Raw genomic sequence first — 127,370 nt, 5'->3', positions numbered from 1 at the left:
TCATTGCAAAGGCTCATCACTCTCCTATGCTTGGGGAAAGGTAAGAGAGCATGATGCATTTATCTTGTGCTCTACTCACAACTTCATATCAATGGAGTTGGCCACCAAGTTGGGCATTCAAGCTTTCAAGATGGGAGAGCATGATGCATTTATCTTGTGCTCTACTCACAACTTCATATCAACGGAGTTGGCCACCAAGTTGGGCATTCAAGCTTTCAAGATGGGAGATATGGTAACGGCTGATGCAACTTTCAAGGGACAACAAGCCTCTGCTACTCCCTTGATTGGGAAGTTGAGGCTTCATGTCCAAAGCTATGTCGACAAAGAAGACTTTTTCATCTCTCCTCTCCAACATGAGGATGTTATCTTAGGGGCACCATGGTTTGATCGCATGGCTGCCAATATGAAGTTCCTTGAAAGGAGAATTTACTTCACTTAAGGGGAAAGAATATGTATATAGATGCTAGTGAGTGTGGTCGCACTATTCCACTTGTAAATTCTCCTGCTTTTGATAAATCAATGAAAAGCTCAGTTTCTGCATATATGATTTTTGTTTAAGAGTCTCCAAAAGATCCTAATGTTTCATCAAAAGTAAATAGTAGGAATCAAGAAGAATTAGACTTGTCTAATTTTCTGAAAGGATTCCAAGATGTGTTCATCGATGGTATCCCTATGGACTTACCTCCAAAACGAGGGGATGATGACCATTGCATTGAGCTCCTTCCTGGAAGCTCACAACCTAACAAGCCTCCTTATCGAGTCTCACAAGCTCAACAAGAGGAGACCATGAGGCAAGTACAGAAGTTGGTAGACAAAGGGATGGTGAGGCCTAGTTCCTCTCCCTTTTGTTCTCCAGTCCTTTTAGTGCAAAAGAAGATGGTACATACCGCATGTGTGTGGACTATCGAGCATTAAAACATATCACTATTAAAAACAGATTTCTCTGCCTCGGGAAGATCTATTTGATAAGCTACAAGGCTCTACCTACTTCAGTAGGATTGATCTTAAGAGTGGCTATCATAAAATAAGGATAGTGGATAAAGATATCTTAAAGACCACATTTTGCACAACTTTTGGTCTTTATGAATATCTAGTCATGCCTTTTGGTTTGACTAATGCACCAGCTACATTCAATCTTCTAATGGAGAAAATTTTAAAACCATACTGCAAATTTACTGGAGTGTTCTTTAATGATATCATCATCTACTCCAAGTCTTTGAAGGAACATAAGCAGCATCTCCAAGTGGTTTTTCAAGCATTGAGGGAGAATAAGTTTTTCCTCAACCAAAAGAAAAGCGAATTTTTCCTTCAAGAGATTCAATACCTAGGTTATATCTCTCAAGATGGTATCCGTATGGATCCATCAAAGTTAGAGGTAATAAAAGCATGGCCTAACCCAAAGGATCTACATGAGCTACGAAGCTTTATTGGTATGTGCGCATACTATAGATGTTTCATAGCAAAATTCTCTCAAATAGCAGGACCACTACATGACTTAACTAAGAAGAACGTTAAGTATGTATGGACTGCTAAAGAGAAAAATGCTTTTGATAAGCTCAAGGAGAAGCTTACCTCCCAACCAGTCTTCCGGATCTCTCAAAGCCATTTGAGGTCCAATGTGATGCTTGTGGTGATTGCCTTGGAGCAGTTTTTCTTCAAGAAGGGCATGCCATAGCATATGAGATCCGACGACTCAATACTGATGAACGAGTCTTGGGCATTTATGAGAAAGAACTTTTAGTTGTTCTACATGCCCTAGACACATGGAAGCACTACCTGTTGGGAACTCCATTTATTCTGCGAATCGACCACAAAAGTCTCAAGTATTTTATGACGCAAACCAAACTCTCCGACAAATAAATGAGGTGGGCAAATTTTCTTTCACAATTTAATTTTAATATTTCTCACATTGCTGGTAAGCATAATCAAGTGGCTGATGCACTTTCACGACGACCAAAAGTTAATGCATTGTCTATTGCTACTCACAATGACCTATCTTCAATGATAGATGAGTATGCTACTGACCCTAATTTTAGAGACATAATATTAGCCCTTGCTTTGGGGAAGAAAGAGGAACCATTCACCTTGCAGGATGGTTATCTTCTCCACGGCAATAGGCTATGTGTTACACATTCCCTTCGTGACAAATTTATGTATGAATCACATGCTCCTCCATATGCGGGGCATAGAGGTATTCAACCTACTCTCCGAGGAGTAGATACATACTTCTATTGGCCTACCATGAAAGTGGGCATACAAGAGTATTTTTCAAAATATGTAGTATGCCAAAAGACCAAATATGATAGAGGAAAGCAACCTGGATTACTCCATCCATTGCCTATCCCAAATTCACCATGGCAGAGTATATCCATGGATTTCATCTTTGGATTACCCAAGTCTATCCATGGGAATACGGGAATATGGACAATAGTTGACAGGTTTAGCAAACAAGCACACTTTATTCCTGTCAAAAAGACTATTAAGGCACATCAAATGGCAACTCTCTTCATATCTCAGATTTTCAAACACCATGGATTACCCACATCCATCATGTCAGATAGAGATCCTAGAATGACCATTAATTTTTGGAAAGGTCTCTTTGAAAATCTAGGAACAAGATTGAACTTCTCTTCCGTCTATCACCCCCAAACGGATGGCCAAAGTGAGATAGACAATCTTACAATACTTGATCTACTAAAGACTTATCTAGGAACAAGATTGAACTTCTCTTCGGTCTATCACCCACAAACGGATGGCCAAAGTGAGATAGACAATCTTACAATACTAGATCTACTAAAGACTTATGTTACAGAAGTAGATCAACGCTCACAATGGGAAAAGTACTTACCACTTGTAGAGTATGCTTACAATAATACTGTACATACTTCTACGGGAAAGCAACCTTTTGAGATCATTGAGGGAAGAGCAAAAAGTCCCTTACATGGGAAGATCTTCGCCGCTGATGAGAATAACCGTGACCTACAAGAATCTTTTCAAAAGATTAAGGAGGCTATATCCATCTCTCAACAAAGGCAAAAAGTTGCAGCTGACAAGCACAGAAGGGCCTTTACATTCCAAGAAAATGATTGGATCTTACTTAAGTTTTCTAAGGCTCGATTAAGGCAAACGGCGGGCAAAAATCCTACAGGCCATCAAAAGTATTATGCTAAGCTAGCAAAAAGATACTATGGTCCTTTCCAAATATTGAAGCCTATCAATGAGACGGCTTACTAACTCAAATTGCCCAACCATTGGCTCATACACAATGCTTTTCATGTGAGCCTACTTAAGCCCTACAAAGGAGAGCCACCAAGTGAGCCAATTATTGAAGATCCACCCGAAGTTGAAGACCAAGAAGAGGTGCTACAACCCGAAGCTATCCTTCGGCATGAGACAAGCTACTAAGACATGGTAAGATTATCCGACGGTATCTTATTAAATTCAAAATTTTTCCTTTTGAAGATGCTACATGGATGCAAGGAATACATCTTAAGGATAGTACGAACCTTGTCAATGCTTACAATGCTACACTAGAGTAAGCAAACGTACAAATTTCCTTTAAATGACTCATGTTTTTGTCTTATAAGACTAATTCTCTTTTTATTGTGCGCATATTTAAATAGTATGCATGCTTAGAATCATGTTTGTGAGGACGACGTCTCTCAAACACCAAGTAGAATTTGTCACTCTACTTTGGGAGAATGAAATGGACTAAAGAGCAGACATGCTTGCGGCAGCTATGTCTCCCAAGCACCAAATGGATTAGTCATCCATCTTGGAAAGATATCGTAGGGTAAAAAGGGATCCTCTACCCGCTAAGTAAAATTAACTAATGACTACGACTTTATCTCTTCTACCTCATAGTCGAGGACTCCTATGATCTCAAGAGAGAGGTAATGTCATAAAATCTTATATCTGACCAACCCAAAAGATTTTTTTGATCACTTAATGTGGGAGAATAAATGGGAACAAGGGTTAAGATATAGATGTGCTTAGAGACCTATTTCAGCACGAGGCCAATGGTAAAGGGGCCCAAATGAGAAAAGGTCTATCAAAGAGCAAGGTTAACCAATGGAGCAAGAGACCTTAGGGTTGTCTTCATTAAAGCCTCCAAAGGTAAGTGTCAGAAGCCTTAAGACATAGTCTTTAAATTTTTACTCTTTAGTCACTAAGGTCCAAGCAGGCAAGGGGGCAGCTTGCTTAAGCTAGGGCTGTGCTTAAGCAGGGGGCATGCCTGCTTACCAAGTTCAAAGTACTTGCTACTAATGAGGGGGCGAGACCTACAAAGGAGGGAGGTGGATAGTATGTGAGCACCTCACGAATGACCCATAATCTCATGGGAGGAAAGAGGCCACATGTCAAGTGTAGAGACACACTGCTCAAGCAAGTATGGACTGTCCTTAAGCAGGGGATGTGCCTCACAAGGAAAAAGAAGGACACTTGTCAAGAGGCTACACACCTTGCCCCAAAGGGAGCCAAGCTCTCATTGTCTAGAGGCTACATGTCCCAATGAGCTTCAGAGGAAGCCTAGGAAAAGGGGTCGACATAGCTAGCTATCTCTCTCTTTCTCTCTCTCTCTCTCTCTCTCTCTCTCTCTCTCTCATTTGAGCATCCCACGAGCTCTCTCTCCCTCATTCTTTCCTTCACACACTCTTGTGAAGCAAGGATTCCATCTTCTTCTCCAAGATTGAGAAGTTGAGTGCCTACTACCACAAGCTCTTGGCTATGGATGCAAATCCACACAAGAGAATGCTTATGCTTGATTATCAATCTCTCTAATCTCCATTAACACTATGCTAAGCTATGCTACAAGAGCTATGAGTGATTATGTGCAAGGGGTTATTGCTTTCTCATAGAGCTACTTCTACTTCTCTCTTCTTCCTAACTCCCTACCAGCTCTCCTCACCTTTCATGGTGTTTGAGGTCTTGGGATTGAGGATTTTCCAAGTTCATGCTAATCATGTTTATTGTTGTCATACTTGGTGAGTGAAGCTTACCATCTTCACCTCATCAAGAAGGTCTCAAGGAACACAAACAGTTGTATTGTAAACAAGTCTTCTATCATGGAAGAATCTATAATACAAATGCCTATTGGAGAGGGGACCGGCTCCAACTAATCCAGTACTCTATTGGTGTCAATTTCTCTAAACTCTCACTCTCTTTTACAAGTATTGATCATGCCATGTTAATGAAGTAATGTGTTAGTGTTGCTCTCTCCATCCAAGCACTTTTTTTCTCACTATAAATCTATACTCAAAAGAATGCTCAAGGAAATGCTCAATATGTTATTCACTTTCCGCTCCAACTCAAGTTAAAAGGCTAATTCCATTACACAAATCTAAGCAAGTAAGCCCTACTTGGGATCAATGTAGTTCCATTGGTGCATTTTCCCACCTTATGCTTAATTATAGTTTACCTTCACCAGATTTCAAGGATTGACTGCAATAGCTTTGCTCTTGGAGTGGCACATACTTATGTAGTATGCCACGGTACCTCACTGTGGCATTTCTTCACATCTTGGGTAGAGATTTCCCCCGCAGAGAAAACGCTCTCTCTAGCGCGAGTGCACAGGCGCACCTTGAGGATGAAGACCTCTTGTTCTTCCTTGTGATTTTAATTGTATTGAAAGTGACGAGCACCGAAATGATTCCACCTTAACTCTATAAAATCAAGGCACAAAAACGTGTGCGATTAAACCAAGTTCAGCTCGTCTAATATTCTCTCTCTCTCTCTCTCTCTCTCTCTCTCTCTCTCTCTCTCTCTCTCTCTCTCTCTCTCTCTCTCTCTCTCTCTCTCTCTCTCTCTCTCTCTCTCTCTCATATTGTCTTGTGCCATCTTCTCTCTTCTTCTCCCTCATCATGTGCCATCGCAAGCTAGCTATGGACATTATATAATTACCTTAATACTCTCGTTGCGAGTGTGTCTTCCAAATCATACATAACATATAAACTCAATTGTCTCACGAACACCAATTATCGCTCTTGGTCAATACGCATGCAAATGTTTCTTGTTCATGAATAACCTTGGGATGTGGTAAATGACACCACTCTATGTTCGGCTCCTGTGATTCATGCGGGTACTACATCAAATACTCCTGCTACAAATGCAGTTGACATTGCCGTGTGGAAGAAGTTAGATAACAAAGACATGTCTAACATCATGTTATGTTTTGGTGATATCAGTGCATCAGTTGCCCACTGATAATGCAATTTGGGAGCATTTAAAAATGTTATACGCTCACACGGACATTGCTTCACAAGTTACCACCCATCGCAAATTAGTCAATTGCTTGCTTATTGAAGGAGGTAGTGTTCCCACCTTTTTAGATGAGTGGCAAAGTCTACTTGATAAGGCTACTACTACATGCCAGTCACGGATGCAAGCTCTTAGAAAAGTTCTAGAAAGTTCTACTATTGCATGCTTGTCACGGATGCAAGCTCTTAGAAAAGTTGTAGAAAGTTCTAGAAGGAACCAATAGCATGCCATCTTGGAGTAAACAAGACGATTGAGCTTATCACACATGATTTTTGGTGGTTTCAAATGTGAAAGCTTGTCAAAATATTATATATATACACCTGTGACAACTGTGACGGAGCCAAGGCACCACGGCATCGCCCACATGGATTACTTCATCCCTTACCCATCTCTAGCAAACCGTGGTCTTATATTTCCATGGATTTCATTCCATACCTACCCCCCTCTAAGGGCTATGTTTCAATTGTGGTGCTTGTCAATAGGCTCACAAAGATGACACATTTTCATTCCAGCAACCAAATCAATCATTGGAGAAGAAACGGCAAAGCTCTTACTCAAGAATATATATCACTATCATGGACTTCCAGATGACATTGTCTTAGATGAGGGGCCACAATTTAATCAAGATTTTGGAGAGGATTGTTCAAGCTTCTAGGAGTAAAGATTAACTTCTCTTCAACCAATCATCCACAGAGTGATGGACAAACAGAGAGGGTGAACCAAGTTCTAGAGCAATATCTCTGATGCACAATCCACTACCATCAAGACAATTGGGTAGAATTGCTAGCCCTTGCTGAGTTTGCTACAACGACACTATTCACGCTTCCACTCGAAATACCCCATTCTTTGCCAATTATGGTTACATGAATCATCGAGTGAAGAATATGGCTACCACAGATCTAGCAACACATCTACAAAGAATTAAAAATGAATATAGAAGAGCTCAACAGAGATATAAAGCCAACACAGACAAACACTGAATGCAACATCTAGCGTACAAGATTGGGGATCGAGTGTGGCTTCCTCGTCATGATCTACGTTCATCTTGACCTTTGTTGGACTATCAAAGACCTTGGGCCATTCAAGATAATTGGCCAAGTGAATCAAATCACATATTGTCTCCAGTTACCAAGTTTCGTGAAGATTCATGCAGTCTTCCATGTTTCATTTTTGGAGCCTTGTCATCAATGCCAGATTACCATGGTAGATGCTCACGGCCACCACTGTCCTTAGAGATTGATGGTCATGAAGAATATGAAGTCAAGAAAATCCTTGACTTCAGAATCGCTCGTGGAAGAATTCAGTACCTTGTACATTGAAAAGGCTATGATGCAAGCAAACAAATATGGGAGCATGCATCAAACCTCCATTGTGCACATGCCAAATTTTGTGAGTTTCATCAACAATATCCATCGAAGCCTGTCTCTACATCAAGAAGGACAACCGTTCCTTGTGGAACTTGTCACTAGAGGAGGGGATACTATCACGGATGCAAGCTCTTAGAAAAGTTCTAGAAAGTTCTATATGAATCTAGAAGGTCGTAGAAAGTGATCAATATGTAGTCAATACGTTCTACTCCAATGTTCAAGCTCGGAGAGAAACTGGAGTATGTACAAGTATGCTCATAGCACTATTCGCAACAGGTTATTGGCAGACATAGCAAAAAAATTAGTATATATGTTTTGCAATGAAAAGATATTGCATCACATTGAAAGCGCTGGCTATGAGGAGGAAATGCCAGTCTAGGTGTATGATTGTCAAACGAAGAAGAAGAAGATCAATGCACTATAGACGAAATAGAAGAGAATTTGACAATTGATATGGAAGTTAAATTACAAGAAGACGCAAAATACTCAGACTCATAACAAGATAACAAATTCAATGTCGATGTATCTCAATGCACTATAGAAAAAATAGAAGAGAATCTGACAATAGATGTGGAAATTGAATTACAAGAAGACCCACAACACTCAGACTCAAAACAAGATAACAACTTCACAGATTCAATATAGCTTGAGAGTAGAATGAAGATTGTGTCAAAAAAAATTATTCAAGAGCTTGTATTCAACATGTTTTGATTGTATACAATGCTCATAGTAGCGATTATACATAATATGTTAATCTCAATTGTTGTGCTCAGCACCTGCATCTTTGTTACCAACAAATAGATTTCTAATTCTGCTAGGGGTGTCTTGGCGGGCTTGCTTGAATTTATACTCATTTTCCATGCCAAACATATAATATATTCCATGTGGAATACCTTGTGGATAGGTTAATTATATCAATATCAAATTGATAATCATTTTCACTTTGAAATGCTATGTCTAATTGTGTAAAATGCTTTAGAAATAAGTAACTCTTAAGAAAACCATCCAGATCGAACAATACATGTTAAAAACCGAAAACATTGCATCATATTGTGATAAACCATTAAAAAAATGGGTTCATTTTTACACGTTGCACTCTCACACTAGTTCAAAACAATCATAACCGTGACTTGAAGACTTCCAAAAAATATGCACGATTATGCTAATACATACTAATAATCATTTTCACTTTGAAATGTTATGTTTTATCGTGTAAAATGCATTAGAAACAAGTAACTCTTAAGAAAACTATCCAGATCGAGCAATACAGGTTAAAAAGCCAAAACATTGTAGCATATTGTGATAAACCATAAGACATGGGTTCATATTTTACATGTTGCACTCTCACACTAGTTCAAACAAACCATAACCGTGACTTGAAGACTTCCAAAAAAATTGCACAATTATATTAATACAAATCGATAACCATTTTCACTTTAAAATGCTATGTTTAATCGTGTAAAATGTATAAAAAACAAGTAACTATTAAGTAAACTATCCAGATCAAACAATACATGTTTAAAACCCAAAACATTCATCATATTGTGATAAAACAACATGAGTTCATTTTTTACACGTTGCATGCTCACACACTAGCTCAAACAAACCATGATCGTGATTTAAATTCTTCAAAAAATTGTAGAAGATTATGTTCATTCAGGTTGATAACCATTTTCACTTTAAAATGCTATGTTGAGTCGTGAAAAATGCTATAAAAACATCTAACTCCTAGGATAGAACGTCTTGCTCTTTAAAAAGATTGAAATGAACGTCTTACATGTCAAATATGTGCATATACCTTTTTAAATTGAAAGTATATTAGCTATTTGTAGACATACAAAAATAGCATAGTGTGAAGTTTAAAGAAAATGTAGCATTTGGTTTTGCAAGAATGTTGTTCATTAGTGTAGATATTGTTAAGGTTGTATAAAAGCGATATCATATATGTTATAATTTTTATGACTTCTACAAATGTAGCATTTAAAATAGCAACGATGATTGATGAATAAAACTTTCTTTTGAATATGATTAGATAGTATATATTTCACAAAAACACTTAAAAACGATAATTTCAGACAATTCAAATATTTGTATATGAAATACTCTTCAAGATCATGTTCCATATACTTAAAAATATTCAATTGCACATGTACATACAAATTTTATGGCGTTCATACAGCCGGGTTAACGGCCTGAACGCCACATTTATGCAAAAACAAATACTTCTAACAAACGACACTCAATTAGCCGCATTACCGATTGAGTGAAGTTTGAATCTAAATAGCAATAATGGTTTGCATACGAGCATCATATGCCCGCGTTACCGATCGATGTCCATATGTTTTTTGGCAAGGGAAGAAGGGAAGTTGAGGAATATAATATAGACACTTTCCTTGCTGGTGTCAAGGATATCAATGAGCAACTTATTTCTGCAGTTGAAGTCATTTCAAGCAGTTCCCTTGTGCAGAGACTGTTCTTGATGCCTTACCAGATTCTTATCAGACTTTTGCTAGTACTTGGAGACTTATGACCCAAGGAAATCCTAAAGTTGTCAAGCTTGATGCATTATGCACATTGCTGTTGTTGCAAGAGTCACTTTCCAGAAAAAACAAGACTAGAGGCTTTTATTGCTTCTCAAAGAAAGGGTGGTAACAGCAATGCAAGCACTTCTTATGGTTCTTTTGCGAGTGGAAAATCACATGTTCCTAATGCTTCTGCTGGCAGCAATTTGTCTGGAAATTCTGGTGATAAGAGCAAAAAGAAGATGCGTTGCCATTATTGCAAAGCTAATTATCACTTGATCAAGCAGTGTCCTAAGTTGAAGACCAAAGAGGCAAAGAAGAAAGAGGGTGGTTCCACTGCAAATGCTGGTTACACTACAAATGCAGCTATTGTTGAGTCCTTTGTGCAAGGAGACTGTGATGCTGATATTGATGTAGAATGGGCTTTTAGTGAAAAGTGTACCTATAATCCTATTGTCCATGATGCATGCATGTCAATTGCTGCACATTCACATGTGTAGTATTTTGACAGTGGTGCTACAAAGCACATTACCTCACATCATGATTTGTTCACCTCTCTTGAGTCTGTCCCTTATGGGAATTCAGTTACTTGTGCCAACAATGCCGCTTATCTTGTTCAGGGAGTTGGAAAGATTGTGCTTACTACTGCAACTGGCAGTTCTTTCACGCTTGTTGATGCACTTTATGTACCTGGGATCAAGAAGAATCTTTTGTCTGTATCTGCACTTTCTAGACTTGCACTTGTAGTCAAGTTTGTGGATGACAAATGTATAGTACATGATCTCAGTTTTGGTGATGAAATTGTTGCATCTTGCATTTTATGATGTGGGTTGTATAAGGTCACTTTGTATGACAAGTGTGGGCAAAATTTTGCAAATGCAGTTTTGGATTCAAAGGCTATTTTAGATGCAAAACTTTGGCATGCACGTTTTGGTCATCTGAATTTTGGTAGTTTGTTGCGTTTGCAGAAGATATGGTTGCTTCTTTACTACCTCTTGAAGCACCTATCAAGCATGTTTGTGAATGCTGTATTTTGGGTAAGATGCAGTGTTCTAAGTTTCCAAAGGATGGTTCAGTTAGAGCCACATGCAGGTTGCAACTTGTGCATAGTGATGTTTGTGGGTCCATGCAAACTCCGTGCTTGGGAAATCACCTTTACTTTGTGACTTTCATTGATGATTACTCTAGGCATGCATGGGTATTACCGCTTAAAGCGAAGTCCGAAGTTTTTATGTGCTTCAAACAATTTCTGGCTATGGCTAAAAATGTCTCGAAATGTACTATGGGCACCCTCCGTTCCGATCGAGGGGGGAGTATATGTCTCATAAATTTAATACATTTTTGGCTACTCATGGGATTAAACACCAATATACAGTGCCTTATACGCCTCAGCAAAATGGTGTTGCTAAGGGGGAAAATAGGTCACTTACGGAAATGGCACAATGTATGGTCAAAATTCAAGCTTTGTCGCATTCGTTTTGGCTTGAGGCCATCATGTGTGCCACTTATGTACTTAACCGGTGTCCTACGAAAGCCTTGCAATCTATTACTCCATATGAAGCATGGCATGATAGGAAGCCTTCTTGTGAGCACATGCGTGCTTTTGGCTGTTTGGCATATGCTTTGGTGCCACAAACACAACACAGAAAATTGGATGATAAAAGCTGTCAAATGTATTTTTGTTGATTATAGTGCTCTCAAATCAAAGGTTACAGGTTGTATCATCCGTAAACAAAGTGTATTTTGGTTTCATGGGATGTGTTTGTGGAAGATTCTGTTCAGCCCTTGCTGTCATGTACTAGAGATAGTAATGCAAGCTCACAGGACATTTATGACACTTTGTTGCCTCTTTTCAATGGTGGAAGTATGAATGTAAATTCCAACAAGAAAAGGTACATCCTATAGGGGTTTCAGAAAATGTTACAGATCAGCCTATTACTGATGTAGATGTACATGATGTACTTGATGAGGAAAGGGCTGAAAATGAGCAGGCTAGAGGTATTCCAAAATGGCTGGTGCATACATTGCGTGACAGTAAATTGGATGCACCTTTGTCTAGTCATACTCGTTCCACTTCTCGCCATGCATCTTATGCATCAGATTGTTATGCTTTGGCTGTCTCTAGCTTATATGGCGTTGAGGAACCTCTATCTTTTGATGAAGCACAGAATTAAAAGAATTGGATGGCGGTCATGATATCAGAATCTGATGCACTTATAGAATGTGACACATGGACTTTATGTGATTTGCCTCTTGGCAAAAAGGCCATTGGTATGAAGTGGGTTTACAAATTGAAACACAAGCCAGATGGTGAGATTGATCACCATAAGGCTCAACTTGTTGCAAAAGGTTATGCACAACAAAAAGGCATAGATTATGAAGGAACTTTTGCTCTCACTTGTCGTATGACTACTGTGCGTTTTTTATGTACATTGTCAGCTCATTTCGGTTGGGGTGTACATCAGTCAGACATTGTTAATGCTTTCTTGAATGGTGGCATATTTGAGGAAGTTTATGTAATGCAACCTCGCAGTTTTGTCAAAAAAGGACAAGAAGATAAGGTGTGAAAATGTAACAAAGCTTTGCATGGGTTGAAGCAATCTCCTCGTGCTTGGTATGAGAAGGCTGACACTTATTTGGCCAAATGAGGATTTTGTAACAATCCAACAGAAAGCACGTTGTATGTAAAGCATGAGGGTGATGTACTTCTCATTGTGGTTTTTTATGTAGATGATTTGTTGATCACTGTGGACCAAATGAGAGACATGTTGCTGAATTTAAGGCTGATTTGAATGCTACTTTCTAGATGAAGGATTTGGTGTTGTTGCATCATTACTTGGGTATACAATTTAAGCAATGTGATGGTGGTATTGCCTTGTGTCAGAAAAGTTACATAGACACATTGCTATGTAAATTTGGACTTGAGGATTGCAAACCTATTGCCACTCCCATGGAAATAGGTTTGCAATTGAGTCTTCAGTGATGCTGGTGATCCTGCAGTTGTCACTCTTTACCAAACTGCTATTGGATGCCTCACTTATGTATGCAACATGAGGCCGGATATTCAGTTTGCAGTCTCACAGGTTAGCAAATTTATGCATAGCCGAGGGTCTAAGCATTGGTAGGCTGTTAAAGAGGATTTTTTGCTACTTTAGTGGCACTTTACATCTTGTTTTATTCCAAGGGGGAATCATTGCCGCTAAACTTACATGCTTTTTTGGACTCAAATTGGGCTGTTGTTTTGACACGCGAGTGTCCATGAGTGATTTTGTTTCATGCTTGGCAGTTCATGTATATCATGGTTGAGCAAGAAGAAACCTATTGTGGCCACTTCGAGTTGTGAGGCTGAGTACAGGACAGTCTTCACAACTACGGTTGAGTGTGTATGGCTCAGACACCTTATGGCTGATTTGGGTGTTGGACATGACACTGCCAATACTATCTACACTCACAATAAGAGCGTATGAGCAGTTGCAAGGAGCCCAATTTTTCATGCTCGCACAAAGCACATTGAGGTGCATTACCACTATGTCAGAGAGAAGCTCCCCAGAGGAGAGATCAGCTTGGCTTATGTGCCAACACAGGACAACCTTGCAGATCTTTTCACAAAGGCATTGTCCTGTGAGAAGTTTGAAGCTTTTTGCAAAGCTTTGGGATTACTCCCCTTTGTGGATTGATTGTGTACTCAGGGCATGACACTTCCCTTTACTCATGTGCCAGCTCTCATTCACCGCACCACTCCAGGGGTTTTTTTTACCTTATACATGTGGTAATGATGTGTGTGAACACACTAGGACCGCCTAGGAGGTTTTTTTCCCCGTGCATTGTATATACGCCCATCACTCTAGGGCTATCAATCTTTTCATTGCACACTAGGTAATATACTCTCTATTGTGTGCCTTGAGCTTCCTTCGTCTTCTCCAAGCTGTGTGCATTTCCTTGCAACCCTAATTCCAATAGAATATGTGCAATTCCCCTTGTTAATTTTTGTATGGTGTTCATGAAGCCTATATTAATGAAGCTCTAATGATCTCTTCCTATCTCTCTCTCTCTCCTTCTCTCATATCTTCCTTGTGTATGGTGTTCATGATGTTTATATTAATGAAACTATAATAATCTCTTCCTCTCCCTCTCTCTCCTTCTCTCACATATTCCTTGTGCTATGTGCCAACCCCCTACCATGTGTCCTAGCCGCATTCCAAGCTAGGTGGTGCCCCTATTGTGTACCTCCCATGATGAGGCTATTGTGCATAGTCTTGGTGTAAAGGCCATCTGGTCTGTTTTACATTTTTGCCTCTCATTGTTTAGGGTATTCTAACTTTTATAAATACTCTTGTAGGTGGAAATCCTTGTATATTTTATATTTATATATATATATATATATATATTATTGTCATGTAGAGGTGGTATTTGATAGGGTGGATAGCTTTGAGGATTCGCAGGTGATCATACACTGATATCATTTCTATATTAGTGATGATTGCTTCGACAGTGCATAGTTTGTGAAACATTTTCTCTAGCATCATGATGTTTTTCTTTGTGGACGTCACATCTCACTCTCTTATCGCTGTATGTGTTCGGATGATTGTGGTGCACAATTGAAAAGCGCACGTCAGTTCTTTTGGTTGTACAGATGGCACCATAGCAGTGGCATACCTTACATTTGGAGATTCTTTGAGTCGGGGCATGGGAAGGGAGAGAATGATGGTACAGGTGCTTGTGTGAAGCATGCTCTTCATTGATATTAGCTTTGAAAAGATATTGACTTACTTAGAGATGCTAGACAGGTTGTGGAGTGGTGCTCGTGCACATGGCATGTGACTTATATGTAGCCAGTGAACGATTAATGAGGAGGCTCTTTTAGTGTGTGGATATTCAATTAATCTCACTAGTTGGATTGTGGCATTGTAGCATGTACGCATCAATTGCACAACATCCAAAGCAGTGCAACTAGGGATTCTACCATCTTTACTAGATGCCACTCATGTTTTTGTAATGTCTACATACATGGCGAGTGGAAAAATTGCAACATGACAGAGTAGGATGACAAGTGGACACTCCAACTTCTTTCACCTCCATAGGGAAATCACACACTTCTCAAATGATGTCAATACTCTCACACATTGCTTGGCAGAGACATATGATTCTGTAGTTATTGTTGATGATGAGGGGAATGAGAAGAGAGTTGACTTCTAAAATCTTTAATGCACCAAGGCAAAGTTTGTGCTTCAGGAATCCACTATGGATGATTATGGTGAGACATATGATGCTCATTGTATGGTTGTTCTAAAGCACTATTTTCAATAGGTGCTTAGACGTGAGTGTTAAATTTATTCATTTTGTGCAATATGAACGACTGAAGATGGCCATACACTGCTCCCATCTAGTCCTTGCTACTTGTGAAGCTATAGCTAGAGATGATTGCCAAAAAAAAGAAAGGGAGTGCCCCTCACTCGCGTTTGCATTTGGATGATCATGAGAGTATCATGAAGGTAGCTTATAGTAGAGCAAGGACTACAGATCTTGCTGATGACATTGACGCTCATTTTGGAGATGACAATTGTGATTATGAGTCCCAGTGATGACGACCTTATTGGTGCTATCTTAAAAAATATTGCAGCTTGAGTTGGTCTCAAACACTTCTCTCGCAGAAATTTAACGCAATCAATTTTATTTTTCAACAAGTTTTGGATAAAGAAAATCTACCTTTTTTGGAGCCTTGCTCTAAATGCATATGTGCAAGCAAAAAATGCAAGCACATACAGAATATATAGGCACGTTATTTTTGCTAGAGAGAGCCAAATCAATAACCCATATCAAGAAGAAGGAGATCAATAGCATCCTTGCAATTTGAGTTGATCTCAAATACTTCTACTGCAAAAATATAGGTGATCAGTTTTTTACGTGAATAGGTTTTGGATAAAGCAAACCTACCTTTTTATGAGCCTTGCTCTGAGTGCACATGCACAAGAAAAAAAGGTAAGCACTTGTAAGCAAATATAGGTATGTTAATTTTTCTAGAGAGAGCCAAACTAATAACCCATATCAATGAGAAGGAGATCCGTCTTGAATGCTTTCATATCTTTGGTGCTCTGTAAATGTATATAGAGTTTTATCATTCATTTGTAGTTTGGTGAGTGATACCAAAAGTGGTGAGGGAATAAGGAAGATCAAATGACTCATGATCTTGCCAACATTTCGAAGAGTGTCAAATTTGAGTGGATGTAATCTTACTAACCTAAAGCTTCCTAGACCACCTATTAGGTTTGATAGAGAAAACAATATGGCTTTTCTCAATAGCAAAGGCTGCTTTTAGACATGTGAGATTCAAAGCATGAAGTATAGAGATGGGAGGTGTACATCATACGCCATCTTTACAACATATGCATCTCTAGGGATGCCATGAGTGCCAGGCAAATGAGAATCCATGTGGGCATGCATTCAAGACCTGAGAGGTATATGTATCATCAAGACTTGAGGGTTATATGAATCAACATTAATAGAGACCATTCTAAAGGATGTGTCGAGGTAGGTTGCATGCATGAGCCCAAACACGAGAAGGAAACCTGCCTAAAGCCACATCTTTGTGAGACAAGGGTATGAAGTTGCGAGGGAGAGTGAAGCAAGCTGGTATGTTTGAGAGAATGGGACACTAATTATAACTATTTTTTCACATGTAGATGCTTCTACATCCTTTTTTTAATCTCCCTTCCTCTTTCAAGTTCTATGTTTGGCCATTACACCTTACAAGCACCCTCCTAGTTGGACACACAATCCAAAGCAACATTTTTGATATATTATATCTTATTTTTTTGAGACCATGTAAATGAGCCTATGTAATTTGATCCTAGAGCTATAGATCTTTGAACAGTAAATGTCTAATAATGTATTCAAGGCCAAGAGTAGCCGGTCGATGGCCAATTTTTGAAAGCCCTAGGTATAAAAGTGAATAGCACTCTAGTTTCAAAGGGACAATTAGACAGTCTTTTGAATAAAGAAAGGACCTGTGGTAGATACTATCAAGCGACTACTCTAGTCACATTTCTAATCAACATATCTCATGATTAGGTAATCTAATTCAAATTTTGATGATTCCATTCTCTTCTCTTTCTCTTTCATTCAAGTGTACATTTCAAGTTTTTTCGTGGTTTGTGACAAGGACAAGGACTATGTGTTGACCATTTCCTCATGGAAGGAGTTGGCGATCATCTAGACCGCCATCTTCGCGGAGCCACATCTTCAGAGGAACTTAGGGATTCATTACTTTCTTGTTCTTTGGATTCCTCCTCCCGTATGGGAGAGAGTCTTCTTTTGGGGGTCTCATCAAGAGGCCTCCTAAGCTCTCTCTCCTCTTGGAGAGGAAGGAAAATCCCATAAGCGCGAAGTTGTTGAGTAACTTCGGCTTGCAAAGTAGGGTTGCCCATAGCTTGATGCAACCTAGTAACAAGATAATTGATAAACATGGGGGCATCATCATTAGCACCTTCATGTGCAAAATCAAAGTTGTCAATGCTCATTCTACTCTCTTGGTTATTATCAGCCATGCTAATTATACTTATGTGTTTACTTAGTGTATTCTTTGGCAACTCAAAACCTTAGTTGCTACTCCTCTTAGCCTTTGAAAATAAGCACTTAAGTGTCTACACCCACGGCTCGAATTGGTTAATTATAGAGAGTAATGGCATGGGTCTAGCATAGCAGAATTGCCAAGGGATAGCTCCTTTTGGACTTCTTATGGCTCAATAATGGTAAAACCGTAGGCAAGTCCAAAAAGACCCCATTATTAAGACCAAAGCTCCCTAGGTGCGCACCATATCCCACATAGTGGGCTCAACAAAACCGGTGATAGATCCCAGTCCCACTTACCCTAATATATAATAACAAAATCAACCATTAATAGGCTACTTAAGGACCTCTCTTCTTAAGCAAGAAAAGAGAAATCAAATGCTTTGATACCAATGTAATGTAAATGGCCTATGAACTTTGAGAATAGCAGAATTAAGAGAATTAGAGTGAGCATTTTGTGAGATTACTTTGATAACTTGGAGGGTGAACTTAATTGATGGTAGCAACATAAACATAGTACTTAATTAAATTGGCATGAACAATACTTTTGCAAGAGAGAGTATTAGAGAACATGACAATAGATGAGGACCGGATTTACTTGGAGCCAGTCCCCCCTCCAAAAGACGTTTGTATTATAAATTCTCCCATCAAGAGAGACTTTGTTACAATACAATCTTTGTGTTCCTTGTGACCTTGGTGATGCTATGAAATTGGAAAGCTTCATGCATCACGAGCTTAACATAAACTTTGAAAAAAGCATTAAATATCCTAAGCCTCAGTCAAGGCCTCAAACACCTTCGAAGGTGGAGAGAGCTAGCGGGAAATGAGGGTAGGGAAGAGGAAGAAGAAACATTCCATAGGAGAAAGAAATAGTTCCTCACGTATCATCACTCTTCTTGCTTAGCATAGCATAATAGCATAGTAATGAAGATGAAGAAGATGGCAACTTAAGCATTGAAGCATGGCTCTTGGTTGGATTTGCATTCCATAGCCAAGAGTGTTGGTGTAGGCTCTCCACTTCTCAATAAACTTGGAGAAGGAGATGGAGCTCTTGCATTTTGCACTCCACACAAATAAGAGAATGTGTGTGTGTGTGTGTGTGGGTGTGTGGGAGAGTATACCCCCCCTCTCATGCTTGGTCCACCTCTCTCTCTCTCTCTCTCTCTCTCTCTCTCTCTCTCTCTCTCTCTCTCTCTCTTTGTTTTATTATTTCATTTGGACATGTGTCCTCTTTTTCCTCTTTGAGAGAAAGAACTTAATTGTTTATTTTTATGTATCTAAATTCTCATTGGACCCCTTTAGAACCTATCCAATAGCATTCAAACACATCATGAGGGCCACATGTGGAGGATCACTTAAACGTGTGTCTTTTATTCTTATTAAACCATTTGGTTGAATTGAATACTTCAAAGACTTAGTCAATCAAGCATGGCACGTTCATATCTCTTAAGAGTTATCTTTGAATTGAATACCTTAAGAACTTTAGTCTTTTAAGCATGTGAGAAACACCTCAAGCTTTTGGGTGAAGTTCCCACTAACACTTAGCAAGCCAACAAGCACCTCATGCTTGGGTAGGATTCCCACCTCAAGGTCAGCCCTAGCTTGCCTAAGGTCAAAGGACTTTTGAACACTAACTTTTGGAGGTCTTTAATGAAGCTAACCCTATGGCCTTGAAGCTTCATTAGGTATAATTACTCTTTAGCATACCATCTCTCATTTGGACCCCTTTTACCCTTGGCCCCATGTTGAGACAGATCCATAAACACATGTCTATATTCTAACCCTTGTTCCTGTTTATTCTCCCACATTAAATGATCAGTTTAATATGAGAAAATCATTTGGGTTGGTTAGATATTAGATTTTATGACAGAGACATATAGAAACATACTTCCCAAAGAAAGGTTGCAAAAAGAATCTCAAATGTGCATGAAAAGACCAATAGAAGTCTATAGTGACAAACTGTAAAGTTAGACTTAGGGTTTCACTTTTAGCTGACCTAAACCAGTCCAAATCAAATAAAAAGTATATAGCTCGTATCAAGGTACCAAGAGCAAGTTGTGAGCAAAGTTTCATAACATTTTTTCACAAAGGTACATGGATTGCGATCCATGTCTCCCTATCACAAATTGAAACCAGAGTGATACCATAGCTAGATATAGTCATAGGGACCATAGAGGTCTTTTTAGATTTGAATTTGGGCATCGTAAGAGGATTCTACAAACAAAGATAGGTTGTGTCCTAAAAGAAATATTGCTTGATCAATTTAAAATTTTAGAGTAACACATTGGCTGTAAGCTCATATCCATCAAGTGTTTATTGTACAAATTGCAATGGTTAGAGAACTGCAGTTTGAGGTGATCCCGAGTTGGAGATTTGAAAGCAATCAAAGAGAAAACAGGTTAGGGTTTTGCAAGAGCGATTGTTTCTTGATTTATTTGAAATCATGTAGGTTTTACCAGAGTATAAACCCTGCCGTAGGAGACCAAGTGAGAAATATTTCAACTGATGAGAGTGTGAATCATGATCTCTTAGAGCCAATTATAGAGGAAATTTTGTTCCATACATCATGGGAGAGATCTTACACCTACATGGCTGAGGGATGTTGAGGTCAGGCCAACTTGGGCACCTAGGTGTGAACCTATTGTTGTAATTGCATGTATAAGGTTTATGAAATAATAATGATAACTCTCTTTCATTTTTCTCCATTCGATTCTTATCTCTCTATCTCTCTCGTCTACTCTCTTCTTTGTACTATGTCTATGAGAGAAGCTATAGGCTTCTGCTTTGAGCTCAACAGTTGGTTTCAGAGCTTGGGTTTGTGCTTAGGGCAAGCAAGAGAGCAAGAAAATATCATCGCCATCAGCTATAGTACCTGCTTTATTCTCTGTTGAGCTTCTAAGTAAAGCAACCCTTCAAGTGCGTTTTCCAACCAATCATTGTTCAACTAAGTAGAGGTGCCTGCTTTCTCTAATAAGCCAAGGAACGACCGCACTGCCTACATCTGCTAGGGCTACAGCTATGTCCATGACCTAGAAAATCCCTTCAAGGCTCAACCCAATGAGACCTACAACTGTCCATTTTGTAAAGCTCCCAAGATGCGCTTTGCCATGCAAAATTCACAATCGAGGCTAGAGAGCTCGTGGAGAGTATCCCACAGGTAGCTGAGCAAGCCCACGACGATCTTAAGTAGTTGTGAATGCCCATTCTTAACAACCCCTAAGGCCGGCAGCAAAGCCCTCCACATCAACACTATCAACTGGGGGCTCCTACAATTGACGGCTCTACCTAAGGGTAGCTGGATAGCGTACATGAAGATTCCAAAAGGGGCAACGGGATGGAGGCACAACCGACGGCAATTGCCAACCAAGCAAACAGGTAGGAGATGCTAACAAAGTCAAAACACACGTTTCCACGTCAATAATACATAAATTATTTTTTTTCTTTATGAAGTTATATAGAAAAAAACTATATATATATATATATATATACACACATGTATATCAAGAAGCCTTTATTTACCTTTAGAGGTTATTCACACATACTTTTTTTTTTGAAACCTCAAAGGTATTTAAATCTGACTACCATAATTAAGATGACATTTTTTTTGTCTAGAAGTCTCTCAATGAGATTACGTTGTAAAGGGAATAGACGCTGCCTTGGTCAGTACAATGATGCGACGGTAAGACATTCCCTTACGGATTATGAAAAGCCCTAGCTTATTTTGTAACCCACTTTCATGAGGCTGGCAGGTAAACCTAAACCCGAGGTTTGGGCGTAAACCAAAAACCCCGCATGATGGTAGCTCATCTAGTAGCATCAGGTTGTGAGAAAACCTAAAACTCACGGTTGGCGAGTATACCAGTGAAGACTTAGGTCAAGGGGATGTATGATAATGATGATGATTATGCCAAGTTTGGCTAAAGGGAGTGATTGTTGGGGTCAGCCCAACTTGGGCACCTAAGTGTGATTCTATTTTTGTAATTTCCTTTATAAGGCTTATGAAATGATAATGATAACTCTTTTTCATTTTTCTCCATCCGCTTCTTATGTCTCTATCTCCCTCATCTGCTCTCTTCTCTGCACCATGTCTATTAGAAAAGGTATAGGCTTCCGCTGCGCTTGGGCACCCAGGTGTGAACCTATTCTTGTAATTGCCTTGATAAGGCTTATGAAACGATAATGATAACTCTCTTCCATTTTTCTCCATGCGCTTATTATCTCTCTATCTCTCTTGTATGCTCTCTTCTCTGCACCATGTCTGTGGGAGAATCTATAGGCTTCCGCTTCAAACTCAACAAGGGATTCAATAGAGTGAGTTTTAAGGAGAGACCAAACATGGGATCGAGACCATCCCATCCAGAACTCAAAGTGAAATTATTACACTTGAAGTACCAATTCAAAAATGACCAAGGTGCAAAGATCTACAAAGATGGTATGGATCGCTATTGTGTGAAATTAGAGGAAAGGCCTAGTGAGTTCAAGGACCTAGTGCGTGTGACTATAGTGGTGATCGATACTTTGATGATGAAGGAATAATGTATTTAATTGTGCAAAATCCCTATATTGTGGACAAATGGGGAATGACAGGAACAAAACAAAAGGTTGACATGGAGCCAGAAGATGAGTTGCCTAAGTTGGACAAGCCAAATTCCAAGCTACAACATGTGAACAAAGCAAAACAAGTCAACATGGACAATACTCATATAGGGTCGTACAAGTATGATAATGGTAAGCAGATGCACTATTAAAAATGCAATGAACCCTACGTAAGCGAGTTGATGGAGCACAAACGGTTGTATGTTCTTATATATACTAAAGAGAGAGACACCCATATAATCATGCTTGATAAGTATGGGCGTAAGTACTCGATAGTTAACTAAAAAGAACTTGAGAGATATACACATTTTGGAGGCCCACTCCATTAGTATTATGTCACTCCTAGTACATTCTGACCTACTGTATTGGATACCAGACTAGAGACAAGAAGATTGAGTGCAGAGAGATTAAGAATTGCTGATTCAATGAGCCAACAACAATTTTTAGTGCTTAGACCAATGGGATCCTTGAGTTCGAGGGTTCCAATGACTATCGTAGGAACAATGAAGCTCCTAGCACTATATATACAAGAAGAGATCCGATTTCTGACAGAAGCAAGAGATGTGTCTCTTGAGGGAAGAGCCATAGAAAGAACTCCAACTAGAGTTCCTAGTGAGGGTTATGAGGCTAGAGAGACCCTAGTAGGAGAGCCAAGATTTGTGGGAATGGTTGCAAAAACACAACGACTACTTGGGGGGTGCACAATGTAATCATGTATGTATAACGGGAGTTGAAAGGAGGGGTTTTAAAATGCAAAAAAATTAGGCAATTTAACAAAGATACATTAAAAAAGGGGTTTTTAATTCAATTTTGAAAAAAAAATCCTAAAATAAGGGGTCATTTTATTCATTCAGACATGTTAAAAGAGGGGTTTTTAAATACCTCACGAATGCACGTTATATAGGGGTACTTAATGGTGAACCCCTCGAGGACAAATGCGACCATCACAAGTAGTGAAGCATGTTTTCAAAAAGAATGATGGATCTTGAGATCTTTATGCTCATGTTTCACTTTTTAAACAAGTTCTAAGATCTGAATAGATTGTAGATTTCCACACCTAGTACATTGGAAGAAATGGCCGAGGAACGGCCTTGATGTGGTTCCAACCACTATACAAAGATGATTTTCCAAGCAACTCTTGCATGAATTCATTGAGGAATTCTCTAAGAGGGGCATCGAGGACAATATTGTGTCCAAAATATACGCTTTCAAGCAAAAAGAGAATGCGAAAGTGAAGGAAGGTTTGCTTCGCTTCAAACAATACATAGATAGGTGTCCTATGAGACGTAAGATGAGAGGCTATCAGTTCTCTTTGTAGAGAGCATGATAAATGAAACTCTCAACAAGCATCTATGCTTGTAAACATGCACAATGTTTGAGAAGGTCACTAGAGAAGCTTTATATCTAGTTGACAATTGTAAGACTTATAGAGAGGTGATAAAAGATGCAAAAAATGAGACTAGTATTGCCTCTTCTATGATGAGCGAATCCACAATGAAGCGGAGTGTTCAAACTCCTACCATGCTAAATATTGATCAATTGGTTGAAGAAGTGACCAGGAGAATGAACCCGAGGTATAGACAAAATATGAATGCATGACAAAAACCAACAAGAAGATGTGACATATGTAGAGGGAATCATCCCATCCCATGGTGTAACACTCAGCCAAAAAGGCCCGATAGACCTCTAGGGGTGCAACATTTTCCATCTGCACTGAGATACTAGATAGGCCCCAATAATGTAGCCCAAGGGAGAGACAAGCCTCAACCACTCTTGGGTCAGCAACTTCCATTGCCTCAAGAGAATCGAGCAACCGTAAGATATATGTAGCCTATAGAAACACTTACAAGTTAAAGAATGCTACCACCGACTTTATATTATGAAGAGCTGACCGAATCTAATGAGAGAGAATCCAAAAATAATGCTTATGTTGACAAAGTTCATCCTTAGTTGGACTAGTAAAAATGATGCTACAGAGCTATCATATGTTGCACAGCCAATGAAAAATCATTATACGATGGACAAGAACAATTCATAACTAACTAAATCTATAAATCTAAAGGTTATCGTATAATGAAAATCATTATATGATGGACGAGAATAGTTCATACCTAACTAAAGCTAGAAACCTAGACGTGATCCTCCTAGGTCATGACACCCAATGGGAGCTCCACAAGCATCCCAATAGGTAGATCGGTGCTATGAATATGGAGGTGATCATTGGGCAAGGAGTTGTCTACACAAGGGTGAAAACAAAAATACTTTTGGATGTTGTGATGAATGTACAATCACTCATGTTTTTCAGAGAATGTCCCAAAAATCCTGATAACAAGGAAAAGCAACGATGAACATTATTGGAATATTGGTGTGCTTAAGTGGATAAAAAATGAGACTACAATTCCAATAAATGTGGTGCCAAGAGCTCAAGCTCAAGAAGTTGGCAAAAGTAATCCTACCCAGGACGAACATAAACCGTTGGTTCAAACAGAATTTGAGAGCATATCAGTGAGGAATCAAAGAAAATACTGGAAGGCTAAACAATGCAAAATGAAAGAAAAAAGGCTAGAAGAGAAAAGTGCCTTAGAAATTGACCTGCAACAAACTAGAGAGCAGATCAAACATGAAAAAGACAACAAGAATCACATAGAAGGAGCTGTGTCATCCAAAACATCATTCGGAGGTTCAATCCTGGTAGATAAAGGTATAAAATATTTAGAGGCTCTATTACAAGCTTACGAGGCTAGACTTAAAACCAATCAAAAATTGGATTAGAGATGGTTGACACATCCGCATCCAAAAATTGAGAAACAAAGAGTTAAAATGTGCAAAAGGCTCATAGAGACATCTCAAGCTCTAATAAAACAAAAAATCCCTAGATAAAAATTATTAAGGGACAGAGAGATTGAACACAAAGGAAATAAAACAAATCATCACATGAGACTAGAGACAGAAACATCTTTGCGAGATAGGGTGGTGGCTAACACCACATATCAAATTCATAAACGATTGTACCAATTCTTGAAGTAGAAGAGACATGACCACAAGCCTTATGGGAAAAAATAAGGAATAAAAAGGATGGTAGTGTGACTTTCAAGTCTGTACTTATCACTAAGGTCAATACAGATAACGAGTTTTACCTAGGAGACATACAATCTCTATACATTAGGGAAAATATGAACCCTCTAGGGGCCATTTGGGATTAAGGTTAATTAGAGGACAGCCAATGCCCTCAAAAAAGTAGGGGGACGAAGTAGTCTTACACTCCTTAATGGCCTCCTAGTGAGAAGGTTTGGGGGGGGGGGGGGGGGGGGGGGGGGGGAGGGGGGACCTCCAAGTTTCCCTCCTTTTTGACCCGGTTTTGAAAAAACCCCAAAAATTGAAAAAAGTTCAAAAATTTCAAAATTCTAATCTTATCTTCTTAAAACCTCCCTAAACCTATGTTATGGTTTTGACCTCCAAAAGTCAAAACATACACCAAAAAACCCTAAAATTCCAATTTTTTTCAAAAAATTTAAAAAACATCATTTTCTTCTATCCACAGAGAACTTACACAGCAGAGAAGTCGTTTGAAGGGTTATCTCCCAAAACCTTATTATCCACAAAAGTATAAGTGAGTATATACAAAGAGTTAGAGGTAAGTGAGTTAGGCGGGCGGGCGGCCATATTTGTATAAGAGGCCACTTGGGCTTTAATCCCAACAACCTCCCACTTAAAGTCCAATGTGGCACTTTAAGTAACTGTAAATCTATGCACATAAATGTACAAAGATTTACATGACTGCCATCTATCCAATGCCCAATAACTCACGACAATGCACAAAGCCCTCTCCTGGAAGTCCCTTTGTGAGTAGATCAGCAGGATTGTCCTTGGTGTGGATCTTCAACAGTTGTATCTGCTTGTCTTCAAGTACTTTCCTAATGAAGTGATATTTCACATCAATATGCTTAGTCTTCGAATGGAACATTGGATTCTTTGCCAATTGTATAGCACTTTGACTATCACAATATAACTCTGGCATATCTACTTTGATTCCCAAGTCTGCTACCAATCTACCAAGCCAAATAGATTCTTTGCATACCTCATTTGCTGCAACATACACAGCTTCTGTACTAGACTGCGTAACACAATCTTGTAATCGAGATCGCCATGATATGGCACCTCCAGCCAATGTAAAGACATAGCCTGATGTAGATCTCCTCTTATCCAAGTCTCCTGCATAATCTGAGTCAGTGTATCCTCTGACACTCAAATCCTGACTACCATAGCATATGCGCATACTCTTTGTATGTTTTAAGTATCTCATGATACCTTTCACTGCCTCCCAATGTTTCTTGCCGGGATTTGACATATATCTGCTAACCACTCCCACTGCAAATGAAATATCTGGACGTGTAGCAATCATTGCATACATCAAACTACCCACTGCAGACGCATATGGAATCTTATCCATTTCAGCCTTTTCTTCCTCAGACACAGGACAATCTTGTTTGCTAAGTTTCACATATGGTGGCAATGGAACACTCAATGCCTTTCCCTTCTCCATATTGAAACGTTGCAAAACCTTGTCAATATACTCTGTTTGAGATAACCAAATCAACTTCTTTGATATGTCTCTCTCAATGCACATACCAAGTATATGACTTGCCTCACCCATGTCTTTCATGTCAAACGATTTTGCCACCTTTGACTTCAAAGCTGAAATTTCTTCCAAGTGTTTGCCAGCAATCAACATGTCATCCACATACAAAATAAGGATCAGCCAACTGCCATCCTTAGCCTTCTTTGTATATAGACAGTGATCGAACTCACTACGTTTGTAGCCTTGAGAAAGCATAAACTAGTGGAACTTATGGTACCATGCCCTCGGTGATTGTTTTAAGCCATAAAGACTTTTTAACAACTGGCATACTAGATCTTCCTTGCCTTTCTCAACAAACCCTTCTGGCTGCTGCATGTAAATTTCCACATCTAAATCACCATGCAAGAACGTTGTCTTAACATCCATTTGGTGCAACACCAAATCCAATATAGCAACCAATGCAAGAAAGCATCTCAATGTAGTCATCTTGACCACTGGAGAGAAGACTTCATCAAAGTCATTGCCTTGTTCGTGCTTAAAGCCCTTGGCAACAAGCCTTGCTTTGTACTTTGGCTGACTATCATGAGCGGTGATCTTATACCTGTAAACCCATTTACAAGGTAGAGCCTTTTTGCCCTGTGGTAATTTAACTAGCTTCCATGTCTGGTTTTTATGCAAAGTCGTCATCTCTGACTGCATGGCCAAATGCCATTTTTTCGAGTCAACCACTTGTAATGCTTCGTTGTAACAAGATGGTTCTCCGCAATCTGTGAGCATGACATAATTTAGAGATGGCACATAACGATCAGGTGGTTTGGAGACACGCTCAGAACGTCTCACCACAACTGATTCTGCCTCTCTAGCCACTATAGGCTGTTCCTGAGCTTGACCATGGTGTCTTGATGTGCTAGCACTAGGTCCATCTTCCCTAAAGACAACTCTTATGATCTCCTCTGTCTTCTCGGGCTTAGCGTGAAACTTGGCTTCATTGAAATGCACATCATTGCTATGAATAAGCTTTTTGGACTCAAGATCTTAAAGCCGGTAACCCATCTCGCCCGATTCTCCGTAGCCAAGAAATATACACTTCTTGCTCTTTGGTTCTAGCTTATTCCTGAACTCCTTAGGAATATGGCTATAAGCTTCACAACCAAAGACTCTGAGATGCTTATACGAAGGTGCCTTGCCTGTCCATAGCATCTCAGCCACTGCACTCTTATCAAGAACCCTACTGGGAGACCTGTTGATCAAATGGACTGCTGTAGCCACTGCTTCCGCCCAAAATCTATCAGGCAACTCAGCATTTGACAACATGCTTCTGACCTTCTCTTGTATGGTCCTATTCATACGTTCTGCAACCCCATTCTGTGAAGGATTATATGGTGCAGTAAGTTCCCGCTTAATCCCTTTTGCTTCACAAAAGTCTTGAAAAGCTTTGGAAACGTACTCTCCACCATTGTCAGTTCTCAAGCACTTTAGCTTCTGACCACTTTGATTCTCCACAAGCTGCAACAATGTCTTAAAGACCTTGAGCACCTCATCCTTGTGCTTCAAGAAGTAAACCCATACTTTGCGAGAATAGTCATCTATGAATGTACAAAAGTACGCTGCTCCTCCTAGTGACAAACTAGGCATTGGTCCGCATAGATGTGGTGCACAAGAGCTAATCGTTCATCCCTATGATTCCTCTTTGATCTGTGTGGTTCCTGTGTTTGCTTACCATAAACACAATGCTCACAAAACTCGAAATCTTGAAATGAAAATCCAGGCAAATAACCATAATGAGAAAGTATTTCCATTCCTCTTTTTGGCATATGTCCCAGCCTACGATGCCACAGTGACACACTTGGCTGCTCAATCACATTAATTACATGGTTTTTAACCTCTGAAACATGTAAAGTGTACAGAGTTCCTGACTTGCTACCATGTGCTACAGTCATCGAACCTTTGGAGATCCTCCAAGCGTTGTTCCCAAAAACTGTCACATAACCCACATCATCCAACTTCCCTGTACTGATCAAGCTCTTTCGGATTGCTGGAACATGTTTGACATTCTTGAGCCATAAAGAAGAGCCATTCTGAAACTTCAACTGCACATCTCCCACTCCAAGTATGTCACAAACCTGCTCATTGCCAAGTCTGACATAATCTTTAGTAGTCACATATGATGTAAACCACTCTTTGTGCAGAGAAACATGTAAAGATGTCCCTGAGTCGATAATCCAATCACTCATAGCATGTCCGTCCTCTACAGTCAAGAAAACAGAATCAAGATTGCTTGTGAGGAAGATGTCACCAGCTGCTATATCAGAATCACTGTCTGAACCAAATCATGTGACATTCACCTCTTCAATCTTCACTGAACTCTTCTTTTCATCTTGCTCAGAACTCTTTGTTTTGCCTTTTTCTTGTTTCCACTTCATACAAGGCGCGACAGAATTACTTAACGCTGTACGAAAAGTATCCCAACTTTCTAGCAAAGTGATTAAGAGAAACATAGCCTTCACTGAATCTGGAAAGACTATCTCCTGTGCTGTTAACTGGCTGAAAATTGTGTGAAGTTCATTGAGATGATTTGGCATAGCTGTCCCTTCCTTCATCTTCAAATCCACCAATTTCTTGAGCCAGTAAATCTGAGAAGCAGCACTTTGTTTCTCGTACACACCACATAGCTTTTGCCATACGCCATACGCTGTAGTCTCTTCTGCTACGTTGAAGTAAACATTTTCTGCCAGTGTCAGCATGATTGCGGGACAAGCTAACTCGTCAAGCTCTTCCCACTCATCTTCAGCCATACCTTCTGGTCTCTCCCCTTTGAGCTTCAGTGGCTTCACTTGTTTTTTCTGCACCAAAACCTGCCAAATCTGCTTCTTCCAGAATGGAAAGTTTGTGCCATCCAACTTCTTTATGTTGTAAAGAGTCTCACTTTGAGAAGATGCCATATCTGCCAAACTGTTTACTTCTAGAAAAAATCCGGCAGAGTTTCCCTTGTAAGCTGGCCTCTGTACAGAGTAAACAAACTGTAAACAACAAGTTGAACACCTCTCCTCAGGAACTGTCAGTATTTTGAAAAATTTTGACAGAGTCTCCCCTGTAAATTGAGCTCTGGAAACCAAAAGATAGCTCAAAAAACAACCATAAATAGCTGACCAGTGACAAATCTGAAAATCTCTGTAATATGCTATCCTGTAAGCATGCACTGTCTCCTGTCTGGGCGATGACAGAACCTGTATCTGTCTCAAGACTGAACCCTGAACAATGCCTCAACGGCCTGACGCATAAGATGCAATCCAGTGTCTACACAAAGTCATACATCCTATGGGATAAAAGTCGCCGAAGAGGATGCGTGTAGAGGGGAACTCCAGCAACCTAATCCACCTCACACTTTGGAACCCAGCCCCCAGTGCTTGGCTTCAAAAAACCTCACACATGACCCTCACAGATGGCTCAGCAAACTGCCCAGAACTAGCATACATCCTACAATAGACATTGCAATCACTGTCCTATGACCGCTGCGGCGATCTGTCTGTTAGCGTGACTCATAACTAGTAGACCCACAATCACAGAACATCAATCTGCAATACATGCCAGTGGTGTCAAGCCGTCGTATGGCCACACCTCCCCTGGAACCTGGCAAGCACAAGAAGTAGCAATGCATACTGCAATATATATATCTCATGATATATATGTATACCTGGTCTATAGATGATGCTTTGAAGACGAATGAGTGATGTATGTCGATGCCGATATTGATGCCGACCACCTCCTGCTTGCCAATCTACACAAGACGGATTTCTTTGCGGCTAAAACCTATCTTTTGATGTAGTGCTCAGAATGAAATTCTGAGAGCATAAACAGCTTTGAAAGGGGGACATACTCCCGGAACGCCGAGTGTGAATTTCCAAGCTCCGGATCGAGAATCTGCCTGAAAAGTGCGCGCGCGCGCGATTACGCAAATCCGCACTGAACTTGGCGGAGCGTGGATCGACTCTCACACACACACAGAGATACACAGAGAACTTACACAGCACGCAGAGAAGTCGTTTGAAGGGTTATCTCCCAAAACCTTATTATCCACAAAAGTATAAGTGAGTATATACAAAGAGTTAGAGGTAAGTGAGTTAGGCGGACGGGTGGCCATATCCGTATAAGAGGCCACTTGGGCTTTAATCCCAACAACAACACTTCTATACCACAACACAAGATGTATAGATGGTGAGGGGTGCCACAAGAGTTTACCAAAGGTGCTTGGGTATACATGCAACCATCTGTTGTTGGCTCTCACAATGTTCAAAACCGTGCAATATGTTTTCTCAATGTCAAGCATGCAATTGCAACAACTAGCTCAATTTCCTGCACATTGTAAGTATATGTTTTGAGAAGACAAAGTTGGGTGTGAAATCACAGTGGAATGTTTTTATGGCTTCATAATTATGATTTGCCATGATTTTGTAGTTATATTTTCATCCCACATTGGTGGAGGAGTAGCCACTTCATAACCTCTCCGGCACATTCAAAGCTATACATGCAAAAATTGTAGCAACAAATCTCGCACACCTTTGCCGAGTCAGACTGGTTCAAAGAACAATTTTCTTCTATTCTCACTCTTATATTGTACATTCTTCTACACAAGGGTATGGGAAGCTTGAACCCATCAAAGTATCTTCCGTACTAAGTATGGAGTGGCCACATCCAGATTTATGGTCGGTAGCATCTTCCAAGCAAAAGATGGTAATATATATCCAAAACTCCTTCTAAAGCTTCTACGTCTATGGGCTTGAGTTGGCGTTTGCCTATTCACTATTTTGTGCATATCTTCAAAGAGTTTGTGGAGACTACCACAATGCTTGTATATAAAGATTTGCATTATGAGGATTTAGGGAGGCTTTTAGAAGAGGAGAGGGGTTTCGTGGAGTGCATGCACAATGCTAAGTGACCCCCTTGAGCAAGATGTTCACCATCCTGATGGATGACTTTGGTTTTTGTTCTTCACGAATCAGAACACAAAAGAACTTCCTAATTTCTTTACTTCCTCGCCATAAATATTTTCCAATAAATTTAAACAACATCTCTTTTGTAGAGAGGACTATTTGACCAATTGAAAACATGATGCTGGCAGCCTCTAACTCATGGAAATCTGTCCAATAATTAAAATAAATAAAATGGAATAATGTGACTATTGAATCATACTCATTCTTACTGTTTTTCTTCTAAATCATTTGAAATTAAAAGTTTTTATACATCTCAATAAAAGTAACCATTTCAAATCAGTTTTTCTTTAATAGTTATAACTTGACCTTAAGATTTGGTAGATAGATTATCCAGTTGGTGGGAGAGAGTGTATTGTTAGCTCATTCAATTGTTCTTACTTGAATCTTTATGAATGTTGAAAATTTATATTTTGGGTAGGAAAGAGACTTCATAAGTTGGGATTCCTTTTGTGCTTCTCCTTCTTCTACTAAGGTTTAGGCCCCTCGAGCGAAATCTATTCCATTGGTCAAAACTTGGTGGTGCCACATCACTAGCTTGTCCAATAACCCCTTTCTTAAAGAAAAGTAATTGTCCTCAATTACAACTGCAAAACAACTAAAGGACAAAAACTTTCTTCAATAGACACTGACTCTATGTACCCATGTACTAGAGTCCATAAGACAATACATTTACAAAACATATAATTCACAAATTACACACTTGTCTCACACTCAACACTATGTTTCGATTATTCAATCCAGCGGCATCATCCGTCCAAAGTCTCGATGCACCTAGATCCTTGTGTAGCCATCACAATAGAATGTAGTAGATCAAATGCAGCAGAATGTAACATGCATCCCCACACCATACCATATTAACATGATTGCTAACTAATTGGGTTCATTTTGTCATGAGGACAATTGTAGTAAGTTTTTCCTATTCATTGCACTTTTTGTCAAAGTTAAGTGTTTGCCTATCATAACCTATTTTGTACATTCATGGTTGACATGCTCATCGTCATCGATCGAGTATCTTCCCTCGATTTTGAGAATGCTATATTAGAAGGAATCTGGTGCGGATCCATTCCTGGCAAGCATTGCGTGATCTAGACTGAGCATGGTATGCTAATGAGATGGCTTGGGAGATGATGAGATGGCTTGGGAGATGAAGAGGGGTGGCGAGAGCAGAGCTAGGTTGTGTGCGATGCAGTCACAAGGCCGGATGAGGTGGCCAAGAGAGCATACTAGTTGCATTGGAAAAACAAACAATATTTTTTTTTCTATATTCAAGGGGCGAGACATTTGACAACGAGGCCTTTGTGGTGGGATGGTTAGCCCCAATTGCAGAGAAAAGAAACTGGCCGCGTTTTGAGTTAGACCTCTCACAAATGTATTTGGGTTTTACCTTGTCAGTGCAAGAGAAAATCAAAGGGAAGAATCTGTCAAGATTTCGCGCAATAGATATAGAACTTGTCAAGATTGATTCTGTCTCTCTCTCTCTCTCCAGTTTGGGCACTGTGAGTAGGGCACATTTGCGTGCCGCTTTGTGTGTGCCAACAGATTTACTACCAATATGGTAGGATCTATCCCTCACGAAGGAAGATAGCGCATTGTTTGCAAGTTGAGAGATGCCTCAACCTGCACATAGCTCTTTGACACTGTTTCTCTCTCGCGAGTAGTGTGTAGGCTCTCGCACGGGGGTTTGGGGTGGGGGGGGGGGGGGGGGGTTTGAGTAGGCATTAGAGGCGTGGTGAATGAGGAGGAAAGTAGGGCTGTTGCATGGCGAAATCGAGGGAGAGGAAACGACAGGGCTGCCACGCAGTCAGAGGTGAGAGGGGAAAAAATTGTGGATGAAAAGTAGGGGGTGGGAATATTCTGCATTATAGAATTTTAATAAAGTAGATTGAATAATACATGTGTAGCTAAACCATTTGGGCTATGGTCACAAGAGGCTTAGTTTTCTGTAGGATCAATCAACCGGCTTTGACATGCGGCAACTTTTGACTTGCTTGGTAGTGTAACTATGCCTAAAAAGGCATAGTTACAGAACTATGCATTTTCTGTGCCGGTGAGCTTAAGATTTCTCTCTCTTTTTAGCGCCTTGGTCTTCCTCTCGCAACCCGCTGCAACCGGTGCATGCTCTCTAGGCTTAGTGACAACTAAGCCTCGCGTGACAACACCCTTAGCAATCATGATCATGTTCGTTTTGCTAAACCATTTAATCGAACCCTTTGGCAATTATGGCACACTAGTTTAATTTATGAACAAAGAAATGGCGCGAGATGCTGGATCCTGCATTTCGTCTGCGGTGTTGAGTACCGCCGGTGCCAACTTCTAGAGCCGTATAAAGATGAAAGCGAAAGAGACGCAGGTTTGGCGCATGGGGATGGAGGGCTGAATCTGCCTCCGGCTCTCAACAATAATTCAGCATCCAATTGCAAGGTAGTCTCTGTATCGTGTTATGTTCTTGTGAACTGTTTGTTTGCATGTTCGTTTGTCTAAATGCTGTGGCTGCAAAGGCTCTTCTGCCTCTTTGTGTGCTTTTATCGTTTGCTTGATAGAGTTCTCCATCTGCATTTTTCGTTTGTAGAGGAGCTTGTCTTAACTAGCACGGGAAAATATTTGCACTTCAGAAGGGTTTGATCTAGGCGCCATTCCTCTACATGAGACGGTCACGCTTGCAGGGCATCAATTTTGAAAGAGCTCTCTTAATGGATTACCCTATCCCTAACCTGGATAGCTTATCGGGAGATTGTCAGTGGAAGCAACTTCTTTTGTCAGGGAAGCCTTTTTTGTGACAATTTAGGTTCAAGAAAAGCATAACCTCTTTGTCTTTGATATCGAAGAATCGGCTCACTTGCACAACCCCCAGCCAGAACTCATTTGAATTGGATAGAGACAGAGATGGGTATGATGGAATCAGCATTGACCAAGTAACATCCCTTGCTTTTGTGTCTTCACTTGGCTGCCCTTCCATCCTGTTTCGCCTATCGGATTGCCAATGGAGCAGATAGCAAATACGGACATGGAGCTTGTTTTGGACCAGTTGCCTTTATCACTCGGCTGCCTGCCCACTCCTGTTCCACCTCCAATATCACGTGCACATCTAACCCTAAGTGCATGTCGATAAGCTAACTCCTACTTCTAGGGTTTAGGACAACCTAGGAAGTGTTCTGGCACCCTTGTGAGCTTGCACATAGGATGTGCATGTCGAGGCACTTAGATTAGTTGCATACCCTCTGATTGCACATGAGCACGACTAGTATCTGCTAGGTGTAGGCACTGGGGAGTGTTCCAGTATAGTTGCATTAGTACCCAACGTAGATATTTACCTGCATGTGAAGCACTTTGAAGTGAGCCTTGTATATAACTAAAACTCATGTACAAACTAAAAAAATTTCAGCCAAAATCCAGAAATTTGCAGGTTTTAGCTCGTTCTGTCTCCTTGTTTCTCTTGGATGCAGTTTTTTGCCCCGACTAGCCTTCTCTACGTGTAGTCGTGTTGGGACATCTCTCTGTTCGCGTCAATTTTGCTCATGGGGGCGTATGGAATCAATTTTAGTCATCTTCAGATTTCTCACCATTCATTTTTCAAGCTTTCTCTCAAGCTGTAAAGTGCCCCAATTAGAGTTGTGCTCATCAAGTTACGACTAGTTCTCTGCAGGGTTATGGCTATGGTAGCCTAGTGGCAAATTGTGTGTAGACAGATTCGGAGGGCATGTATCTATGAATTGTGGAATTGATGTTAAAGTTGTGGGTTTGTGATGTTTGATTGTGAAAGGAGAGGCTCTTGTCTTCATATGCATTGGTCGGCGTGTGCTGTAAATCCATGCTTTGGCAAGGTTTTGCTCCTATGTGACATAGTCTCTTGAGTGGGCGACGGCTAGTAAATTCCCAAGGGTCTACTCCTATTGGACTTGTGGTGTTTCAGAAGGATTTGGCAAAGCTTTTTGCGTCTTGTAGTTCTCTTTCAACGCTCTTGGGTGACATCAGTATAGAGGTGTTTCAGTTTGCTTGTTTCCCAACAACGTCAACTTCCAATTCTTCACACTTTCTCCATGGAGCAACTTGAATGACATAGAGTCAACGCGGTTTAGACAGATCTTTTATATTATTTTCTCTCCATAGTGGATTTATTGTAAACACAACTTGTTCACAATGCTGTGCAAGTACGAACGTATCCTATGCATTTGTCCACACCCGCTGAGAGACGGATTTGCAAGGTAGACCCGGAGGCCTCAACACAAGGGCTAACGCATGACGGCCTCATCATGAAAGTCACACAATAGGGGCACCACCTAGCTTGAAATGCAGCTAGGACGCAATGACTATACTATACAACACACCACACACCATGTCACGCAATTGAATATGTTATGAATGGTGGTATGAGTTGCAGAGAAACAAGTGGATATAGATAGTGAGAGTTGTGAATGTAGGTGTGTGGACTACTCACACAAGAGGTGGTGAGCCCGCACATGCAAGTCAGAAGAACAAAACAACCGTAAGGTGGCAAACCCGCACACCTCTACATACAAAGAGAAATAAATAAACCATACTCACAAATCCGGCACAATAGAAAGATGACATAATGAAAAGAGTAGATTATTTGTGGGGGGGAGATATAATGAATAGAGAGGGGAAAGAGAGGAAGGAGGAGACCATGAATGCCTCGTTGATGCATGAAGATGATGTCAAGGAGTAGCATGAGGCTAGCCTTCACTCCTGTTGAATGCTAAATCCTCCACTTTGAATTGCACCAAGGTGTGGCGGCGGTTGATGATGATGAGTAGGTTGTGTGTGCATAACCTCCTTAGCATTGTGGTGTGATGGTGTTTCCCAATGCCCTTTACATGGACTAACACTTCTATCTATATAAGAAGTGTGGAGGCATGGTGGCTACGCCTCAAAATGCTCATAACCTCTAATAACTTAGAGATTGTGCTTTGGTGAGAGTGATGTTGTGTTTTGGTGATAGAGACCCCTCCTTATATAGGAAAATAGGGTGAAATTTTCCTTTATTTTATTGAGACGTGACCCACACCATGTGACCGTGGGCCGCCATGTCTGATGCAATGATGCTTGTGATAGAGGTCCACATAGAGAAAATAGTAGGGGAAGAGAGAGATGGAGGGGAAAAGAGGGTAGAGGAATGGGGTTTTTACAAGGTATGCTACTTGTAGCTAGCTTTTTTGAGAGAGGAGAGAGGGTTTTTACAAGAGGTTACCAAAGGTGGTTTGTCATTGGAGAAGATAAATCCGCCACTTATAGTGATAATGGCTCTATCTTTGGCCAAGACTTCATTTATTGTGTCTTTGTTTTTCTCACTCATGCCTTAGATTTCAAATCTAGAGTAAAAAATATACATTGATGTTGTGTTAACACACAAAAGAGAGATTATAAGGGCGTAGGTGGATTAAAAGATAATTACAAGGTTGATGTTGTCATTTGAAATTGATGAACATAGGCATGCCCCACCTAACTGGCGCTTCCGTAACATGATGCTTCGCTCAGAGAAGCCTCCCTTGCATTGTGTCATTTGTAGTGGTTGTAGTCGAGTGCCTTTGCGGTTTTCACAGTGGTCGTCACTTCATTGAAGCCATTGGCATGAAGCGTATATACACAAGAGCATGTGCATGTGTGTAGATGATGGTGCCTATTATTTAACTATTTTGGGCTTATGGCCTGATTTGTGCGAGTGTTTGGTGGTGATTATGAGAGTGCAGTGCACATTAATGGTAGGTTGTGTGTGTGTATGTGAGTGAGTGGGTGTGTGTGTGTGACTGAATAACAACAATTTTCAGTTGTAGAGAGCTTGGGAAAGAGATGAGAGTGAGAGAGAAGAGAGTGTGTGTTTGTATATACTCAATGTGTGCTGAAAATTGGCTGTTTTCAGCTTTGTGTGTGTGTGTGTGTGTGTGTGTGGAGGGAGATAAAGTTTTTTTTGTTGGTCAAAGAGAGAGAGAGTGTTACCATATACATGTGGTAGTGATGTGTGTGAACACACTAGGACCGTCGGGGCATTTTTTCCCTCTTTAGGAAGTTTTTTCCCTCGTGCATTGTATATACGCCCATCACTCTAGGGCTATCTATCTTTTCCATTGCACACTAAGTAACACACTCTCTATTGTGTGCCTTGAGATTCCTTCATCTTCTCCAAGCTGTGTGTGTTTCTCTGCAACCCTAATTCCAACAATTGAGTGCATCGAAACACCCATTAGAGATTAGCGCGGTCTTGGGGTGATGGCTAATTTTGCTACACGAATATATCAAGAGCTATGATTTGGAATGAGAATATACTCCTTATTGGATTAGATTTTTATGGGAAGCCAATGACCTAAGATATCAAGAGCTCCAATCTAGAATGAGAAAGCTGATTGACCCTCGAAATGTCCCTCGAAAATTCTTGAGCTAACTTGAGTTGTTTCGCAGATATGCTTTAATCACGGACGATTACTCTTCTTTCAAGAAGGGGAATGTCACAAACTGCTGACGTGTCAAAGCCCTGAAGAATGGAGCCAACTTGCAGATCCTGTCCGAGGAGCCTAAACCTTAAGAAGAACAAGTAACAGAAGAAGAAGTCTTATCAACTTATGGGGACTTTGTCCGATGGGGCCCCAATGGACAAAGGAATTAAAATAAAGCAGGACCCACCCACACACACATGCGCAACTGATGACGTGGTTGCAGTACGAACGCTTCGGAAATCACACTGACAGTGTTGACATGGCAGGTTGTACGGATTTTCGTGATTTACGTTGGCAGCTTTTTGGCATTGCTTTTGGACCAGAAGCTTTTGAGTTTGAAGGCTTTTCATGTAAACTGCTTTTGGTGCCTAGGGCCTTTAAATTTGAGGCCATGGGCTCATTCTCGGGCATGCTTCCTGGAGAAGGTGCAGAGTCTGGAGTACTGGCCTGTACTGTGTTGATGCAATAAAGCATACCGGTCCTACAAAACAGCAGATAGAGCAAACCAGAGACTACTGGAATTTTATTTGAAGTATCTTCGGGTCCCGACCCTGGACTTATTAGCCGCTCCCACCCTTACTTCATCGCGCATTGGGCGCTCTCCCGTCTGCACCGCTCATGTCTTACAGGGCATAAGCCATAAAGAACCCAAGACATGGATTCAACAGAATATTTGCAGTTTCTTCTCAACGAGCTTCACAACATTCTTTCGCGGCATCCTCAACAGAATCTTCCGATGCTGCAAAGTTTTCGACAATTTTAATTACATGTTACCCCCTGTGATGCCTCAGGTGGTACCTCCTCCTTCGGCACCAGAAAGTACGAGGGCTTCCAACTGGCAACCTTTCCAGCCGTCTGTTCCAATCGGGGGAGTCTTCAGGAATATGGTGCAGCCATCTCACCCAGATCCAATGCAACCGCCTTTGCCATTGTTGTTGCCTCCACCTCCCCCACCACCATCGCCACCAGGCTATAATGGTTGGAGCCCCATATGGATACCCTTATTATCCGTACCCGGGATACGTGCCTAACCAACCCAAAGATTTCAAAGATGGCGGTACGACAGTCAAATTTTTCACCTTTTTTGGGGTGAAAGATAGGAAGAAAGCATTGCAGTTCCTACAGCAATTCGACAACATCTATGCTTTGGGGAGAAGGTGCAGAGTCTGGAGTACCGGCTTGTACTTTGTTGATGCAGTATAAAGAAATACCGAAAGGGACGCCCAAGGTGTCGTCTCTCTTTCTCTCTCTCTCTCTCTCTCTCTCTCTCTCTCTCAGTTTAGTTGTTATTGAAGTGCTAAAAGTCTGTTTAGTCTGCTCTTTTCTATTGGCACGTGGTGCCCGTCCTGTGACAGAGCCTACTGTTGCTAAATTGGCTTTATTTGACAGAAAAATAATTCTGAATGAATTATTGGATTTATTAGTGAGAGGGTTTTCTCGCTTGGAACACCAAGAAAATAATTCTAAATGAATTATTGGAATTTTAAGTGAGAGGGTTTTTCTCACTGGAGACATCCGAGTACAGAGTATCCCGAGTGCGTCATTCAAAGTAATGACAGGAGCACTGTGAAAGGGAATATCTGTAAGGCCACCAGGAACGGGTACTTCTGATGCGTCACAACGGATGGGTGACAGGGAGCATCAGTAAAGAAGTATCCGACCATCTGGGAACGGACATCTCTGATGCGTCATAGGATGGGTGACATAGAGCATCGTGAAGGAGATTGTACCGTAAGTTCGGTAGGAAAGGACTAGGTGACGGGTATTCGTGATGCGTCACAAGGTGGGTGACGGGTGCATCAGAAAGGTGATCCATAGTCGAGAGGAAATTCGAACTGGAAAGAGGAATACGCGTAAAGACGCAAGCACAAGAATAAAGATGGGTTCTGAGAAGCTTTTCTTAAAAAAAGCGGAAAATTTGAACGAGTTTTCCGGGAAGAGCAAACGCTTTTCTGCGAGGAATCTATGTCTGCATTGCATTTGTGCATGTGGTTGCATCCAGGGACGCTTGGGAAGTGCTGTGAAAGCATTGTTTTTAACTTATAAGGTTTTATTGAGTTTTTGGGCAGATTCAGACTATTTTTAAAATTACACCGGCCGCCCATTTAATAAGTGGACAGCCATCCGATAAATAAGGCAACAGATCAGCCAGCGTTTTCTCTTTCTTTTTTTCTGGCAGAACAACGAAAAAAAAAAAAAAAAAAAAAACGGCCGCGATCTCTACGCGAGCAGCTATTCGTGCCGTGGCGAAGAAGCTATAGAAACACCACAGGCCCTCACTGAAAAGAGGTTACCAACGCCAGCAAGAGAAGACTCTGCCGCCAGAAGACGTGAGAGATCGCGAGACTAAGAAGCACGGAAGTCGCTTTCCCGCGCAAGAGCGACAGGTATCTATTGTGGATTCGCCATACGAATTGTTGTCGCGTGTTTGCGTGTGTGTTTGCAGATACTTCATCGCGAAGGAGAAGCGAGAAGGCTTCGGCCTACGCTTGGGAATTCCGTTCCCGGAATTCGGAAATTATCTGCGGAGTCTCGACTCCAAGTACAGACGGAAAAATGATTGAGAGCTCGTCTCTCGGATTTCCCTTACGGGAAGGAACGACCATCGAGTCAGAGATTTAGAACGGAGGGGTTTTCTCCGGTTCTTGTGCTTGTAAAAAGATTCTCCCTAATAAAGAATTCTCTTTAAGGGGGGGACCAGCCCATCTTCTGGTCCCCAGTACCGTGTCGATCTTCTCACTCTCTCTCTCTCTCTCTATCGATTTCTCTCTATATCCTTTGGCTTCAATATTAAGAGATAAATTCTATTTATCTGAGTATATTTTATATTGTTATGCGCTCCCGTTTGTGACAGTGGTATCAGAGCATGGTCTCCTCTCTTTCTCTATAAAGGAGGACGACTTTGGGAAGATACGTGAAGAAGCCATGACAAGCCAACAGAGAAGTAAGTAGGCGGAAACCTAAGTCCTGCAGGAAAAAGCTCGCAGAGTTTGAATTTTTTTCTCTCTGCAAGAAGTCGACACAAGACTTGGGATTCTCTGAGAAGGCAGCAAGAGCATGATGCTCAAGAACCTAGAGAATCCAAGGAGCGGAATGCTCGAGATCCTTCAGAATCCAGAAAATATCCATGAACATCAATCCATAACCATAGCCAAGAAATCCCATCATTCTGTGAAGGATATGAAGAAGGTCTTTAGACCTCAGAACACTCCGGTCAAGTTTGATACTTTTGACTGATGGGAAGATGTCCCAAAAGCTAACGCTTTCATTCGACAGTTTGAAGTTGCCTTTGCAAGCGGCAATTTCTGAAAAGCGTCGAAGGTGAGGCATGTGACCAAACACCTAAGGGCTACTGCAAGTACTTGGTGGTATATTGCAAGGAACTTTCAACAAGACTTGGATTCAATTCAAAGCTGAATTTTCGGACAAATTTTTTTCCTCTACGCTTTGAGGAAGGCATTCAAGAAGATTGTAGGAACACGAGCGAGTCAAAGCAAGTAGTGGTTCACTCTTGCCAAGGTAGCTCCATTCTTGATCCTCTCCGAGGAAGGAAAGATTAACAAATTCAACAAAGGACTTTTGCCCGAATTTTGTAAATGCATATTCAAGATACTTTGCAGCAGATGGTGGAGTCAGCAGTACAAAGTTGAAAGTGTACACCTTAGTGTACATAGAAACCAATCCCTGTGGTGGGACGAAAAACATTGAACACAGAAAGTTTGGAGTAAGGGAATCAAATCTAACTCCTGAGTTCTTGAATAGAAGACCCTTGAACTTTAAGTGAGAGGGCAGGTTTTTAATCAAAGTTACATCTTTGAGGAAATCATAAAGTGTATTATGCTTGTTTGCTCTTTTGTACGAGGTATGGTTGTGTCTAACCAGAACAATCACTCTCGAGTGTTTATGAGAGTAAGGTTGAGTCAGAACATTGTTTATATGATGAACTGCTTTGCTTAACCATCCAGAAGGTCCATGATTGATTTGGTATCCAGTAGTTCTCCACCAAATTACCTGCTATTGTGGGTAGGAAATTATGAAGGAACCATTCTGAGTTTTCAAGCAAAGAAAAGCTTTCATGAAGCTTGAGTACTCTTTAAGCCCACACCCCCTACCCGGTAAGGGAAGATATGGTAGTGCTTTTTGCACAAGTCAATGAACACTCTTTTTACGAGGGAAGGAACAAGTGACGACTACGGCCTGTGCTTGAGGAATCCAAGGATTAAAATCCTAGATTATTTGATGAGCGGGTTTTGCCCTAAGATCGAGCCAAGTGATCATCAAGTTGAGCGTCTTCGCTCTAAGGATCTTACGGAGGGAAGGTAATTTCCCAAGTTCACCGAAACTTTAACACAGCTTAAGAATTATGTACACTTTTGAGTACATGGATAACACACGAAGATGCAGACCTATGCTAAGGAACTGGACAGGAGTTTGTTATACTCTCATGAGCGCCTTTTTGCGCCAAGGATATTCCGACACGAGAATCTCTCTTTGAGATGTGTTTGGTAGAAGAAATTTGAGTTTCTCTACGGAGAAGAGGTTTTCTGATGGTCGTTGATCATTGAGTACGCCATGTGCTTTTATCATTACAGTATCAACTTTTGGTTGCGGTATATGTTTCTCCATAAGCAGGTCAAGTAGCATTTACACGCTGCTGGAATAAATTCGAACTATTATGTTCGTAAGAGTATAATTCGCCAACCGTTTCAAAATGGTAAGAATTACATATGGGAGAACATCCCTAAGAATCAAAGAGGGTTTGCTCTATTGTGAACCGGGTTTGAATGTACGTTCAGAAAATGCTATGGCTAGAATCCTATCTGCTTGAGATTTTGCAAGTGTAACAGACTTGGACACTCCAAGTCAAGAATCAACCGCGACAGCACCAAATAACCACTTCAAAACAATTCACAGATCACAATAGATTTGCACTGGCCCGGCGGAGTTCCGTGCCTAGAGATATTGGCCCCAAAGACTGGCGTCCCTTTCGGTATTTCTTTTTATATTAATCAATCATCAAAGTACAAGAGAGCGGTTAGGGTTTCATTCTCAGACTCTGCGTCCAGATGCTTTGAGAAGTGAGGCCCTCACCACTAATTTAGAGGTTACAAGGGATGCCCAAGAGCAGAGCCCCAAAAGATTCAAAGCAAAAGCAGATTCTCTCTCTCTCTCAATGAGAGTCTGTAAAAAAGCAAGTTCTCTTTTTCTCTTTCTTTCTCCCAAATCAAAGCGAAAAGCTGAGATTTGCGTCGCTCAAAATTTCCCCCCCCCCTTTTTTTTTTATAATAATATTCCGCCTCCGCGATTTCCGGAAATTAGGGTTTTTGGCAGAAATTAGGGTTTGCAGGAATTTTAGGGTTTCTGGCAGAAATTAGGGTTTCTACTATCCGCCACGTCATCACTTTGTGACATACCCCCCTCTTGAAAGCATTGTAATCGACCGCGATTACGCCTGCAAAACCGACAAAAGCCATAAACCGTCTTAGCAGATACTGACTGTTAGTACCTACGTACTAGGAACACACATCTAGCACATGTACAAAATCGACAGTCACATCACACGACATCACAGGACATCACACGACATCACAGGACATCACCAGAGATCACAGGACATCACATGACATTCAACATTCATTCGGATCTTAGACCATGATTTATCGGCAATGTAGCTAGCAATCACATCTAGGTCCAATCGGGACCTCATCGATGTCCGATTGACTAACCCTTATTGCAACCATGTCTATTCGAGATCAAGTAGACCAAAATGGTGCAGTCATTTCGTCTATCAGTTCCTGCACTCACAAGAAGTCAAGAACAAATCAGTATCATAATCAGGAATTCCATTTTATAAAGTCATCCAGCAGAATACTGTCAGCTCTCAGTATCCCTGAAGCTCAAAGAGACATCAGTGACTTTAGTATCAAAATCAAGGCATCTGTTGACAAAGGAGCGGAGTGACTCCCCTCTTGTGCATCCCACTGCACCAGATCTCCGGCCAAGCTGAATTCTGGGTTCCGTTTGGAGTAGACTATGCTAAACCAAAACATCGAGGTAAAGTTTCACAATCCGAGGAGTATCTGCTAGGTCCTCCTCCTCCATCCACTTCGCATCAAATGCAGGAAAGTTCTTGAACTAAACCAAGAACCGCCTTTGGACTTTACCTTTCTTCATATCATTATGTGCCAAAATCTTTTCAGGAACAAGGATCTCCTCGTTTTCTTCCACTGCGGGTTGCTCATCACGCTCCCTATCATCAGGCACATCACCCTTAACAGGGTTCAAGAGACTCACATGCAATGCATTATGAATCCTCCAAGTATCTGGCAGTTCCAATCGGAAGGAGACATCATTTATCTTGTCAGTGATCTGGAAAGGTCCGCAGTATCACATACTAAGCTTTGGAAAAAGCCTCTCCTTTCCCTTTTTCTTTCGTAGGCGTGCCTTCTCAAAACGTAAGAGCACTCAATCATCCTCCTTCAATTTCATGTCGCGACGATGGCGATCCGCTGCCTTTTTCTGTCGTTCTTGAGACTTATGCAAAGTCTCGCGAACCTTGGCAAAAGTCGTATCCAAATCTCGCGAATATTCATCCGCTTCAAATATCTAATCTTTCGTGCTCAGGAAGGATGGAACCTTCGCAGCACTTTCAACAATCTCACATGGCATCTTCCCCGTCGAAGAGTGTATCGTGTTATTGCAGGCAAATTCCACCAAAGGTAAGTTCTTTTCCCATCGAGTCTTCTGATCCGAGATACAAGACTTCAATAAATCTAAAATCATTGAATTGGCAATCTCAAATTGCCCGTCAGTCTGCAAGTGGAACAATGACGAGAATTGCAACTGCGTGCCAATGTTCTCCCAAATTGCCTTCCAAAACAAACTCATAAATCTGGGGTGTCTGTCGGAGACAATCGTCTCAGACGTGCCATGTAATCGGAAAATCATCGTGATCATTCTGTGTTCTTGGGAGATCAAAAATGAAATCCATTGCAATACTTTCCGAGGGGTGGGTGGGTACGGGTAAAGGTTGTAACAATCCCTGTGCCTTATGCCTGTCAAACTTGACCTTCTGACATACCAAGCAACTGCGCACAAACTCTTCCACATCCTTTTTGAGTCTCGGCCCAAAGAAGTATTTCTCTACCCCCTTCATGGTGGTAGCAATGCCGCGGTGACCCGTAAAAGGTGGACAGTGGCATTCAGTCATAACCTTTTCCCTCAACGGCTGTGTAACGCACAACATAGTCTTTTTCATCAAGTAGCCTTCCCGAAGGGAGTATCCAGCTGTTGTCTGCCCATCCCGTATCCGTGCGAAAATATCTGCAAAATCTGTATCTGTGGCATACTGATCGACCATATCCTCGAAGCTCTTATGATGTATCGCGGAAATAGCCAGAACCAACGGTTTTCGAGACAAAGCATCTGCCACCACATTCTTCTGTCCCTGCACATGGACAATCTGGAAGTGGAACTATGACAAGATGTTCGTCCACCGCATCTGATTTCCGAAAGCTGTTTCTGTGACAAGAAGTAGCGCAAACTCTGATGGTCTGTAAAGACAGTAAAATCCGCTCCGAGTAGGTAATGCCGCCACTGAGTAAGAGCATGGATAACCGCCAAAAGCTCTTTCTCATAAATCTGTGCTGTCATCTCCGGCCTAGAGAACAAACGGCTCTCGTAAGCTATGACATGGCCTTCTTGCATCAAGACCGCACCCAGACTACAACCACAAGCATCACAATATACTTCAAATGACTTGTGCATGTCCAACAAAGTCAAAATAGGTCCCGTAGTCAATTTCTCTTTCAGTGTCTGAAAGGTAGTCACCTCTGTGGGTCCCCACGAAAAAGGTACTCCTTTCTGTGTCAAGGTATGCAAAGGAGAAGCAACCTCTGCAAACTTTCGTATGAACCGCCTGTAGTACGAACACAGTCCCAAGAAGCTTCAAACTTCATGGACATTCCTCAAATCGGGCCAATCACGGATAGTCTCTATCTTGGCCGGGTCCATTTGCACTCCTACTGCTGACACAATGTGTCCCAAAAAGTGTATCTCTGGTAGGAAAAATTCACTTTTCTTTGCATTAATCACTAACGTGTGATCTCGTAATGCCTGAAAGACTTGAAGCAGATGATCTCTGTGTTCTGCCTCATTCTTGGAGAAAACAATGATGTCGTCAAAGAAAGTGCCAACAAATAGTCTGTACTCTCGAAAAATCCTGTCCATCATCCGGTTAAATGTCGCAGGAGCATTGGTTAAGCTAAAAGGCATCACCATAAACTGAAATAACCCAAAAGTCGTCCGAAAAGCTGTCTTGTAGACATCTCCTGGCGCTATCCTGATCTGATGATTTCCACTCTTCAAGTCAATCCTGCTAAAGCACGAGGATCCGTGTAACCTGTGGAGTATATCATTGATCCTAGGAATCGGAAATCTGTTCTTGATGGTGATTTGTTGAGAGCTCTATAATCGATACACATTCTCCAAGATCCGTCTTTCTTCAAAACCAACAACACTGGAGAGCAATACGGTGAAGTACTAGGCTGGACAAGACCCTTTTCCAAGAGGTCTTTCACTCGGCTCATAATCTTTTCATTCTGTACTCGGCTCACACGATAAGGTGGCCGATTCGGTGGCATGCTTCCAGGTATCAGATCAAATGGCTTGATCTTCAGGCCCTCTGAAAAGCAATCGGCATGAGTGTGGAGAAAAATCTTGGCGTTCTTTTGATCAGGTCAAAACATATTCAACCTTTATCCAGCGTTCAGTTCTCTCCCAAAAGAATGAGTAAGAGACTGAAGTTCATCAAGTACAATCTCTAAGCCCTTCATTTATCAAAGTCGCTTTCTCGGCCCGGTAGTCAACCACGGCGTAGTTCTTGTGGTACCAAGGGATCCCGAGTAGAATGTCACTCGCGTGCCCTGAACACCCGTGTCATTGCAAACGAAGTTTGCTAATGCTCAGTGTAATGGCAACATCCCATCTGGGTGCCAGTCGAACTACCTCCGCCTGTGGCGTCAGTCTGTCGGGCGTAGTTCCAAATCGAGCCGCCAATTCCAAGTGAAAAGAAGTTGGCCTTGGCTCCTTCAAAAGGGCTTCCTGATCCTTCACTTTGCCCCAAAAGTGGCAAAGTTTGTACTTTCATTCATTAGATTCGGTGCAGGTCTCACGCCATGTGGTACCAGTTCTGCTTTTCTATCTGTCTTTTCTGCCACATTTCTCAGCTGCTCTCGAACTCTCAGACCTGTCTTCGTCTTTATCATTCTGTTCTTTCTGTGCCTTTTTAGGGCACTTCGCGGAGATATGTCCATGTTCCCCGCATCCAAAGCACTTCCCCTCTCTGATGAAGCGAGCTCTCTCCTCCGGAGTAAGCTTGGGTTGTGCATCCTTTTTCTCTGGGTTGCTCTTCTTCTTTCTACTTTCATTCCCAGAAGTCTGTTCGGCTCGTTGTGTCATGGCCTTATCTCTGGGGTAGGTCAAACTGCCAGAGTGAATGGCAAAGCCCCGCTTCGCATGACTCATCAACTCCTGAATAGAAGCTGACTTCTGTTCCAAGCAGTGATCTTGGATCTCTGTAGGTAGACCCAAGGTAAACCGCTCAATCTTTTCTCTGAATGAGATCTTCTTGAATGAAGAGGCGGGTAGAAAAGAGCTCCAGAATCTTTCACAATAAGCATTGATTGTATCTTTCTTGGTCATCCGAAGATGGTTCCAAGCAGCTCGTATATCTCGCTCAAACTCTTGAGTCAACCAAGAAGAAATAAAAAAACCTCTTGAATTTCAGCCATGTAACTGGCATAGTCTTGCTTAATAGAAGCGTGGACCACCAAGTACGAGCATTCCCCTTAGAGTAAGAGACAACTCTCCAAATCTTGGAGTGCTCTGAATAGCGTACTCTCGCGAAAGCGATGTCAAACTGCTGTATAAAAGACAAAGCCTTCGAAGCATCTGAGTATCCTGAAAAGTATCAAACTTGATCGAGTGGCCACCTTCCTTAAACTCTCGGACTTTCTTGCTTTTATCTTCGAGAAAGTCATACTGGTTGGCTTTGTTTCTTGCTTCGCTTTTTACCTTTTCTGTCTTCTTCGCTCGAATCTGAAGAGTTAGAAGAACTGTTAGAAGAAGAAGAACTGGGTACTCCTTGAAATCGAACACGCTTCTTCTGTTTCTTTGCCTTGTCAAATGTCGACTGACGACCCAAATATCCCGGGAAGTTAGTGCCTTTCTTCTGCTTTTTGCCGTGCTTTTTATCCTTCTTTTGCACGTCGAAAAGCTGAGCAATCCGTGCATCAACCACGTTCTCCAGTTTCTTCTCCGTATATTTTCTTGGAGGCAGAAGGTTTCTTGAGAGCGGGTTTCGGGAGTGGTGTTGTGGTTCTCTGCCACTCCATCTGTACGTCTTCCAAAGAGGTATGGTTCATATATTTTTCCATCTTTGGGTCCTTGGCAAAATTGAGCATCATCTTTGTTGCATCGCCAATCAATCGACGACGCTCCATCTCTCTTTGCTTTGCCTAAGTAGGCGGAGGCGGGCCATACTCTCTGTCTGAATCTTCGTTGTGATCCCAGCCCGCATCTCCAGATGCAGAGGGAGTCGACTGATCATTGCCTGAAGCCATAGGTGCCGCGGAAAAAAAATTCGGGGATCGGATTTCCCGTAGAAGAGAAATCGGCTGTGCTCTGATACCACTGTAACAGACTTGGACACTCCAAGTCAAGAATCAACCGCGACAGCACCAAATAACCACTTCAAAACAATTCACATATCACAATAGATTTGCACTGGCCCGGCGGAGTTCCGTGCCTAGAGATATTGGCCCCAAAGACTGGCGCCCCTTTCGGTATTTCTTTTTATATTAGTCAATCATCAAAGTACAAGAGAGCGGTTAGGGTTTCACTCTCAGACTCTGTGTCCAGATGCTCTGAGAAGTGAGGCCCTCACCACTAATTTAAAGGTTACAAGGGATGCCCAAAAGCAGGGCCCCAAAAGCTTCAAAGCAAAAGCAGATTCTCTCTCTCTCTCTCAATGAGAGTCAGTAAAAAAGCAAGTTCTCTTTTTCTCTTTCTTTTTTTAATATTCCGCCTCTGCGATTTCCAGAAATTAGGGTTTTTGGTAGAAATTAGGGTTTGCAAGAATTTTAGGGTTTTTGGCAGAAATTAGGGTTTCTGCTATCCGCCACGTCATCACTTTGTGACAGCAAGTCGTCATTGATGCTTGCAAGGTGAATCATTTTTGATGATTTTGTAAGGAAGAGACGCTAATGGGCGTCGAGAAAACACTGTTGGTTGTAATAACTTGCAGGAGAAAAGATTAGAGAAAGTGCCGCCGTGCACAAGAAATCTTCGGATTGGAACCGTCCGCCTACGTTGAGCGACGGCCCGGAACAAGAACCTTCTTTAAGGTGATTGCAAATCGTAAAAGAAAGACATCGAGCTTAATGCTCTATGATTTGGGCATTCCCTATGTGGGAGGACATAAGAGGTTCAATATCCTCAGGACTAATAGCGCAAGGTTATGCGCAAGGACATAGACCTAAATTGATTTCTAAGAGGATTATTCTTCTCGGAATTGAGAAGGTGGAATTGAGTTAACAGATTCTCGCATGAGGAAACTTCCGATCTGTTGGAAAGATGCGAATGACGAATTCTTACATGGCTCGTAGCTTTAATGAAAGGTGAAGGATATCCTCGAGGTACTAGAGGAAAGACATAAACCGGTAAGGTAAGTATTGAATCATTGAATTATTGTTTAATTTAATTTTTAAGTTCTCTTTTGAGAAAGGACTAGCTCAACTCACCATTGAGCAAGATTTGGTATCTTTCCGATTTCTCCCCGGCAGTTCAGTTGGACCTCTACAGATGAGGACAACTGTTTATAAGTGAGAGGGATATTGCTAAATTGGCTTTATTTGACAGAAAAATAATTCTGAATGAATTATTGGATTTATAAGTGAGAGGGTTTTCTCTCTTGGAACACCAAGAAAATAATTCTAAATGAATTATTGGAATTTTAAGTGAGAGGGTTTTTCTCACTGGAGACATCCGAGTACAGAGTATCCCGAGTGCGTCATTCAAAGTAATGACAGGAGCACTGTGAAAGGGAATATCTGTAAGGCCACCAGGAACGGGTACTTCTGATGCGTCACAACGGATGGGTGACAGGGAGCATCAGTAAAGAAGTATCCGACCATCCGGGAACGGACATCTCTGATGCGTCATAGGATGGGTGACATAGAGAGAGCATCGTGAAGGAGATTGTACCGTAAGTTCGGTAGGAAAGGACTAGGTGAGGGGTATTCTTGATGCGTCACAAGGTGGGTGACGGGTGCATCAGAAAGGGGATATCCATAGTCGAGAGGAAATGTGGCACTTCTTCAACTACCTTTCTCACCACCTCTTCCTTAACAAGAAGGGGATTCTCCTTGTAAGTTAGCAAATCAGCTAGGGTAGCCCTTGTACTGTCTTCCACTAGAAAAGAGAACTCAAACTCTTGCAGCTCAATTACCCATTTCTTCACCACATTTGACATGTTAGTGCCATTAATTAACTGTGGCAAAAAGGCGTAACTCCTCAAGAAAACAAAAGGTCGTGGTAGCAAGTAATGACGAAATCGTCGACAAGCAAATATTACACTGGCCATCACTAGCTCTACTTCGGAGAATTTTCTCTCTGCTACCAACTTCACTCGGCTTGCACAATACATGGGCCTCATATAATGGTTGCCCTTCCCCTTTTGCAATAGCATGGCTCCAATGGCATCATCCCCTACTGATGGATTTACGTAAAACACTTGCTCCCAATCAGGAGCCTGCATGGCTGACAACCCCCCTAACACCTCTTTTACCTCTTGAAACACTTCTTCACACTTGTCATCCCATTGCAATGGATCATGCTTTGCCACTTGTTGTAATGGATAAAGAAGCTGAGAAGACAATGGAATAAACCGTGCCATGTACTTCACTTTGTGTATAAAGGTTGCCAATTGCTTAGTACTCGTAGGTGATGGAAGAAGGATAATAGACTTAACCTTGTCTAGATCGGCCTCAATGCCATTTTCTGACACCATATGGCCCAATAATTTCACCCTTGGCTGTGCTAAATGACATTTCTTGGGATTTAGTTGTCCTCCATATTCATCATATCGAGCCAATACCATCTGCAACTTCTCATGATGTTAAGCCCTACTGCTATAGACACAGAAGTCGTCCATAAAAGCTTTAACACAACTACCAATGAATGGTTCCAACACCCAATTTGCTCTCTTGATAAAAGGATGGTCCATTTGTCAACCCAAATGGCAATACTGTGTAGCAATAGCAGCCCCATAGCGTAATGAAAGTTGTTTTTGTTCGGTCTTTAAGAGCAATCTTCAATTGAAAATAGCCTGAAAAACCATCACACGCACTGTACCTCTCATAACCTGCCACTGAATCCAGGATCTGATCAATGGATGGAAGAGGATATGGGTTCTTCTTAGTGGCTGCGTTTAAGGGCTTAAAATCTACACAAATCCTCCACTTCCCATCCTTCTTTGGACTGACTACTACTGGACAGACCCATTCTGTGGTCTCCACTGGGACTATGAACCCTGCCTTCAATAGCTTGTCCACCTCTTCCTGCAAGGCTTCCATTTGCTCTTGGCCCATCCTTCTTAGCCTTTGCCGCACTGGCCCTTTGCCGCACTGGCTTAGCATCTTCTTTCAGCTCTATATGCATCTCTTCTCCTTTGAACCCTCTGATCTCTTCATATGAAGTAATGAACAAATCAGGAAAACTAGCCAGCATGTGCAAATACATCTCCTTCTCCATAGTTGAGAGGTCTCCACTGATCATTTGTGTCATCAATTCCTGCTTCTTGGACAATTCAACCTTGGTTTGCATCAGCCCTTCAATCACTTTATAAGGCCCTTCACTTTCATCTTCAACCTCATTTGCAAATGCGACTACACGAGACTCTTGGATTCCTTTGTCCATCAAAAGAAATGCAACATCAGCATCCTCATCACTGCTGGTAGTACTATCACTATTCTCGTCAGACACCGTGGAATAGTCTTCATCACTAGACTCATCCTCATCTTCATAGAGATACTCCAATCGTTTCCTTGTGTCCATATTATATAGCTTCTTGGCACCTGTCTTTCCATAGAGGCTAATCGTACCACGTCGCCAATCTTGAACAGCTCCTACTGTACGTAACCATGGTCTGCCCAGTATAATAGGATATGCTCCCAACCCTGCTGGCATCACATGAAAATCAACCACTGCCTTCGCATCATACGCCTCCACTTCTAAGCTCTTTACAACACCCAAACATTTTACTTTTTGATGGTTTGCCAATCTGATCCGGAAGCCTGACACCCCAGTCACTGTAAGACCCATCTTTTCAACGCATGAGTGTGTTATGACACATATTTGGGCTCCGCCATCCACATAACCTTGTCCCAGATTTTTTCTTTTATGCCACACATCTACTATTGGACAAATGTTTGGTAGCTCATCCATCGCCAACACCTTTATTGAACCTCTCTCTGGCTCTTTCTCCATTGGGTTAACCATCCTCTTCCATTGTCGCTTTAGCTTACGCACCATCTCTATAAGCTGCCCAAAAGTAACATCTGTCTTCCTGCTTGTCAGATCCTCCTTCAAGTCATAGCTTAATTGCCCATCCCCTAGTGGAAAATCTAAAACATGAAACTTACGACGAGCCCTTCTTTTCCTCTTGGCCTTGACATCCTTGCCTTCATGGCTCTTTCCCTTCTTCTTACTAGGACCTGGGGCACTTCTTCCTTCCTTTTCCTCTGTGGTCCTCTTCCCAATAGGCATCACTAATGTATCCTCTAGCTTTGATGCCTTCTCCAAGGTGACTACACTTATAACTTTTGTCTTTCCCTTTTCCTCCTTGGTTAACCCACTGGTTCCTTCTTCTCCCTTAATTTCAATGCCATAATCATTGGACGTAGTTAGCACCTGTCTTGGCAATGGATACATGTCTCCCCCCATCCTTGGTGGCTTATCACATTGCGGGTTGATATGGCCCAACTCTCCGCAATTATAACATGTGGGCGTCTGCCTCCAAAACCTACCATTGCGTTGTCCAACACTATTCCTAGATCTTTCTTCACCTCCTGGCTGATTTGCAAACCTCCCTCGACCTCGATTATTTCCCACTTGACTTAGCATGTTTAGGCTGAGATTCTTTATTAAATCTACCACTTGCCTCATGTCTTGCCTTAGCCCATCATCTTGCACAGCTGTAGTAACCACTGCTGGTATAACCTGAGGAGTAACAGGAACCATTGGTTCATGATGAACCGCTGGCTTGTGACCTTGCAAAGAATCCATAGGCTGAAATTCAGACCTCATGGGCAAAGACTCCACCCCTAACTGACTCATTTTTCTCAGCTTCCACTCTTTGTTCCTTGCTACCTCTAGTGCATTTTCATATGTCCTAGGCTTCTTTAGCTCCACTCTCCAACGTATATTCTCCCAAAGACCAGCCAGGAACCTGTCCTTCTTCATCATGTCAGGCGGGGGTACTTGTGGTGCTAAGGCCTTACACATCCTCTCCCATGCCAATGAGAACTTACGTATATACACATCTACTGGCTTACCTTCCTTTTGCACCAAACCCTGTACTTCTTACCACACTTTGTCAGGATCTTCTATCTTCACAAACTCCACTTCCAATCCATGCCTTAGATTGTCCCAACTCAATCTTACAGGTGGATCCGCCGCACGCAACTCCTCTTCAAATGCTTTGGACCAAACTCGTGCATCACTCTTCAAACAAATTTGGAGAAGACGTAACATCTCTGCAGGGTCATGAATTTGGTTGCTAATGCAGACAACCTCCATCTTTTCCAAAAAGTCTTCCACATCTTCATCACTTCTTCCATGAAACTCCGGATAAGAGAAAGCCATGGATACCCAAGTTCAATGCTTTGAGAACCCCTTCGAACACATGTACCAGAACCCAAACTTTTTACTGACCCCAATCCCCAGAAACTTCAATGGAGCTCAACTTTAGATAAGGACAAACACATGCACATCAAATGAGTTTTCATAGTTAATCATCGGAATTACAACAGGCAAAGGATATTCCAATATCTCTCTTAATCTTCTTGGCCCGAACATAAAGACTATGCGCTGCTGGAAAAAAATCTTCCTGGACACATAAACATTTATCTGGATTCTTTGAGTTAAATGAAAAGGAGTGAATTGAGGACCATTTTGATCATCCATTAAAGCCAACCATGCAGCTCCCAAGAAAGCACACCTGTATTTCAGTAGCATAACAACATAAATGGCTTAAAAGACCAAAAGACCAGTAATCATAAAATTTTGGCAGAGTCCCAGAAGTAGAGCAGTAGGAACCCAAAATATAGACTGTATATGTATGCATAAACTGCCAACAATAGAACCCGAGCATCAAGTAGGAATCACTAATACATAGCCTATGGCGAGGTCGCAAAAAGGGTGCTCCAGCTACCTGTATCACCGAAAGGATCTCCACATTTGAGAATCCCCCAGCTCAATAAAACCTCACGCTATCGACCCTCACACGAAGGCTTATGCAAATCTCGTATAGTCAAATCTCAGAAATGACTATCTTCCAGACCAAGTCTCAGAAATGGCTGGGACTGCCAAATAAAACCAAAATATGGCTCCACAAAGGCGTACAATTGGCAGTTTCCACAAGTAACGTACAATACCAGCAGACAATGCGCTCAAACAAGCGCCAAATGATGCATACCCACAACAATTGCAAGTGACACCTCTGCTAGTATATCACTGTACTCCAGCTACTTGTACCTGTGTGAATCACTTGTACCTGTACTTGTCCTTGTAACCTGTAACCTGTAACCTATAAACTGTAAACTGCAACCTGTAATCTGTAATCTCGAAGCTGAAGCTCGAAGCAGAAGGTACTCGAAGAAGATCCTCCGTGGGGACGCCAAAAGAATGTGGGCGGGATGGAAACACACAGAACGTCTCTATAACGACCCGACACACACTCTTGGGAAGATATACACACACACTATGGGGCACCACTCGGCTTACACAACACACCTGGCCGAGACAGGGAACACACCGATGGAGTGAGAGGAGAGAGACTATCCACTTGCCCACTCCACACAGAGACACACACACACACACACACCCAAAAAACTCAGCTCAAAAGAGGAGAATTTCTGATGTTTAGATACAATTGAGCTTGGGCCAACACCAATGGGGCAAATAGCTCACACAATATGGGTAAAAGATGTCAGATACAATCACAAATTGGAGCAGAAGCTTCGTTCATAGGAGAAACTTACACAACAAAAACAACAGAAAAAGAGTGAGGAATTTGGCAAAATGGAGAGCGCCATCGCGTCTGGAACGGCCCAAAACCCCACTCTACAATGTCAAAGTGCTCAAATCCGACCTCGGATGAGCAGTTTACGGCCAAAATAGGCTCCAAAAACACCAAAAACACCAAAAACACAGTTGCGGCTGTTCCTCCTCTCTTCTCCACGTTTTTTCTGGTCTTCTCTCTGTTTTTTCAGTTCCCACACTTAGCTTTATTACTTGGGCACCCTTGGCCTTTTAGTTGACCTCAAACGGACCCCGAACAGGCCAAAAACTGACTTTGCAGTGCATAGTTGTCACCCTGCTGCATCCATCCGCACACCTGACACTCAGCTTTTTCCAATAATGCATCCCGCCACCACGTGAAGTGGTCTTAAAAAATGGTCCTTATGATGACCTTTCACAAGAAAACATCGACGTTGTGCCCGTACTTCTCCACGTGCAAGTATTGACCCCATTCGACCTCCTGACGCCACTAGATGCCATCTGACGCACCTGCTTACCTCATGTCGTCGGCCCGCGGATAGCTTCCTCGAGAAGTTTTACGTGCTACCAACTCCTCATTATTATAGAAAAACACACTGGTACTGGTAATGGTGAAAATCGATGCACTATGTACATGCTGTCCTACTTGTACACATGTGGGCCCCACGTAACCACCTAGCTCTGGAAAATGGGCAATCCTTTATTCGATGCACCATGCATGGGTATATACATATGTGCAATCTCTTGCTCCAAAAAACTCCTGACAAGGTATAGTCTCTATCTTGGCCGAATCCACTTGCACTCCTGCTGCTGAGACAAAGTCTCCCAAAAAGTGTATCTCTGAAGCAGATGATCTCTGTGTTCTACCTCATTCTTGGAGAAAACAATGATATCATCAAAGAAAGTGCCAACAAATAGCGTGTACTCTCGAAAAATCCTGTCCGTCATCCGATTAAATGTCGCAGGAGCATTGGTTAAGCAAAAGGCATTACCAAAAACCCATATTCAACCTTTATCCATCGTTCAGTTCTCTCCCAAAAGAATGAGTAAGAAAACCGAAGTTCATCAAGTACAATCTCTAAGCCCTTCATTTATCAAAGTCGCTTTCTCGGCCCGGTAGTCAACCACGACATAGTTCTTGTGGTACCAAGGGATCCTGAGCAGAACGTCACTCGCGTTCCCTGAACACCTCTCTCATTGCAAACGAAGTTTGCCAATGCTCGGTGTAATGGCAACATCCCATCTGGGTGCCAGTCGAACTACCTCCGCCTGTGGCGTCAGTCTGTCCGGCGTAATTTCCAAATCGAGCCGCCAATTCCAAGTGAAAAGAAGTTGGCCTTGGCTTCTTCAAAAGAGCTTCCCGATCCTTCACTTTGCCCCAAAAGCGGCAAAGTTTGTACTTTCATTCATTAGATTCGGTGTAGGTACCATGCCATGTGGTACCAGTTCAGTTCTGTTTTTCTATCTGGCTTTTCTTCCACGTCCCTCAGCTGCTCTCGAACTCTTAGGCCTGTCGTCATGTTTATCATTCTGTACTTTCTGTGCCTTTTTAGGCACTTCGCGGAGATATGTCCCCGTTCCCCGCATCCAAAGCACTTCCCCTCTCTGATAAAGCGAGCTCTCTCCTTAGGAGTAAGCTTGGGTCGTGCATCCTTTTTCTTTGGGTTGCTCTTTTTCTTTCTACTTTCATTCCTAGAAGTCTGTTTTCGGCTCGTTGTGTTATGGCCTCATCTGTGGGGTAGGTTAGACTGCCAGAGTGAATGGCAAAGCCCCGCTTCGCATGACTCATCAACTCCTGAATAGAAGCTGACTTCTGTTCCAAGCAATGATCTCGGATCTCTGTAGGTAGACCCAAGGTAAACCGCTCAATCTGTTCTCTGAACGAGATCTTCTTGAATGAAGAGGTGGGTAGAAAAGATCTCCAGAATCTTTCACAGTAAGCATTGATTGTATCTTTTTTGGTCATCCGAAGATGGTTCCAAGCAGCTCGTATATCTCGTTCATATTCTTGCGTCAACCAAGAAGAAATAAAAAGCTTCTTAAATTTCAGCCATTTAACTGGCGCAGTCTTGTTTAAAAGGAGCGTGGACCACCAAGTACGAGCATTCCCCTTAAAGTAAGAGGCAGCTCTCCGAATCTTGGAGTGCTCTGAATAGTGTCCTCTCGCGAAAGCGATGTCAAACTGTTGTATAAGAGACAAAGCCTCCGAAGCATTTGAGTATCCTGAAAAAGTATCAAACTTGATCGAGTGGCCACCTTCCTTAAACTCTTGGACTTTCTTGCTTTTATCTTCGAGAAAGTCATACTGGTTAGCTTTGTAAAAATTCTTCTTGTTCGCATAAAAGTTTCCGTCATCGGAATCTGAGCTGTCTGTAGACGAGTCCTCAATAGAACTGTCAGTCTCTGGGCGAGATGTAGCCTTCTTTGCCTTTTTCTTGCCTTTTCCGAAGCTTTGTTTCTTGCTTCGCTTTTTACCTTTTCTGTCTTCTTCGCTTGAATCTGAAGAGCTAGAAGAATTGTCAGATGAAGAAGAAGAAGAAGAAGAAGAAGAACTGGGTACTCCTTCAAATCGAACACGCTTCTTCCGTTTCTTTGCCTTGTCAAAAGTCGACCGACGACCCAAATATCCCGGGAAGTCAATGCTTTTCTTCTGCTTTTTGCCGTGCTTTTTGGCTTTCTTTTGCGCGTCAAAAAGCTGAGCAATCCGTGCATCAACCACCTCTTCTAATTCCTTCTCTGAATATTTCTTGTGGGCAGAAGGTTTCTTGAGAGTGGGTGTAGTGGTTTTCTGCCACTGCTCATGCACTTCCTGAAAAGAAGTCTCGCTCATATATTTTGCCAATTTCGGTTCCTTCGCAAAATTGAGCATCATCTTTGTTGCATCGCCGATCAATTGACGACGCTTCATCTCTCTTTGCTCCGCCTGAGCACGCCGAGGCGGGCCATACTCTGTCTGAATCTTCGTTGTGATCCCAACCCGCATCTCCAAATGCAGAGGGAGTCGATTGATCCTTGTGTGAAGCCATAGGTGCCACGGGAAAAAAAAATTGGGGATCGGGTTTCCCGTAGAAGAGAAATCGGCCGTGCTCTGATACCACTGTAACAAACTTGGACACTCCAAGTCAAGAATCAATCACGACAGCACCAAATAACCACTTCAAACAATTCACAGATCACAATAGATTTGCACTGGCTCGGCGGAGTTCCGTGCCTAGAGATATTGGCCCCAAAGACTGGCGCCCCTTTCGGTATTTCTTTTTGTATTAATCAATCATCAAAGTACAAGAGAGCGGTTAGGGTTTCACTCTCAGACTCTTCGTTCAGATGCTCTGAGAAGTGAGGCCCTCACCACTAATTTAAAGATTACAAGGGATGCCCAAAAGTAGAGCCCCAAAAGCTTGAAAGCAAAAGTAGATTCTCTCTCTCTCTCTCTCTCTCTCTCTCAATGAGAGTCAGTAAAAAGCAAGTTCTCTTTTTCTCTCTCTTTCTCCCAAATCATGGCAAAAAGCTGAGATTTGCGTCGCTCAAAATTTCCATTTTTTTTTCCACCTCCGCGATTTCCGGAAATTAGGGTTTTTGGCAGAAATTAGGGTTTGCAGGAATTTTAGGGTTTCTGCCAGAAATTAGGGTTTCTGCTGTCCGTAGCCACGTCATCACTTTGTGAGAAAAAATGTCAAAAATAGGGAAAATAGGCTAAATGCACTGGAAAATTCCCTTGACTGAATTTGATGGATTCTGAAGGGAATACTGATGATCATGCTGTGTGCAATCGGAGGATATGCATCTATGCTAAGTGACTGGGCATGCACGGTCTACGAATAGACTCACAAAAGTGCCAGATCACTGCTAATTTAGACTGACTGGACTGACTGAACCCTGATCATGCTGTAGATTGTCCACGGACACATAGGGTTGGATGTGTCACATAACATCCCCTCCTTTTCAAAGTGAGGTACTGGTACCGAACTGTATGGCGTCGAGGGAGATCGCCAATAGCATTCGGAATCCTGGAAGGGACTCTTCATCGGCCCACCGTGATGTGTGGGTCGTGCGGTACTTGAACTTCATAAAGGTCTGCAACGCTTGCTTCTTTGGGCCGCGCCGAAAGCGACTGAAAGTCTTCTGTGGCTCCTTCTTTGCTTCAACTTCGTTTAGTGTCATGCTTCTTTCTTCTTCAAGAATCTCCATGGCTGAAAATTCATGAAACCATTTCCAACACAAAACCATGAACATACCCATTCCATGTAAAGTGAAGGGAAAAAATCTTGTCTTCCTCAAAGACTGTGCATGCAATGTGGATGAACAAATAGACGGAGTGTCAAACCGTTCACCACATACACGCAAACAATGAGATCGAATCTTTCTCTTATGATCGAAATCAATCAATTTTGGCAATTCACAATGGAAATGCCCATGCTTGGTGCTCATACTTTCATGTGCTCTGTCTACAATTTGTCATGCCAAAGAAGAGACATGGAATGTGACTTCCTTGAATGCATACTTTTTAGCTTTTCATGAAAAATCCGCATACATTCGTGCTCATCTATGAGGGAAACGTGCTCAACATACAATATGTCATGCCTAGGAAAAGGGATCACATAAAGATGCTGACCAAAATACAAGAAACTATCACGAATGAAACACTCGAACAATGCGTGCGTATCAATCATACGAACACATAATACTTCCGGTAAGGGTTCTTTGGACCTAGGCTCAAGAGCCAAGATCGGTTCTTCCTGAATGATCGAATCGTCCTGTGGGAGTTCTTTGGACCTCGACTCGAAAGCCAAGATCGGTTCTTCGTGATCGATCGAATCTACAACGAGGTTAGCTTCGCTAGAAAAAGCATCAACTAACTCATCATCCTTGTGAACAATCACGTCATCTTCATGCAAATCATCATGCTTGTGAGAAATCACATCTTGATCATGCAAATCATCATGCTCGTGAGAAATCACATCTTGATCATGCAAATCATCATGCTTGTCATTGTCATCCAAATCATTATGCAAATCATCAGCATCCAAATCATCATGCTTATCACTGTTATTCAAATCATCATGCAAATCATTGTCAATCAAATCATCATCATGCTTCACACAATCATGCAAATCCTGTGTGTCTTGCTTTGGAGAAGAAGAGATTGAGAGTCTCCTTTTCCCGTTCCTGTTGAATCTGTGCTTGCATTTGAGAAAAGAGTCGCAACATCGCTTGCATTCTTGCTGTGGTCTCGCGGTCATATTCTGCTTGTCTTGCTTTGGCTTCCAAGCGTGCTTGCTCGCTCTCACGCCCTATGGCTGCCATTCTTTCTTGGTACTGGCGCTCTATGGCTGCCATGTCTTCTTCGTAGGCTTTTCTTTCTGCCTTTCGTTCGGCATCTCTTGCTTTGTCTTCTAACTTTTTGTCCATCATCCTCTTGTCGAAAGCCTCCATAGGAGTTAGTGCATTCCTTGTCGTAGATGGGAAAGGGGGAGGGTCGGAAAAACCTCCTGGTGGGGAAAATTCTTCTTCGCCTCTCTCATGCTCGTCACCTCCAAGCGAAGTATCCATTCCGCTTCAAGTGATGATCATTCTGAAGTCATAGGTTCTTGTGGGTTCTTGGGATCTTGGGTTCTTAAGTTCATGAGGAACTTGGGTTCTTGGGGATCTTGAGGTCCTTAAGTTTTCTTTCGCTTGCAGACTGTGTTTGAGAAGGATCTTCTCTTCACCCGAGTTCTACTCTTTTCCGCGGGCGCACCCCTTGGCGGCCTTGCACTCACACCAAGGCTGCTTTTTCCCACCTCACGTCGATTGGCCGGCCGCTAAGTGCACGGTCCGCTCTCAATGAGTGAAAAGAGACACAAGGGGAGCTGGACAAGCCCTTCTTTCCTGGGATTCTTGTCACTCTTCAAAAAACACGATTAGGAATCGACACGCCCAAGCGAACTTGGGTTCGTGCGACCGCAACAAGCAAAAAAAAAAAAATTCTGTGGTTCTTGTGGTTCTTTCCTTGAGTGATACAGAACACTGCCAAAGCTTTGATACCAATGTTAGGTGCAGCGGAATGAATGTTTGCGCTTTGCTCAAGATGAGTGCTCCGAACTGTGCTCAAGGTTCCTTTTAGTTCTTATGGAAGGGAGAGCCTTCCGTTCTTAATGGAAAGTGCTATGATCACAACAAAGTGAATGGACACTGTGCGTGCAAGTGTATGAGACTGAGAGATAGAGAGATAGAGAGATAGAGAGGAGAGATACGACACCAGGGACGTTGTAAAACCCTCCTCCGAAGGCCCCACTCTCGTCGGCGAGAGTGGTCTACTTATTGATTGCACAAAGTGGTACAATGACGATGCAATGGACTGATGCAACCTGGGACTATGCCTGTGACGACGACGGTGACAATGACGACGACTTTAGGGCTGAAATCTGTGGTCTTCTATCTGCTGAATTTCGGGACTGTTTCGGTGGCTGAAAATGACTGTTTTGGCTGCGTTTTTGAGGGCTGAAAATGGGGATCTTCTGCAATGTCAGGGGGCTGAATCTGCTGTTGTCTTCAAGGCTGAAAACGCTGCTGCAAATTCTCCGTCGAAGGCTGAAAATGAAAACGCTGGCAGATTGGGGAGCGTTAGCAAAAACGCTAGGCAATCTGGGAACTGTTGGCGATGGTAGCAATGCTGAAAACGCCAGGGCTAGGGAGTCTGTGGTTGATGATCAAAACGCCAAGGCTGAGGGTGGGCGATGAGGTATGACCAAAAACGCTAGGTACTTGTGGGTGTTGAAGGTTTTTTTTTTTTCCTGCTGAGAAGGTGCCTGTTGAGCGGGGAGCTCTTGCTGCCTCTTCTGCCATTTAGTGCTAACTTGGGTTTGCTTATATACAAACTTAGCAAAATTGCACCTACCTACTTTTGTTGGGAAGTCACTTAAAAATAATAAGTGAAAAATAGCGAAAATAGGCTAAATGCACTGGAAAATTCCCCTGACTGAATCTGATGGATTCTGAAGGGAATACTGATGATCATGTTGTGTGCAACCGGAGGATATGCATCTATGCTAAGTGACCGGGCATGCATGGTCTACGAATATACTCACAAAAGTGCGAGATCACTTCTAATCTAGACTGACTAGACTGACTGGACCCTGATCATGCTGTAGATTGTCCACGGACACATATGGTTGGATGTGTCACGTGAAAAGATCCAAATTCAGCCTTGGCGTTTTCGCATTGCAGAACGGCAGATCCACAGCAAGACACAGCAGAAGCCCCAGCGTTAGCAGATTCTCCACAGCAGAGACCAGATCAACCTAATGTTTTTGCATCAACCTGACACCCTCAGCGTCTTTGCAGATCTTCGCGACGGAATCAACCCTAGACTCAGCGTTTCAGTTTTCAGCAGTCAGACATCGCAGGAGGACCCCCGAACCTTGCAGATCTCACCTTCGCGCAACAGATCCTCGCCGCACGGTCAGATCCCGCAAAGTTTGCAGTTTCAGCCCGGAAAACGTAGATTTCAGCATCTGCGTTTTCAGCGCGTCGTCGTTGCATCGTCGTCATTGATTTCGTCACCGACATAGAGTCAGAATTCAACAGATAAAGATTTGCAGATTTCAGCCCTTACCATTCTCAGATTTCAACCCGTCTCATCGTCGTCCTCATCGTCGGCAAGTCCAAGCATTGTAGAGATTTGTGTAATCATAAGTAGACTGCTCTCGCCATAGAGAGTGGGGCCCTTGGAGGAGGGTTGACAACTTTCTGGTGTCGTATTCTTCTCTCTCTATCTCTCAGTCTCAACACCTTCATTCACAATGTTCACCACTTAGTTTGTGTCCATTGCACTCTCTTACTAAAGGGATGGAAGGCTCTCCCTTTCGTAAGTAAAAGGAATCCTTCAGCACAGTGCAGAGCACTCATCTTGAGCAAAGTTCATTATTCACTTCCGCTGCACCTTACAGTTGCATTGTCAAGGGTATTTAGGGCATGAGGACTTTTACATCATGTCCTTGGAAAGGTATGACGTCCTCTTAGGAATCCCTTGGTTCCACAAGAACAGCACTATGGTCGATTATAGGGCAAGGAAAGCCATCTTGAAGAATGAGAAGGGCAAGGAGATTGTACTTGATGTAAAACTCAAGAGCAAGTCTGCCCCACTTGTATCGGCTTCGATCGTTTCCAAATTAATGAAATCTAGTCTTTTTGTTTACTCAATCTTCTTGAAAGTATTGAATGACAATCAAAGGTCAAATATGTCAGACCTTGAAAAGGAACAACACAATTTTTTGCGAGCTAGGCTGACTGTTTCTTTGAAGGCCTATGCAAGTTACCTCCTTCACGTCCTGAAGATTACACGATTGACTTTGATTCTCGGTAGTACACCACCGAACTGGCCACCTTATCGAGTTAGCCAAGCCCAAAATGAAGAAATAATGAACCAAGTAAAAGAACTTCTTGAGAAGGGTCTCATCTTGCCAAGTACTTCACCATTCTGTTCTCCCGTGTTGCTGGTTTTAAAGAAAGATGGATCTTGGAGAATGTGCATTGACTATAGAGCTCTCAATAAAATCACCATCAAGAATAGATTCTCTATCCCTAGGATCGATGATATACTAGACAGACTTTAGGGCTCTACTTGCTTTAGTAGAATTGATTTGAAGAGTGGTTATCATCAGATCCGAATTGCTCCTAGGGATGTCTACAAGGCAGCTTTCAGGACGACTTTTGGTATGTACGAGTATTTGATGATGCCCTTTGGTCTCACAAATGCTCTGGCTACATTCAACCATATGATGGATAGGATTTTTAGAGAGTATTGATCATTTGTGGACATCTTTTTCGACGATATCATCGTCTTCTCCAAGAGTGAGGTAGACGATGCCCAATATACGATGGAGAATGACTTTCCATCAAAATCTTTGGCCGTAACTGTTTAGTAACGCATAACTTTCCATGCATCATGAGAAAGTCATTCTTAAGCATGTAGTGCTCATGATGTTGCCCATCAACAAACTGATCATAAATCCTTGCAAAATTTGAATCTTCAGCATATTGTGTCTTCATTTCGTCTGGTCCACAATGGTACGGAATTGACACTATCGAAATTTGGGGCTTTCGTAACAACGCATCAGCCACCACGTTCTTTTTCTCTTCCACATGTACAATCTGAAAATGAGATGTTTGCCCATCGCAGGTTTCTCAAACAACTTCGTTTGTGTGAGAAAGTATCGCAAGGTTTGATGATTTGTTTAGACAATGACATCAGCCCCTAGAAGAAAGTATTTCCAACTAATGACGGCTTGAATTACTACCAATAGTTCTTTCTCATAAACTTTCAAGTTCCTTTCGGTTTTCAAAAGAATTCCGCTCTCATATGCGACTACTCGGCCATTCTGCATTAGAACTGTACCAAGATTGTGGCCACATGCATCACACTAAACCACAAAAGGTTTCGAAATATCTGGCAAAATGATTACCGGATCTGAAGTCAGCTTCTCTTTCAAGTGTTTGAAGGCTAGAATTCATGGCAAGGATTGAATAGAGACCAAATAGCATGGCATAGACGTGGTAGCCTCCAACCACTGCAGTTGTTCTTCGTCGAACCCGTCATGTGGAATAGGCTGTTCCAAGTTGAGAGAACTATGATAAACTACTCCTTCGAGTCGAATGGGTTTCATTGGGCAGTCAGGATTATGTATCCACATGGCGTCGTTTTCCCAATCATGAAGTGCTTTAGTGTGTCGCAGCCATGGTCTACCAATGAGCAAAGGAAATCCTCCCTCAACCTGGGGAAGACGAACCACAACAAAATCCAAGCTAAGGGTGAAGTCGTGTACCTGCAGAGGCACCTTGCCCACTATGCCTCATGGGTAGATTGTCCTCTGGTCGCCAACATAACTGTGAAGGGAGTAGGGCGGATAGGCTATAGACCTAAACCCAACAGAGTGAACTCAAGCATCATGATGCCAGATCCACCATCGACTAGACAATGGAGAATTGGCGCCCTAGAATAGATACAGTGAGACGAGGACTCCTGTAATCGGTGAGGGGAGCAGTGGGATAGGAAATTATGTAGGACTCTAAGGGCTTCACTAATTGATTGACAGTCAAAGGGGTTGAGGCATTCTTCTATCGGCCAGCTTAACATCAAGATGTTGGCACGTTTGTAAGATCATGTTTAGTATGCCAAAAAGTCCAATTTGACAAGCAAAAGAAACCGGGATTGTTGCAGCCATTGCCGATCCTTGATAGGCCATGGGAAAGCATAGCGATGGACTTTATCTTGGATCTTCCAAGAGTACAAACATGCAATGATGGGATTTGGACTATCATTTGTAGGTTCAGTAAGCAGACCCATTTCATTCCTGTTAGGAAGAAGATAAAGCCAGAAAACAGAGAATTATAGCCTGTTGTGTTTTTCTGCAGGTTTAGGGTTTCATACCTAAACTGCAAATTAGCACAAGGGGAGCCTTGGGATGCATGTACAGGATTTTGGGCACCCAACAATGGAAAACCAGGGAATTACAGCACGCTGAAATTCTGTTACAGCTCATCGGAAAGCTTCCAATATGCCAAGGGAAAGTGTCCTAGAGGTGTACTTTTGACCTATAGGGGTTTTGGCATCGTTATGTTGCCGAAATTGGGTCAAAAACCTGCAATTTCAGCCCTCGCCAAGTTTGGACAGCTTTGTGAGACTTTGATCTACGTGTCTAGATCGTTTCTTCTTTATTGAATAAAGAAATGCCGAGAGGGGCCCCAGTCTTTGGGGCCTACAAGGTGTCGATCTTTGTGGGGCAGTGACATTCTAGTCGTTGGACGGATGTGTGTTCTCTTTTCTTCTCAGTTCTGTGTGTAAAGTTAACAGGTAATTGAATTAGTACCGCCCTCTACTGTGTACAAGCCGGTTATATTGACCAATATATATCTGACTTGCTCATCTCTCCGAACATTACAAATGAGGGGTTGAAGCTCCTCCCTGAATAGGACTGCCATACCCCCTAACCCCTGTCTTCTATGCGTTGATCTCACATCCTACCTACAAGTAGTCTCCCAGTGGTATCCCGTCACTATAGGTAATGTGCCGCAATGATTCTTATGCGTTTCCGAGTAAAAAATTAATGTCTCTTCCCTTAAAGCTATCCTCAAATGCGCCTACATCTAGCTTCATCAATCCGTTAAAATTCCATGCTGCCATTTTAAGGTCGGTCCCATAGGTCTCGCACCGTCATGCAGTGCGTTTTTCCAACACGAGTACTCTCCCTCCTCTATAGAAAACAATTTTCCCTTTTTCTCTTGCCGCCTTGATCTCGGGCACCAGCTCTTGCATGTGTGTTACCTATGTTAGAGTGAGGTTATCACCCAAAAATATCCCAGTTTGCTTGTGTGTTGGTCTATTCTTCAAGAATTCCTTCCTAGCTTCCAACGTAGGGAAGCGTATAATGAGTGCTCTTTCCTTGGGACTTCCTTTCTCATCACTTCCCTTCTTGCCAACTCTCCAAGCAATTGTGTGTGGGTTGAGAAATACCCATGCGCTTCAAGAGCTCCTCTACTTTTCCAGTGTCTTTGAGACCTGTAACACGCACATGAAGGGCTCTAGTCTCTCTCTTTTGCTCCTCTTCAATTGTCATATTGATGATAGTGGATGTCGGTGTGGCTTCATGCATCTTATCTTTTCCTTTCTTTGCGTCCTCGATCCACTTTTCAGCTTTATCAACCTTCTCTGGTGTTTTGAATAGGTGCTCTGCCCATGAAGAGGTTGTTCATGCCTTTTGCTCTTGCTCTTTTTGTAGAGTTTTCACCTGCTCCTTAATGCTTTCGAGCTCCTTTATCATTGAGGGTTGGTTTTCTCCCTCCTTTGCGGGGGTATTTTTGCAAGTTGCGAGGTCTCCCTTAAGTGCTTTGATCAATGCATCTTTTTCATTCATTTGTTCTTCCATTTTGATTTCCAAGATTCAACACAGCAAGTGCATCCTCTAATCTTTTTTGCATCACACATTCCATTACATTCACTTCTGCCCTCACAATTTTTTGCATTTGGGCCTTCAATGATGTGTACATCTTGTCACGCTTACTAAGCATCTCTTTGTCCAATTCTTTCCTCATATCTGCATACATAGCTTTTTTGTTTTGTAAGTCTCCGCATTTGCATACATCTCTTATTCAATGTCACCCCTCAAAAGGCTCAGCTCAGCCTTAATCGTCACCTATACCTTCTTAAACATTAAGTCATCTTTGACTCTAGAAAGTTTCTCTGCTCTCACGGAACTTGGCGATAGTGTGCCCTCTCAAATCCTCCGCCTAAATGTCGCTTTCGATTTAGGCGGGGTTGCAAAGATATCGTCATTCCCGAGGTGGCTGATTGGTCCATCCTCAGGCACCTCGTGTGAGGCTTTTGCCCTGCTGTTGCTGCCTCGTGCAACCTGTCTTTTGTTGCCTCACGTGAGCTGTTGGCACCACAGAGCAATGCCGAGCTGCCTTGTTGAAACTTGTGTACTCCCCCACAACTTGCGTAGCCCCCACAAGGTGTTCCCCCACGATTAGCACGGCCATGTGGAGCCTGTTCTCTCACACGCTTGTGCTGCCTGTCCCCTGTCGTACCTGGCTGAGAAAGAGAGAGAAATGAAATGAAATGATATGAAATGTTATATTAAACGTCTTCAAAAGGCCAAAATGACCTATGAGACCGAACTGATCTTGGTGGATCTAGATGCTTTTATAGCATGTTTGTCTTGTGATTGCTTTTGGTGAGGCCTAGGGCCTTTAAATAAATGTGCTGGGCTCTCTCTCTCTGGCATTCTAGCAGAGCAGAGTCACAGAGTTGTACCTTGTTAAAGCAATATAAAGAAATACTGAGAGGGGCACCACAGTTTGGGGCCAATGCAGTCTGGAAGTGGAACTCTGCCACGCCGTTTCTCATGTGGATTCTCTCTCTTTCGATTCAGTTGTTTTGAAGTGCTGAAAGTCTGTTCCAGTCTGTTCTTTTTAGCTTGCATGTGGTGCTCGTTCCGTTACAGATCTAGATGGGGAAACTCAAGAGATGGCTTTCAAAACTCTAACAAAGTACGCAAAGCACAATGTCAATGCTGTCGCCAGTGCTTGGTTGAAAAAGAACCCAGCATTGAAACTGAAAAGAAAATAGGTGCTGATTGAATAGGCTAAATAGGAAGAATTTCACGAGTTGGTTCTCCTTAAAATAGGTATCTTGCCTTTGAGCCGTTGTGAGGGTCGAGGTTACCTAGGCACATGTGACGGTGGTAACACAGTCAATCCGGATGAGGCTACCGTTTGATACAGCCAGCTAGGTATGTACTTCTCTTGATGGGGTGCACCCTCAAGAGAATCCTCCACATCATCGAAGTCTTCCTCTAAACTTGCATGATCTAGGGAGTATACTGGCTGCTATGGAGGTGAAGCTTGCGCATGAATAGCTGGTGTTTGTGGTGTAGCAAGTGCAAGAGGCAAAAGAAAAGTCCCTAGAGATGTCCCCTTTTAGGTGGCAATGGTCTCACGAGTCACCGAACACATCACGACTCGTCGTAGTAGCCCTGGTATCTGGATCATGAAGCTGGAGAAGGTCATCCTTGTTTACTTAGGATCCAACTTCGTCCACCTCTCCTTTGGAACATGTAGAAAGGCTGGACACCCAAACACTTTGAAGTGTGCCATTGAGGGCTTGCGTCCGAGTAAGCTTGAAATAGGGTTATATCCTCCAAAGCGGGCAATAGGTGATATGGAGTGCTACAGAGAGAGCCTCTGTCCAAAACACTGGTGGAAGGGAAGCGTGGTCAAGCATTGCTCGATCATGATAGTTGCAAAGTACTTGGAGCCAAGTTGCACACATGTTTGTTTTTAATGGCAAACATCCATCCAAAAGTTCCATTCTTCAAAGCTTTCCTCTCCTTTTTATCGAACATGAGTCACCAATGTCTAAAGGGAAGCTTGAGACTTCTTTATGGTAATTGTGTTTATGAAACGACTAACCTTTGTTGTTCCTTTTTCTTTGGTCTTTTCTTTGCATTTATTGTTTTGAGATTCCTTGGATTTTTACTAAACATTTCTCTCCAACATGACCTTTCTTTCCATAATTGCTTATGACGAGATCCTTTGGAATCTTCTTTAGGTGCAGAAACTTTGCTGGCTTTAAGCTCCTATGAAAATTTACTCTTTCCTTTGTTGTTTCTTTAATTCTGAGCAACAAGAGCATTGCCTTGCTTGTTCTCTCTTAATAAGAGAGAGGAACTCAAAAGGATGTAATGGTGTCTCAGATGTGCTCAAATGATGAAGGAGGCTTACAAAGTAGCTTGTGCGACGGATGGCTGTTCGCTTGAGTGCATACATATGCTTTGGCTTAAATTATTGATGTAGGTTTTCATGATTGCTTTTTATGACCTTGTCGAATTGTCTTATCCACGTGGATGGCCTCAAAAAGCTTCGCTTGTTTTGGGATGACCTTAGATCACTTACGTAAAGATGGTTATGCTTTGTCAGCTCTGCCTAATGGTGCACAAAGGTGCCAAACTAAGATCATCTAGGCTTTCCTTGACTTAGCCGCAGCATGTTCACATCGCACACAGAAGTGGTGTGCATGTGACATTTGATTGCAGTCACTATTTTGCGGGAAATCTTTGGATAAATTAGCCCAAGGTGAATCTGATGACTGTATTATGAATGAAGCTTTCAAGTTGCAGTTTTAATAGAATGACATTGACTCAGCACTCTCCTGCAATCGGACTCACAAAATAATCTTAGATTACAACCCGGATTGGATGCAAACCGTATGATTTGTTGGTCTCTAAATTTGCATGAACTTATAGCTGTTCATAAGCCACCATTTAACACAAATGGCAATATTTAGCGGACGTCTTTCTATAAGTTAGCACAAGGTGACTCATGACTATATGAATGCAGCTTTCAAGTTGCAATTTTGTTGTAATGAAATTGATGCAGCTCTGATAATCTTAGATAAGAATATTGATTTGATGCAAATTGTTACATTTATTAGTCTCTAAATTTCCAAAACGTTCTGGCACTTACAATTACCATGTTTATCAGCAATGGCAGGTTTTACGTCCATAAAGTGGATAGTTTTAACTTTTCTTGGCATCTCGCTTCAAAGCTTAGGGCTCTATTTTTTTGTGATGGGCTTCTTTCCAGTGAAGCCAGCACTGAAGGGCAACAGGTACGTGTTTTCTTGCACAAATTTTCAGTCTTATATTTTAAAATCTTGCTGCTTTGATGTCGTGTTAATCTCTTTTCCTCACTCTTTTTGTTACAGTGGCATCGAGAGCTTAAATTTTGACTGCTCTTTGGAACTTGTCGTGGATGCAGGAGGAACAACTCCCTCTTTCTTGGTATTTTTTTTTCAAATATTTTTGTAGGTTGTGGGTTGTGGGTGGCGTGCGATTTTTGTAGGTTGTGGGTGCCGTGCTATTTTTGTAGGTTGTGAGAGGTCAAAATAAGTTATTTCAGTGCTTCACGTCCTGTCCTTCTTGATATATGGAATGGGCTTCTAGATCGTGTCTGGTATGCATGGAATTAGACAAACGTGAATGTTCCTTCTTTCTTCTTATGCTATTAGTAGTTGAGCTCAGTAGTGAGAAAGAAAGGTGGTCTGGTTTACCACACAAGGTCATAGGCAGATTATTCGTAAAGTAACAATGAAATATTTTCCGTTTTTGTAATGAAAAGCATGTTTGCTAGTGTTGCAAGCTTGTGGGCGAGCATAATGCTACGACTGCAATGCTAGGGTACATGTGTATCTAAGCAGTTGAGGCTTACTGCGTTCTGTTGCTTGGCTTGTTAATTTAATGGCTCTAACCTATGATAAAGGTAGGTGTCGTGATTTAGTTCACTTGTTATTTGGGGTAAACCAACTGCCACTCTGTGCTTTGTTATAAATTTCCCGGCAGTGTGATCAAACTGGTACTTGTTGAAGCAGTCAATGCTTGTGCAGAAAAGTTGACAAAGCAAGTCTGTTTCACTTTTTTGAGAGGTTGCTGTTGTTCTCTTTGTGTCAGGAAAAGCTTGGGGTGCAGCCACAGTTTGATCGCATTGTTCTGATGGTAACTGTCTCTATCTGAAGAAATCCTGGATCAATGCACATCTATGCGATGCGTTTATACATTCACACTTGTTTTCTTGCTAGACCTCTCATCTGTTAAGACTTTTAGACTTGTGGTGGCAGAAACATTCTAATCTTATGAATTGGCCAACGGGGTTCGGGAAGTGTGATGAATCCGTAAATTCATTAATGACTGCAATTGCACGATTCTGTTCTCTTGTTTGATCTCTGCATTTGAATAGCTGGTTAGTGGGACATAACTTCTGAAAATAGTTGGGAAGTGTTGAAAGGTGTATGGTGGAATGAAGGGCATGGTGGACAATGTTAAGAATGATCTGGTAATGTATTGACAATTTAAAACGGACAATGAACATGATTATCTGCTCCAGAACCTGAGCGCCGGTTTTACTCATGTTGTTTGACGGTTTGTAGGATGAATCGATCAGTTGTGAATTTTGGTAAGAGTGAAGTGTAGTCTCCACATAGTCTTTAGAATGTATCGATATGTATAAAGTTTGAAGGTTTTTAGAGACGTGCCACTGTTGAGAAAATTGGAAATTATTTAGGAGGCGTCTTGTCATTTACTCATTTACTTTAATTTGCAACCTTGATCTTAGACATGTGTTGTGTGGATGGTTTGATGAGCTTACTAGAAACAACAATAGGTCTGCCTGTTCAGGAAAAGTTTTTTGTTAGCAATAGCTAATTTTGAAAGCATACAAACTGGATATTACTAATGAGAATGTTCTGATATCACATATAAGCATTCTATGTTTTAGGTCGTTGACGGATTACCTGCAGAGTTTTTACTGGGAAGGGATGGAAGCCCACCCTCAGCAGAGATCACAGCAGCAATGCCTTTTACCCAGAAATTGCTATCTAGTAGGAGGGCCATGGGGTTTCATGCTAGAGCTGCACCCCCAACTGTGACCATGCCTAGGCTTAAGGTTAGTGATGAACACTATGCCGTTAGAAGAGCAGATGGTTCTTACTGATCATATTGCAGGCTATGACATCAGGTGCTATGACATCATATTGCAGGCTATGACGTCAGGTGCTATTGCAGGCTTTCTGGATGTAGCTTTTAACTTCAATACTCAAGCTATGCTGGATGATAATCTTATTGGTAAGTAGAAAACATGTTAAATTGTTTAACAGGGACACAGTTTTGGCCTCATTTCTTTTATAACAATTCTTCACTGCCTGCATCAAAAGAGCAGAGTCTATATCAGTAATGAACCTTGATGTACTTTAATGCCTTAGACCTAGTGCAGGCATGCATGATGTGACCTAAAGGGTATGTGAAGTGTTATTATGTACTGGGGGTGCTTATTCTACTGTTTGATTGTGACTTCTGAGATCTACTTGTGGTAGGCCAGTTGGAGCGACGGGGCTGGAATATGACCATGTATGGTGATGACACTTGGCTGCGTTTATTTCCCAAGTCTTTTGTTCGTAAAGATGGTGTCAGCAGTTTTTTTGTAAGTTTTTCCAGAAACCAAAGGCCAACAAGTTTTTTTCTCCTTGTCTGGTGTAATAAAATTCTGGAGCTTCCTTGTATGATACAGCAAGATGCATTTGTTCACCGTAGAATCAAATCTGGCAACATAAAACTCCTGTCTGTTTTTAATTGATGATGCCTTAGGTCAAAGATACAGTTCAAGTTGATCAAAATGTAAGTCGACATTTGGACAAGGAATTAGCCAGGCATGATTGGGACCTTATGGTACGTCTTTGACATTGCAGCTCCTTATCCTAGTAGCTTTTCTCGTGTTATAAAATATTGTCAACCATTTTCGCTCTTGTCCCCTTGTTGAAGATTCTACATTACTTGGGATTGGATCATGTTGGGCATCTTGGAGGTCGAAGCAGGTAAAAGGCTCAATGGTTTATTCAGGAGTTCAATCAAGCACTGTTGGTGGATTACTCACTCCTGGTGTGATTTTCACTCTTAAAAGCTCATTGATGGCTCAGAAGCTACAAGAAATGGACAATGTCATCATGCAGTTACATACATCGTTACTTAAAGGTGGAACAAGAGGTTTTAACAGAGAAACTTTGCTGGTAAGCACCAAAGATTTCTTCTCAGATCAGTGAAATATCTTGGTTTGCATTGGATCCAGCCTGGCATTGTAAAGTTGATGGGATTGACGACAGATTTTTCCCCGTTATAAATGTGGACTTCGCCGCCTTGTTGCTTGGGACTGCCTGGAAAACCCCAATAATAAAAGATCCCTTCTGTATGAAAGCACCAAGAATAAGAAACCTCGGTTGGATTGATTTCTCATTTGATAGGTGTTCCAACCATCGACACATCCAGTGAACCATGCAAAGCTATGGGGAAGGTTAAAGATTAAGATGCCTTTATTCTCTTTGATTCAAGCTCCATGCAAAATTCTCTCTCCACAGAACTATTTGAAAGATTAAGTATTGAGAAATATGCCAAGGGGGCGCAGATTGAAGCACAAATGGCTAAGGGAACTTACACGTCATCGACACCATTGATTGGATCACTTCGACTAAGTTCAAACATTTACAAATCCAGTTGACTTCCACATTATGGATTTGGGAGGATGTGGTATTTTATTGGGCATGCCTTGGTTTTACTTAGCAAGAACGTGCCCCTGTTTCCCACATTTGTAACATTTGCCCTCTTTGTAGTACTCACCTCGCTGCTCGGCTGACAACCTAGGGCCGGTTGGTTTCTTCTTTTGTTGCTTCCCCTTCTTCTTGTTACCATTGGACTGGTTTGGCCTCTTTTAAGCAGACACTGGCTGGTCTGTGGAGTACGTCACTGTGCTAGCGTGCATACCAAATCCTTGCTTGGCGTGACCCATAAGTCGTTGAATGGAGTCTGCCTTCTTTTGCAAATAGTATCATAGTATCTCCTTGGGCAAACTGCAACAAAACCGTTCAACTTAATTCTTGAAGGTAAAGGAAGAGGTTGGTAGGAAAGAATCCCAAAATTTTTGGCAATAATCGTCCAAGGTGTCTTCCTTGGTAATCCTAAGATGATTCCAAGCTGTGATAACATTCTCTTCATATTTTTCGGTGAGCCATGCGGAGGTGAAAACACGTTTGAATTATCCATGTTGTGGGTTCTTTCTTTCGCAAAAGTAGGGTCTCGACCACCAGGTCCCGACATTTCCTTTCAGATAAGAAGATGCTCTTCGTACTTTAGAATGCTTAAAAAAACATCCCCCTCGAGAAAACAATGTCAAATTGTTGTATAAAGGCAAGGGTGTCTTTATATCTTGAAAAGGTGTGGAGTTTAAGTGCTTGCCCACCCTCTTTAAAGTCCTTGGTCTTTTCGCCCTTCTTCTCAAGATGATCAAACTAATTTAGTCGATAATCGTGTCTCCGCCTCTTTCCAAACATTGACTCGTCCGAATTAGAATTGTCCGAGGATGACGTATCCTTGTCAGAACTGTCAGAATGTTTTCTATGCTTACGGGATCCTTTACGAGATCTACTCTTTTTGGTTCATCGGTTCTTCTTGTTCTTCTTGCTCTCTCGAGTCTTTCGCCGCTTTCAGTGCTTCCCATCCTCCTTGTTGGAGTCCGAGGAAGAGGAATTCTCAGAGCTGTCTAGAGGCGAAGAGTATCTGGGGTCATCTGTAAAGTGTACACACTTCTTGGGTCTGCTAACTGCTTTGAATGTAGATTTCCCGGCCTAGGTAGCTGGGGTGTGTTGCACGACTTCTCTTTTGAGAGCTGCTCGAAGACTTCATGACTTTGTTGACCTACTGCTCTACTGCACTGTCAAACTCATCATGCTAGTACAATTTTTGCTTATTAGCACTCGGCTTGGATTTCTGTTTCATTTGCCGACCGGAGAGGTGATTGAATGGCCACGTGCCATTCTGAATGGATCTCGTCAAGTGGGTGGTTCTTTAGAAATTTTGCATACTGCGGATCCTTGGCGTATTTGAGCATTTGGATTGCACAGATGCCAACCTGTAGTTGACGTCAGGCTTCAAATTTTGCATACTGCGGATCCTTGGTGTATTTGAGCATCTGGTTGGCACAGATGCCAACCTGCAGTTGACGTCAGGCTTCCATCTTGTCGAGGTCACTTGGGGGAAGAGGGTCAAACTCGGCTCTTGACTCCTCGGAAAAGGACCGACTCCCGCCATTGGTCTTCTCACTCGTGCGAGTAGGTAGAAAAGTTTCCTTCCTATCAGATTCATTGCCGGAATCCATGTGTGTTGCAGAAAAGGGATCAGATGCTTTGTAGAGAAGAATCATGTGAGCTTTGATACTACTGTAATAAACTTGGACACCCCAAGCCGAAGATCTATAGCAACATACGTGAGAAAAGGGTGGAACTCCGCCATTCTGCATCTCGTGTATCGTGCATCTCTTTCAGTTCAGTGTTATTTGAAGTGCTTAAAGTTGTTCAATGTGTTCTTTTTGTTGGCAAGTGGTGCTCGTTCCCGTTACATCAGGAGATCTAGCAGGGTGAGGAGACCAATTCAGAGATTTGATCTATCTTTGCAATACATTATGTTGACTAATGAGGGAGAGCCTCTTACACATAGAGAGGCCATGTCATGTGATTCTAAGAGCAAGTGGGAGCTGGCTATGCAGGAAGAAATCAAGGCATTGCATGCCAATGATACTTGGGATTCGGTTAAGGTACCCAAAGGTAGGAAAGCCATTCCTAACAAGTGGGTGTGCAAAATCAAAACTGTTAATGGGAAACCCAAGTACAAAGCTAGGCGTGTTGCCAAAGGATATGCGCAGAAGGCAGGCATTGATTTTCAGGAGGTGTTTTCTCCTGTTGTGAAAATGACTACCCTTCGTGTTCTTTTTGCTCTCGTTGCTATTTTGTGGATTAGATGGATGCAAAGACATCATTCTTGCATGGTGATCTTGAAGAAGAGCCATACATGATGCAACCAGAAGGTTTGTCATCCCTGGCATGAAAGACCTTGCATGCATGGTGAAAAGAAGTTTGTATGGGCTGAAACAAGCTTCTAGACAATGGTACAAAAAGTTTGACACTTTCATTCTTAAACATGGGTTCAAACGTAGCCATGTAGATCACTGTCTATACATCAAAAAACATGCGAACAATAGCCCAACGATTCTTGTATTGTATGTGGATGACATGGTGTTATTCGGGAAAAAAAATAGCACTCTTGACACTCTTCAAAACTAGCTGAATTCAGCTTTTTCCGTGAAAGATTTGGGTTCAACTGAACATATTTTGGGCATGCACATAACCAAAGATAGGCAACATAAATTGTTGTTTTTGTCTCAAGAAAAGTACATTGAAAAGTTACTTGACAGGTTTAATATGGCTGATGCTAAACCTTTAAGCGTGCCATTGCAGTTGTAACAAACTTGGACACCCCAAGTCAAGATTCTACCGCGACATAGCAGAGATTCACTTCAAAATAATTCACAGATCAAAAGAGAGTCGACACGGCCTGGCGTAGTTCCGTGCCAAGAGATATTGGCTCCAAAGACCGGTGCCCCTTTCGGTATTTCTTTTATATTAATCTTTGAGCTAATTACAACCGACCCGTGGGTGCTCGCTCTCAGACTCTGCGTCCAGATGCTCCGCAGAGTGAGCCCCTAGGGTCACTTATTAAGATTACAAGGGATGCCAAAAGCACGAGCCCCAAAAACGTTAAACTCAAAAGCAATTCGAGTCCCAAAAGCATTAAACTCAAAATCTGCTAATAAAAAGCGGTAGCGCAGATTGCAAAAATCCGTACAGTGTCACGTCAGCATGTCAGCGCAAAAGGTGAGCGTCCGTACAGTGCCATGCCAACAGCCCGTACGTGATGCCACGTCAGCAGCCCGTACGCGTGTCCACGTCAACAGTCCGTACGTTGCCACGTCAGCCAGTCAGCGCGAATCACGGGCTTCCATACAACAGCTAGCCAACGTGTTTGTGAGTGTCCGGGCACTGCCACGTCATCAGTTTGTGACATACCCCCTTCTTGAAAGAATTATAATCGCCCTCGATTATGCCTGCAAAACAGACAGAGGCCATAAACTGTCTTAGTAGACACTGACTGTTAGTACCGACGCACTAGACACGACACATCTAGCACTCGTACAAAACGATAGTCACATCACAGGACATCATTGAACATCACAGGACATCACATGAAAAATCAAAATTCATTCCCAATCTCAGACCATGACCATCAACAACATATTTAGTAATCGCATCTAGATCCATTCCGGACCTCACTGATGCCCTAATCCTTATTGCAATCATGTCTATAGAGATTTATGAGACCGAAATGCTGCAGCCATTTCGTCTTTCAGTTCTTGCACCCAAACAAGTCAAATGAGAGACTACAAATCAATCATATTCATTTTCGGGAATTCCGTGTCATAAAGTCATACATCAGAATACTCGTCATCCCATTAGTATCCCTGAAACCCAAAGGGGACATCATTGACCTTATCCAAAAATCGGGGTAATTTGTTGACAAAGGAGCGGAGTAACCTCCCTCTTGTGCAAACCCGTTGCACTAGATTCACCCTTGCTGAATTTGGGGTTCTATTGGAGTAGTCTGTGCTAAACCGAATGCTTCAAAAAGTTCCAAAATCTGAGGAGTATCTGTTAGGTCCTCCTCCTCCATCCACTTCGCATCCAATGCAAGGTAGTTCTTGAATTTAACCAAGGATTGCCTAATCACTTTACCTTTTACCTTTCTGTCCTTGTGTGCCAAAATCTGTTCTGGAACGAGTACCTCCTCGCTTTCCTCCACTTCGGGTTGCTCATGAGGCTCCCCATCAACTGACACATCACCTTTAAAAGGCTTCAACAGACTCGCATGGAATGCATTGTGAATCTTCCAAGTATCGGGAAGCTTGAGTCGAAAGGAGACATTATTTATCTTTTCTTTTATGTGGAAAGGGCCATAATATCTCATGCTAAGCTTTGGAAAAAGCGGCTCCTTTCATTTTTGTTTTCTTAGGCGTGCCTTCTCTAAACGTAAGAGCACCCAATCGTCTGCCTTTAATTTCAAATCTCGTCGATGTCGATCTACTGCCTTCTTATGTCGTTTTTGAGATTTCACTAAAACCTCCCAGACCTTGGCAGAAGCGGTGTCCAAGTCCCTTGTGTACTCGTCGGCTTCAAAAACCTTATCTTTAGTGCTGAGCAAGGGTGGAACCTTCGGAGCACCTTCAATGATCTCAAATGGTGCCTTCCCCGTCAAAAAGTGAAATCGTGTTGTTGTAGGCAAATTCCACCAAAGGCATTTTTTTTTTCCATTGAGTCTTTTGATCAGAGATGTAAGACTTCAATAAATCCAGAATAACTGAATTTGCAATCTTAGATTGCCCATCTGTCTGCGGGTGGAATGATGACGAGAATTACAACCGTATGCCAATGTTCTCCCAAATAGCCCTCCAAAACAAACTCGTGAATCGGGGATCTCTGTCAGAGACTATTGTCTCTACATGCCATGTAGTCGAAAAATCTGTGCAATGAATAGTCTCGCTAAATGATCCGGCTTGACTGTTTTCTTAATTGGAATGAAGTGAGCTTGCTTGCTAAATCTATTGATGACAGTTCAAATGCCATCATGTCCACTCTGTGTCTTCGGGAGATAAAAAATGAAATCCATTGCAATACTTTCCAGGGTGGGCGGGAATGGGTAAAGGCTGTAGTAATTCCTATACCTTATGCTTGTCAAACTTGACCTTCTAGCATACTAAACAACTGTGAATAAATTCGTCCACATCCTTCTTGAGTCTCGACCAAAAGAAGTAACGCTCCACACCTTTCAAGGTGGTATTGGTGCCGCGGTGACCCGTAAAAGGTGGACAATGGCACTCAGTCAAAATCTTTTTCCTCAACGGCTGTGTCACACACAACATCGTTTTCTTCATCAAGTAGCCATCTTGTATGGAATATCCCGCTACTAGGTGCATTTTGTATTTGAGTGAATACATATGAAAAATCCGGATCTGTGGCGTACTGATCAACCATATCCTCGAAGCTTCTATGATGAATTGCGAAAATAGCCAAGACTAGGGGCTTTCGAGAACATGCATCTGCCACCAAGTTTTTCTGTCCCTGAACATGGACAATTTGAAAGTGAAACTGTGACAAGATGTTAGCCCACCGCGTCTGCTTTTCGGAAAGCTGCTTCTGTGACAAGAAGTAGCGTAAACTCTGACGATCAGTAAAGACCATGAAATCGGCTCCGAGTAGTTAATGTCGCCTCTGAGTAAGAGCATGGATCACTGCCAATAGCTCTTTCTCATAGATCTTGCTATCAATTCTGGCATTGAAAACAATCCTTTCATAGGCAATCACATGGCCTTCTTGCATTAAGACCGCTCCCAGACTACGACCACAAGCATCACAATATACTTCGAATGACTTTTGTAAGTGCGACAAAGTCAACACTGGTCCAATAGTCAGTTTTTCTTTAATACTAGTTTAGTACCAAAACAGGACACGTAAGTGTTCTTTTTTTACAAATTTAAATTAAATGCTACTTGCATTAGACAGTTTATTTAAGAAAACCCTCTTGATATTCTTAAATATGTTAGCTAGAGGATCTTTTAAAAATAGAACCTTGCATTTTAGAATCTACCATGATCAAGAACTAATCTCATCAAGTTGACCCTCGTAAGACTGCGATTGATGGTTTTAAGAAATCGACTTTATAAGCTCAAGAAAAAAATGAAACGACCTTGTAGAAACTTTTAGGTGTCTTTTCCACATTTTTGCTATAGATAATTGAAAGTTTCATGTGCAAAAAAATTGACTTGGGAGTATACTAAATAATGGAAAGTTCTATGTGTTTGATATAGCCATTTCAAGCATATCGTTGTATACAAAGAAAAATATGTTTTGATGTATTTGTGAGTTTTAGAAAGTGATGCATTGCTTATCCTTTCCATCTAGGACTCAAGGTGGAAAATAGAAGGGCTTTGGTATGCAACAATTATTGGATTATTTTAAATATTCAAAACAACATAAGACAAAACTTTGATATTTTCATTCTTGAGACATAAGTATTCAAAGTCTCAAATAATATCAAACTTTCTATGTAGATCAACTAAATGTATCAAAGTACATGGTACATACACAATTGGGGTGCCCAAAACATTGGTTTTAATGTTATTATGGAGAACTCAAGATTTTCAAGAGTTTTTCCACGATAAAAAATTCAAGATAGAGTTCAAGCAACTAGATTTAATTGAGTTAGGAAGCCCAAAAAGTACGTAGTTTCTTGGTTTCAATATATAAAGTCATTTGTAGCTATCAAATTGCACTAGAATAGCCCCAATTCCATGAGGGGAGCTTTGGAAGACCAAAATCATGCTCTAATTCAACATGTGCTCAAGTATGAAATTATGTCTATAACTTGCGTGTGCCTTGGAAACTTGTCTTTAAAGTGTATTCCATTATTTTTTAACACTATGTGCTAATACTTGGCTTTTATAAACATAAAAAGGGTCATCTCTACAAAAAGCTATAAGCATTTTATGATTTTTTTGGCAAAACAACTTGAAATTCTACTAAAATTTATGACTTGGAACTTACCAAAATTCTATCCATACGTATTTTGACATGGAAAAAAATTGAGTGTTTTCTTTCCCTCATGACCAACCTATGGTAGAAGCAAGGTATAAAAAACTTCTTTCTAGCTTGACAAATAAATTGCCAAAACTTGGAAGGAAAACAAGACACTTTAGTGTTTCAAAACACTTAAGTATCCAATTACAGAACTAGTGTTAAGTGTCTGTGCTACAAACGGAGATAGGGAGAGCCCTGCAAAATCCCCAGAATAGCATACTGTAAGTCATAAATGAACAAATTTTCATACCTACGACTCGCACAAATCAATAATCGAGCTCAACACTAACAGGGAGAGACAGAGAGTGAGATAGAGTGAGAGAGCACGTGCAGACGTACCTCCTAGAGCGGAGTGCTACGTCGGCGCGGCGAGAGAGAAGAGAGGAGAGGAGAGAAGAATAACACGGACACTGGGTGCAATCTCCCCCCGTGCAAGAGTGACCATTTCCTTCTTGCACGTATTTACTTTATAGATTTCTTGAATGGTCAAAGTGAGTAAAAACTGGTCGGCCGGTCATAAATGGCCAAAGCTCATAAAAGAGCACTTGATTAATAAAATGCACATAATATGTATCCATTTGCATAGACCTAGCTCGGTCAAAGCCTTTTCTACCTATCATGTGTAATAAATACCAAAATATCAATTCCATTACATACCTCTCTTTTAGAAAGCAACTGTCCTCAGTTACAAAGTAGGAATTTGTAAACGATACTTGTCAAAAACAGTGATTAGGATTGTGTGTCAAAATATCAGATAGTAAAAGAATTTTTTAATTAAAGTAAACAACATTGCTTATCCCTGCCATCATACGCGTACTACCTATTCTAGTGTCCCATACCACTAGAATAAGCAATAAATGTCATACCTTGATGAATCAGGATATCATTGGTCACACTCATCATTCAATAATCAATTCTTATCAATCTCAAGTCCAATTCCATAAATATTGTCGCGACAGAAAAGTATCATATACTCATTCCAAATCCAATGTCAAATCTAAGTCCAAATATTTGCCAACATATACCCATTTCAAATCCAAAACCAAATACCCTTCATTTTATATACTCGGGTAATAAAATCATACTAAGGACAGTGGTGGCCAGCCACTGCAACATGATTTCGTTATCGGTGTTGCCTAAATCGGCGAGTCTACACTAATAAGACGTGCTGTTTAAATCGGCGAAGCTGCACTAATGTTGCCTAAATCGACGGATCTGGATTTAATATTGTTGAAAGTAGTGAATCTGCAATTTGTCGGTGTGCTTCCTAAATCGGTGGATCTGCACGGACAACTGGTGCTGCCTAAATCGACGAATCTACAGCAAGATGAGCATTTACACACTGCTTAAACCGGCGAATCTGTGTGCTTGTGACCAATGGACTAGACAAAACATACAGGAGAAAAGTATTTACTATGTGTTTGACACCATTTTGGAGTATCTTAAGGTACTTCCAAATTGTTGTTCACTATCCCAGAGCACCTTAGCTTACATGAGTAGCTGTATAGCTTATTGACAAATCATCTCAATAAAAATTCCTTTCAGTACAATTAGAAGCCATGACCTTAGCAGTGTTTGAGTATTTAACTTAGAAGGCAATGCAGAGAAATGAGATATGAAAAGGGGAATGACGTATTTGATGTACATACCAGGAGGGTATACTGTATTTGAAAGCATATAAACCATTGTTGGCATATGGGGAGAGGTACAAGTGCTGTAACCAACGTTTTACACCAAATTATAGTTAACAAATCCAAAGTGTGATAATTTTGTGTTAGTAATTTGCAATGAAATAAAAGAATATCGTGTCTATCTAGAATTCGATTCAATATTAGTGTTTGATTACATTTTTAGAATGTACAGTGCCGGGACCTTGACTCGACAATCGGAAAGTTAAAAATAAATTAAATTGGAACGCAAAAAAAAAGTTATAAATAACCTTGCTAAAACTGAAACAGCTTAGCGAGAAGAAAAACTCTGTAGTTCAACTTAATAGCATAGATGAACTTGAGTCACAAATAAAGAGAGCAACTCATAAGAAAGCAAAGTTAATGGAGCATTTATCAAACGAGAATATTTAGGGCGGGGGATTGTGTTATAGAAATTTGAAATACTCTTGCTAGATATGTATATCCAAATATTCATGCATGATATATATATACCCTGAACATACACCTAGTAATTAAACTGTTAAGGAATTTATGAAAGCAAAGTATGTGTATGAATGGAGTGTGATGAGGGGAAGTAAACTTTTGTACAAAGATAAGTAACCCAAGTTTACATCCGCAACAAGGTTTAAAATGCTCGCTTAATGTCAGGTCCCTAGATTAATGGAGGCCTTGGATCCCATCTCCCAAGCCCGTTTGAGATATCACCTACTACTACATGAGTGCTACAGTAGATTTGGTGATAGTATTTAATACATTTGTCATAGCTACTAAGAAGCATTCAAAAGTCATAATACAATGCGACTTCTTGTAGATACTTCTGTGGAAAATAACTTCATGGACTAGGGTTCGAGTTAGGAGGGTTTTTGCATATGTCTTAATTCAATATAACCAAAGTAGTTCACCATTCTTATGACAATCGTAGCAATTTCAGAAAGAAAAGATCTACTCTACGCACACAGGCCATCAAAAAGCTGTTGCAACACTCTCATACTGTTTTATATGTCTGGGCATACAATGTACTAGTGTCGTGAGAGCATGCTAAAGAGATCTTTGCCATTGCAAGAATAAGTCTCTAATGAAATGTTGGATCAGATATTAGTGAAGATGCTACTTATAGAAATGCATCCCCTATTAGCATAACGGTTGTAGAGCCACCCGTTTTGGTAATATCTATAAATGAATCGTGGTAACGAAACTTCATTGTGCCACTCTACACTGATATGGGCCATATTGTAATGAATCTTTAGGGTTGTCTACTGTCAGTACACAAGTTTGAGAGAGAGAGAGAGAGAAAGAGAAAGAGAAAGAGAAAGAGAAAGAGAAAGGGAGAAGACTTGACACCAGACGTGGTCCTGAATCCAAGTACAGTAGTACGTGAGCACCTCACACTTGACACCAAAAGCCATGAGAATTTTGAATATCAACCCCTAGCTTAGGTCTTGGTAACACAGTCTCTATATCCATCGTTTTACAAAAATTTTAAACATGAACAATAAATATCGTTTTATCCATCTGGTGGCGGTTCGTCACAGCGCGAGAGAGATAAACACTTGGATGAGAGAGAGAGAGAGAGAGAGAGAGAGAGAGAGAGAGAGAGAGAGAGAGAGAGAGAGAGAGAGAGAGAGAAGAAGAAGAAGAAGAAGAAGAAGAGGAGAGAGTTTTAACGTCGTAGGAAACTATCCCAAGAGACCTTAAAGATCTAGCCGACGAGGAGAAGAGAGAGAGAGAGAGAGAGAGAGAGAGAGAGAGAGAGAGAGAGAGAGAGAGAGAGAGAGAGAGAGTAGTTAACGCTAATCAAGCTCTACTAGAGGGTGTGTGTGTGTGATCCTTTTCTGGTTGGATGCTAGCATGCATAGCATGCCTTACTCAAAGTGTTGAAGGGGTGGGTGGGGTTTTGAATATGCAAGGTATTGTAATTGCAACTAAGCGTATGCATAAACAAATTAATCTTAATATTCAATCAGTTAAGAGTTTTTTTCTTCGCATGCATATACTACAAAGTAATTAATTTCTCTAGCACGTGTTGGAAAGAGCTACATCTAGCTATGGGTTGATCTTAACTCAATCAGGTATATACCAATTAAAGCATAATCATAAAATTTAGAAAGAAAAGGGTGGCAACACTTATCTTTGATGGTTGTTCATGAAGTTTGTTATACTCATAATTGTTGCATAGCCAAGAGCGTAGCCATAGCTTTGATTCCATTGCTACGAACGGAGATGCGGAGAGCCCTGCAAAATACCCAAAATAGCACACTGCAAGCCATAAACGAACAAATCTGCATACTGACGACTCGCACAAATCCATAATCGAGCTCAATACTAACAGGGAGATACAGAGAGCGAGATAGAGTGAGAGAGTACGTGCAGGTGCACCTCCTAGAGCGGAGTGCTATGTTGGCACGGCGAGAGAGAAGAGAGGAGAGGAGAGAAGAATAACACGGACACTGGGCGCAATCTCCCCCCGTGCAAGAGTGACCATTTCCCTCTTGCACGTATTTACTTTATATATTTCTTGAATGGTCAAAGTGAGTACAAACTGGCCGACCGGTCATAAATGGCTATAAAAGAGCACTTGAATAATAAAATGCACATAATATATATCCATTTGCATAGGCCAAGCTCGGATAAGCCTTTTCCACTTGTCAGCTGCAGTAAATACCAAAATATCAATTCCATTAAAGTCTGAAAGGCAATCACCTTTGTCGGTCCCCATGAGAAAGGGACTCCTTTCTGAGTCAATATGTGCAAAGGGGAAGCTACCTCTGTAAATTTCCGAATGAACCCCCGGTAGTAAGAGCGCAAGCCCAAGAAGCTTCCGACTTCATGAACATTCTTCAAATCTGTCCAATCGCGGATAGTCTCAATCTTGGCCGGGTCCATATGTACTTCAGCTGTTGAGACGATGTGTCCCAGAAAGTGTATCTCTGGCAAGAAAAATTCACTCTTTTTGGCATTGATAACTAATCTGCGATCACGCAATGCCTAAAAGACCTGTAGCAAATGGTGTCAATGTTCTGCTTCATCCTTGGAGAAAACTATAATATGATCAAAGAAAGTGCCCAAAAAGATCGATGCTCTCGGAAAATCCTATCCATCATTTGGTTGAAAGTTGTTGGAGCATTGGTAAGGCCAAAAGGAATCACCAGAAATTTACACAAACTAAAACTTCTCCAAAAGGCGGTCTTGTAGACATCTCTCGGAGCAATTCTGATACGATGATATCTGCTTTTCAAATAAATCCTGCTGAAAAAAGAGGATCCCTGAAGTCGGTTGAGAATATCATCGATCCTTGGGATCCGAAATCTATTTTTGATAGTGATTTTATTTAGAGCTCTGTAATCAATACACATTCTCCAAGATCCGTCTTTCTTTAATACCAACAACACTGGAGAGCAGTACAGTGAAGTACTCGGCTCGATAAGACCCTTTTCAAGGTCTTTTACTTGGTTCATGATTTCTTCATTCTGGGCTCGGCTAACACGTTAAGGTGGCCGGTTTGGTGGTGTGCTTCCAGGAATCAGATCAATAGTGTGATCCTCAAGACGAGATGGGGGTAAGTTGCCTTGCAGGCCTTCAGAGAAACAATCAACATGTGTGTGGAGAAAATCTTGGCATTCTTTGTCAAGTTCAGACATGTACGTTCTGTGTTCATCATTTAACTCTTTCAAATAGATCGAGTAAACAAAGACACTGGATTTCGTTAATTTGGAAATGGCTGAAGCCGATACAATAGGGACGGACTCGCCCTTCGGTTTTACATCAAGTACAATTTTTCGGCCCTTTTCATTTGTCAAGGTTGCTTTCTTGGCCCGATAGTCGACCATGGCGTTGTTCTTATGGTACCAAGGGGCTCCTAGGAGGACATCACACCCTTCCAAAGGCATGATGTAAAAGTCCTCGTGCCCTAAATACCACTATTAATGAAAAAGAACTTTGCCAATGACAGGCGTAATGGCTACATCCCGTCCGTGCACCACTAGAACTGCCTCTGCTGGTGGTCCAATCCTGTCGGGTGTAATCTCGAGCAACGCTGCCAATTCAGGTGAAATGAAGTTGGCCTTGGCTCCTCCATCAAAATTTTTAAGTGACTTTTGTTGGGAAACTAGGTAGGGCAAATTGCCTAAGCAGATATATAAGAAACCCTAGCGCTAGCACTTTCTAGCAGAAGAGGCAGCAAGGACCCTGTGTCCAACAGAGCACCTTCTTAGCAAGCCCCCCCCCGGGCTGAAATCCTAGCGTTTTCAGCCAACAAAGAAGCCAGCGTTTTCAGCTTTGCAGATCAGCCCAGCGTTTTGCAGTTGTAGCAGCCTGGCGACAACAGACACAACAGAGCTCCCAACGTTTTGCAGCAAGACTCCAGAACAGCCCTAGCGTTTTTGGGACAGCAGAACCCTTAGGGTTTTGCAGATTCCCGGCGGTAGAACACCCCTTGCATCAATGTTTTGCATTTGCAGCAGTCGGACTCCGCACCGCAGCCCCCAAACCTCGCAGATCTCACCTTCCCGCAACAGATCCTCGCCGCACAGTCAAATCAGCCAGCGTTTGTAGATTCAGCCTGGAAAACGGAAAACGCAGATTTCAGTATTTGCGTTTTCAGCGCGTCGTCGCATCGTCGTCATCGACATAGAGTCAGAATTCAGCATATACAAGATTTCAGCCATTAGCGTTTTCAGATTTCAGCCCGCCGTCTCGTCGCCGTCCTCATCGTCGTTGACATCGTCGGCAAGTCCATAGCATTGTAGAGATTTATGCAAGTAATAGTAGACCACTCTCGCCATAGAGAGTGGGGCCTTCAGAGGAGGGTTTGACAACATTTTGGTGTCGTATTCTTCTCTCTCTATCTCTCAGTCTCAGCACCTTCATTCATAGGTTTTACCACTTTGTTTGTGATCATTTACACTCTTTCACTAAAGGAACGGAAGGCTCTCCCTTCCGTAAGTAAAAGGAACCCTTGAGCACAGTTCGGAGCACTCATCTTGAGCAAAGTTCAAGATTCACTTCTGCTGTACCTTACATTGGTATCAGTGTTCTATATCACTCAAGGAAAGAACCACATATTTTTTTTTTTGCTTGTTGCGGTTGCACGTAACCCAAGTCCACTTGGGCGTGTCGATTCCTAATCGTGTTTTTGAAGAGTGACAGGAAACCCAAGAAAGAAGGGTTGGCCCAACCTCCCCTTGTTTCTCTTTTCACTCATTGAGAGCGGACCGTGCACTTAGCGGCCGGCCAATCGACGTGAGGTGGGAAAAAGCAACCTTGGTGTGAGCGCAAGGCCGCCAAGGGGTGCGCCCGCAGGAAAGAGAAGAGCTCGGGTAAGAGAAGATCCTTCTCTAACACAGATTGCAAGCTAAAGAAGAACCTCAAAACCCTCAAGAACCTCAAGACTCAAGACCCTCAAGAACCTCCAGAACCAAGACCCACAAGAACCCAAGTTCCTCGTGAACTTAAGAACCTAAGACTTCATTCTATGGTCATTACCCAAAGCGGAATGAATACTTCGCATGGAAGTGGCGAAGAAGAATTTTCCCCACCAGGAGGTTTTTCCGACCCTCCCTCTTCCCCATCTACGCCAAGGATTGCACCAACTCCTATGGAGGCTTTCGACAAGATGATGATGGACAGGAAGTTAGAACGCAAAGCAAGAAAGGCAGAATTTGATCGTGAACACGACGCAAGAAAAGCAGAATTGGATCGCCAGCACAAAGAAAGAAAATCCAAATTGGATCGCAACCGCGAAGAAAGACGGTTAGCCTTTGAGCGTGAGCACGAGCAAGCGTGCTTAGTGGCCGAAGACAGAAGGGTAGCCTTGGAGCGTGAGCGTGAGCAAGCGCGCTTGGCAGCCGAACAGAGAAACCAACACATGCAAGAGTTGGTCCTAGTTTTTTATAATGTGCAGGCACAGATTGAAAAGAATCGAGAGAAGGAGACTCTCTAAGTCTTGTCTTCTCCAAAGCATGACACACATGAATTGCATGATAATGATAACCATGATGATTTGCATGATCAAGATGTGATTATTCACGAGCATGATGATTTGCCGGATAAAGATGTGATTGTTCACAAGGATGACGGTTTAGTTGATACTTTGTCTAGTGAAGCTAACCTCATTGTAGATTCGATCAATCACGAAGAACCGATCTTGGCTGTGGAGCCGAGGTCCCAAGAACCCCCACAAGAAGTGTTGTGTGTGCGCATGATTAGTCAGCACGCATTGTTCGAGTGTTTCATTCGTGATGCTTTCTTGTATTTTAATCACCGTACTTATGTGATCCCATTTCATAGGCATGACATATTGTACAATGAACACGATTCACTCATGAATGAGCACGGATGTATGCGGATTACTCATGAAAAGATGAAATGTTTGCACCCAAGGAATTCACATTCCATGTCTCTTCCTTGGCATGACATAGTATCAGAAAGAGTACAAGAAGGATTGAGCATCAAGCATCGGCATTTCCATTATGATTTGCCACAGTTGATAGATTTAGAATCATAAAGAAAAGTTTCGAATCCATTGTTTGCGTGTGTTTGATGAACGGTTCGGCACTCCTCTCTATGTTCATCTACATTGCATGCACAGTCTTTAAAGAAGACTAGAATTTTTCCAGCCACTCTACATGGAATGGGTACGTTCATGATTTTGTGTTAAGAGTGGTTTCAAGAATTTTCTTCCTCGGAGATTCTTAAAGAAGGTAGACGCATGACTATAGACGAAGTTGAAGCATTGAAGGAGCCACATATGACTTTGTGTCGCTTTCGGCGCGGCCCAAAGAAGCAAGCGTTGCAGACCTTTATGAGGTTCAAGTATCGTATGACCCACGCATCAGAGTGGGCCGGCAAAGAGTCCTTCACACATTGTTGGCGATCTCCCTCGACGCCATACAATTCGGTACCAGTACCTCACTTTGAAAAGGAGGGGATGTCAGGTGCACATCTAACCCTGTGTATGTGGACAAGCTACTTTATGACAAGGGTTCATTTCAGTTCAGTCAGTCTAGCTTAGGAAGTGTTCTGGCACTTTTGTGAGTTTGTTCGCAGACCGTGCATATCCAAGCACTTAGAGTAGGTGCATATCCTCTGGTTGCACACAACAAGATCATCAGATTACCATCAGAACCCATCAGGAGCATTTTTACAGTGCATAGACCTATTTTCTCTATTTTAGCAATTTTTCACTTATTATTTTTAAGTGACTTTTGTTGGGAAATTGGGTAGGGAAAATTGCCTAAGCAGATATTTAAGAAACCCTAGCGCTAACACTTTCTCTGGCAGAAGAGGCAGTAGGGACCCTGTGTCCAACAGAGCACCTTCTCAGTAAGACCCCCCCCCCCGGGGCGGTAATCCTAGCGTTTTTCAGCCAACAAAGAAGCCAACGTTTTCAGCTTTGCAGATCAGCCCAACGTTTTGCAGTCATAGCAGCCTCGCGACAACAGACACATCAGATCTCCCAGCGTTTTGCAGCAAGACTTCAGAACAGTCCTAGCGTTTTTGGGACAGTAGAACTCTTAGTGTTTTGTAGATTCCCGGCGGTAGAACACCCCTTGCATCAGCGTTATGCATTTGCGGCAGTTAGACTCCGCACCGTAGCCCCCAAACCTCGCAGATCTCACCTTCCTGCAACAGATTCTCGCCACACAGTCAGATCAGCCAGCATTTGCAGATTCAGCCCGGAAAACGTAGATTTCAGCATCTGCGTTTTCAGCGCGTCATCGTCGCATCGTCGTCATCGCCGTCGTCATCGACATAGAGTCAGAGTTCAGCAGATACAAGATTTGCAGATTTCAGCCATTAGCGTTTTCAGATTTCAGCCCCCGTCTCGTCACTGTCCTCATCGTCGTCGACATCGTCGGCAAGTCCATAGCATTGTAGAGATTTGTGCAAGTAATAGTAGACCACTCTCGCCATAGAGAGTGGGGCCTTCAGAGGAGGGTTTGACAACATTCTGGTGTCGTATTCTTCTATCTCTCAGTCTCAGCACCTTCATTCACGGTGTTTACCACTTTGTTTGGGATCATTTGCACACTCTCACTAAAGGAACGGAAGGCTCTCCCTTTCGTAAGTAAAAGGAACCCTTGAGCACAGTTCGGAGCACTCATCTTGAGCAAAGTTCAACATTCACTTCCGTTGCACCTTACACTCTACTACTGAGGCTGAATATATTTCAATCTCACTGAGGCCTCCAAAGAAGCCATATGATTAGCATGCCTAGTTAGTGAACTTGGATTGCTTGATGACACGCCTGTCCTTGGTTGTGATAGCCAGAGTGTAGTCTGTTTGGCTAAAAATACCATGTTTTATGTGCGTACCAAACATACTGATGTGCAGTACCGTTTTATTAGATGCTTGATGATGGTTTGGTCTCATTGATAAAAAAAAGTACATATGAGAACCCTACAGATACTCTTACCAAAAGTCAGTCAAAGGCATAACATGAGCATTGCCTACAAATGGTGGGAGTTACATAGCTTAAAGTCGACTCTCTGGGCCTTTAAGTGGGAGGTTGTTGGGGTAAATGCCTTTGTGCCACTTGGGACTATTTTTAAAGGTTTCACATTGTCCAAGTGGCCTAATGGCCCATTTTAATGAAAGAGTCCCAAAAACCTCAAATCACTTGGGCTTTTTGGACTTCTAAAAACTTACGAGCTCTCTCTCTCTCTCTCTCTCTGCTCAACATTTTCTCCTTGCACTACCTCTCTCGCTGCATCTGCCTACGAACTGCACATGCATACACTTGCTCATTCTCACCCAACTTGGGTTCGCGAACCTCCTCTTTCCTCATTATACGTACCAAGTACCCGCGGGACCTCAACAACCATGGTGTTTTCCATCAGCATCCACAGTTCCTTGGGGTTTTTGCTGAGCATCAGCCTACTATACCAAATTCAGCCTATAGTGCTAGATCAACTCTCTAGTGTTAGCAGTTTTCAGCCATAACCTCACCGTACCATGGAAAATCTAGCCATCAGCACCAACGTTTTCAGTTTTGAGCCCAAGACAGCAAATCAACTAGCGTTTTCAGATTTGGCCCTCAGATCAACCAATGTTTTTCAGTTTTCAGCCCATCCTCGACGTCCGCCAAATTAGCCCATAGCTTTGGTGAGATTGCAGATCCCAATTAGAATCCCTAGCGTTTTGCATTTCTAGCCTTTGGCCTCTCATATCCAAGCATCATTAGCAAGATCCGATGAGCATCTCAAGATTTGTGCAATCTAAAGCAAATACCTCTCTAGCGCTAGAGCCCCTAGGGGGGCCCTTGGAGGGGGATTTGGGACCCCATCTCCGTTTGGTCTCATAGGTCATTTTGGCCTTTTAAATACGTTAAATATAACATTTCATTTCATTTCATTTCTCTCTCTCTCTCTCTCTCTCTCTCTCTCTCTCCCTCTCTCATTTAGAGGGAGATTTAGAGGAGTACTCGCTGAGTCCAGGATTTGTCAGGTATGCCAGAAAGAGCTAGAGACAGAGCTACATTACATATGTCACTACTATGAGATACGAGGCCGCTTTCACTGTCTATTCAAAGAGGGTTTTGGGCCACTTTGTAGAGTCATGAGATACCAGGATCAGAGATGCCTCGGATTATACTTACTGGAGATTCGCAAACACAGAGAGGATCTCTGGAAGAGGGGCACAATGAGAGAGATCCAGCGACAGCGGAAGATTACAGATTTCTGACAGAGGAGTCTGAGCAACTCCAACAGCATAACAACACCAGAGGCACCAGAGGCATACTGGTTGATCGGGCGATAGAGTTGGGGCGGTCCCGTCGCCCACGGATGAGGGGACCCTCTCGACATAGACGCAGACTGCGACAGAGGATCCATACCATACTAGCGCGACATAGGAGCCGTCCCGACAGAGTGCCTACCTTGGAGGACATTGAATCTCTATAGCCTTTTCGATACTGATGTATATGTATATGATGCCTCGACTGCCAGAGAGCTCCATTGTATTAGCTCACCCTTTGTATTCCCCTTGTATCAGCTTTCACCCCACCCCTACCCACTATTTTCTTTTCAGCTCTTTGTACTTTTTGTACCCAGACCTGGTATTAGATTCACCACATGTAACCTTTTGGTCTCATAGGTCATTTTGGCCTTTTGAAGACGTTAATATTACATTTCATTTCATTTCATTTCTCTCTCTATCACTCACAGAACCTTCACTTACAGTATCATTCTCTCTTCTATCTCTAGTCTTTGTACATCTCTCATGAAGTAAAAGGAACTCTGTCATTCAGTGAAAAGAACCTTGAGTACGCATTGAGCGCTCATCATGAGGATTCACCATCAATCACTTCCGCTACACATTACGCTCTAAGATGTTAGATGACGAAGATTTTCGACCCAAATAGCCGAGGTAATTGCCGAAACGGCCTCCTCTCTGAGAATTCTATGTAGTCTTTGTCACGAGGACGTGGCAGCTGTTAACTATGTCACGAGGACGTGGCAACTGCTAACTTTAGTTGTTGGTTTTTTTCCAATGGGTTTTGTTTTATTTTTGAGACCCTCTTTTTGAAGTAGCAAACGATCGGACATTGTATGGCCAATGTGAACGGTAGCTTCACCCACAGATGGGAAGTGGTCGACACTGGAATTCGTATGGTAAGAGGATGTCTAGGCTCAGAGCAAGATCATATAGGTCCCCCCGTCGCACTTAGCAAGTTGGTGGATACTAGGAAGTGAACTCAATAAAGGCATAAAGTCAAGGTGGGACTACCAGCAGAAAATATCCGACAGTTGGGCCACATTGCATTTTTGGATGCGGTCCCAATGAGGATAGATAGTCAGATGACCACAGGGAGCCCAACGGAATCATTTCCTAAAATTTAGGGAACTGCTATTTTGGGCCGCAAAATGTGTTCGCTTCATTACCTCCGGTATGACTAGGGGAACACTTTACAACTCTGCCACGAAGTCAATTGGGTGTCCAGTCAGGAGATTTTTAGGCGGCAACCCCGAAACGAGCAAAAGCTTGTAAATGCACCAAGTGTCACTTTTTAATGAACTTGCGTCATGCAAAAAAACGACGCTGATTTTTAAGGCGGGAGAGGCTTCATTCGGGTTTTTGTCACAGGTTAAGAGCTATGGAGTGCTTTCTTTCCCTCCCATGTACAGTGTGGTGCTAGGAGTGATGCCCTGCACGCTACACACTGCTCTCTCTCCCCCCTACGTGCAGTTATGTGATGCGCCACAAGAGGGCTCTTCATTTGACTGAGGTACAGCTGTGTGGGTTCATGCTTTTGTGCTGAGGCAAGAGTCTCCTTAAGCAGGAACAGGGGTAGCTAGCTGCTACTCCAAAGCAGGCACCAGTGAGGGTCATAACTTCACCGTACAGGTGCAAATTCAGCATCGTGTATGCGCAGAAAATTGATTGTTTTTTAGCCATACGGACGCTAGAACCCTTGGGAATCGTGCCCCATTGGCAGAGAACAGTTTGGGGACTGTTTAGGGCTGGAAACATGGCAAAAACCAGTAAATACAGCGACCTGAATTTACTGTTTCTGGGCAGGAATAAGAGGGTTTACGTCACTGCAAGTGAGATCCAGCAGGGGAATTGATTTCGCGCAAGTTTTAGGGTTGTTATGTTGCCGAAATTTGGCCAAATCAGGTAGTATCTAGCGGGATACAGGTAAAGAATTCCTAGGACTCTATTTTGTAATTTGCCCTCTCAAAGAATAAAGAAATACCGAAAGGGGCGCCAATTTTGGGGCCTACAGGTTGTCGGTGTCTGCTCGGGGCATTCTAGCCTCCGAGCCGTGTGTGTATTCAAGTGTTAATTCCCGTCGCAGGTTTGTTGTTACGTGACACATCCAACCCTATGTGTCCGTGGACAAGCTATAGCATGGTCAGGGTTCAGTCAGTCCAGCCAGTCTAGATTAGAAGTGATCTGGCGGCACTTTCGTGAGTCTATGTGTAGACCGTGCATGCCGAGTCACTTGGTGTAGATGCATATCCTCTGGTTGCACACAACATGATCATCAGTATTCCCTTCAGAATCCATCGGATTCAGTCAGGGGAATTTTCCAGTGCATTTAGCCTATTTTCCCTATTTTTGACATTTTTCACTTATTATTTTCAAGTGACTTCCCAACAAAAGTAGGTAGGGCAATTTTGCTAAGAAAATATATAAGCAAACTAAAGCTAGCACTAAATGGCAGAAGAGTCAGCAGGAGCTTCCCACTCAACAGGCATTCTTCTCAGCAAGAACCCCAAGCACCATCAACACTAGCGTTTTTGGTCTCCATCAGCACCTCCACCCAACCTTGGCGATAGCAGCCGTGATCATCGCCAGCATACCCATAACCTCGGCGTTTTCACTAACGCTATCAGATCAGCCTGGTGTTTGTGGTTTTCAGCCTTGACAGCAGCCCAAACTCCTAGCGTTTTCAGCCCTAGCGACCACCTTCAGATCAGCGTTTTTTTCAGCAATTAGACAGCGATTTTGCAGCAGATTTTCAGCATCAAGTACGGCGGTCAAATCAACCCTAAGTACCTGCATAAACACCCCATTTTCAGCCTCCCAAAAACGCAGCAAACCAGCGTTTTTTAGCAGTCCGAATCAGCCCCGAAATTCAGCAGTTAGAAGACCGCAGATTTCAGCCTAAAGTCGTCGTCGTCACCGACATAGTCCCAGGTTGCATCAGTCCATTTCATCGTCATTGTACCACTTTGTGCAATCATAAGTAGACCACTCTCGCCGACGAGAGTGGGGCCTTCGGAGGAGGGTTTTACGTCGTCTCTAGTGTCGTATCTCTCTTCTCTCTCTATCTCTCAGTTTCATACACTTGCACGCACAGTGTCCATTCACTTTGTTTGTGATCATAGCATTCTCTCATTAAGAACGGAAGGCTCTCCCTTCTTTAAGAACAAAAGGAACCTTGAGCACAGTTCGGAGCACTCATCTTGAGCAAAGCGCAAACAATCATTCCGCTGCACCTAACATTGGTATCAGAGCTATGGCAGTGTTCTATATCACTCAAGGAAAGAACCACAAGAACCACAAGAATTTTTTTTGCTTGTTGAGGTCGCACGAACCCAAGTTCGCTTGGGCGTGTCGATTCCTAATCGTGTTTTGTTGAAGAGTGACAGGAATCCCAAGAAAGAAGGGCTTGTCCAGCCTCCCCTTGTGTCTCTTTTCACTCATTGAGAGCGGACCGTGCACTTAGCGGCCGGCCAATTGACGTGAGGTGGGAAAAAGCAACCTTGGTGTGAGCGCAAGTCCGCCAAGGGGTGCGCCCGCGGAAAAGAGTAGAACTCAGGTGAAGAGAAGATCCTTCTCAAACGCGATTTGCAAGCGAAAGAAAACCTCAAGAACCTCAAGATCCTCAAGAATCCAAGAACCCAAGAACCCAAGACTCTCAAGAACCCAAGTTCCTCGTGAACTTAAGAACCAAAGATCATAGTGCATGATCGTCACCCGAAGCGGAATGGATACTTCGCATACAGGTGTTGAGCATGAGAGAGGCAGCGAAGATTTTTCCCCACCAAGAGATTTTTTCGATCCTCCCCCTTCGCTATCTACGCTACGAGTTGTACTGACTCCTATGGAGATGATGGTCAAGTCGATGTTGGATATGATGGCACAATAATAAGAAACAAATCGAGTTGCGTTGGCACAACTCGCAAGGAAAGTAGAACAACAAGAAGCTAAGGACCGTGAGCAAGCAGCTAAGGACCGTGAGCGTGACGAAGGAAACGCAAGACTTGCCGCACAACAAGAAGACAATCGCCTTCCTTTAGAACGCGAGCGCGGCGCACACAAAGAAAGAAAACAACAAAGAAAGGCGGAAGAGCCAGCACGAAGCGTGGCCTTGGAGATCGAGCGAGAGGCTCAAAGAGAACTACGAACTCAAGAATTGGTTCGACAGGTACCTGCCTCGAAAACCGAACCACCCAAAGATCGTGGGAGTTCATCAAGTGGCAAAAGCCACGACGCGGATTCCAACCATCCAGTCACAGAGAAGTTGACTTTCAGTAAGTATGACGGTAAGATGGATGCTACGGTTATTCATTCTTGGTTGCATCAATTTAATACTTATTTTGCGACAACTAAGAAGACAGGAAATAGCAAAGTTTTGACGGCAGCTATGTACCTTGCCGGTGATGCCAGTAATTGGTACCACGCATGGCAAGAGGCACAACTAGCCGCGCACCTAGAGGAAGCCGACGAATTCACGCCCCTTTCCTTCAATTGGGCTGATTTCCAAGACAAGCTCAAGGCGCGGTTTATACCACCTCAGTATTTCGCACGATTGAAGGACGATTGGCGCGCTCTCAAGCAAAATGGTATGCCGGTTATGGCTTTTTCTAATCGTGTTTTGCAGCTAGGTACTCAATTACGCAAATCGGATGATGAGCGCAAAGAGGCTTTTCTCTTTGGATTGGACGACTATATCAAGTACGATGTCGAGGTGCTCGATCCAATCGATCTCAACAAGGCGGTAGCGATTGCTCTCGCACAGGAGATGAAGCACAACAAGGGAAAGCCTAAGGAGAACAAGACGTCCACAAGTACCTCGCAGACTTCTCAGAACCCTCAGAACGGTAAGAATGGTAACTCTTCTAACCAATCTTCCAACAGTCTCTAAGAAAAGAATTCTTCCAATGAACATAAGGGTAAGGCTAACACAATTGCTAAACCTAAGCTTACTCCAGATGAAAAGGTAGCACAAGGAATTGTAGGAGGATACATCACGTCGGAAGAGCAAAGCACTTATTCTAAGGAAGGTCGTTGTTTTCATTGTCACATTAAGGGTCACATAAAAAGAACATGTCCTAAGCTTGACTCAAATGAATCTAAAGAATCCACAGCAACCACTTCCTCTGTCAATGCAATTAATGATAACACGAGTGAGTTTCTCATGACCCTCCCATTGATGATTCTCTCATTAAATGTTATGGTCGTACGTCGGGGCAGCGTTTTGTCATATTGTTTGACCCAGGTAGAATACATGATGTGATCAATCCCTCTCTTGTTGAGAGAGCCCGGCTCGAAGTTAGTCCGAGATCTCCTATGGAGGTCTCTGGCTTTCTTCCCGGTATGGACGCTCTCATCACGGAGGAGTGCGTTGATGTGTTTTTTGGAATTCAACAAGTTGCCTTCACTAGAAGATTTGTTGTTTCTCCTCTCTCAGGATGTGATATGATTTTGGGCATTCGATGGTTTTGTGATACTAACGCTCTCATTGATTTTGAGGCTAACACTTTAACTCTCAATGCCAAAAGTGATTCTCCTATTGTCATTTATGGAGAGGACATTGTTCACTCTCCATCTCTCATTGCTAATATGCAGGACAAGATTGAAAGGATTCAGGAGAAGGAGACTCTCTCAGTCTCTTTTTCTCCACAGCATGACACACAAAATTTGCATGATTATGAGAAGCATGATGATTTGAATGATAATGACGAGCATGATGATTTGCATGATCAAGGTGTGATTTCTCACGAGCATGATGATTTGCATGATCAAGATGTGATTTCTCACAAGCATGATGAGTCGCATGAAGATGGTGTGATTGTTCACAAGGATGATGAGTTAGTTGATGCTTTTTCTAGCGAAGCTAACCTCGTTGTAGATTCGAACAATCACGAAGAACCGATCTTGGCTTTCGAGTCAAGGTCCAACGAACCCTCACAGGAAGTATTATGTGTTCACATGATTGATACGCACGCATTGTTCGAATGTTTCATTTATGATCGTTTCTTGTATTTTAGTCAGCATCGTTATGTGATCCCTTTTCCTAGGCATGACATATTGTATGTTGAGCACGTTTCTCTCATGGATGAGCACGAATGTATGCGGAATTTTCATGAAAAGTTGAAAAGTCTGTATGTCGGGAAGTCACATTCTATGTCTCTTCTTTGGCATGACACAGTATTCGAACGAGAACATGAAGGTATGAGCACCAAGCGTGGGCATTTCCATTGTGTTTTGCCACAGTTGATAGCTGTAGATCATAAGAAAAAGATTCGATCTCATTGTTTGCGTGTATGTGGTGAATGGTTTAGCACTGCGTCTCTTTGTTCATCTACATTGCATGCACAGTCTTTGAGGAAGACAAGATTTTTTCCACTCACTTTACATGGAATGGGTATGTTCATGGTTTTGTGTTGGAAGTGTTTTCAGCCATGGAGATTCTTGAAGAAGAAAGAAGCACGACTCTAGACGAAGTGAAGCATCGAAGGAGCCACGGAAGACTTTGTGTCGCTTTCGGCGCGGCCCAAAGAAGAAGGCATTGCAGACCTTTATGAAGTTTCAAGTACCACACGACCCACACATCAGAGTGGGCCGGCGAAGAGTCCCTTCTAGGATTCCGGATGCTATTGGCGATCTCCCTTGACGCCATACAGTTCGGTACCAGTACCTCACTTTGCAAAGGAGGGGATGTCACACGACACATCCGACCCTATGTGTCCATGGACAAGCTATAGCATGATCAGGGTTCAGTCAGTCCAGTCGGTCTAGATTAGAAGTGATCTGGCACTTTTGTGAGTCTATGTGTAGACCGTGCATGCCCAGTCACTTGGTGTAGATGCATATCCTCTGGTTGCACACAGCATGATCATCAGTATTCCCTTCAGAATCCATCGGATTCAGTCAGGGGAATTTTCCAGTGCATTTAGCCTATTTTCCCTATTTTTGACATTTTTCACTTATTATTTTTAAGTGACTTCCCAACAAAAGTAGGTAGGGCAATTTTGCTAAGAAAATATATAAGCAAACTAAAGCTAGCACTAAATGGCAGAAGAGTCAGCAGGAGCTTCCCACTCAACAGGCATTCTTCTCAGCAAGAACCCCAAGCACCATCAACACTAGCGTTTTTGGTCTCCATCAGCACCTCCACCCAACCTTGGCGATTTTAGCCGTGATCATCGCCAGCATACCCATAACCTCGGCGTTTTCACTAACGCTATCAGATCAGCCTGGTGTTTGTGGTTTTCAGCCTTGACAGCAGCCCAAACTCCTAGCGTTTTCAGCCCTAGCGACCACCTTCAGATCAGCGTTTTTTTCAGCAATTAGACAGCGTTTTTGCAGCAGATTTTCAGCATCAAGTACGGCGGTCAAATCAACCCTAAGTACCTGCATAAACACCCCATTTTCAGCCTCCCAAAAATGCAGCAAACCAGCGTTTTTTAGCAGTCCGAATCAGCCCCGAAATTCAGCCGTTAGAAGACGGCAGATTTCAGCCTAAAGTCGTCGTCCCCGTCATCGTCACCGACATAGTCCCAGGTTGCATCAGTCCATTTCATCGTCATTGTACCACTTTGTGCAATCATAAGTAGACCACTCTGGCTGACGAGAGTGGGGCCTTCGGAGGACGGTTTTACAACGTCTCTGGTGTCGTATCTCTCTTCTTTCTCTATCTCTCAGTTTCATACACTTGCACGCACAATGTCCATTCACTTTGTTTGTGATCATAGCATTCTCTCATTAAGAACGGAAGGCTCTCCCTTCCATAAGAACAAAAGGAACCTTGAGCACAGTTCGGAGCACTCATCTTGAGCAAAGCGCAGACAATCATTCCGCTGCACCTAACATTTTCTTCACACGTTCTCTCTGTGTGTTTAAAGTAAACAATTTCGAGTGAAAGCCAACGCCTACCGTGGTACGGGCCGGTTTCAAGGTTCCGTCGCCAGGATATCAAAATCACTTTTTCCTCAAAGAGTGAGCCTCGGTTGTTTTGGGTAAAGACACAGAGTGCAGGAACGCGGGATTACACTACGGCCGACAAGGGGAAGGGCATTATGGAAGAGGGTTCCTCTTCAAAGGATAGAGAGGAAATCCCTATGGTTTTTGAGATTGGCGATAGCTCACGGCCATGTCAGTCTGTATCTCCTATCAATGTGAATGTCCCTCCAGTAGTACAGGGCTTTATGACTGGGCAACTTGAGGATGATGCGTCCAGGACTCAGTTAGTTGCCGCGTGAATGTCTTTTCGCAGCTGGTGCAGAACCCAAGGTTTATGGAGTTCTTGCAAGCGCCACCAGTGCAACAACAAAATAGGCAAACCTACGCCGCGTACAGAGCTTGTTGAGGCTCAAGCCCAGGTACTTAATGCGGCTCAGGAGGATAGGGAACACTCGCATGTTGCGGAGTCTGGGGCTCCAAAACAGGTTCCTTTCGTGCTTGAACAGGTGGCTAGAACGCCTATTCCACAGGTTATGCCAGTTCAGCCCGCCACCTCTCATAGCCAGTATGCTGTCTTGAATGGACAGGGAACTGGATACCAAGCTATGCACCCAGTTTTTCCACCATCCACGCTATATCCTGGGTATTTTGGGGGTGGATGAGTGTTCCAAAGTATGGTTGGTTATGCGCCTGGAAGTCAGTTGTACATGCTAGGAACAGTGTTTGGGGGTATGCAAGGCATCATGCCAAACCCCATGTATGGAAGTATCGGCATGCAGCAAGGTTGTCAGAGCAACCACGGCCAGTTTGGGGTGCCACAGAGTCATTTTGGCATGGCTGGTTTCCTTGGACAGCAGCCAGATATCGCACCTTTGATGCAAAATGTGAATTGCCAAGATGTGCCGATCATGCCTACTACAGTGCCCATGTTGCAGACCATTCCTTATGACAACTTGGGGGCACTAGAGAAGCCAAAAGATTACAATGAAGGTTGTGCAGCTGTAAAGTTCAGTAATTTCAGTGGTTTCGAGGATAAGACAAAGGCTCTCACTTTCCTCCAACAGTTTGATACAGCTTATGCAGGAGGGAATTTCACAGAGGCCTCTAAGGTCAGGAAAGCTGCCACTTTCTTAAAAGACATTGGCTTACTTGGTGGAAGACATTGTTAATGCAAGGACAGGCACCCGCCACTTGGGTTTACTTCAAGAAAATGTTTGCATCTGCTTGGCTGTCAAATGAATTTCAAGCCGACGTCATGACAGATTGGCACCAGCTTACTTCAGCTTCGTGCAAGAGCTTGCTGGAGTACGATAGGAGGTTTTGTAAAGCGTTACTCTTAGTGACCTCCTACAGATTTGTGCCATTGACAAAGCAGATAGAGAAGTACTGTTGTGGGCTGCCTATAGGGCTTCGTGATTACTGTACAAAGAATAGAGTGGCTACCCTCACTCAGCTTATGAAAGTTGCGAACACTGGTCTTGCCTTGTTGAAAGGAGAGGACAGTGGATTTCCGAGCAGCGAAAGAAAAATTCAGCGAAGAAGCCCTTTGTGAAAACGGCTCTTGACGCGTCACAGGGGTCAGAAAAGGCCACCAAAGACAAGGATTCAGCCGAGACTTTTGGAGCGCAGGCAAAGAAACAGAAAAGGAAGCCTTTTGTGCGCAAGTCGCTCGAGGAAAAGAAGGTTCTAATGGCTGAGAACAAATGCTTTATATGCGAGCAGCCTGGCCACTTTTCTATCAATTGTGCACAAAGGAAAAGGCCAGCTGACTCAGAGGATAAAGAAGACCAGAAAGGCAAGAAGCCTAAACCCACCGCAGGTTTAGTGCCAAACATGGTGGGTGACATGTCCAACACAGATGCCGGTGAGTTATGCAGGGCATGGGGTAAAGTTAGGGATCAAACAACACTCATCTTCTATGATCCAGGTGCCAAAGCCAACTTTATCTCACGAGAGTGAGCTATGAAGCTGGGCATCAGAGCTGAAGAGATTGGGTACACAGCAGCGGCAGGGTTGGCATGTCCTGGCCACTCAGAGTGTGTTACTCCCATCATTGGAAAGCCGCGTTTGCATATTCAGTCGTATGTGGACACAAAAGAGTTCTACATCATGCCGTTGGAAGGTTGTGATGCCTTGTTGGGGATCCCGTGGATGTTCCGAGTGCATGGAGTCTTGGATGCCTACAACAAAAAGATCACTGTACAGCATAGGGGCAAAACTCACATCTTGGATGTAAAGCTTAAAGGAGTGTCAGTCCCTATTGTATCTGCTTCTGCTATCACTTATGTAATAAAGAATCATCTTTGTGGGTACTTGATTTTTGCACGTGATATCTCAGATAGTGATCAGTCAAATTGATCTGTGTTAGATATAATGAAAGGTCATCATTTTTGCAAAAGTTTAGTGACTGTTTTTCTGATTCGTTACCGTCGCAATTGCCGCCAGAGAGACCTGAGGACCATCGGATAGATTTGGTGCCAGGGTGCAGCCCACCAAATAGACCTCCCTACAGGGTTAGTGCGGCGCAGCAGAAAGAGATTATGGGCCAGGTTGAGGAGCTATTAGAGAAGGGGCTGATTCAGCCTAGTTCTTCACCCTTTTGCTCCCCAGTGCTCCTAGTGCAGAAGAAGGATGGCTCATGGCGCATGTGTATTGACTACCGTGTGTTGAATAAGAATACCATCAAGAATAGGTTTCCTATTCTTAGAATTGATGATATTCTCGATCGTTTAGAGGGTGCTGCAATTTTTAGCAGGATAGACCTTAAGAGTGGGTACCATCAGATTCGTATAAGGCTAGAGGATGTGCACAAGACTGCGTTTAGAACGACATTTGGTCTTTATGAGTTTCTAGTGATGCTGTTTGGGCTAACAAATGCTCCTGCCACGTTCAACAGAATGATGGACCGGATTTTCCGCTCGCATCAGCAGTTTGTTGGGATGTTCTTCGATGACATGATAGTGTATTCGAAGAATGAAGAGGAGCATAGGCGTCACTTGACCATTGTGTTCGAAGAGCCGCGTAGCCATAGGCTACTTGTCAATCCTAAGAAAAGTGAATTCTTCCTCGAAGAGATCCACTTTCTTGGCCACATAGTCTCAAAGGATGGTGTCAGAATGGATCCCTCAAAGGTCGAAGCTACTTAGACATGGCTAGACTTGAAGACTCTGCACGATGTCAGAAGCTTCTTGGGATTGTGTTCCTACTATAGAAGGTTTATCAGAAATTTTGCAAAGATAACATCGCCTCTTCACACTTTGCAAAAGAAAGAGGTCACTTTCAGATGGACCCAAAAAGAGATTTCATCTTTTAGTCTCTCAAAGGAAAAGTTGACTTCAGATCCAGTAATTGTTTTGCCAGATCTCAAGAAGTCATTTGTGGTCCAGTGTGACGCGTGTGGCAGTAGCATCGGAGCAGTGCTAATGCAAGACGGACGGGTAGTAGCTTATGAAAGCCGAATTTTGCAAGGGCCAGAGAAGACTATGCAAGTCTATGAGAAAGAGCTCTTGGCCGTGATTCATGCGCTTTCTAGCTGGAAGCACTACCTCTTAGGTGCTGATTTTGTTGTCTAAACAGATCATCAGACCTTGCGATACTTCTTGACACAGTCAAAGTTATCCGAAAAGCTTATGCGATGGGCAAACATTCTTTCCATGTTCCACTTCCAGACTATGCATGTGAAAGGCAAGAAGAATGTTGTGGCTGATGCGTTATCAAGGAAGCCACAAATTTCAGCTGTGTCAATTCCTTATCATCATGAGCTAGATGACATGAAGGAACAATATACTGCTCATGAAGATTTTGCAAGGATCTTTGAACAGTTACAAGAGGGGCAACATCACGAGCACTACCTCCTCAGAGATGGTTTTATGATGATGCATGGCAGACTTTGTGTCACTAGGCCACTGCGACATAAGGTCATGGAAGAGAGTCATGTCCCACCGTATGCAGGGCATCGTGGTATTGATGCGACAGTTAAAGCGGTAGAGATATTCTTCTATTGGCCTACCTTGAGGAGAGATGTGGATGCCTTTGTGCGAGCATGCATAGTTTGCCAAAAGGTCAAGTTTGACAGGCAAAAGGCACCAGGATTGTTACCACCACTGCCGATTCCGGATAAGCCATGGGAAAGCATTGCTATGGACTTTATCTTCGATCTTCCAAGAACGCCAACAGGGAATGATGGTATATGGACCATTATCTGCAGGTCTATCGTTGTCAGGAAGAAGATAAAATCTGATCAGATGGCACGTTTGTTCATGTACAATGTGTTTAAGTACCATGGTATGCCACAATCGATTATTAGTGATTGTGATCCTCGCATGACCAGTTTGTTCTGGAGAGGATTGTTTGAGAACATGGGCACTATGCTCAAGTTCTCGTCTTCGTTTCATCCACAAACTGATGGACAGTCAAAAGAGGCTAATTCTACTGTCTTAGATCTGCTGAAATGTTATGTGCCGGATAATAAGGGCAAGTGGGAATAGTATTTGCCTATGCTTGAGTATGCGTACAATAATACAGTGCATTCCTCTATTGGCAAAGCAGCTTTTGAGATGGTTGAAGGCGGCAAAAAGGTTCCTCCCATTTTGCATACAAAGGACAAGATCTTTGAGGCAGATCGATATGTTGAGAACATGGATGAGATGTATAAGAAAATTAAAGCTGCCTTGGAGAAGAATAGGGCAAAGCAGAAAAACGTTGCTCATCGTCACCGTCGTGAATTGCTGTTATCACCTGGTGATTGGGTTCCGTTAAGGTTCAAAAAGGCAAGGTTAAAGAAGATGAAGGGCAAGGAACGACTGTTTCCTAAGCTCAGTATGCGTTACTATGGGCCTTTTCAAGTGCTTGACAAGATTAGTGATGTGGCTTACAGGTTGAAATTGCCTGATGCGTGGAAGATTCATAATGCGTTTCACGTGATTCTTCTAAGACCCTTTGTGGGTGATGTGTCAGAAAATATGCCAGATGAGGATCAGACAGAAGTTGAGGAACTTGATGAGATCCTGGTACCTGAGCAAGTTTTGGCACATAAGGATAGAAAAGTTAAAGGACAAGTTGCAAGACGCTATTTGGTGAAGTTCAAGAACTATCCACCTATGGATGCAAAGTGGATGGAAGAGCATGAACTGTCAGAGTCACCAAATGTATTGCAGCTTTACCTTGAAGCCTTTGGGTTACAGCCTACTTATGCCCCAACCCAACGTGTGCAAAGGAGGTGTAATGATAGAGCTAGTACATCAAATGTACATATGAATTCAGTGCCATAGATGGAAATGGCAAAAGTATGAAGGTCTCATTAAGTCATTTGTATCTATGTATGTTACGACCTTTCTTACGGATACATGCGATGATAAAAGAGTGTTAATAGCACAAGATCATCAGTGGCGTGTATTTATGGTATGCAATCGAGGACATTTGCGATTTCAAGAGGGGGGTATGTCACGAGGACGTGGCAACTGCTAACTTTAGTTGTTGGTTTTTTTCCAATGGGTTTTGTTTTATTTTTGAGACCCTCTTTTTGAAGTAGCAAACGGTCGAACATTGTATGGCCAATGTGAATGGTAGCTTCACCCGCAGATGGGAAGTGGTCGGCATTGGAATTCGTATAGTAAGAGGATGTCTAGGCTCAGAGCAAGATCATAAAGGTCCCCCTCGTCGCACTTAGCAAGTTGGTGGATACTAGGAAGTGAACTCAATAAAGGCATAAAGTCAAGGTGGGACTACCAGCAGAAAATATCCGACAGTTGGGCCACATTGCATTTTTGGATGCGGTCCCAATGAGGATAGATGGTCAGATGACCACAGGGAGCCTAATGGAATCATTTCCTAAAATTTAGGGAACTGCTATTTTGGGCCGCGAAATGTGTTCGCGTCATTACCTCCGGTATGACTAGGGGAACACATTACGACTCTGCCGCGAAGTCAATTGGGCGTCCAATCGGGAGATTTTTAGGCGGCAACCCCGAAACGGGCAAAAGCTTGTAAATGCGCCAAGTGTCACTTTTTCATGAACTTGCGTCATGCAGAAAAAAGGGCGCTGATTTTTAAGCTGGGAGAGGATTCATTTGGGTTTTTGTCACAGGTTAAGAGCTATGGAGTGCTTTCTTTCCCTCCCATGTATAGTGTGGTGCTAGGAGTGATGCCCTACACGCTACACACTGCTCTCTCCCCCCCCTACGTGCAGTTATGTGATGCGCCACAAGAGGGCTCTTCATTTGACTGATGTACAGCTGTGTGGGTTCATGCTTTTGTGTTGAGGCAAGAGTCTCCTTGAGGAGGAATAGAGGTAGCTAGCTGCTACTCCAAAGTAGGCACCAGTGAGGGTCATAACCTCACCGTATAGGTGCAAATTCAGTGTTGTGTATGCGCAGAAAATTGACTGTTTTTTAGCCATACGGACGTCAGAACCCTCGGGAATCGTGCTCCACTGGTAGAGAACAGTTCGGGGACTGTGTAGGGCTGGAAACAGGGCAAAAACCAGTAAATACAGCGACCTGAATTTACTGTTTTTGGGCAGGAATCAGAGGGTTTACGTCAGTGCAAGTGAGATCCAGCAAGGGAATTGATTTTGCGCAAGTTTTGGGGTTGTTATGTTGCCGAAATTTGGCCAAATCAAGTAGTATCTAGCGGGATACAGGTAAAGGATTCCCAGGACTCTACTTTGTAATTTTCTCTCTCAAAGAAGAAAGAAATACCGAAAGGGGCGCCAATTTTGGGGCCTACAGGTTGTCGGCGTCTGCTCGGGGCATTCTAGCTTCCGAGCCGAATGTGTATTCAAGTGTTAATTCCCGTCGCAGGTTTCCTTCGCACGTTCTCTTTGTGTGTGCTTAAAGTAAAGAATTTCGGGTGAAAGCCAACACCTACCGCCCTACGGGCCGGTTTCAGTCTTCATCAGTTTTCCGACCTTGTGCTCAAGGGCATCATCAAACTCTTCCTAAGAATACATCTTCTGCTTGTTGGCACTCGGGGGTGGTTTCTTCTTCATAACCAACTTGAGAGGTGAGAGGTTGGCATCACGCCATCATGAATGGACCTCATTAAGTGGGTGACTATTCCGGTACTTGGCGTACTTTGGGTCCTTCGAGTACTTGAGCATTCACTTTGCACAAGTGTCAACGTGTAATTGAGGTCGTAACTCTGTCTTGTCGACATCTCCATGCATGAACAGGCCATGCTCTTCCCCTGATTCCTCGGAGAGAGGTTGTAGCGTGGATAGTGTGTCATGCTCTCTACAGTGGGTGCTCCTCAGTGCAATGTGCGTGACATCTCACTCAAAACAGAATGAAAACAAAGGGAACAATAGATAACAGTTGGTCAACATAGAGACACAACAGCAGACCAGAACATATGGACTCGACTATCTCAAAGAACCGATACAGACTCTGGCGTGGTAGCACACTCAGCTCCAGCCCAGAACTCACGGGTACAATGGGGGTGTCCAGGCTCAGATGTGCAGGGATGGTGCAGACGTGCTGTGTATAGACTCGCTACTCTAGACGACGACACTCGACCATATATAAAGAAGATGATAATCATGACCCAACAACTACTAGTTATATGTACAACCATAAAGAGCCACCAATGGCTCATAAATGTCAGCCATCTAAGTCTATTCCCAAACTGAGTGGTGGTGGAACCAGACAAGACCAACTGTACTAACTGTGTGTCCTGTGAAAGTGACACTGTAGCCTGCTACAGGTTGCCCGCCACAAGACCGTTCACCGTCTCGGTGATAGAAATATTGAAAAACTGAGAAAGAAAACCACTAGGGACTGCATATGTACAATGGTGAGCTCCTGAATTTGTCATCCAAGAGATAGAGTTGTGGCCACTATTGCACCCGAAGTATTAGACTCTGGAGGTGGAGCCATCAAATCAATGGGAAAACTTTGGACTCTATGAATGCTCTCCACACATCGACTCTCAGCGAAAGGAGCAGCCACCTGTTGCTCGGCGGATGGGAGTACCTGGCCTGAAGTGTACTGAGGCCGCCGACTCGCACACCCATGTCGATGTGCGCCTGCAAAGCCGTCAAAGGAGCCGTCTGTGAGGATGACATGTGTGGTAAGGAGCCAAAGGTGCCAGGCTGCTGAAGTCCTTGAGGGTAGTAGTCAAACTGCTGCTGTGATGGAGCACGTCCCCCAAACTGTCTATGACTGTACTCTCCATATCCCATGGGCGTCTGCACTGATCTAGCGGGATGAACCCACCCACATCCCATGGTAGCCTGAGGCTGTTGCTGAAACCCAATGTCCCATTGGACTAGCATGTCCCGAAATCCTTGCATTTGAGCTTTGAGGTCATCAATTATCTGGGACTTTACATGCAAAGCCTGATGCAAGGCGAAAATGGTAGCATCTCTATCAGCAATGGCACTCTTTGCAACTCGCAAGTAGCCTTCCGTGGCTCTATATGTGGCCGAGTGCTTCTGGTGGGTAGCTGCTAATTTCTTGGCACCAAGTTCAATCATTGCAATAGCATTTCTTGACTCCTGCAGGTTCTCTTCAGAGATTTTGAACAACGAGGTAGAGTCTGTTCCATTGGAAGAAGCAGTAGTAGCACTTGGAGGTGTAGAGTGCCCAAGAGGCACTGCAGTGGATGCCGGTGTCACCACGGTAACAGGTTCAGTGGGTGAGCTGGAGATGGGAGAGAATGACGAGGGTACCACAGGTGGTGAGAAGGGTGTGGTAACAGTGGCAGGAGTATAGACAGGAGCAGTAGGGAGAGGTACCTGAGGGAGAGAAATCGCCTGAGTAACAGAAGTGGACGTACCAAGAACAGCGGAGCTCCCGACGGCCTCCGGCACTGTAGAGACGGGGACGGAGGTAGAAGGACGTCGTGGAGGATGCATCACCCGAGTCTGGGCTCTCTGAAAATGGCAGAGGTCGTAGTGTCTCTACCGTATCTTTGACCACTTTGACTCTTTTCTTTTGTTTCTTCTTCTGATCATCTGTGCCAAGAGACTTTCTTTTTGCTTGCGGTGGCAATGCTGCATCCTCATCCACTTCAAGAGGGTTGATGCGGATGTTATCACCCAAGCCAACAGTGGTGCGGCAAAACATTGGAAGCTAGATTGAGGTGATTGCACTTGTGCTCTAAACCTTTTTGCCCTGGTCTGCAATGATGTAAAGAGGATTTGATGAAACCCACAAGGTATGTTCTTTATTAAACAGTAGAGACCATCACATTGTGGGAACGTGGTAGGTACTTCGCATTTTCCCTTTGGTCCTTGAGCATCTCTCACTAAAAAGTAATATCTGAATACTGCTAAGAGAGCTTTGTGATGCTGCAGATTCGGATGATCGGGTTCGAACAATGCCTTGCATGCCTGTATGGTATCAGCTTTGGAGAGCTTTGAGTAAGACTTAGTACTCGGCTGCAAGGAGGGAAAGTTGGTCATCCCCATCGCATGTCCTAGACGCGCAGCTGTCAAAGTGTCCTCTGACTTTGGGAAAAATTTTCAGCATTTCATGAATCATGCCGACAAGTATGTTATCAGGAAGGATAGCTTCAGCTAGTGATTTGATACCCAAGTTGTCCATTTGGTCCTGTGAGAGAACATCTATAAGAGATGGCTTGGGTTGCTGCATGTGAAAATTTAGTGAAAATTTTATTTTGTGTTTTGTTTTTTCAAGCCTTGCAACTTCATGACTGATCATGTGACTCATGACTTTCCTTTTCCCTTTTGGATCCTTCTTTTTATCACTTGAGCTACCACTGTCTGAGCTGCTACCACTGTCCGAGCCGGAGCTAGAATCTGCATCCGATGTCGAGGCCTTGTAACTTTTGTCAGATGGAGCAGTTGACGTCATATCCGTGACCCCATGGCTGCTACGTTCTGATTCCACTTCAATTTCATAATTAGCATGCCTGTGTGGTTGAGGCCTTTTCCTCAGCAACAGTTTTTTTGCCTCCTACCATATCCACTGATTGTGTGCAGAGAGGTGCCGAGATCTTGATCGTGCAAAGCACTTTGAGCAGAACCGAGGGTGTAGATTGATTCTCAAGCGACAACAGAGAAAGAGAAAGACAGACGGAACATCCAATCCATTGCCCCTTCAGACTCGTAAATCTCTGATCGCTACACCTGTGCAGACAGAGCACACAGCCTCAGTGACAACACCCGCTTGTATAGGACGAGAGCGGAGAGATGAAGGTGGGTAAGGCCGAAGAGGGAGGGGCGCTGAGTAGATAGACGCCGGCTTGGGTAGAGGGAACGAGGGCGAGGGTTTTAGGGGGAGGAGCGAGGGGCTCGCAAGGGGTGAGGGTTAGATAGGCCGAATAGGGGGGGGGGGGCCGAGGGGTAGATAGGGGTTGAGCAGGCAGGGTGGGTAGGGGGGGCGAGGGGTAGATAGGGGGTCGAGGGGTAGGGTGGGTAGGGGGCGAGGGTGAGCGACAGGGGAACATGAGAGAGGGGGTTTTCAAAAGAGTTGATGGACGGTTAGGGGGCAAGGGGGCAGAGTGTGCGAGAGAGAGAAAGGAGGAGAGAGAAAGGAGAAGGGAAGAGAGAGAGAGAGATAAAAGTTGTATTGTGCTGTCAGAAAAAATTTACCTGCTTCTCTTTAACTAGGATATGGGCGATTAGAAAGGTTAGAGCACGCACACACAGTTAGAGCAAACTTACGTGTATGCGTGAGAGAGAGGGGGAAGAGGAATCAATGAAAGGAGCAAAGCATAATGTGACTTCCTTGAATGCATACTTTTCAGCTTTTCATGAATAATCCGCATACATCCGTGCTCATTCATGAGTGAAACGTGCTCAATATACAATATGTCATGCCTAGAAAAAGGGATCACATACAGACGCTGACTAAAATACAGGAAACGATCACGAATGAAACACTCGAACAATGCCTGCTGACTAATCATTCGAACACATAGTACTTCTTGTAAGGGTTCTTTGGGCCTAGGCTCGAGAGCCAAGGTCTGTTCGTCGTGTTTGATCGAATGTGCCTAGGGGGTGCTGTGGACCTCGACTCGAAAGCCAAGATCGATTCTTCGTGATTGATCGAATCTGCAACGAGGTTAGCCTTGCTAGAAAAAGCATTAACTAAACCATCATCCTTGTGAACAATCATGTCTTGATCATACAAATCATCATGCTTGTGAGAAAACACATCTTGATCATCATGCAAATCATCATACTTGTCCTTATCATTCAAATTATCATGCTTATCAGTATCATGCAATGCATCATGCTTATCATCATGCAAATCCTGTGTATCATGCTTTGGAGAAGAAGAGACTGAGAGAGTCTCCTTCTCCTGAATCCTTTCAATCTTTGCCTGCACATTAGAAATGAGAGATGGAGAATGAACAACTTGCTCTCTACGAATGACAAGGGGAGAGTCACATTTGGCATTGAAAGTGAACGTATCTTCCGCCCTATCAATGAGAGGGTTATGCTCACAAAACCATCGAATGCCCAAAATTATATCACATCATGAGAGACGAGAGACTAAAAATTTTCTACGGAAAGCAGCTTGTTGAATTGTAAACAACACGTCAAGGCACTCTTTCGTGATGAGAGAGTCCATACCGGGAGCGAAGCCAGAGACCTCAAGAGGAGATTTCTGACTAACCTCTAGGCGGGCTCTCTCAACAAGAGAGGGATTAATCACATCATGCATACTGCTTGGGTCAAACAAAATGACAAAACGCTGCCCCGTCATATGACCATATTTAATGAGAGACTCATCAATGGGAGGGTCATGAGAAACTTGGGGCACACTCGTGTTGTCATTCATTGCATTGACAGAGGAAGTGGGTTCTGTGGATTCTTTAGATTCATTAGAGTCAAGCTTAGGACATGTTCTTTTTATGTGACCCTTAATGTGACAATGAAAACAACGACCTTCCTTAGAATAAGTGCTTTGCTCTTCCGATGCGATGTATCCTCCTAAAATTCCTTGTGCTACCTTTTCATATGGAGTGAGCTTAGGTTTAGCAATTGTGTTAGCCTTACCCTTAGGTTCATTTTGAGAGTTCTTTTCTGAGAGACTATTGGAAGACTGGTTAGAAGAGTTACCGTTCTTACTATTCTTACCGTTCTTACCGTTCTGAGGGTTCTGAGAAGTTTGAGAGGTACATGTTGAAGTCTTGTTTTCCTTAGGCTTTCCCTTGTTGTGCTTCATCTCCTGTGCGAGAGCAATCGCTACCGCCTTGTTGAGATTGATTGGATCGAGCACCTCGACATCATACTTGATATACTCGTCCAATCTATAAAGGAATGCCTCCTTGCGCTCCGCATCCGATTTGCGTAATTGAGTGCCGAGTTGCAAAACACGATTAGAGAAAGACATAACTGGCATACCATTTTGCTTGAGACTGCGCCAATCGTCCTTCAATCGTGCGATATACTGGGGTGGCATAAACCGTGCCTTGAGCTTGTCTTGGAAATCAGCCCAATTGATGGAAAGGGGCGTGAATTCGTCGGCTTCCCCTAGGTGCGCGGCTAACTGTGTCTCTTGCTATGCGTGGTACCAATTGATGGCATCACCGGCGAGGTACATAGCTGCCGTCAAAACCTTGCTATTTCCTGTCTTCTTAGTTGTCGCAAAAAAAGCATTAAATTGATGTAACCAAGACTGAATAATCGTAGCATCCATCTTACCATCATACTTACTGAACTGGATCTTCTCTGTGACTCGGTTGTTGGAGTCCGAATCTCGGCTTGCGCCACTTGATGAACTACCAACATCTTTGGCTGGCTCGGACTTCGAGGCGAGAACATGTCGTACCAACTCTTGCATGCGTCGTTCACTCTGTGCTGCACGCTCTGCCTGCCTTTTCTCGGTTGCCAAACGATTCGCTTCTTGTTGTGCCATCATGTCCAACATTGCTTGACCAAAGCCTCCATAGGATTTGGTACAATCCGTGACGTAGATGGGGAAGGGGGAGGGTCGGGAAAACCTACTGGTGGGGAAAACTCTTCTTCGCCACTCCCATGCTCACCACCTCCATGTGAAGTATCCATTCTGCTTCGGGTGATGACCATACCCTGTGATCTTGGTTCTTAAGTTCTTGAGGAACTTGGATTGTTGTGGGTCTTGGGTTCTTGGGTTCTTGGGGGTTTTTAGTTCTTGAGGTTCTTGAGGATCTTCTTTCGCTTGCAATCTGTGTTAGAGAAGGATCTTCTCTTCACCGGAGTTCTGCTCTTTTCTGCGGGCGCACCCCTTGGCGGCCTTGCGCTCACACCAAGGTGGCTTTTTCCCACCTCACGTCGATTGGCCGGCCGCTAAGTGCACGGTCCGCTCTCAATGAGTGAAAAGAGGCACAAGGGGAGGTTGGACAAGCCCTTCTTTCTTGGGTTTCCTGTCACTCTTCAAAAACACGATTAGGAATCAGGTTCCTGTCACTCTTTAAAAACACGATTAGGAATCGACACGCCCAAGTGAAGTTGGGTTCGTGCGACCTCAACAAGCAAAAAAAATGCTGTGGTTCTTGTGGTTCTTTCCTTGAGTGATACAGAACATTGCTAAAGCTCTGATACCAATGTAAGGTGCAACGGAAGTGAATGTTGAACTTTGCTGAAGATGAGTGCTCCGAACTGTACTCAAAGTTCCTTTCACCTATGGAAGGGAGAGCCTTCCGTTCTTTAATGAGAGAGTGCAATGGATACAAACAAAGTGAATGGACACTGTGCGTGAAGGTGAATGAGACTGAGAGATAGAGAGAGAAGAGAATACGACACCAGGGAGTTATAAACCCTCCTCCAAGGGCCCCACTCTTGATGGCGAGAGTGGTCTACTATTGATTGCACAATCTGATACAATGGCTGATGCGATGATCCTAGTTGCTTGCCATGTCGATGTCGATGGAGTGGACGACGAGGACGATGCTAAGGCTGAAAACTGAGTGCTTCGAATCTACGACTGCTTGCTGAATTTCTATGGCTGAAACCGCTGTTTCGTATGGCTTGAAAATGCTGGATAGGCTGCTGCAAATCGCCCAAAAAAAATGTTGTCTATGGCTGAGGTAGTGCTGCTGGTGCTTTCAAAACGTTGGATAGGCTGGCTGCTGTAACGCTGTACCAATGGTTGGAAAACGCTATCTGCAGGGCCTTGCTTCTCGCTGAATCTACTGGTTGGAAAGCGCCTATGCAAGGCTGAAAACGCTGATAGCAGTGCTGAAAAACGCTGGACTTTTGGGCTCCAAAAACGCAAGGTTGGTGGGGGGGATCGTCCTGCTGAGAAGGGTCTCCAGAGGCCTGTTGCACTTGAGTGTGCTCTCCTTCTTCTTCTGCCAGATAGTGCTAGTGCTAGGTTGCTTATATATCTTAGCAAAATTGCCCTACCTAGTTCCCAACAAAAGTCACTTAATAAATAAGTGAAAAATGTCAAAAATAGGGAAAATAGGTTTAATGAACTGGAAAATTCCCCTGATTGATTCTGATGGGAATGCTGATGATCATGTTGCGTGCAACCGGAGGATATGCATCTAACATAAGTGACCGATCATGCACAGTCTGCGAACAGACTCATAAAAGTGCCAGATCACTTCCTATTCTAGACTGACTTGACTGATTGAACCCTGGTCATGCTGTAGCTTGTCCACGGACACGTAGGGTTGGATGTGTTACGTGACAGGTGTTGTCAAGATGTAGGGGCTTGTAGCCCAAGACCTCCATCTATACAAGTGCTTAGGGAGGTTAAAGAGGGACAAATGTCATGACATGCATGTCAACACATGGTGCACATGCATTGTGACACATGGCGTAGGAGGTATGACACATGGATTTTGACATAAGCGATGATGCAAAAAATCCTCTAAAAGCGTCTAATACAAGCTTCTAGAATCTTCTAGGATCTTCCTTCTACAACCTTCCAAACTTTTTTGGGAGCTCGCATCCGTGACAGAAATTATCCACTCTTCAAATTGATTGTTTTGAAGAAAGTAGCACCATGTAATCTGTGAAGTATATCATCGATAGGGGGTATGGGACTTGTGCTTGATGATGATCTTATTTAGAGCTTTTTAGTCTCTGCACATTCTCCAAGATCCATCTTTCTTATAGACGAGTAGCACTTATGAACAAAAGGGAGATGAATTAGGTTGGGGCAAACTCTTGGTGAGAATTTCATTCACTTGGCTCATGATATCTTTTTGCTGTGGGTTTGTTTGGAGGTAAACTCCCTGTTACCAAATCTATGGTGTGATCTTCAGGTTGCTTATGAGGAACCTTACCAGGAAGGCTTTCCAAAAAACAATCTTTGTGTGACTTAAGAAAATCTAGACGTTTTGACTCGTAAATCAGACAAACTGGAGGAACTCTTAGATGCACTCTTCTCTCTAGTGAAGATGGTGTAAGTAGAAATTTGTGATTTCATTAATTTAGAAATGGCTGACGTCAATGTAAGTTGGACATGCTCTCCTCGGAAGTTTACTTCAATAACTAGATTCTTGCCCTTGATATTCTAAGTTCTTCAATTGTAGTTGTCGAGGCTGAGAATCCACCACAATGCTATTCTTGTGGAGCCAGGGTATCCCCAAGACAACATCACACCCCTCCAGTGGAAGAATATAGAAGTCCTCCTATCAAACTTACTCTTGACAATGCAAGGGAAGCTTGCCTATCAAAGGTGTCACTGCAACCTCATGCCCAAGTGCCGCTAGAGTCGCATCCATTTGTGGCCCCATCTCTTATGGCTTCACTCCCAACCGTGCTGCCACCTCTAGTGAAATAAAGTTGGCCTTCGCTCCGTTGTCGAAGAATATCAGTGCCTCAATGCCCTGCGCTTTGTAGAGCTCAGTATTCTCATCCTCTTGATCCTTTGGCGTCCTCTATAAATATCACAAAATTCCTTAATAAATAAGACACAAGTCTTGCTTGCGTCTTTTCCTTCTTTGTAGAAGCTTCTCGAATCTCTTCTGATCTTACAAAGAAGAAGATCCCTTTCACTTTACAGAATTTGGCAAAAGGAAGCTTTGCAGTGCTTAACAAAGAGGGACGTGCAATATTGCCTTTGTAAGACGGAAACTTACAGCAGCAGTTCATGCTCTCTCCATATCACTACCTTCTCTGAACAGAATTTTTCATTAATATGGACCACCAGACTTTGCAAATATTTCCTTACTCAATGGACAGGATCAGCTTAGAAAATGAGTTGGCTAATTCCGTGTGTATGTTCCACCTCGAGAGTCTTCATACATTTGGAAGCAATAATATTCCTGAAGTGACAGCTATCACTTTGGTTTGTCATCAGGAGCTAGCATCGTTTTCAAGAGATGTATCCTGCAAATCCCGACTTCTCAACCATATGGGGCAAGGTACTGAACGTGGAGATCATCTCTCCCTTTTAAGTTTTTGATAAGATCTTTACCACCATCAAGCTCTCTGTGTCACAGCACCACTGTTCACAAGATCATAGATGAAACACATGTTTCTCCTTATGTGGGTCGTAGAGGTATTGTACCTACAACTCAGAATTCTAGAGATCTTTTTTCCACTCTGAGAGCTGACATTGAGAAGGATGTCTGCGAGTGTTTGGCATGCCTTACACATAGGACTACTTCATAGTTTGTCCAGTTGTAAGCAGTCCAATTTGTAATCCTGTAAATCGTGTTTGGCTAATAAGATTCGCTTGTTATTGATTGAAGGTGAAATGTCTTTTTTTGTGTGTGTGTGTGTGTGTGTGGGTTTCCTTTTCTTTGCAAAGACATTTCCTGTGAAGTGTGAATGTATAGCCATGTTAAATGTGTGCCAGCATTTTAAATGCAGGTGGTCATAAGCGATCATGGCATGACTCATGGTGGTAATCATGGGGGGGCAAGTTATGAAGAGACTGATGCCTTGGCACTTTTCATGTCCAAAGGGGCCTTTTCAGATCCTAATATTGACAAAGCTTCTCAAGTATGCTTGTGCTCCTTACAAGAGATCTTCGAACATATGGATTGCAGCTACTTAAATAAACTGTGTGATCTTTACAGGTTGATATAGTACCAACATTAGCATTGCTGCTTGGAGTACCGATTCCAAAGAACAGTGTTGGAGTGTTGCTTCCTCAGCTCTTTGACACTCTTCCTGGTAAGATTTAAGAGATGTTCACTATGGATTGCACGTGTTACAAATTCACTAGGAGTCCAACAGCAGGAAAGACTGCTTTGAGCACATGATTTGTGGTCTTTGACACCTGCCGCTACTGCTGGTTGGGTTGGAAGACTGAACATAGTGAGGGTTGACAAGAATGTGCACTTGGAGTAACTCTGCTGCAATCACATAAACATCAAGATGTTTAAGTGCCCTACCGTAAGCTTAAAATCTTCACCTATTGTGGCAGAACAGCAGCTGAAAGACTTCGGGTTCTGGAAGTCAATTCTTGGCAAATTTTGAAGTTGCTCAAGGTTCGATACCCCCGAGTACAATGCATAAGTTCCATCTGCTCTGGAGAAGTGTCAATGCATGAAACTAATGGTGATGGGAAGATCATAGACTTCTGTCATTTATTCAGCACTGCGAAGAATCTGCATGCAAGTTGGAGAGAGTCGTGCAACAGGTACTTATGTAGCTACAATAGAACTTATTTTCTCTAGTATGTCACCTTTTCTATTTTATGTGGAAATGGATGTGTTAATAGCACAAAAGAAGAACGAGTCCCATGACTAGCACATCACCCAGGAAACATTCACATGCGGGTCTGGTAGGGGTCCTGCTACTTGTGCGTAATAACTCTTCTGCCTGTGCCAATATCATGTGGGGAGGAAGATGGGCATCTTGCAGGGATCCACTTGGTCTCTAGTTGGATTCGTTGATTGCCAAGGCTGATCATATGAACAAGGATTTCTTTCAGGTTTTTTGGGAGATATCCCTTATCGATAATCTGGAGACTGGGGTCTCAGACGGAGATGGATACAATCTTATTTATTGCCTCCGATTCTACTCTTCCTTGTTCATCATGGAACCTCTGGCTATGGATATAGCTCAGGCAAGGGAAGAGACATGGTGTTTTACTTCCAGTATAGTTACTCAAGGATTTCTAAGTGTAGATAGGTTGGCAAATATATCGTAACAATAAATATATGAGTATAAGATTTGGGGTGAATCATTTGAAATTTTTGTTAAAAATGACGGTAAAGTGTCACTCCTGGTGAATTATCTCCCAAAACCACAAATTTTTTGGAGGTTCCTAGTTAATCTTTTGACAAACGGTTTTGGTAAAATAGCCAAATCCTAAGAACCCTTGAAAAGTAGCCATTGTGCTAATAAATATCACCTAGCCTTTTCCTTGGTGTTTTTTCTTATAAGAAACAAGCTCATGCACCTACTCTTTGGGCACAAATGTTCTGAGTATGGATATTCTTACTATCGTCCAGGCTAGGCATGAGAAAGGTGATTGCTGTTTCACTTCTTTGGACAAAATGAATATTGATGTTTGTGTTTGAAGATAGTGTTTAGACCTTTCTGACCTTACAATTGTGTGTGCGTGTTTAGCCTTATTCCACTCTCTGATGCTTTCTTGTTGGATTGCTTAGGAAAAATGTAAGTTGCATTTCTGCAGACTGGGAGGCCGTTTCAAAGGCTTATCTCTTGTTCCTTCGTGCAGCTTCAGATTGGCTAGCAAGAGGAACTACTGAGGTAAGTTGTCTGTGGCTTATCATCCTGTCTGCTCACGCCCTCTCAGTTAATTACTGATTGTCATTTTTTGTTTGAAACAGAAAAATTCATTGCTCATTTTCAATGGTGTTTGCCTCATCTTCCTTTCAGCAGTTTTCTTCCTAGGCGTGTCTTTGTCAATAAACTTGGGAGAGTGGAGTGCCTCAAAAAGCATGAGATTTTGGAGTTTCAAGCCTGAAAACTGGATTGCATTTTTTGGAGTTTTCGGACATGCATTAAGCTTCAGTTCCAGCTCTTTAGTAGAAGAGGAGCAGTTTACTTTGCATTTTCTTCTGGTAACCTTGTGGTGCTTATTCCTTCGTGGAACTTTTAAGAATTGGTGGAGTTGCCGAGCTGTAGAACGCCGCAGTTGGGGGCTGTTGTGCAATATATCACCTAGTGCAAGCAGATACCTGAGTCGAGGAAGTCGTAGAGATGCGCTTAAAGAGAGCACTTCCAGTACTTATCACTGGAAGTTTTTAATTCAGGCCTTTGCTGCGCTCGTAGTTCTAGTAAGTGCTAGACTATTGCGGGGTTGGCATCGAGGTGGTGTAAACTGGGCTCATCTTCCGGACATTTCCAAGTGGTTGGAACAATCTGGTCCATCTGCACTTCCAGCATGCCATGTGATGTCACTTACTGTGGTTGTCATTACTTGCTGTTGGCTGGTCCTGGAACAAAGGCCGCACATCGTGATGCAACAAATTGTAGCAGGAGTTTTAATCATTGTAGCCTTTCTGATTGAATTGTACAATTTGAGGACATGTGAAGGTACTGTAGGCCATGGTGATCAATGCTCTATCACAATAGCACAACTAGTGTACACCGTACTAGGTGGCACTGCCCTTGCTGTTTTCCTCCTTTCCCCGCTTTCCTTTAGAACAAGAACAAGGCGTTTGAATATTGCATATCCTGAAAAGAGTGCTTCAAGAGATTGTTGGCTGGCATCCGTAAATTTCATTGGAAAAGTTTCAATCTCATGTTGGTGCTTGCTACAGCTGCTTCTTCAACAACCTGTTAATTCAGTTCCGGTCCTGCTACTTTTACTTCAACTCATCAGCTGTTTGGTCTTCTTCAACCTATCTGGCTCTACCTTGGATCTTTGGGTGAAAGTAAGACATCTTATAAGTATGCTGTTGTTATTTCCATTTGCTCGAAAGCTGAAACATGTCTCATTGATCTGGCCAGTGTTATGAAGCGAACCTTTCTTGGTTTTTCCATGATTTCTTTGCTAAGACATCTCACATTGTTGCTTGTAGCTTGTAACGTTATACGTAATGGGGTATTCAGGGCATTTTGGAATGGGGAACACCAATACACTTGCGACTGTCGATGTTGCTGGAGCTTACATTGTATGCACCGAGAGAACATTGTGACCCTTCATATAGAAGTCACCAGTCTGTAATACAAGCTTGTTACTCTCTTTATGCAGGGGCTCAGCCAACATTCAATCTTCTTGTCTGGCTTGCTGGCATTTGTTATAACGTATGCAGCGCCACTTCTGTACATGTTGGGAGTGTTGGTGATGATTTCTTTGACTGAAGTCGATACTTCTGTGGAAGACGCTCATGGTAACAAAGGAAATTCTCTTCTGAAGGCAATTGTCCTTTCTTGTAGCGTCCCTTTACTGCTGAGCTCTGTGATTCTTGTGTCATTTACTCTGGTGATGCTTCTCATGCAAGGTCACCTCTTCATATGGAGTGTTTTCTCTCCAAAGTAAGCTGGTCTTTTGACTGTATTGTCTATGAATTTACAACTATGGTATCATATGTCTTACGTCGGTTGATATCTGTTTTGGTGCAGGTATATTTACGTATGTTTCACAGTCTTGAGCACATATTGGGGAGTTACACTCAATGCAATGGCTTCACTTTACACATACATAGTGGTATAAAGATGGCAACTGGTATAACATTCCAATTTCAATATTGGAACCAGCGAGATTTTTAATAATTGTGTGTGTGTGTGTGTCATGTTTTTTTGCAGATATGAGAGTTTTTAATAAAAAGGTGTTTGTTATGTTTTTCAGATACAAGAAAGAAAATAATCATCAAATCGTAGGTGGTACCCAACAATTGGTATCCGAGCGGGCTTCGTCATCCAGGGCAGTGTCGCCAGCAACCTTCCTGCCCATGTTCTACGATTGGGGGCATTTTTGGTGATGTCCCTGTCAAAAGAGCATGTTTTGGCTATGTCATCAAAGGTGGTTCAGCAAGTCAGCGCTCTACAGAGATGTTTTTGTTGTGCGAGATTATATTATACAGGAATCACTGCTACCACTCTGAAAAAGAGGGCCTTGGGCTATATTCTGTTGCTAGGCAAAGTTCTTAGCATCATCGGCTACTGGTTTTCTGGGTCAAAGCACCCATTTTTGCATCATCTTCCTAGTCTTCTGGAGGCGCTAAAGCTGGTAAAGGAAGAGGGATGTCCTCTTCCTCTCGATGAAATTTCTCGTTCAGAGATGAACTTGAACAGAAAGAGTTGCATCAGCATATTGGGCAAGGTCGATGGAATCCAGGCAATGCAAATTCCCAAAGCAAAAACGATTCTTAAGGGTGTTAAGATATTTTCTGCCATTGCAAAAGCCAGAAATAATGAGCTTGGTTGTGCGTGTTTGGGAACAATGAGTGGTGATAGTTTCCGTCATGGGCATATGCTCGTACAAAGGGTTGTGGAGTTTTGTTGCTGTCTTCTCCAAGGTGGGTCAAATCGTAGAGGCAAAGTCTGCTCGTATGCAAACGCTGAGATCGTTGCAAGGCTGGTATAGCGGGCCTGTAGCTTGGTTTCTTTCGGCTGACGAGCTGCAGCCTTTATAGCTATGATTTGTATCGAACATGGTTCAGCCCCTCTTTCTCTTTGTATTTGCTTTCCATCTTCGACATCAATATTTGATCCATCTTTAGCTATGCTTGTAACCATATTGTACCACGAATGATGACCATCATAATTATTATTATTTCCTCTTGAAAGGAAGGCAGAAGAAACGAGCGCTAAAATTGAGGAAGCTCCATATTTTCCTTATAATTCCAAAACAAGTGAAAGGGTCACTGTGGCTTTCTAAACAAAGAAAGAAAGCGATAACGTCATTAGGTTGAGTTTAGCTGAAAATAGTGTTCGGGAAAGAATTGAGTCAGCTTAGCCTTGAGCCGGTTGAAAATCGAGACTAACCGGTTGTGAAAACCATGGTAAAGGGAAGAAAAACGATGAAATATGGAAAAAATAGTTAAAAAATCTTGCAAAATTTATGCAAGTATATGCGGTTCGCTTCTTTGTGAGGAGGAAATTCGACCAACGGATGCTTAATAAAAGAGACTTTCTCGAATATTGACTATAATTAATTTATAGAATGCGAGAAAAATCAAGCCATGTGATGTGAAATAAAAAGAACTCATCAATATGTGTGTGTATCTATAGAATTTACTAGAATTATGCAAGGTGAAGCTTCACTTTAAGATTCTAGAACAATAGAATGCATGAAAAGTAAAGGCATGTCGATGTGAAATGAAAGGTGAAATAAAAATATTCATTTATTATTTTAAGATTGAAATAACATTTAAGGTATGTCTCAATCATCACTCAAAACATTGAAAGTATGTCTAACCCAACTCTACTCTTAAGAAAGCCAAAAATAGATGAGGGTATTGTAGGTATTGTTGCATTCACAAATATTGCACTTAGTTTATTGTACCTTGAAGTAGCTAGTCGCTTAAAGACCACATATCTAGTAAGGTGATATGAAGGTCAGCAACCTACTTAGCACTCTTTGTAGTCCAATAGGCCACTTAGAAGAAGCTTGATTCAGAAAGCTTGTTGTTCATTGCAAGGATAATGGAATTATATTTGCTATTTCTTTTTCTTGTGGGTTTTGCCAATCTCTCTCTCTACACTTGGCACCCGCGTATTCCTTTTTATAGTATTTCAATATTGTGTACTTTTGAAAGCATATAGGACGAGCCTCTCTTTTTCTTGTAGGGCAATAAAAACACAGATTATCTTCTTTGGCAAGTAAATACAATATCAAGGGAGAGAAATGTTGCAGTTGTGCTTCAGGTTGCGTGCAAGCTCCTTGAGGGCAACAACATTGAGATCAAGGGTATGCAAGCAAGATCAACACTCACAGCTACCCATATCCTTTTGTGAACATATCTTGGTCAATGTTTTGCAAGCTCTTAGAAGTCATGATATGGACTCTTGTCAATGTTGATGGAAATTATGAAATAAAAAACTTGCAAAGCTTGCAGTCCCTTTATTCATTTTTTTAATCACAATTACTGTAGCCTTAGGCACCATTCAGACTGCCCATAACAATAAGTTACACTGAGGCTTGATGGTGGCATAATTTCATTTTGAGCCTAGCTAGATGGTGTGATAATTTAGTTTCAACTCGAAATTAGAGGAACATTAGCTGGACTCATGAATGAGACATTGGGTGCCATTTTCTAGCGTTGGGTTCAAATTTTGACCCATCAACCAATCGAGTAGCACCAACACGCTCCTCACCCATTTTCTACCAACTTGTGTGCAAATTGTGCTTATATTGTCTTGGGCAATGAGTTTAGGCTAAATGAGAGGAAATTAGAAAGGGTTTTGAGGTCGTCTACCATTGTCATCATGGTCTAATATGGCCTTCCATTGTCCAACATGCAGCCAGATGACAAGACTCTCTCTCTCTCTCTCTGCTATATTCCTCCTGCACTGGGGTTGGACACACCACACCTATGCTTTAAACTTGGTGAGAAACCACCGCTGACCATCCTAAAGCTCTTTAGAATCAAGCATCGTTATCTACATCGCATAGATAGCATATTGTTTGCATCTGAAGTTCATCATACACTGATTCAAACGTCTATTGTATGCTCTATTGAGCCGCCCAAAAGAGCTCCCCTTACGTTATGCATCATTTATTGCTCTTGCAGATCAAGTTTCCAAATGCATTAAAGGCATGCAAGTTCACCAAGGTTAGTCTCTTCTCGCCTCCTCCCCCATGCGCCCCCCATCCGAGACCATTGTGTTTTGAAACGCAGTGGGTTTGAATGCCCCCAAACCCACTCCATTTTAAAACGCAGTGGCCTCGGATGGGGCAGAGAGAGAGAGAGAGAGATGCAAGTCCTGGAAAGGGTGAGCGAGAGAGAAACAGGGCCCAGAGAGCGTGCAAGAGGAGCTGTGACTCTGAGTCGGGCTCTCAGCGTCTTGCATCCCAAGTTCCACTTTCCTTATTGAGTCAACTCTTTGCTCACCACTCAGTCACGTTGTAGGGGATGGCCATTTTAAATTTCCTCATTTTGCTCTTTTCAGACTTATCACGCACATGACCCTGCTATTATTAATGCGTGCGTGCGTGTGTGTGTGTGTGTGTGTGTGTGTGTGTGTGTGTGAGAGAGAGAGAGAGAGAGAGAGAGAAAGAGGAGGAGGACAAGAAGAGCATTGCAAAAAAAAAAAAGCGAGACTTTGAGTAATGTTAGAAAAAAGTGTGTCTCAGCTTAGGGTGAAGTCTGACGCGACCGTCAATCACGTCTGAGTTGGCATACCATGGCTTGAGTGTCCATAGAAGAAAACTTGCATGCTTCCACATAGCGTGTCACACAAGGTGGCAACTGTTGGAAGCTTTGCAATCGTATGCTGAGCACTGATTGATATTTTTGCTTGAGCATTGTTTTCAAGGGATTTTTATAAAGGTTTTTCTTGGACACTACATGTGTGTGTGTGTGTGTGTGTGTGTGTGTGTGTGAGAGAGAGAGAGAGAGAGAGAGAGAGAGAGAGAGAGGATTAAGATATAATATCGTAGGAACAATCATAGTAGGCTAGATTTGTTCAACGACTCTTGAAATCAAGTTATGTCTTCACCTTATCCAATATTTGTTCAAATAAAAAAATGTCCACCTCAAATTTTTGCAAGAAGGATTTGAGACTGGCTGAAATTTAAAGATTTTTAGGAGCTCTGATTGCCCCCCTTTTGCTGCTTACATGCAGCTCTGTGATTGAAGCATATTGTGGGCAACCACCATTGAGCTAGACAATTGGAATGGAGGGAACTATGGCCACTACAATGTGCACCCATCTCACTCTCTTACCTAGAATTATGGTAACTGTTGTTCTCGACAAGCTTGCCTTTCCCTTTGTCCTTTTCCAAAACTCAAACCTTACCTTGGGAGACTAAGACAACTTCCTTCTCATCGAGAAAAGGGATGAGATCATCCAAACCCAACTTTTCCTTTGTGAATTGCAAACGTAGTACCTTGACCACCATCATGTACTCCTCATGCAACTCCGTAAGTACTAAGGCAGCTAACTGACTAGTCAATTCACTTTCCATAGCCATTAGTTGATCAAGGTACTCTTTGTAGGCACATTCTCTATCAAGATTTTGGAGATGCTCCAGAACGATTTTCCCGTGGAGTCTGCCTTCCACCTTGGGTTTCAAAATGCAATCGATGGCCACCCACAAAACTTGACCAAAACCAAGTCGCCTAGGAATTTGACCATTGTTTCAAAATGCAGTACGTGGATCCACCTTGTAGGAAGAAAACCAGTCTGATGACGTCCCAAGCGTTTCAAAAAACTGGTTATAGTAAGAAGCATCTTAAACACTCAGTAGAGAGGCCTTTGACACCAAAAACTTTGGTCACATAAGCCCTCTCAAAATGTAGCACTTGAAAACACTCTGGTTCAGAGGTACCAAAGCAGCTTGCCCTGCCACCATGTTTCAAAACATAGCTCAAAAAAAAAACACCGATGAAAAATGCTACTTTCTTTTCACATTTTAAAACACAAAGCACCGAGAGGAAAACTCAAGGCCTCGCCTTGCTTTTCAAGAGCTTTAGAAACGGCCCCACCTTCTCTTTATCACTCTACTTCTTTTTCCCACAATCAAACAACAAAATGCTATAATACCATGTCAAAGTTGACGAAGCAAAAGCCTAAAGTTGGGGAGAGAATGCACAGAGAAAGAAAGACAAAGAGATTTTGTTAAACCAACCAACTTGGCAATGAATTAGATGATTTTACAATGGGGGACAAATGTATCTATATACTTACTTGGGGGCCTTTAAGTACCCCCATTAGTAAATTTCTTGACCTAGTATCTTGTCAAATAAGTAAGAAGAAATCTTGCTATTTCACACAAATTCCATAAAAAGCTGTCTGCTACATAGAGATCATATGCATTTTCCAAGGGAATTGTCAAAAGGACCACCTTAATGGGCATTTTAGGAAGTGGTGTCAGCATAATAAGAAGATGGGAGCTTTAACTCAAGAATATTCCATTCATCTCTACAACGAGGCATTAGATCAAATTGCAAGGATCATAGAAATAGCTGCCACGGCCACACCATGCTCTTACTTAATTAGCAATGGCATCGATGAGGCATTAGGAGAACTTTAGACTCACGTTTGGGCGCTGTAAGAAGTTCCACGTCATCTTAGAGAGAGAAAATAAAAATGCTAGATAGTATATTTTAGGCGATGTTTTTTTTGCACCAAGAAACAACCAAAATGACATTCATTGTTAGGTAGCCTCCGTCTTCTTTTCTTGTCCTTCGTTCTCTTGTCAGTAATCTAAATAACCGTATGACTAATGATTTGAAACACCAATTTACAAGCATTCCCTCCAAAAACATAAAATACAAGAACTCTATCAACTCTAAACATGGGACTGCAATGATTTCAAACACAAGCTTCCAAACTTTTGCTGCCAAAACTTGAGATATTTCGTTAGTCATAGGAATAGACTACATTTCTTTTCCTAATGAAAACATCAATTTGAACTTGCAATCCTCAACCCCTTCATCTTCAACACTTACCCGAAGAAAGAACACACATCATCTTCATGTTGATGTATTGCAAGCGTACGCACCATTGTAGAAACATAGGAAGGAGTCTTTCTTATTCCAACTGAAGAAAGAACTTAGAAGGAAAAACAAGGAACATCATTTGGATTTGTGGATCGATGGGTCTATCTACCCAAAGGATCCTACAACCAATGCTCCACCTCCCTTTGCTAATATCACTAAACTTTTACATTTCACAGGTGATGGCAAGGATGGGCTACTGGGATACACTGAACATTTGGAAATGCGAGGATTGAATGCAGAAAAGCAAATAACCTCCTAGTGATGGAGAACATGCAGTAGAAGAAACTTAATGAAGCATGTGCTCAAAAGATTTCATCAAATAGAGAGACAATCCAAAGCCTTGAGAAGCAGATCACAAGTTT

The 127,370-nt window shown here is 42.6% G+C and overlaps 1 protein-coding gene across 7 annotated transcripts; it reads left to right on the top strand.

The window, feature by feature from the left end:
- Nucleotides 1-34,097: 34,097 nt before the first annotated feature.
- On the top strand, nucleotides 34,098-122,428 carry LOC147422539 (Alkaline-phosphatase-like family protein). 7 transcript variants are annotated; one of them, XM_086503024.1, is made up of 20 exons: nucleotides 34,098-34,297; nucleotides 70,681-70,807; nucleotides 70,904-70,979; nucleotides 71,646-71,690; nucleotides 72,469-72,636; nucleotides 72,731-72,815; nucleotides 73,064-73,170; nucleotides 73,335-73,415; nucleotides 73,509-73,561; nucleotides 73,648-73,753; nucleotides 117,287-117,418; nucleotides 117,496-117,592; nucleotides 117,851-118,061; nucleotides 119,038-119,140; nucleotides 119,221-120,270; nucleotides 120,418-120,510; nucleotides 120,591-120,729; nucleotides 120,841-120,874; nucleotides 120,962-121,046; nucleotides 121,188-122,428. In XM_086503024.1, the coding sequence occupies exons 2-20, from the start codon at nucleotides 70,683-70,685 to the stop codon at nucleotides 121,203-121,205; spliced, it is 2,808 nt and encodes a 935-aa protein (XP_086359150.1). In that variant the 5' UTR covers nucleotides 34,098-34,297; nucleotides 70,681-70,682; the 3' UTR covers nucleotides 121,206-122,428. The 7 variants fall into 7 exon arrangements, with proteins under 7 accessions (XP_086359150.1, XP_086359149.1, XP_086359153.1 ...); XM_086503023.1 differs by having other exon boundaries at nucleotides 34,099-34,297; nucleotides 120,591-120,874; nucleotides 121,188-122,427; XM_086503027.1 differs by lacking the exons at nucleotides 34,098-34,297; nucleotides 70,681-70,807; nucleotides 70,904-70,979; nucleotides 71,646-71,690 and having other exon boundaries at nucleotides 72,498-72,636; nucleotides 73,069-73,170; nucleotides 120,591-120,874; nucleotides 121,188-122,427.
- Nucleotides 122,429-127,370: the final 4,942 nt, after the last annotated feature.

This window comes from Adiantum capillus-veneris, chromosome 27 (assembly GCF_014529385.1).
Source record: "Adiantum capillus-veneris isolate H3 chromosome 27, ASM1452938v2, whole genome shotgun sequence".
NCBI lineage: Eukaryota > Viridiplantae > Streptophyta > Polypodiopsida > Polypodiales > Pteridaceae > Adiantum > Adiantum capillus-veneris.
Note: the sequence above shows the minus strand (reverse complement) of the source record. Positions and strands in the feature narration are given on the sequence as shown.

Coding starts and splice junctions, on each gene's coding strand:
- LOC147422539 (XM_086503023.1), top strand. CDS start 70,683: ATGGCAGGTTTTACGTCCATAAAGTGGATAGTTTTAACTTTTCTTGGC. Junction 117,593..117,850: donor GCTCTTTGACACTCTTCCTG/GTAAGATTTAAG, acceptor GTGGCAGAACAG/CAGCTGAAAGACTTCGGGTT. Junction 118,062..119,037: donor TGGAGAGAGTCGTGCAACAG/GTACTTATGTAG, acceptor TGGATTGCTTAG/GAAAAATGTAAGTTGCATTT.